A 116056-nucleotide genomic window follows, 5' to 3' on the forward strand; every position below is an offset into this window, starting at 1 on the left:
AAATTCTACAAGATCAAATTCAACTTGAACCTTCTTTCAAATTGTACTTAGTTATTGAGCCAAAAAAAAACAAAAAATCTTGCGCAAATTGTTACAGGTGAATTGAGAACATTTGTGTAATTATATGTGTCATTCCTTAATACAGTTGGTTTTTTGTTAGTCATTCTTTGCCTATTGATACTATGAGTATAGGTTTTCTTATGCATAATATCCCAATTATCTTTTTCATACAAGATTTTAGAATGTTAAAGTAAATCTTCTATATACCATATATCAAAACCCAAATATATTAACTTCAAATATTAATAACTTGGGATAATTTCAATATTGGTTTCCCAAGTAACACACAACTTGTAAGTACCTTAAGGAATAAGAGGACATACCAAACCAAACTCAAAAAAAGAAAAAAAAGAAAGAACAGACAAAATCAAGCTTTAACAAGGCATATGCATATACACAGATACAAAACTTAAGCAATAACAATGGTATTAATATTAGACACCCCTGTTTATGTTTCCACGTAATGTCAATTTGAATTTATTAACCTTGGTCATAATGTCCTTGATGTCTGGTCTTTCATCTAGTGATTCTTCAGAACATCTTAAACCTAAGTCTAAGATAGATAAAAGAATAGCTTGCATGCCAGTTACATCTCTTCCATCTTCAATCCAAAGTAAACCATCATCCACGACTTCCATTCTATCTGGAAGCAATGTTATGAATACCATTTCGGACCCCGTTTTAGTTTGTTTAGTGAAATGAAATATTTCTGTACCAACCAATTTTGGTGTACCGTTTCAAGGCGTTTCGGCTTCCAAAATATTTAAAAGTATTACTTTTAAAAACATATTATATATATATATATATATATATTTCATAACCTATTACTTTTAAAAACATAAGAGTTATATTTACAAAACTTTTTATTTTAAAATTAATCTAATCAAATCAATTAGACTACTATTATTTTAATTAAAATACTAATTAATTCTTTTAATGCAACAAACTGGCAAACCAAGGCTAGGCACACTGCAAAAAGTCAAACCATCTATATTTCCAACATTTTATCATATTTTACTTTCTAAGCATTTTTTTTCTCTTGTTTTTTCTCATCCCCACATATCTTCATTTCTGTCCGACTCCTTTGTTTCTATCCTTCATCACACCATTCTCTACACATTTCATCTTTATCTACACATTGACTCAAACACGCAATCTTAGATTTTCCGTCTTTCTTTTTATGTTTTTTTACTCACACATGCAACTTGTCTTTTTACTCTCAGTCTAGCTATCTTCTCTATTCCCTCCTCTCTCTCTCTCTCTCTCTAATGGATAGAGATCCAATTTGTTAAGCTTGACTGCGTGAACCATAATATTTCTACAGCCCGGATCTCCCGAAACACACTAAAACAGGCCGGAATCTTGTCCAAGGTGAAATGGAGGGGCTTGCTATTCCACTTTGCTTGCCGGAATGAGATTTTCCAGCCATTCCGGCCGGAACGAAACGGAATCGATAATGTTGTCTGGAAGTGATGCAATCCATTTCCTCATAGTTAGTTCTCCAACAAACATTTCACTGGTGGGTTTCTTTCTTGTGATGATCTCCAACAATATTATTCCATAGCTATAAATGTCACCTTTAGTTGACACCCTCCCTTCCGAGTCATACTCTGCCAAGCTCACATTTGTCAAAATGTCGATAAGTTAGTGGTCCACATGCTTGCCAACAGAAGAGAGAATAAGTTTATAAAAATAACCATTTATATATTCACACATCCATGCAAGTTATTTTATTTTATTTTTAAATCTTGTTTATTGCATCCATCCATTATCAATATATTGATGTATATATGTAGATTTGATTTATTGTCAAAAAAAATTATGATATGATCAAGATGTCTCCATTTGCTATTATCTCGATTCTAATAAAAATAAAAACACATTTGATATTATGTTCTTAAGGTTTACCTTTGTTATACGAGAATATATGTATATATATTATGTTCTTCAAGTACCTACCTGTCCATTTGTGTCTTCATTTCCAATAAGTATAAGAACACAATATTTTTCACAATTTTTATTTTAACTACTAACATCCCCAAATCCTCCATGCCACTATATTTTATAGCGTCAAGGGCTATAAAGTTGGGTCTAATTAATATTGGGCGTAAGGCAAGCCGAACATTACCATAGTCCATTAATAAGTCAAATATTGAAACTCACACTAAATTTATTTTATTGAACAAATTCATATTTGATTAGTGAGCGTGGCTCTAGTGGCAGCACCATGTTCTGCCCAGGGTGTTCCTAGGAACACCCTGAGTTGGAAAAAAAAAATTATATATAATAATTTAAATTTTTTTTATTTGTTTACCCTTTAAAAAAAATAGGAACACCCTTAAGCAAAATTAGGAACACCCTCAAAATTTGATATACCAAACAAATTTTGAACTAAAATCTTTAAAAAAAATGTAATAGAGAATCTAAAAAAAAAAAAAAAATTTGTAACAAAGCATGCCCAAAAAAAAAAGCCCAACATTAATCCTAAACAAAACCAACCCCAACCAAATTTTTAAATCAAAATAATTATTAACTAAATACCCAACATGCCCAACCCAAACAAATTCTAAAAAAAAACCAACCAAAACCCAATACGAATACGCGTTCGCCGATTCATCAATTATCAAATGGTAAAGCTAAAGCAAAACCTAAAATCAAAAACCTTACCTAACCTAAAGAAAAAAAAACGACAACGCCTTACGCCTCCGCCTAAAACCTCATCATCAAGCACATCGGCGCGACGCGGCGACGACGCCTCTAGCTGAACTCAAGCAACGGAGCTTGGATCGGGCATCAGAGATTGGAGATCAGAGATCGGTCCGATCGAATTAGAGCTTGTGACACAGACGATTGGCCTCAAATCCTTCCTCGCCTCTGATGCCTCGACATGTTGTCGCGGCCCACTGCGCTGCCCCTCAAGCCTCCCTTAAGGTATTTTACACTTTACTCTCTCTCTCTCTCTCTCTCTCTCTCTCTCTCTCTCTCTCTCTCTCTCTCTCTCTCACATAATCTTTAGGTTTTGCTGTGGAGTGTGGACTGTGGTATGAGAAAGAGAGCTCTTAATTCTCTTGAACTCTTGAACTGAGTTACTGAAAGTCTGAAATGAGACTCTCTCTCTCTCTTTAAGTCTTTATGAACTGCTTCTCTCTCTCTTTAAGTCTTTATAATTATTCAATTTATGTGCCCCTTTTTTTTTTTACTTTATCTTATCCGTTGGTGTGTCACTGTGTTGGTCAGTTGGTGTTGGTGAGTTTGTCTTTTAGTGTATTGTGATTTGTGAATTTATCTGATTGGCTCCTCTTGTGTGAATCTTGTCTGTTGAGTGAGGGGTAGATGGGGCCATGGGGCCGTATGGGGTAGGATATTTGAATTGGGGAAGTAAAGGCATGCAGAGGTAGTGGTATGTGTGCTAGTGTGTGCTAATGCACAGTGGGGTGTGTGCTAGATTGCTAGTAGTTAATAAAAAGAAATTAATGAAGCAACTAAACACCAATAATTAATAATTTAATTAACCAATACATTATAAAAGACAAACAAATTAAATTACGTTAGGCTAAACAACAATTAATAATTTTATAATTAATAAAACAACAATACAACAAATTATAGTTTATAAAAGACAAACAAATTAAATTATGTTAGGTTAAACAACAATTAATAATTTTATAATTAATGAAACAAAAATAGAACAAATTATAGTTTATAAAAGACAAACAAATAATGAAACAACTAAACAACAATAATTAATAATTTTATTTATATTTCAAATGAACTTATAGTTTATTGTTTATTCTTTTGCTAGAATTATGGACAAATATTTGATAAGAAAACCACGTACCCAATGACTCGAAATAGACCGAAATGACCCGAAACACTTGAAATTTTTTCCAAAGTGGAATAGGGTGGGTTACTATTCCGATTTGTTTACCTGCACAGTATTTTCCATCCGTTACGGCCGGAATGGAATGAAATTAATAACATTGAATCAAACCTAATTACCTAAAGGCTAAAAAGAAATAAGATTGTGTAATTTATGCTTCCTAAGGAACACCATGAACAAAATTCTTGGAGCCACCACTGCGTGGCTCATATAACAAATGACCTTAATATAAAGAGAAATGATATGTTCACGACATTTTTCACAACAAATCCTATGTGGCAAGTTGTTACAGGTTATTATTGGTCGGGTAGAAAAGTAATTTTAGTGGTAAGTTCAAATTAATTGGTACTAATAACAACTAACCACCTATAATTTGTTGTGAAAATGTTGTGGACGTAACACCTTTTTAATACAAATTATTTTATAATTTCTTAAAGTAATTAATTAATTATATACTGAAACAATCACACTATAGTTTAAAGTGTATCTTCATATGTATCTAATGCAATTACAAAACTGAGCTATGAACTACCAAGCAAATTGTTAATCTTCAAAATTGTATCTATTAAAGCTATGTACAAAATTAGCCTAGTAATTAAATAGATAGACAAAGATGAATTTATGTACCTGGTGCGATGTAGCCAAGTGTACCGAGGGTTTTGGTTTGTGTTGCATCCTTATTTATGGCTAAAATCTTTGCAATACCAAAGTCACTAACATGTGCAATCATGTCCTCGTCCAAAAGAATATTGGAAGGCTTCAAATCACAATGCACCACAGATTCTGATTGACCACTGTGGAGATATTCCAACTCTAATGCAACATCAACCATAATATTTACTCTTTGGACAAGATTCATGAGAGTATAACCAATTTTCAAGGCTACCATTTGACATGTATTGAAGCACCAAAGCTCTAAACTCAAGGTTGGAGCATGTACTAATAACCTTAACAAGATTCCTATGTTGGATTGCACTTAACACCTTGCATTCAGCATCAAAACTTTTGAAAGCACCCTCCAATTGTAGGTTTAGAGCTTTGCCAGCAATGATAGTCCCATCAGATAGTATTCCTTTGTACACAAAACCAAAACCTCGTGTTCCAAGCAAGTTGCTCTCACAAAAGTTGTTTGTTCCACTAGAAAGCTCTTGATATGATATCATTCTATGATCCACTGTAGGCAGTGTGATAGGCAAGCCTGGAATCTGCATGTTACATTGTGGATGTCTTCTTCGTATTATGACCAATGCTGCAAAGATTATAATTGATGCAATGGCAGGAACAATATATTTGAGCAAAACTTGTTTCACCCTTGATCCAAGAGAAGTTGGACTTGTACAAGGTGGAACTCCAAAAATTGGATTCCCACAAAGTGCTTCATTATCTAAAAATGATTCTACAGTGAAGTTTGCAAAAGGTCCGGTGGATGAAATCTCTCCCGATAGCTATTGAAGGACAAATTCAAATACTTGAGATATGAAAGTGTCTCAAGAGATTTTGGAATAGCACCGGAGAGATTATTATTTGAGAAATCTAGCTGATCCATTCCCCTCAATTGTCCATAAGATTGTGGAATATTTCCTTAGAATGAGTTCTTTGACATGTTTAGATGACTTAGGCTCTCAAAAGCACCAATGATACTGGAAATATTTCCAGTAATTTGGTTACAGGATAAGTCCATGAATACAATAGTGGGCAATTTTTTCATGCTCAAATAATGAATACAATAGTGGGCAATTTTGTCGTGCTCGGATACAAACTTCCACCGAGGAAATTCGATGATAAATCCAAGAAGAAAAGGTTTTGAAGACTCCACAAATTCAATGGGATTGATGATGTCAGTGCGTTATGACTTATCTTGAATTTTTGCAAAAGACTAAGGTTTCCAAGGCAATTTGGGATGGATCTTGAGAGACTTTTCATAGAGAGTAACAATTCTCTCAGGTTCTTTAATTGACAAAGTTATTCTGGAATGGATCCTTCAATCAAGTTCTCTTCAAGAAACAATCTTTGCAATCTCTCCAGTCCCCCTAATGTGGACGGTATGTTTCCGGTCAAACTGTTACCCGACAAATCAAGTACAAGTTTTTCAAGGAACCAATTCCCATTGGAATTTGACCCTTTATTTGGTTTTCACTTGCAGCAAAGACTTTAAGCGAAAGTGAAAATTTTCCAATGGCATCCGGAATGGTAATATTCAAGGGATTGATGGACAAATATATCTCCTCCAAAAATCTGCAATTACTTAAAGGTGAAAGGAAACTATGCTCTTGATGTTCAGGCTCCGCTATAAACTGATTTCACGCTAGACTAAGCCATTTTATATTCTTTAAGTTCCCAAGATTTCTGGGTATATGTCCAGAGAGAGAGAGTTATTACCAAAATCTACTTCGAAGAGGCTGGAAAAATTTGAAAGATGCGATGGGATATGACCCCTAATTTTGTTCGAACCAAGTTCTAGAATTTCAGGATTAGGGCAAGAGATCCAAGTATCTAATGGAAGATTTCCAGACAAGGAATTTACAGCCAAGCTAAGAATTTGTAGAGAGGTAATGTTGAAAATATTTTGGGGTATTGCCCCAGTGAGATCATTCAGTTGAAATTCCAATAATTTCAGATTTTGGAGACGCCATAAATCACTTCGAATGCCTCCTTTCACGTTGTTTTTGCCGATGACAAACCCTAGTAACATCGACAAGTTGCTTATGATAGGAGGTATATTTCCAGTTAAGTTGTTACTTCCAAGAGCTAGGAATTCAAGCATTTCTAAACTCCCAAAACCTTTTGGAATACTTCCATCAAACTTATTGTAAGACAGAGATAAGACAGAAAGCTCTGTACAGTTATTAAACTGTGAGGTTAGCTTACCGCTGAATTCGTTATCAGAAATATACAGCCCTTGAAGTTTAGGAATATGGCTGCAAAGATCCATTGGAAGGGTTCCTGAGATTGGGACAACTAAAGTATGCATGGCTGCATTAACAGAAAAGCCAACAGGAGGAAAATGTATGACCTTTCCATTAGCACAGAGAAGGCTCTTTGGAATACGATAGTCTTGCCGTTTCATTGGTACAGGTTACTATTACAAAATCATTTCAAATGTATCATGTTCATGATGGGTATGCAACATGGTTATTCGACCCTATGTGTGAACATAATATAAATTTTTTCTACTTTACAGAGGGATAAACACGAGAAATCTATGCAATCTTGGGACATACGCAACTCTTATTAGCTTTCACGAGGAAAAACTTACAACCACAATCTTGACTTTCTTGTGCACAATGGAGCACGGCGCTAACCAATTGCCTATCATTGATGAATTTTGAATTTTTTTTCTTTTATTTAAATATGAAATTTAATAATCATAATAATTATGAATAGATATTTATTATTATAATTGTGATGGTATATGGAATTATATATATTAGCATTAAAATCTATCATGCAATTTGTATATGAAATTATATATAGTACTATTTAAAGAAAATATGATTAATTCTATAAAAAAAATGATTTACTAAGATTCTAATTGATAGTTTAAATATAAAATAAAATTTTAATTCAATTGAAGACATTTATTAAAATAATGTTTAAATTTGTGAGATCTCAAAAACTTATGTGGCATAATATTATGAGGTTAACTAAAAATCAAACATCTTTGGTTTTATATAAACTACTCACAGACCTACATAATGTGTAAGAATATATAAATATTATGTAATAAGATGTAATATATAAAAATTAACAATTATTTCAAGAATTTTTTTTTAATAAAAGATTTCTACAAGTATTCTGTATCTTTTTATCTCTACAAATATATCGTACTATTATTTTTTGTATGTTTGATTAATATTTCTTTTAAGGTGAACTATATTCTTCTAACTTTTGTTGTAGTGTATTATATTTACCTAATATACAAATAAACTTTATAAGTTTCAAATTTATAATTCAAATTTCTCATCTCTTAAGAAATAAGGAGTTTATTATTATAATAAAAAAATTATCACAAAATTACAATATTATCTTAACCAAAATTAAAATGAAACCAAATGAATAAATGATAGACTTTATAATAATTTATTACTCAAAAAATTGGTAGATATATTCAAATTCATAGCCATGTAGATTGTGTTTTGATATAAACTCAAATTCCTATATCCAAAAAAACTAAGTATTAACCCAAACCAAAATTCAACCAACGATATAAAAGGAAGAGAGAAGATTTTGTGATGGGAAATTAAGAAAACACAATACCAAAACAAATATTAAAAAAAAATCAACTTTAATCAAAGTTACAAAAAAAGAACAAAAATCAACTGAGAGAGAGAGAGAGAGAGAGAGAGAGTACTCACAAAATTTTGTGGGAAAAATATGAATTGAATGAGAGAAATGATATTGAATTTATACAAAATAAATTAGGGAGAAGAAAAGTCAAAATATAATAAATAAAAAAAGGATGAATTAAGTGTAACGGTAAAGTAAAGAGTAGGAGGAAGATAAAGAGACAAAAAGGGAGGGGAAATGTTGGAAGAAGTATGACAGTAAATGTGGACTAATTGGGAGGAGAAGAGTTTTTTTTTAGAATAGAGAGAATAAAAGTTTGAATAAAAAAAAAAAAAAAGAGGTTGAAAAGAAGTGAATGATGTGACTCAATAAAAGTGTTGTAAGGAAACAATTTTTGTACCTAAGCCCAAAGTAAGAAAGGGGGTAGGCCCAAAGAGCCCAATACAATAAATTTGTAAGAAGTTGATTAGAAAACTAGGTTCTAGCTAGTAGGCTTAGACAATGATCGTAGTGAGTAGAAAATGACAATAAAATAAAGATGAGCTGATGTTATCGAAAGAAAATCGTCCTTGAACACAATCCGAGGTGGTTAATTCTTATATTTGATTCTTTTGGGACTGATTATAAGTATTATTCTTGACTCTACAGTGTTTTTCTCTCTCTTTTTCTCCGATCCTTTCTCCTCTAGATTTTTCCTCTATTTTATACTATTTTCCCCCTCTATCTCTACCCTCCATGTGTAGATCAGATTGCTGGTGTTAATCCTTGTCCCATCAGCACCTTCCTGAAATCTTTGGGAGTAGCTATAAGGCTGAAAAACTACTGTTCAGGTATCACTTCCTCATTAATGCAGCCAGAGAGTTAGCTACAGAGTATTCAATGCGGTGGTAACAACTTTCTCTTAGATATTTCATAGCTTTCTTTTGTCCTGCATTCTCACGATGCATATCCTTATCAACAGAATCTCCTGGAACATTACTTCTAGAAGGCAGACCGTACCTTTTGACCTCTAATTCATTTAGCCAAGGAGAAATCTCTCCTCGGACAATTGTAACTTGACCTCTTTCTTTATTTATTAATGATGACCTCCCTAACAATGTTTACCCCGTCCTTGGACAATTAGGCGTCCTCGGATCGGGCCCCCGGCCTAATATAATATCACTGGGCCTATTATCCCTACAAACGTAATAACAATAAATGCTACATTTCAACTTATAAAAGTTTAGAAAAAAAAAAAAAAAAGTGGATGATGTGGTTCAACAAAAGCGTACTAGCTACACCTTTAGCTTATAAATATGTATAGATATATAGATTAATTAATTATAGATTATTGATAAAAGATTGTGAGAAATAAATCTCATTGGTCATTGGGCATGCTTAGAGTACAATTACTCATTTTCACAATAATACTTAGATACACAATAATTTTTATAATCTTTATCACAAAATTTGACATGATAAAGTTATATTACTGATTAGACCACCAATATTTTCACAATGGCCCATTATACTTCACTTTTATCAGTACCCATCAAACTATGTCACCTCAATAGTTGTAAAAACTATTAAAAAAATTTCTCTCTAAACTTATGATTTAGCCCACTTACCAATCATGATTATCCCTCGTCTTTTAATTAATTAATTAATTAATTTTAAAAAGGCTGCAATGTGACTATAGATTGAATGAATGAAACGCATTGGTATTCTATACAGTATGTTTGATCAAAAAGTTAATTCTAACTTCTTAATTACATTTTTAGGTTATACGAGATGGTTATGTATACACTGATATTACCTCAAGATTGTTCTTAACATAGTTGCATTAGTTCGAAGTGCTATTTGACCTCATAGACTACGATATGGGGTCTAGAAACGACTAAATAATACTTTTGAAATACGCACAAGTTAATAACTAGAGAGTGAGAGATTCTAAAAGACTAAGGGTCCGTTTGGATAGAGCTTATTGCTGAAAACTGAAACACTGTAGCAAAATAATTTTTAAATGTGTGAATAATACCGTGGGACCTATTTTTAATAAAAAAAATTCTATAAAGTGAAGTTTGTGGGTCCCATGAATAGTATACGGGACCCACAAATGTGCTGAAAGTCAGCAAAATGCGGCTACTGTTCATACACAGTAACATGAACAGTAGCCTTGTCCCCCCTGACCCGTGCTGCAGCAGAAGAAGAAGAAAAAAAAAAAAAAAACAGAAAACACAGACGCAGACGCAAAAAACGCTGTATCCAAACCAAGCCTAAATTTCTAAAGTAACTAAGTTAAACTAAGGCTTGGTTTGGATACAGCGTTTTCTGCGTCTGCGTCTGAGTTTTCTGTTTTTTTTTTTTTTTTCTTCTTCTTCTACTGCAGCACGGGTCAGGGGGGACAAGGCTACTGTTCATGTTACTGTGTATGAACAGTAGCCGCATTTTGCTGACTTTCAGCACATTTGTGGGTCCCGTGTACCTAACTGTGTTAATTGAGTGACAAGTTTCTAGGCATCAGTTTTACCTTATTTATAGTATCCATCACTCTCGTATGTTCTATTCTTTGGAACTTGGTGGCAAGAATGTTGTACAACAAAACAAATTCATCAATAAGGTATTGGTTTAGGCCATGTATGCACAAGAATTGATTATTATTATTATATTTTGCAATGGACACAACTTACCGAGATGATAAGTTGCGAGCAGCAGTTAGTGGTATGTTGTTGTGGTATTGGACCATATGTGTGAACATGATAGAGCGCTTTAGGCTTTAATAGACGTGGTAATAGTCCCAAAAAAGTGGTAATGCTATTGTCCGACATTTTTTAAAGTACATTTTTAGGTACTAGCAAATTCTTTTCTTTAAGACCTACTGTTAACATTACCTTTTTCTTATTTGGCAAGTTCAGTCATTTCCAACAAGATATATTATATTGCAAAACACATCAACCTATATAGAACTTCTTAAGTATTTCTAGAATCGCTATCTGTGTAGATGTATGCTAGTATGCAGTAAAACTTGTAATACTTGTATTACTACTCTTTAAAAAAAGAATCTTGATTTATATGTGTTTGACTGACACAACGTTTGGATAGTTAGGCATAACCCACAAAAAATAAAAAATAAAAACCACTCATATATATTTAGATTAACTTAAATATTGTAGTTTAATTATTATCAAGAGCCTTGTAACTTAATTAGCACATCTTCATGCACAAAGTACTTAAAGTTTAGGGAGGAAAAGGTTCAAGCTCTGACGGCATGTTGTAACTATCTTCCCAAAAAAAAATCCAAAAAAAATAAATAAATAACTTAAACGTGGTCAATGTACATAAGAAAGATTAAAGAAAACGCATCAGCAGTCATCTTCTAAAAATGGCAAAAGTCAATGATCAATTACGGTGCATTTGAATGTAATTTTTTACTAAAAACTTACTTGTTTATTAGTTAAATAGGGATTTTGATTGAGGGAGTCCATCATGTAGCCATGAAAATGATAAAGTGGGCCCTAGAGCCTTGATTTTTTTAGTAGAAAAGGCATGGGCTTCTAGCCAATATATACATAGTGACCATAGATAGTCTGAATTCATAGGTTGGGCAGAAGCAGAGCTAAACACAGATGGTTCAGCTCTTGGTAATCCGGGTCTAGCAGGTGGAGGGGGTATCATCAAAGATTGTCATGGGGAATGGATAAGTGGTTTCGCGAGACCTATTGGCCTGACCTCCAGTTTTGCTGCAGAATTTTGGGCCTTAAGGGATGGGCTCATGCTATGCCATAAACTCGGTCTCAATGCTGTAGAAGTAGAAGTGGATGCCTCCTCTATAATTTCTCTTCTAGCTAATTGCACCGAAACTAACAGTGAGATTGCTTCACTTGTTGATGACTGCAGGGACCTGTTGGAGAAAATCCCTCAATCTCGGATTAAGCACTGCTATAGGGAATCAAACAAGTGTGCGGACATGCTAGCGAGATTAGGAACTGACATGGAGGAGTGTCTTGTTATTTTTGATGCCCCTCCCCAACCTGTTGTATCCCTTTTAATTTTGGACAAACTAGGCTCGACCCAGGATCGTATATGTAACCAGGTGGCCTATGCCACTTAAGCTTTAATTCAGTATCCTGTTTACCAAAAAAAAAAAAACATCCTAGGAAAATTTCATGGGTATCTTTGAAAAAAAACATATTCTTCTTAGGCTGCTTCTAGCAGCCTTAATGGATTGGATACTTTGCATGATGATCTACCAATTGAATTTGTTTACACAATCTAAGAGATATCTAAAGTGGCTATCTGTCCCAATTAGATGTGAGCCAATATGATAAAGCCATTTTTTCAAAGATGCATTTTCATTTTAAAGAGACCTTCAATTTTGAAAATTCTTGTTTTAGACTAACTTGATACAGGCATTCAAAGAAATTTGTCATCTAACGAATACCCATACCTTCTGTTTCAATGGGTTTTGCCAAAGTAATAAATTTGAGATCATGTTGTGGAAAGAAAATATCGAATGCCAGAGGAACCTAATATACCTTAAATTTATAGCCGCATTTGTTAATTTCTCTTTTTGATCCTTAAATGTAAGGAATCTTCATTAGGTCATCATAATTAACAACTGCCTATCAATTGAAAGAAGCCATTTATTAATTAGAGAGCAAACCAGTAAAATCCAGTGACATAAATGTGAATCTAAATATAAACTAGCCAAAAACAAAATTGACCAAATTGGACACAGTGGACTGAAATAGATTGAATTGGACCAAATTAAACTAAAAAGTTAACTGAATAAACTGAAGGGGACCAAAATGGACTGTAATGGATTGAATTGGACCAAAATGGACACTCTTCATTTCAAGTAAAACTATGTGCATTATAATAAATAGATTTCATTTCATGTTAAATATTTTTTTTCTCAAATATGACGGTGTACATGGTGCTACATCATTTAAAAATCGATAAAAAAAATTAAACAATTCGTTGGTTGGAGTGAAAACTGAAAAGTGGCTGACGGAAAAGGAGGGAAGAAAAAAAGTGTAAAGAAAACTAGTATTTTCCATTGTTTGGTATGCAACACAAAATGGAGAGGAAACAAGATGATCCCAGATGTTTTTAACCCGAGCTAAAAAAAAAATCTTAAATCACAGAGAAAATAAGGACAAAAATGAGGGTTGAAATAATATGACACAAATGCCCTCTCAATTTTCACCAACGTTCAACCATGGAACCACCTACGTAATAGCTTGTTCTTTTCTTTCATTGTGTTCTGATCTTCCTCTTTATTTTTTATTTTTTGTCTCTTTATTCTTTCACTAGGTCATTTATTTTTTAGAAAAATATTATGTCCACAATATTTTTATAACAAATCATAAATAGCATATTGTTATAGATTGTTATTAGTGGGCAAAAAAGTAATTTCAATGGTAAATTTAAATTGGAACCATAACAACTTACCTATTATAAAGGGTTATAATTATAAAAATATTATAGACGTAACACTTTTTTTTATTTATTAATACTATGCTATTCTTTAACAAAGTCAATTAATTGCATTTTAAATTGTTTATATTCAAAATGGACGACTAAATAAAAAGGAATGTAATAGGAGTATAATAAGTATATGATGTGTTGAATTTTCTATGATGTCATCAACAAAAAAAATAATAATTGACATAAGTAATATATTTTCCTATATAATTTTTTTTTTTTTAAATACTTCTTATATATACAATGTAATAGGGCATAAAAGTTGTAAGGGCGGGTTTTGAATCCTAGGCCCAAAAAGCAACAAGACTAGGGCCCAAGGAGCCTAACACAATGAAACTGTAGAGAGTGGACTTGTAAGCTGGGCTTTAATGGAAGGATTAACGCGCACAGTAGATTAAGGATAGTAGAAAAATAAAGAAATTAAGCTGTATGTGAAGAAAATCACTCCTCGGACTTTTCTGAAGAGATTAGTTCTTAAATATATTCCTTAAGACTGGGTTACAATTTCAGTTCTAAGTTGCTGCTATATCTTCTCCCACCATTTTCCAGATCCTCTTCCTCTGGAGAGTCTTTCACATTATATAGCCCCCTTCAGATGATCTTGGCCCTATAGTTGTTGGTCGCCTAGGTTACTACTTGAGTGCTTGTCCCATCAGACACCTTCCCAAAACCCTTGTGCGTAGCGACAATCAAGGCAGCACTGTTTAGAGGTTTTCTCCACATAAATGCAGCCAGGAGGTTTGGTGGAAAGCATTAAATGTGGTGGCAGCCACCGTTCCTTCAGTCAGGACTGGCCATTTCCTCAAAGCTCATTCTCTTTAGTATGACCTCCTCTATTAACGTGCCACTAAAGTGGCCTTACCGTCCGAAGGCATGATCTCCTCATAGTTGTAGTGGCCTCCTCGGCCTTAGGTATGACATGTGGTAACGTAGCCTTATCAAATTTCTATTCCACACAAAAGTAAATTAACACAAAATATAGTTTTATCATCTTATTTTTCATCTCAATTAAACAAAGAAAATTTATATTGTATTAAATTTCCATCCTCCCAACCAAATATTGTTGGTGGAAATTAAACCTAAAATCTTTTTTATTCTTTCACTTTTTATTATCCCAACATTTTTCATGCTCTCCCTTTTTTATCATCCCAAGTCCCAACCAAATAGAGTGATGTGATACTAGAAATGCATGTAGATTTATGATATTTAATCTTAATCATAAAATTATTCAATTTCAAATGAAGAGAATCTTTTTTTTTTTTTTTTTTGCTTAAATGAAAAAAATGGGGTCTTCGATGTGAGCTCATTGACCCAACACCAAGTAACAACAATGATAATACCACATATACTACACGGGTTTTGTTGAGACTATCACTTAAATCGCTTTTCTTTGGATGTTGTGACAAAAATTCCTACCATCAAACTACAATATGTGTGGTGAGTAGGGGTGTCTAGGCAAACCGGCGACCCGCCCAACCCGTCCGACCCACCGCCACCCAGTCCGACGACTCCGGCGGTTAGACGCGGTTTCCGACTTTGCTAACCCGACACCTTGCGGGTCGATTATCAGTTTTTCAGTTCAAAACCCGTGAAACTCGACCCGAACCAAAGTCCATTCAATATCCGGCCATTTTTCTAGATTCCGGTTATTTTTTTCCAAATTTCGGCCACTTTTTCCAGATTTCAGCCCCTTTTTCACTTAAATCCGTCGATTTCTGGCACAATAAACATTGGATTTGGCTGAACCAGTGATTTCTCATCACAATTTGGCAGAAATCTCGCCGGATCTGACGAGATCTCATCGGATCTTGGATGGATCTGGCAAGATCTCGCCGAATCTGGCTAGATCTCACCGCGTTTCGAAGGATTCGGTGAGATCGGTTTCACCCGAAACCGACCACCAGCCGCTGGCAATCCGAATCGACGAATCCGTTACTGTTACAGGTCGGTTGTGGGTTGAAAAACCACCCACCCGAACTATTACAAGTCAGTTGCGGGTTGGGCAAAAATCCGACCTACCTGACCCATGGATAGCCCTAGTGGTGAGAATCTTATATGATAGAAACAAACGTTACTGATAATTACCATCAAGATAATCCATTTATATTTGCAGTATTTATAAACGTTAACACACTCATGCTATAAACGTTAACACACTCAGATAAATTACCATCAAGATATAGGTGCAGATCCATTTATAATTACCATCAAGATAATCCATTTACTGATAATTACCATCAAGATAATCCATGGATATAGATGCATGAGTGTGTTAATCAAAGGGTGGCACTATTTTTGTCCCCTTTTTCAATGTCGACATGATAAATTGAAACTTATCTGAACTGTCTTCTCCAGTGTGGCCCTCTGGAACTTTTGGAGGAAAAGAGTGGTTCATAGACAATTACTTTAACGTCGGCAGTGTGGTCCTGTGGAAAGCAAATCAATCAGTCGATCAGTACCAAAATATCGCATGCAAATATTCCTTAAATAAGACAAGCAGTCCATATTGACTAGAATTAATTGATCAACGAATAGTCAAGAAAAATCAAAAGCGACAACAACAAAAAAAAAACCCAACACCGCACGTATAGAGACTTGAATCTCATCTATTTAACCAAAGCCATCACAAGCTCTCACACACACACACAAAGCAAAAATGAAGTCCTACATGTTTATTCTCTTGAGTTTGGCTTTCTTGCTAGGAAGTACCTGGGCAGAACAATGTGGAAGACAAGCTAATGGTGCTGTTTGTCCAAATGGGCTATGTTGTAGCCAACATGGATGGTGTGGCACCATAACCGAGTACTGCGGAAATGGTTGCCAGAGCCAATGTAAGCCTGCAGCAACTACACCTTCCAAACCAACCCCAACCCCTAGTGGTGGTGGTGGTGATGTTGGCAGCCTCATCAGCCTCTCTCTGTTCAATGAACTGCTTAAACATCGCAACGATAACCGCTGCCCCAGTCACGGGTTCTATACCTACGACGCTTTCATCACTGCTGCTCGATCTTTTGGTGGGTTTGGCACCACTGGTGATGTTAATACTCGTAAAAGGGAGCTTGCTGCTTTCTTGGCTCAAACTTCTCATGAGACTACAGGTATAATTAGTTTGACTAATATTTAAGTCTGAAATGTTACCAATAAGTCACAAGAATTAGTTTTCAGAAAGAAAAAAAAATAACAATTATTGTTGAAGATAAGTGTCTATTTGGTAATGCACTTTTTCAAAATACGTACAGCTTTTTTAATAACTTCATTTTTTGTTAGGAACAATTTTTTCACACATTGAATTTTCTAATATAGTACTATAGGGTTTTAATTTGCTTCACACCCTTAAATTATTGTTCAGCCTAAACATTAAAAATTCTCAAAAAAAATAAATTGGCTGCATTGTCTGGATCACATGTGATCCGTGTTACTTTCTCATTCAGAGTATGAGTCATTATCTCTTGACATTAATTATTGTTGACTTAGTTGTTAATGTAGTGGATTATATTTGTTAACTCATACAATATGGTAATATGGTTATTTTGTGTAGGAGGTGGAGGGTGGGCAAGTGCACCAGATGGTCCATATGCATGGGGATATTGCAATGTAAGGGAGGGCACAAAGGAAACTCATTGTAATAACAAAGCGCCATGCCCTCCTGGCAAACAATATTATGGAAGAGGACCCATCCAACTTACTAAGTACGTCTCTATTGCTTGTCACTTGTGAATTTCTTAAAGCTCAACCAAAATAAAACATAGAAATACTACAAGATCTGCATCTATATCCATGGACCATGGTTGCAACTAGTTAACACACTCATGCTAGATGACTACACATTGCACAACTTGTTTTACATGAATATTGTGTCTCAAAGTTGCAAATATGTGATGGGATTGTTGTCGATGTTAGGCAAATGTACGTGCATATATGGAAGATTAGAACAATTACTTGGTTTTATCAAAAGGTCTCCGTTTAAATGGAAGATTTAGAGAGCTTAGAATCTTACTCCTCCATTAATAGAACATTATTGGAATATTTAGAGTGTCAATGCTAATTTCAAATGAACTAACTTTCTACTCGGGTTCCATGAAAAATGTGTCTCAAGTTACAATTCTATGATGGAATTTGTAAGTGTTTATTTTGAAGATTCAAACATATATGAGATCGTCTTCATTGGCTTTATCACAAGGTCTCCATAGTAAATGCAAGATTTAGGGCTTACACGTCCTCTATTACTAGATAGAACATTATTGGAATATTCGTTTGCCTAACATTAGTTCAAAATCTTTTTTATATCATCTCACGCACATGCTTCAGACAAATTATACGGAATTGAATTGGTCATGAGATTGTCAAAATTCAAGGGAACCCACTTTCTGTAGTACTAGTCAGATTGAATTCTGCAATCAAACTTTAATGATATTATCCTCACATCACATGTGAGATTTGACTACAGTCTATAATAAAACTTTAATGATGTTTCACAATTTCAAACTTTTTTTTTTTGGAGAAATAATTTTAATATGTCTTTTATTATTATATCAAGATATCAATTTATTTTTTGTGTAATAAAAAATCGATCGAACTCATAACTCTTTTTCAACGACAAGAAATTTTTCCAGTTGAATTAACTAAAACCCACTTCACAATTTCAAACTTGAATAATTGCAATATCACTTTTATTTAATTTCATTATTAACATCACATTTAATATGGACTATGTCAACAATTTTTTTTTTTTTTAAATTGTGTTCATACATGTGCCTGTCAACACAATAGTTTGGAGCATGTATTAAATCTAACTTTCTATACTTTGACACTGACATTGATTATTGATCTTTTTTAACTTCTTCAGCAATTACAACTATGATTTAGCTGGTAAAGCCATCAAGGTGGACCTAATAAACAATCCAGATCTTGTAGCCACAGACCGAGTGATTTCATTCAAGACAGCCATATGGTTCTGGATGACCCCACAGGATAACAAGCCATCAAGCCACAATGTCATCATAGGCCAATGGACGCCATCCCCTGCAGATACGTCAGCTGGTCGAGTCCCAGGCTATGGTGTCATCACTAATATAATCAATGGTGGTCTCGAATGTGGGATTGGTCCTAATGATAAGGTGGCTGATAGGATAGGGTTCTATAAGAGGTACTGTAACATTTTGGGACTGGGCTATGGAAACAATTTGGATTGCTATAATCAAAAGCACTTCGGTTAAATTGCTTAGCTCAAGACTCATGACTCATGAGTATTGTAGTAATACTACTACTGCTCAGTACTAAATATCCAGCAGGAGAAAATAATGAGCAATAATCTTATGTATCTGGAAAATCTCTTTCCCTAGTAGAAAAACTTCTATTATGTTACAAGCAGTAAAGTGAGTTTGGTTAATAATTTTGATGCCTACATTTGCATATGCATGCAATTTTTTTTTCTTGAATACTACATTAAGATACCATCAATTATTTTGATGTGAGGAATGAGGGCTTTAGTTCTCTAGTTGCCATTGGTTGTAGAAATTGACATATCATGGATAGGGGTTTCCTTGAAAAAGAGACAAAAGGTCATGAAAATAATTATATTTTTCATGAATTAATCGCAGTAGCAACATTTTTAGTGTCAAAGCCAGAACATTGCCCTAACATTTTTTTTTTTTTTTTTTTTTTTGTAATGGTTATACAAGAAGCATTAAAAAAAAGTTATTTAGGTAATCTTTGTGCCTAAAAAAAGAAATAATCTTTGGAGCCTGGGAGTTAAGCAATAAGCTTCAGTATATTTTTCATATGAAATAGTGGCTATGGCAATCATTGGTTTGTTAAAGCATCTAAATTTCCTTTAAAATACTTCTTATAACTAAATTGGCACTACTTGAGTGGTTTGGAAAAACTTGTAACCAGGATACAATGGGACAATGTACTCCGAAAAATAAATGTGAATAACCCAATTTATTTGTCGATGAGTAAAGCTTAAGAATAGGTCAAAACGAGGAATGTCATGAGATTAGTATTGTGAGATGCTTAACACATTTCCTATCTTTAATCAAACTTTTGAATTTATCTTTCAAGTTCTAAACATAATTTTGGAGCCTTACTTAAATTACAAAACCCTCAAACATTCCTTTAATTTAAATTTGATGATCGATCAAATCAATTAAACAATCTCGCTTGACTGAGATTTTGAATTTGGTTCAACTGAGTTTTGACTTCGCTTGAATGAATTGGCTTGATAAGCACTTCTTTTCCAACTTCAACTATGGTTTTTATAACCCAAAATTACAATACAAGTATAATCCAAAATACATAGAAATTCATCATAAAATTAAGCAACACTTGAAATCCTGACAATTTTTCTCTAGATTGTGCATTACTTTCCCATTTCCCAATTCAACACGAAGACCACTATTAGACGTTTGTATTAACTTCACAACATATTCATAACCTCATTCAATGTCATTAGAAAAGCCCTCCAATCCTTGGACTCCATTTTTGTAATTAGATATGAAGGGAAGAATAATTTAATTCTTATTTTTGTAATTAGATATTAAGTCCTCGCTTAAAAAAAAAAAAAAAAAAAAAAAGGGGGAAGTTGTTCTAAATATTAAACCATCACCCACCATAATTATTATAAAAAATAAAAATAAAAATTGTTGTAGAAAGTTTAGGCACACATTATTGTTTTCTAAAAAAAGAAATAGAGAAAAAGAAATACTACTAGTTCGGTTCTCTCTCTCAGCCTTTTATTTCTCATTTCTCTAGAACCCTCCACAAAACCCTTAAAACCCTACCTCCCCAAAGGTACAACTCCGACCAGCAAGCACTACAGCCACCAGCAATGGCGTTGTTGTACTCTCTCCGCCTCCGTCGAACCCTAACTTCTCTCTCCACTCTCCACCGCTCTCTCCCCTCAATCTCCACTTCCACTTCCACCTCCACTCCTCTCCTCCACGGCCCCACTTCCTCCACCGCCACCTCCTCCTTCTCCAATCTCCTCGCGAAATCCCAGCCGTTCAGATCATCGACCATCGCGCTCTACTCGTCTCGCTCGACCTACAATCCAAACAGCAACGAAGAGATCGGACCCGATACGATACTCTTCGAAGGCTGCGATTACAACCACTGGCTAATCGTCATGGATTTCGGCAAGGAGAATAGGCTCTCGCCTGAGGAAATGGTCCGTGCCTACGAGGAGACCTGTGCTAAAGGCCTCAATATCAGGTCTCTCTCTCTTTCTCTCTCTCTAAACGACTTGTAGTTTTGCCCTCTCTGAACTTCGCTGTTTTTGTATGCTTTGCTTATTGCTTATTGCATTTTTGTTGAAAACTTATTTGCTTATTCGCTGAAAAACTTTGTTAAATTAAAGTACCCATTTGGCGTTGCTGTAGGGATTAAGAGTAAAATTTAGGGTGTGTTTGTATAAGTTGTTAGAAAACTGTGTGTTTTGAGGTTAAAATGAGCCTTTATTTAAAAAAAGCTACGAGGAGTTGTGGTTTCAAAAACAGAGTTTTGGGTTTTTAAAAACGCGCTTTTAATCTCCCAAAACGCCTAACCAAATGGACCCTTATTAGAAGGATCGCGCAAATGCAAGTGCCCACAAAAGATTTATAAAAGGACACTCATAAGGTCCCAAAAGTTTTTTAGCGTTTTGAGCTTTTGGCAAATTATAGTGAATTTTGCTTTAAAGTTTCTATCTTTATCAGGCATGAACGGTAAATTGTAGAGCTTTCTCCTAAAAAGCTCCAAATTACAACACCCTTTGAACCTCCTTGTATTTTGTGTGGTTATAGATGCTTGTTTTAGGCAAATGATCAATTATTATGAATGTGAAAGAAAAATACGTTATTCTTTAGTTTAGAATGTGGATTTGTTTAAGTTTGTTATGTTGGGGGATTTCTTTGGTAATGCGTACTCTATTTGATTGGTCCATGCATGGGGTCTTACAAATAGTAAATCTCTTATAGATTTCAGAGAATCACTTCTATTTTGTGCATGTTTTGAAATTTGTTTAGGTTACAAAGTGCTCATCATTTTGAGCTTGTGTAACCTATTTTATTAATAAATCCCTTTACTGTTAAAAAAATAGGTTGGGAGTACTTAACAAAAAAAAAGGTTGGGGGTGTAAGAGTATATTGGGAAATTCCATGTATTGGGTGTGGCTTTCTAGGCTAGTATTAATTCATTGTAAACCTTTATTTTTCACATGGACAGAGTTTACCTCCAAACTGGTTTGGAGGAAGATTTCTCTGACACAATATGTGGCGATTTATGTGATGCTGTTATGAAGTGCCAGATTCTTCCAAATCAGTTTGGAGGAAAACTTTATCCTTTTCTCATAGTTGAATTCTCAACCAAAATGCACTCACATTGCCAAACCATGTAGATCTTTGTGTTGATTTTTCTTATCTTTTCTGTCTAGTTTACTAACATTGCTCAGTTCTGAAATCTTCAGCAATTTCTAATCTTGAAGGCATCCCGCTGACTATATGTACAATAGGCTCTACTCTGTTCTACATCACTAGTTTTCATACATATTTGTATATAGTTTTTGTACCACAGGAGAATAAGCTATAATGTTCTTTTTCTGATTAATTTGATGAATGGCTTTATGTTAAAAGCTCTACTAGTTTCCTGCTGGACATTTCCAGTGTTTGGTACATCAAGGTACCTTTAAGTTTTGGAGCTTTATGGCTTGCAATGATCATGTGGATTTTGTTTTTGCTGTTGCTTGTTGCTTGTTCTTATTCTTATTCTTTTACGGTTTCAGTGTGGAAGAGGCAAAGACGAAAATTTATGCTTGTAGCACAACAACATATGTAGGCTTTCAAGTTTTGATGACAGAAGAGGAGTCTAAAAAATTTGAAGGTAACTGTTTGTAGTGTTGATCACAAATAAAAATGGCATTTGGCCTAGATGCTGACTTTCCATTTTGTCTGAAACAGCTTTACCTGGAGTTACCTTTGTATTGCCAGATTCTTACATAGATCCAGCAAACAAGGAGTACGGAGGTAGTTTTTTTTTTTTATTGAAATTTTTAGTTAGAGAATACTTGCAGTTCGTATTGTAAGTTGATTTGTCCCGTTATGTTATGGTGAATATTTTTTTACTTTGTTTGTTAAAATAATGAGTTTTTTTTTTTTGAGAAGACCTTCCTTCCATGTTGGGCATTTCAATTTTCAGCTTAGACTAACACACTATACTTTATCAGGAGATAAATACATTAATGGTACAATTATACCTAGGCCACCACCAGTTCAGTATGGAAGGCAAGGGAGACCACGTGATCGAAGAAATAACCAAACAACGTATAATCAATCAAGACCGTCATTCGACTACCAGGCAGGAGATGGAAGGAACCGTGGCGCTCCACAAAATTATTCACCACAGCAGAATTATGGCCCTCCAGGACAAGCACCACAGCAGAATTATGGCCCACCCGGACAAGCACCACAGCAGAATTATGGCCCTCCGGGACAAGCACCACAGCAGAATTATGGCCCACCCGGACAAGCACCACAGCAGAATTATGGCCCTCCAGGACAAGCACCACGGCAGAATTATGGCCCACCAGGACAAGGAGAAAGAAGAGATCCTATGCCCATGAACAACATGAATTATGCCCCTGGAGGAACGGGCGGTTACCAGTCTGGGAGGGGAGATCCAATGCCTTCACAATACAGCAACTACAACCAAGGGCAGGGAAATTATCATCCCCAAGAACGTAGAGACTTCCCTCAAGGAAATCAGGGTGCTTATGTGCCTCCTGGGAAGGAGAATTTTATGGGAGAGAATAGGAATTATGGTCCTCCAGAGGGTGGACCTTATGGGCAAGGAGCAGGTGGATATCAAGGCCAAGGAACAGATGGAGCTTATAAGCAGGGAGCAAGTTCTGGCTATGGGCAGAGTTACCCAGGGCCTGGAGAAGGTCAAAGGTTCTCACAAGGTGAACAGAGGAACTGGCAAGGAGAGCAAAGGACCAATGCACCAATGGGACAAACGGGAAGTGACCAAGTAAGACATTCCCCTTTTAGTAACTAATGTGAACCTTTGACCTGTAGAGGACCTTTAGAATCCGATAATGAGCTGGAAAACATGATAAAATTTCCATATAATGCATTTCCCTTTTTGTGGAAAATGTGGGCTACTGAGAGTGGCCTTTCTTAAAGCCCCTTAATCATGCCCTTACAGGCTCAGATGTGGACCTATTCCTTTTGAAGTGGAAAGTTATGCTATGAAAATGGGAGTATTTCAGATGTCCTGTTGTATGTGAGATATATTGCCCATATGGGTGAGTGGTACAAAGGAGCACTTTGTTGGATTAAAAGTATTCATACACAAAAAGGAATTTTTCAAAAATAAAAAAGTATTCATCCACAAAAAGGCATCTCAGTGAGAGTATTATTAGTAGCTTTTAGACAATGAACTTATGACTCATGAATTGTTCCATGCAAGCAAATAAGAACATAAAAGGGTAGAAATGTATTGCCTGATTTCTCAATTCTGAATTTACCTTTTATTCTGGATCTTAGACCTCTGGTAGAGGCCCTCATAATTCAAAAATTCATTAGAGATAATCTTTTGAAGACTGAAAGTATAGGGAATTTTTACCTCTCTTATGCCTACCACTCACTGACCCCATTTCAGTTTAGCCTTCCCTCATAATTCATAATGTGATTATTGGTTTCTGCAGGGGCGATATTGAAAACACTACGGATGGTTGTTCGAGACTAAGATGAGAAGGGATCTGTAAAGAAGATACGTTTCTCTCCTTCATTCTCACGAGCAAGGAGAAAATGCTTAGGAACTTTTGTATTTCTTTTGAATTGGAAAATAATTTTTACTTTAAAAAAATTGTTTAGGAACTTTTGTAGCATTGTACTTATTAAAAAAAAAAAAAAAAAAGGAAACTTTTGAGTTTGTCATGGTAAATAGTCTGCCTTTTTTATTCTTTGGTGCTCTTTATTTGATTGTTGACTTTGAACCGGCAACTTTCATTTTTGAAGCTTAAAACTTCAATTTTTGCTTCCATCCAATTCTATGTGATTGTTGTCTTTGGAAGCAAAGTCAGTGTTTTATGGATCTTTTCTCCAATTGAATTCTCACTCAATTGAACCCTTTTTTATACTTGAATAAGTCATTGCAATAGATCAAGTTGGATGATGCTTCACTAACAACAATTACCAATGTTAGAGCATCCACATCAGTTGGTGAATATTCTTCTATAATACAAAAATTCTTCCATTTTACACATTATGGCCAAAAAACACCCACATCAGTGGGTGTAAAGTTGTGCAAAATTGTGAAAATTCACCTACGAGCTACAGTAACCGTGTAAATATACACGGCTATTGTAGCTCATTCATTCATTATTTTATCAATTTTCGGTTCACTCGTTTTTTTTCTCTCTTCTCCGTGCTCAACAAACTCAGTAATGTCTCTCCTCATCTTCTTCTTTTTCTTCAAATGCACACAAACACACTCACACACAAACACATCCACACAGATAAATCAACACAGAGATACACTTGCTCAAAAAAAAAAAAAAAAAAAAGAGAGAGAGAGATATACAAACACAGATCGGTGCTGGACTAGATCAGAGCTAGGGAGATCTTGGATCTGATCGGTGCTTGTGGATCGAAGCTAGGGAGATCGATGCTCGTCGGTTGGTGGTGGGAGATCGGTGCTCGTCAGTTGGGGGTGAGAGATCAGTGCTCGTCGGTTAGGGGTGGGAGATCGATGCTCGTCGGTTAGGGATAAGAGATCCATGCTTATCGGTTGGGGGTGGAAGATCGATGCTCGTTAGCTAGGGGTGAGAGATCAGTACTCGTCGGTTGGGGGTGGGAGATCGGTGCTCGTCAGTTGGGGGTGGGAGGCTAAGGGTCAGTGGTGGAGGAGAGAGGGAGGGGCGAAGGAAAGAGGGAGGCCGAATCGATGGAGGGCTGAGGCGGCGAGATGGATCGGTGGCAACGGCGGGCTGGGTGAGGCAGCTGTGAGGGAGAGAGTGAGGGAAGGAGAGGAACGGGTGAGACTATTTTTTGATACAGAACAGGTGAGACTTGAGAGAGCTGAAAAAGTAAAATGATAGAGGAACCGATGAGAGAGTGACTATTAATAAATAATAATAAAAACAATAAATAATATTTTTTAATTAGAATAGATGTGTAAACTAAATAAACTGATGTGAGTGTTTTGAAAATGTAGTAGTGTAAAATAGAAAAATGAGGTTTTTAGTGTAAAATAGATGAAAATTTTAAACGAACTGATGTGGTTGCTCTTCGACGATAATAATGTTGAGTTTGGAAACATGCCATTTGCTACTATCTCATATGCTTTGAATTTGAAATGAACAAACTCTGAATTTATGCAGCTGTGCTTTTAAAATCGAAGGATGTTATTCACAAACATGATAATGTAATCGTGGCCGTTAGGAAGGAATTAAGGCTGTAATGATTACAGTTTTACACGAGATTATCATTTAAGAAAAATTATTATTCCACAAATTTACTCTTTCTAGGGGGACAAATATTATCCTATCATAAAACCAAATTATGGATGACAGTAATATATGATCTCGGAAAAGGATTTTGATTAAATGGGATTTGGAATGACACTTTGAGATTGATGTCATTATAGAGATTTGGAAGCAGAGGATGAAGTTTGGCAATAAACATGGTTATAGTTTAAAATTACAACTCCACTTAATATATTCTTATTAGATGCGAATTTTGACAAATACACTGTTAGATTACATTTTCTTCTTATATATTTCAAGTTTGCATAATTTTCATAAAATTAAAGATCAATAATTATGTTATCAATCAAATGTTTAAATTTCAAGTTTTTGTTATCTAAAATTATGTATAAAAAAAAGTTTATAAATCAAATAGTAAATAAAATTCGATTAGCATGAAATTTTACATGTGTACTAAGAATATAAAAACATGCAATCTAATAGTTAGATTTTTCAAAATATGTATTTATATTAATTTTTTTAAAATAGGATTTGTAGTCTTAAACTACAATTAAGTTTGTAACTAAACTTTATCTTTATAGAGATTGATTTTGCATATTTGTTCTTAAAACATTTTTTTTTAAACACAAATAAACTTTCACAATTCAAACAACGATGTGGTTGCCAAAAATACTCCTCCTCCTCCTAAATTTAACAAAACTTTCTTAGGAATCTCTCCTTATCAAAATAAATGAAGAAACTCTATTTTATGGTGAAAAAAATTGTATATGGTGTTACCTTATTTAAAAGGTTAAATTAAAAATTATATTCTTTAACTTTGATTTTTTTTTTTTTCATTTTCATTATATTGTTTTAAAATTTTTTTTTCATTTCAATCATTTAACTTATCCAAAAATTCTGAAATGTTTATGCTAATGCTAGAAACACAACATCCTTAAATTTGCCTTACCTCCTTACACATGGTCTCATGCCATATACGTTTGTTATCTCACTAGCAATATTCCTCATTTTTATCCTAAAATTTTTGGTAAAATTCTTTTATATATATATATATATATATATATATATATATATTCTTTATTTGTTCAAATTCATTCGGTGACTTTTGACGTATGACAAGTCAGAAATCTTTTTTTTTTTTTTTTTTTGAGAAAAAAAAAGGTGACCGTTTGAATGACAAGTCAGAAATCTTTAGTACACTAACTTTGGAAGAAGACATTTGAATGAAGTGACCGTTTTCTGTGGAGATGGCATGGTTCCCATTCGTTTCCTCGGACTTTTTCCCGCCATTTTCGGTTCTCTCTCTCTCTCTCTCTCACTCTTTCTCATGTGGGTGTCTGCTAAATTTTTTCTCTCATCCCAAACAAAACAACCCAAAAAGAAGAAAAAGAAAAAAGAAATAGTCTTGAAGCTCTGTCACAGACAGTCAGGTCATAATTTCTTGATCCTTTACTTATTAATTATACTCATCTCATTATTGAATTCAAGATCTCTTTTTTTTTTTTTTGTATTCATATTTTAGATTATTTAATTATGATGATGATGTTGTTACAAGTACAACTAAGTTGATGAAATTAAGTGTCTGGGTTTTGCTTTTGTGATTTATTTGATTTTTTTTTTTTTTTTTGGGTCTGTCACATGTTGTGATTTATGGTGTGGAAATTTATTAATAGGAAATGGTAGAGAAAGCAAATCAAACAAAATCTTTGTTGTTTGATTTTTTTCATTCATTGTATCTGAGGAGATAGTCTTGAGCTCAAACTCTATATCCACTTTATCCTCCCATTTAAAATGTTAAAAATCTCACATGTTAGACACCACTTATTAAGAGGAGCTGCCGCATGTTAGAGGGAGTATTAGAATAATAGTCCGGGGAATAAATTTACCATTTCCTATCAGCTTAAGTTTTTGAGACAATTGATAATTTATCATTTATTTATTATTATTTGTCTTAATGTTCTGAATATTCTATTGGCTGATAGGTTTGAGCATTAGGGGGTAGATCAGGGGTGGCTTAGATTTTTTGAGTTAATTATGTGTTTCATGGTGAAGGTTGAACTTCAAATTTTTCCCAAAATTTGTAGAAGAAAAAGCTATTCTTTTTCACTCATTTTTCCCCATGTACATGTTTTTGATACTGTCAGTGTCAGATTTATTAGAAATTTTGAGAGGCTTATATGCTATAGCCTTCCATGGATTTGAGCATTTCAGTGTGCTTGTATGCTATGTACGATGGGAGATATGAACATTTCTGTTGATCATAGGCTTAATTGCTGAAATTTTCTTCCCTCAGTAAATCGAGTAAATTCTGTTGTTAGTGCAATTTCATCCTTGAAATTTGTAATTTCCGTCCTAAAAAATTTAAAAGGTATCAATTTCTTCATTTCATCCATCTGCTGTTAAATTTATTCTAAGTTGCCTTAGCCTTTTAACATGCCATAGCTATTTGCCATGCATGCAATTTCTTTAAACAGCAGATGGACGAAAGAACAAAATTAATACCTTCAGAAATCTTCAAAGGAAAAAATTGCAACTTTTTAACTTTGGCGGATGAAAATTAAATTTAGACCAAATTTGCAATGGCAAAAATTATATTTCAGCTGCCTCTCTCAGGAACGGAATGATTATCTCCACCCATTATGAAATGCCAATGTACTTAATTGATCGAAAAACTATAGTATCAAAGAGATTACTTTCATAGCTTTTATAATAAGTGACATATGATGTATTAATTTTTTTCAGAGCATTGCTACTTGTCCATATGTATCTGGTTGTGTAAATGGTTGGTTCATTATCTCATTTCTGTTTCTATCTGTGATGTTTCAGTGGGGGAATGATTCTTGGAAAAGCTTACTAAGATTCATGTCTGTTGGTGATTTTATAAGATGAATTATTTTAGGATGTCAAACTTCAACTTTCCTGACTGCTTGCTTGTGATAATGAAGATGATGTATCTCTGAAAGTTGAGGTTATATGTGACTGAATGAATTCTCATGTGAGGAAGGGGCTTTCCTCCTTGGTGGTTATCTATGATGTTTAGGTCTTGTCAATGATGTCATAGGTCTTTCATTTCCAATAGTGAGATGAATCTAGAATTCAAATGTTGCTAACAAGCACAGAATGACAAATTGAAAACACACGCACAAATTGTGTTTTTAGTTCACAGGTCTGAATGGGTAGTAATAGTAACAATGACTATATGGCTCTATGCAATGGGGTTAGCTCTTCCAAAGAACCTGTTTTTATGCATGGTGAATTGAATCTGTGGATTTTAGAAGCTAAATCTCTTCCAAATATGGATTTAACTTCGGAAAGAATGAGAAAATGTTTCAGTGTGTTTGGACCTTGGCCTGCACTGCCTACAACTCGTACTGGCAAGCATGCGAGCATCACTAGTGACCCTTACGTATCTGTTTGCCTAGCAGGGGCTACAGTAGCTCAAACTGGAGTAATTGAAAACTGTGAAAACCCTTTGTGGGATGAGCATTTTTGTGTTCCAGTTGCTCACCCTGTCGTAAAATTGGAGTTTCATGTCAAGGATAACGATATTCTTGGGGCTGAACTTATTGGAGTAGTGGAGATATCTGTTGAGAAAATCCTTTCAGGAAGTGTAATTAATGATTGGTTCCCTATCATTGGTCATTATGGGAACTGTTTGAAACCTTATCCTGAATTGCATGTTTCTGTTCATTTTAGGCCAATTGAACAGATTTCCCTACATAAGAATGGTGTTGGTGCTGGGCCGGATTATAGAGGAGTTCCTGATTCATACTTTCCTCTCCGCAAAGGAGGGAGTGTGATTCTTTACCAAGATGCTCATGTACCTGATGGTATGCTACCTGAAATTTCACTTGATGGTGGAAAGGTTTATAAGCATGGTAAATGCTGGGAAGAGATATGCCAAGCAATTTTGGAAGCTCATCACCTCATATATGTCATTGGCTGGTCTATATACCATCATGTAAAGCTTGTGAGGGAATCATCAAAGCAATTACCTGCCGAAGGGGAGCTTTCCCTTGGGGACCTGTTGAAATACAAGTCACAAGAAGGGGTCCGAGTGATTATGATGATTTGGGATGATAAAACTTCACATGACAAATTTCTGTTGAAGACGGTAATGATTATTCACCCCCAATGAACAATAGTTCATATTAAGTCTCTTATTACGTGTTGAAAAGCATTCATTACATTCTTTAATACCCAGAGGTGTGTATGGAAATTAATCTCCCACATCGAGTAAATCATGATGTTTCTTTTTATGCATCAAGCAATATGTGTTGCAGTTATTCTTAAGATAATCACTCATTTCCCTCCCTCCTCTCCCCCCCCCCCCCCCAAAAAAAAAGGGAAATTAAAATAAGAAAAGAAAATAAAGATTCTGCTAGAAAGCTAGTAAAGTTGACAATTAGATGGAGTAATGTTTTTAATTTCAATAGATGCATTTCATTCTCTCAGAAAAGGCACACGAAATACAAAAAAAAGTTAATTTACAGGTTATCAGATGCCCTCATGAGATACAAAAAAAGTTAATTTACAGGATATCAGATGCCCTTCTTCCTTCAAGAAGTTGCTAAACATGCCCATGGATGCATAACCAATTTTATACACAATGCACCTCGATTAATGATAGGTCTGAATGCAGGAAGGTGTCATGCAGACCCACGATGAAGAAACTAAAAAGTTTTTCAAACACTCCAGTGTCCATTGTGTGCTTGCTCCTCGTTATGCAAGCAATAAGCTTAGTATTTTCAAGCAACAGGTATGGAACTTCTGTAAATGAAATTTAACTATGTCATAATTTAATTGCTACTTTAACTTATCTCTGGCATAATCAGTGAATGACAATATTATGTTGATTATCAGTCATATATTCCATTCCATTAAACAATTTCATTCACTGATTTGAATAGAATCTTCTAGTCCAGGTGGTGGGAACCCTTTTCACGCATCATCAGAAGTGCGTAGTTCTTGACACTCAAGCTTCTGGAAACAACCGAAAAATAACTGCTTTTATTGGTGGTCTGGATTTGTGTGATGGCAGATATGATACTCCTGAGCACAGGCTTTTTGGTGATCTTGACACTGTCTTTAAAAATGATTTTCATAATCCTACATTTCCAGTAAGTGGATAGTATGTATCTTTGAAACCCTTCTTATAGCTGATTTAACATCTAATTCATGGTTATTTATATTTGAATGATGCCAGCACTGTAAATATAAATGATCTTGATACTACTCAAAATATATGGGAGTTGTAAGGAGTAAGGAAGGATGATAGCTTAAAAGTGCCTGAGCCGCCCTAAGAGTTGACATACTCCTTTAGGGCTCAGCTTGAGGCTTGAGTTTATGAGCTTCATCCACTCATCTCCCTCTATTAATCTTTTTTAGCCAGAAGAAAAAAAGCAAAGACTCCAACATTATCCTAAGTTCAAGTGCCATAGTGATTAGCATTTCTCTAGCAACTTTGTTGCCATGTGACAATGAGGCAAAGATTAAAATTAGAAAGGAGAGGAAGAGTGCTAGGACAATAAAGGAAACAAGAGAAAGGATGTCTAATTAGATTCTTGTGTGCTAAAATTAAGGTTAAATAATGAAATTCATCATTTCCGAACAACTTAAGTTTTTTATACAATCAGTAATTTATCATTGTATTAGAGTAGGTGTCCCTAGTTCAAATCTTGTCTCCAGTGTCCACTCTACCTCCCTTTTCAAAGTTAAATCTCACGTGTTGGACCCCCCCTCCTATTAATGGGGAGTTTAAGCCCACATGTGAAGGATAGTGTTAGAATTATGGTTAAAAGATTAAATTCACCTTTTTTTAGCAGTTTAATCTTTTGGCACAATTGGTAATTTATCATTTTGAATATTAAAAAATTTATTTAAAGCTTTGAAACAATGACTAGGCTACTCGTAGGGTCTGTTTGGATACCGTTGATTGCTGAAAATTACTGTAGCAAAATAATTTTTAAATGTATGAATAGTGCCGTAGGACCTAGTTTTAATGTTTTTTTTTTTTTTTTTAAATAGTTTGTGGGGTCTGTGAACAGTGCACGAGACCCACTAAAAAAAAAGCTCCACTGGCAAACTCAAACGCACTTCCCAAATGGAGGCTTAAGACACTTGATTAATAAATAATTCATGTATATTTTTATGAATATACATGTTTCTAATTAATTTACAAGTAAGAATTTAGAACATGGATCAGGAGCATCATGATTGGTTGATATGCAGACTCCCATCACCCATCATTTATCTGAGTTTCAATTATAAATCCAGTTTTGCAAGAGCTTGTTGTCTCCTAGTCTACTGGTAATTTTGTGGAAGCTTAAGAACATGGCTGACAGCAGTGGTGCTAGATGCCAGCCTATGTACCCAAAATAGTAACTGTGCGAGTCAAATTGAGCTAGTGGATCTGTATTGTGGTTATTCTTTGTATCATCTTCTTCTCTTTATGTAAAAAAAATGTAATGTAGTATGGATGTGTAAACAAAATACCTTTTTTCTGCTAATGATTTGCTGCCAACATGCATCTTTTAGTAATCAAATTTAATATATTGTCATGATTTTTTTTTTCATGAGGACCAAAATTGTAGATAATAGCTTTAAAAAGTAGTGTCCAATATGCAATATATAGTTTGTTATCTGAATTTCTGGCTATATTTACAGTCTTGTGTCAATGGCCCAAGGCAACCATGGCATGATTTACATTGTAAAATCGAGGGTCCTGCTGCATATGATATACTGACGAATTTTGAACAAAGATGGAGGAAAACAAAATGGCGTGACTTCAGGCTCAAAAAGGTGACTAAATGGCATGACGATTCTTTAATAAAGATAGACCGGCTCTCATGGATGGTCACTCCCTCTTCTGGTCCTGATGGTGATCATAATGTCCGTGTTAGTGACGAAAAAGATCCTGAGAATTGGCATGTGCAGGTAGGGAGGACAATGCTTCAAATTATTTATTTGCACCAGCCCCTCTAATATGAGATCCTGTATAAGTTGTGAGTACTGTTACTTCTCCTTGATAGGTATTCCGATCCATTGATTCAGGGTCTGTGAAGGGATTTCCAAAGGGTGTTCACGAAGCTGAGGCTCAGGTTAGAACCAGGCTTATTGGATGCTACTTATGGCATATGGAGTTCAATAGCTATAAATTATTTTCAACCAAGTTAACATTTAAGTTGCTTCAAAGTGAAACTGAAAAGAAAAGGGAAAAATCTTTGTTAGTTAATTGCACTTCTGTCTCTTGTTTTCTTGCAGAAACTTGTCTGCGCAAAGAACTTGAAAGTAGATAAGAGCATCCATACTGCATATGTGAAAGCAATAAGATCAGCACAGCATTTTATATACATAGAGAACCAGTATTTTCTTGGGTCATCATACTATTGGCCCTCGTACAAAAATGCAGGTATATTGAACACTGGGCCTTCAATGTTTTCATCATCTTGATAATTCTAATTACTAACTTCCTTCTTGATGCATTATTTCGACATTTTTAATACCCAAATTTTGATCTAATGAATAACATTTTGAATTTTTTTAATATTGTGGTTTACTTTGAAGTCTGATTATATATTTCAGCCTTATGATCCCATCAAACAAGATTGTGAAACTGATTGGATTGATTATACATACATATAACTGTCCTCAACACTGTCATGTTTGTTGGTTCTTGGTCCTGTGAGATTTGGACTTGTGTGCAAACAATACTATCAACTATTAGGTCCTTGATTGGCTAATGGCTACATAGGTCCCATTTCTTTCAGGACAATAAATATACAATGAGATTTTTTTACTGCAATCTACTCAAAGTTGAAATGCTTCTGGATTACTTGTATGCTTATGTATGTAGGTAACTATTTTGTATATTCCATTATCTTTTAGCTGAAATGGATAATATGAATCCAAATTGCATCAGTAATGTCTGCAATAGCTCATCATTAATACTGTCTGCTGCCAGGTTGATTATTAACAAATAAGGAGGTTCAACATGAGGTTTACTTTGTATATTGCTGGCTTTTTTTCTGAGGACACTATGCCTGAATGCCTCTTAGCATCTGTCACTTTAATTTTGATGGCCATAAAATTGTCCGTTTCAATTTGATTTATCTATGTATATGCAATACTACTATATATTAATACATACATACATATATATATATATATATAGACACATATGTGCCTTTCAGATTTTAATTATATACACAGGTGCAGACAACTTGATTCCTATGGAATTGGCCTTGAAAATTGCCAGCAAAATCAGTGCAAATGAAAGCTTTGCAGTATATATAGTGATACCATTGTGGCCAGAGGGTGTCCCAACTAGTGCTTCTGTGCAGGAAATTTTATTCTGGCAGGTTAGACCAATCTATCATTTGTGTGACTTGTAACAGCGAATCTGCACATTGACTTCTCTGTTTAACCGCGCGCCCGAGCAGGGAGGGGGGGGGGGCTTTTTACAGTTATTATGGCTGTTTGTTGCTTTATCCTTTCTGTGTATGGTTACTTTAGGATATAATGAACATCCAAAATTGGTTTTTCCATAAATTAGTTATTTATCTGTTGCTGCGCCATCTTGGTATGATGGTGAGATGGTATGGCTTGAGCTCCTGCCATTTTCACTGACAACTTTGGAGGTTGACTTAGAAATCTTACTCTTGAGAAAATTCAAAAGTACAAAAGCCTAAAAAGCCTACCTCAGTTCAATTGACCTCAACTGTGGTTTTAAACCCTTACGTTTATCCGCAAATTATCCAACCTTCTAGTCTGACTGAAGATTCACCCAAAAGAATAGCTTCAAAATTTGCCTATGGGTTGGTTGCAGATATTTTATAATATTGAATTGCAACTTTTTGATTGGGGAAGATGCTATTGCCGAGTTTATGACTTGAAAAGAGCTAATGATTAATATGCGCTTTTTTAACCTCTATGTCCACTGACCTGTTAACATATGGCTTTCATCAACCTATAAAATTTAGAAAGAGACAGAGGGTAGGAGATAGCAATTTTTTATTGGTGTTTCAGTCTTTTAGATATGATAATTATCTTTGATCTGTATTTTGTTTTATTTTTCCTTCACATCGTCATCATTAACTTAATGGTGATGAATGCTTTTAGATATCATGCTGACATACTATGATACTAAACACCTATATATGATTTCTAGTCAAATTCAAATGAGTGCAGGGACAAACAATGGCAATGATGTACAAGATTGTTGCACAGGCCCTTGAAAAAGCAGGCCTTTCTGATCATTATCATCCACGGGATTATTTGAATTTTTACTGCCTTGGTAAGCGTGAAGCTTCATCTTCTAGAAGTTCATCTTCCAGAAGTCCATCTCAGAGGAATCAACAAACTGAAAACCGTGCATTGGTATGCTATTTATTTATTTGGCATACTACTAATAAGGTTGCTATTGCTTTTTACATCACACTTTAAACTTTAAACATCTTCTGATGGCTTTTATTTCAAAAAGTAGGTCACTTAGCCATGAAAAGTAAATGTACATGGTTGGATAAACAGTAGTACAGTGGTCTGAAGTATATCAGTGATTTACTATTTTATTATAAGTTCCTTGGTATGCTAAGGTAAATTAGTAATATACTGGATGTGTTGGCGAATAACACTAAAATTTTATTCAACCCTGTTTTGTTTTTTGGTCTTTTACTTGATCAATTATACGTTCTTTTTCTAATTCAATTTTGATGTCTAGCCTGAATATAGTTGCACAACCAATGCTTTCCATTTTTTGTTTCTCAAAAAAAAAAAAAAATTTAATTGCTTTCCTTTTTGTGTGTATGAACACTATCCTGCTATGCTGATGACAGATGAAAATAATTACTAATATGTTCTAGGAATACTACAGTTTTACTACATAGGCCTTACAAACTAACATGTCAACTTTTAAACACAAAACAAAAATGTAATTAAGAAATTTATTTATTTTATTTTTGATATGACCCCAATCACATTTCACGACAGTTTATTAGGTTTTTGTAGTAAAAGTGATGGTAACTTTAGCATTGTCCTTACCAAAATGTATATTCGGTTATGAGACTGCTTGTACACACGTGATAACGTGTAGAAATGTATTCTTTTTCTTCCTTAACAGGCAGCAGCTCAAAAGTTTGGTCGTTTTATGATTTACGTACATGCTAAAGGGATGATAGTTGATGATGAATATATAATCATGGGATCTGCAAACATTAACCAGAGATCCCTGGATGGTTCCAGGGACACAGAAATTGCTATGGGTGCTTACCAACCAAACTACACATGGGCAGGAAAGAATTCTCATCCACACGGCCAGGTTGAAACTTCAACTTTTCTTTTCACCTGATAATTTATTTAGTCTTACCTCCAATCTTTTTCTTATTTCTTTTAGCAGTTTCTGATGATGAAATAAATTGTTTAGTGAATGTATAAGGAAGAGAAAGTACTGAAGTACAATAGTGTGTAATTTAGTGTATTGATACACTAAATCTAGACAGCTAGTCTTGGGGCTACTGTATTCTAACAAGCTCCATTTTTATCATAGTTCTAGTCACATGCATGTATGTCTCTTCATATTTATCCATTGCAACAACTTCAATTGGAAGCAGGTATATGGCTATCGAATGTCTCTATGGGCTGAACACCTTTGCGAACTTGAGGATACTTTTCGTGAACCACAAAGCATTGAATGTGTTAGGCATGTCAATAAAATCGCCACATATAATTGGGAAGCATTTGTGGCTGAGGAGGAGAAGGAGATGAAGGGAAATTTAATGTTGTATCCAGTTCAGGTCAGCAGAGACGGAAACGTCAGTTCATTGAGTGGTTATGAATCCTTCCCTGATGTTGGTGGTAAGATACTTGGAGCCCCCACCACTCTTCCAGATGTATTAACCACTTAACTAGTTAATTTAAGCCTGGAAATGTAGTCAATGATATTTAAGTTTGAATAATTCTAAATACCCCCATACACTCAAAGAATAGAGAGGGATGGTGATCAAATTTTGATTTACAATGCTGTTGGTTTTGACTTTTTGTTCCTAATGCACAAAACTCCACTTCTACAGTTATGGGAACAATGATTGATACGTAGCCTTACCACAAATTGTTTTTGGAAAGGTTGATTCCTGGGATGGTTTTAACATGTAAAGTATATATCATAAATGACAATGAGGCCATTTTTTTTTTTTTTTGGTGGTACAATTACAGTTTGAGGAACTTTTGAACTGTCTGACTGATTATTGAGAAATGGGGCTACAGAATGTCCCTTTGCTGAGTTGCAGAGGCTCCTCATTATATAATCTTTTAGTTGTATACTTCATTGAGGCTCCAGTGGAAACTATTTTTTTGTTTCTACTTGATAATGAAGGTTCTCTTGAAATATTGGGAAATGACGCAGGCTAATTTTTTTTTTTTTTTCAATTATTAATTTATAAGTTATGTAGATGTGTGTTTTCTGCAACATTTTTCCTTAGTTGGCACTAGTCTATTCCTTAAGCAAATAATATGATATCATTGGCGTTAAAATAAATGTGCACTGTTGGTGCTGTTAGAGAATTTGAAATTAACAATTGGCATGGATTGTTCCAGCAAAAACAACATTGGCATGGGTTCCTGCACTAATTTTGTGCTTACAAATATGAGGTATTTCTAATTACAATCCACTTCTTGAATGGGGCTTTGGCAACTAGTCCAAGATGCCTATGCTCCATCATCGGGCTAAGAGCCTAAGACACATCCAAATATTTTTTTTTAAAAAATAGATAGACAGCGAGAGAGAAGGAGGTGAGGTTTAAACCACAAACATGGTGGTACACTAGAGATCGTAGTCTACATTCCTCTCTAACATATGTGGAATTAGTGTACCTTCCTAGATACAATGCCAAAATTGTACCAAGTACCAACAATTACAAAATCCAATGATGATGATAGAGCTCCATTCAAACTAGAAATTAAATTAGTGGATAATGCTTGTATAAAAATTATGATTTATGATGAATTCTTTCGGAGGCAATGTGACCTAAAAATAAATATAAAATGAACAATAATATATTAAAGGGCCAAGCCTTGGAGAGGTTCACTTAATTTTTTTAAAAAATATAAATGTGAATATTTTATTAAAGGAGCAAAATACATACATCTCTTTCTTAAGCCTCCATGACAGCAAGAGGAAGTGATACACAGTTACAAAAATATGAGATATTTGAATACAAGATGTGCGAAACCAAAATGTGGTTATTAGGCTCAACCTCTATTTGGGCTCATAACCTATTTGTATTGTGGATTTTGGATTTCCTACTATAGGTGGTTCTATGCTCGGCAACTCAAGTACTCTTATTTTCTCAACTCCTCCCTAGACCTCTTAGAATTGCTTTCCCTTTCTCTCTCAAAATGATCACCCTCTTTTCTTAGTGTTCTTTCCAAAATTGCCAACCCCCCATTTCTTCATTCTCATCTCTTATTTATAGCGCAAGACTAGTGGAAGAGTTATGATTACTTTCGTGGTGAGTGGAAAAGAGGTCTAATGTTATTACCCTTAAGTGGGTATTTAATTTGGAGTGGGAGGTGGTGAAAGTCGCTTTGGAACTTGGTTCCCACGTTAGAAGATCTGCCCGACAACGATACTTCATAGGCGATATCGAGCATCTTGGGACTCACCTTCCTGGGAAATTGCATTCCCCGACCAGATAGGATCTTACATTTGCCGTTCATGTCATAAATGGCTTTATCTTGTTTTTTGGGCTTTTGATGGGCTTCGAGGCTTGCCTGGGCTGAGTTCGTAGGCCCAATAGTACACACAATTGCGCACAATGTCCTAAGAACCAAGGTCCAACAAGTCCAGGGTCTTACACATGTAGCGCCATTAAGATGAGTTTTTATAAACAATGGGCTTGAGAGGGAGTAACACCCCGTACACAAGACATACATGCTTAGTTCATGAGTTACAGAGTTAGCATCCCTTTTGATTCAACAAAATAACAACCCACATAAAAATTAGCCAAGACTGATCCATCATTAATCAGTGGCTGAATCTCCTAACATGCCTCCTTCAAATTCTTATTTACGGCATCAACACAGACCTTAAAATCACTTTCGACAATTATAATTTGGAACTTTTCATCTCTGAAGCAAAACTAGGACTACTAACCATTATACTTTTAGCCCACACCTTTAAATATCTCCATTTCCATCCCGAGCTAGCTCCCACAGCTACAGACTCCTCCTTTGAACACATTGCATTAACATTTAATTTTATCACCCCATTTGATGGAGCCTTCCAGCAAGTCACAGCTTGTCTTGGACTGAGCTGCAAGAATGTGCTCCTTACACATTCTTTGTAAGCTGTGGAACTCAACAAGTAGGCTCATCTGCCCATCATTGTGCACTACCTTGTTTCTCAATGACCACATTGTCTCCAATGCAAGTGCCATGTATAGCATGCCCTTTTACAATTGTCTTCTTGGCATTTTTTATAGGGTCCCTCCTTATCCAGTCTTTTTTTTTTAACCTTGTATTTGCTCCTCAATACACTCATACAGTCATACACATGCTTGCTTTCTCTCTAGGAAGCTACCATCGAAGCTAGTTTAGCAAGTAATGCTTTATTAACAAAAGTCTTACGCTTCTCTGAATCCCAGACCGCCATCAGTCATCGATGGGCAGAGATAGTCCCATGATTTCATTACAAAGCCAAATGCTTGACGTGAGGCTTGTTTGGATTCCACCAAAAGGAGAGGTTCGCTTCATAAATTAAAGAAAAAATAAATAATAATAATAGTGAGAGGAAGAAGAAGGGATGGAGATAACACTAGTCTATAATTCTATATCTAAATCTTTCAATGCACAACCAAAAAAAGAAGAAAATAAAGGGTTTGTTTTTTTGCTTTAAGCATGATTTTACTCACAATTTTGGTTATGTGACAAGTTTTGCAAATATATTAGTTAAGTAGTATTTCAAGTCTTAAAGACTCAAGTTTCAACTTTGAAACAAACTTCCTGGGCCAGCGATTTACCCCATTATGGGCTCACCCGTCGCGAACAGTGATTAGTCTCTGGTTGAAAGCTTTAAAGATACACCGTGGGCAACCAAAAAAAAAAAAAAAAAGTTTCAAGAGGTGACATATTTAACTCGGATAAAAAATTCATAAGGGAATTTTTTTTTTTTTTTACAAAGGCTATGAAAAAACAGAGAGGCAATGTCTCCCAATACGTGTCCTACCATTAAATTTAATGTACAGACTAATAAATCTGATTTCTCAATACGTGTCCTACAATTAAATCTGATGTCCCACCAAAACGAATTCACCAAGTAGCATCATCACCAGGCAAAAGCAACATCAAATCAATAGCTAGACGTTGATCCTGACACCATCTAAAAAAAAGGCATTCATTGTCAAACACCAGTTCCATATGGATATTTTAATCAACATCTGATTGCCACTATTTGGGACTCGAGCTCCTTCGGTCAACTTGAGTTTCTAAGACTCCAGATGCTCCTTAATTGATATATTTGCAAAACTTGTCACAGAATGAAATTATTAGTAAAATCATGCTAAAAGCTATAAAAAAAAAATCGGAAAAAGAAGAGGTAGAGAAGTAGAGTAGGACTTAGTGTGCATTTGGCTTAGCTTAAAAAACCAACTTATTTTACTATTCTATTTATTTTTGCTTCTATTTATGGGCTCCACTGTATTTTTTGGTACTATTTATAAGTCTCACTATACTATTTTAATTAACTTTTACCTTTATTTACAGTACTTTCCTCAAAAAGTTTTTAGTTTCAACAAAATAAGCAGATTCTAAACAGACCCTAAAGTGTTCGTTTGACATGATTAATTTTGTCAACTTATTTTATTATTCAGCTTATTTTTGTTACTATTCATGGATCTCACTGCACTCTTTGATACTATTTATGGGTCCCACTATATTATTTCAACTAATTTTTATCTTTATCAACAGTACTTTTAGCAAAAAAAATTTCAGTTTTAGTAAAATTACTGGATGCCAAACAGATTTATCAATTATTAGCTCTTCTTGGGGAAAGACAAAATTTGCCAAACAGTATAATATTGGAAAAATTTTAGGCGGATGGCCAAAATTTGTTCAAAGTTTATTAGTTAGTTAGACTTTTTTTTGAAAATCTAGTACAGCAAAATCGACTTCCAGCCAAAATCGAGTTTACTATACTTAACTTCCTTTTTTATCCATCTTAGAGCTAATTTCCGATAGGAAGTCGAGTATATTAAACTCGATTTTGGCTGGAAGTCGATTTTACTATACTCGATTTTTAAAAAAGAGTTCAACTAACTAATAAACTTTGAACAAATGCCATCCACCTAAAATTTTTTTCAGAATTATACTGCTTGGCAAATTTTTCCTTGGGGAAAAGAAGTGCAATACTGAAATATATAAAATAATTCTCAGTCATGTTCACACCAAGACCGCATAGCGCAGTGGATTAGCGCGTCTGACTTCGGATCAGAAGGTCGTGGGTTCGACTCCCACTGTGGTCGACTTTTCTTTTTTTACCCTCAAACCCGAACCCAAACCCGGTCCAGTTTCAGAAACCTTTTGTTCAAAGTAGGGTTTAGCGCTCTCTCTCTCTCTCCTAAATCTTCGAAAAATGTAAGCTCCTTTCTCTCTCTCTCTCTCAGCTTTTCTTCATTAATAGAAATTCTAGGTCACTGTAATTTATTTTCTCTGCTTGAATTGCACTAACTCTTTCACTGTAATCTCTTCATTTTTTGGTTTTTCAGAGCTAAGATTCAGCTGTAATTTTACTGTTTTTAGGTCACCGATATCCTATTCGGAACTTTTCTTACCACTTGAACTACTTCAAACTCTCTGTTTGGTTTCCGAGAAAACTGTTTTTACGATACAAATATCTCATTTTCTTCAAATGCTTCGCACCCTCTGTCAATCGCCATAGTGGTTTTTAGGGGGAAAAAAAAAAAAACTATTTTGATGAATTATTTATATATTTTGCAATCTCTCATGCGTAGACATCACAGTCCAGCCACTGCACAACTCTCACCCAAGCCAGACCTAGAGCACCCACTAGCAAGAGCACCACCTACAATGCCGCCCACTTCACTCATCTCTGGCGACAACTCCGGTGACCGCTGTGTGTGAGGACAATCTCAAACCTCAGCCCGTTTTGACAAACCGCGAGAATCAAAGCTCAATACCCACTGTCAAACACCGTTCTTCTTCTTCACCGGTAGGCCCTGTCGATGTCGCAAAAATCAGCGTCTCTCCACTGAAACTCAAGCATTGGAATTGCAATTTATGTTTGGTGATCTGGGTTTTTCTTTTTTTTCTTTTTTTTCTTCCTAGGCCCTATAGATTTGGGTTTGTTTTGTACAAATCTCTACCTAGGCCCTGTGTCACAAAAATTCTGTAGAACTCCACTGGCATACTTGCGGATTTGGGTTTTTTTCTTTTGGTTGGCAAATCTGTGTTTTTACAGATTTGGGTTTTTTTTGTTGTGCAAATCTGTCTTTTTTTTCATAGCTAATTTGAGTTTGGGTGTTTTGATTCACGGTTGCGTTTAAAATTTGAGAATTTCAGCATAGGTTGGTGAGAATTTTGAGTTTGGGTTGTTTCTAATTGAAGATTTTCTTTTTCCATTTTACCAGGAAACAAATACTTGCAAATGATTTCCTAAGTATTTTCAGATATCCAACCAAACACTGTAAAATGAAAATATTTTCTGTAAAATATTTTCAGCGTAAAATATTTTACATTTGAAAATATTTTACATCGAAACAAACAGAGCGTTAGTTGGAATTGCCAATGACCTCTGGATCAAATGGCATTTCTCTAGGCTTACAATGTATCAAAAAAAGTAATTACTTTGGTTGGAATGTAAACTCTATTTTTTTTTTCTTCTATGATTAATTTGCAGTTTGATTGAAGGGCTTGTGTGCATTCTTGGTAAAGAATAGAGAATGGCTTCAACCGGGCAACAACCGTCTCTCAAGAGACGGGATTCGTTGGTGACTAGGGAAGACGATCAACTTATTCTAACCCCTTTAGGGGCGGGTAATGAAGTAGGTCGGTCTTGCATGTACATGTCCTATAAAGGGAAAACTGTCCTGGTATGCCATTAACATAATGTACACTTGGTTTTTAGAGTAGTGTTTAGGGTTGTTTTTCTTCATATGGTGATTTAATTTTTTCCTTTTTCGTTTGTCTCTTTTTCTTGGATGGTAGTTTGATTGTGGAATTCATCCGGCTTACTCGGGCATGGCTGCTTTGCCATACTTTGATGAGATAGATCCTTCAACAATTGATGTCCTTCTCATCACTCAGTATGTATTTTTTTTCCTTCTCACTTAATGCCTTACTAAATGAGGTTGTTGCTCAAGTGATCTCACACATTTGGCACCAATGATGCAATTTCTGTTGTTGGCTGTTGATTTCTGTCTTTTTAGAGTGTAACTCGTTATTATTGTAAATTTTAGGATAGGCTTGCTTATGCATCCTGTGCACATTAGGGTTCCTCTTCTTAGTAAATTTATATTAGGTTATCAACCAACTCTTTTATATTATATTCGAGGTTCTAACTTTATAAACAAAGTTTTGAGTTTTTCGGGAGTAGTTGCTTGTTAGACTAGATGCATTGTATTGTCAAATCTCCTGTTTTAATTATTTATTGCAGAGAGGATCTACTTTACAATAAATCTTCTTGGTTGAGTGAAATCATGGTACTTTAACACCATCTTTCTTTCTTTCCCCTGTTATGGAGTTAAGGAATCATGGGGTCCATAGAGTTCCCTCTCTATATTTCAATTGGTTCTCGTTCTGCTGTTGTATTTGTGTTTTTCAACAATGTTGATGACAATGGTGTTGATCCTCAAATCTAATACAAAGTGATGCTTTCTGCTCTCAGCTTTCACTTGGATCATGCAGCATCCCTACCTTATTTTCTGGAGAAGGTTTCTTGCTTTCTTTGTGAATTAACATAGGTGTTATGTATGGATCTTTTTCCATGGGAAACTAATATATTGAAATTTTGTTTAGACCACCTTCAAAGGTCGGGTGTTCATGACTTATCCAACAAAGGCGATCTACAAGTTGCTGTTGACTGATTATGTAAAAGTCAGCAAAGTTTCAGTTGAAGATATGTTGTATAATGAACAGGACATCAATCGCTCCATGGATAAAATTGAGGTCTGTGTTTTATCATTTATGCAATTTTTAATTCCCGTTGGTCTCTAGGTTTTTATTTTTGCCCAAATTGGCTCTATATTTTATATTGACTGAAGTTATTTCAATGCACACTTTGTCCTAAACTGTATTAACTCTTTGATATTTACGTTTTTATGGTCATTTGGTCAGGTTTCTACATGTTTATTTTTTGTTTCTGGTCATTCCATATAGTTTTTTATGGTAAGTTCTATCCACGTTGTGCTGATTCCCCTGTATAATACATATTTTTTAATGTGGAGAACCTGTTCCTTATTCTTCCCAATGGTCATTGCACCAAAGGGCTTTGATCTTCATTCAGAATCAGCTCCAAACTTGAGCTTGGTGATACCCTCAAATAATATTGAGTTTTTTTTTGTAGAAAGTTTTTGTAGCACTTTTTTTCCCCATATAATTGATACTTATTTTCTTTGGGAAATGGTCATTATTCTTGTTCATAAATAACACACATTACAGGACATGAGTATGCTATTCTGGTTCCTCACACACTTGCTTTAGGCGATAAAGGATTGGAACCTCTTTAGATTAATAGCATTTATGTTGGACTATGGACTATATAAGTGGTGTTTTAAATCTCTCTTCAATGGATCAACCTTTGAATTGCAAGGGTCTTCTTGGAATTAGTTCGACATTAGGTGTCTTACTTATATGATTGTTTGTCAAGGAGGACAAGGCTATATGATTATATTTCAGTTAATCTTAATATGGCATCATATACATTTTGTCTACTTTATATGTATGTGTTCTTTCTCTCTCTACCGCACCTTCCCCCTCTTCTCTCTCTATGAGAGTTATTGTAGAGAGAATTGGTATTGGCTCTGAATCTGCAACATTATTAAAATACTTAGTTTGTACAGAGAAATTAAGTGCACATGTTTATGCATTTGTTGTCCATGGTTAGTGCCGTCATGAATCATGCATCCTAGTTTAACATGGAAGTTACCCTTTTTCATAGGAATTGAGGCTATTTTAGGTCAGGTCTAATTTGGACAGGAGATAAAAATCCCAACATGGATTCACCTTCTTGACCCAATGATATAACTTTAGGTCCAGTCTATCTGGACAGGAGATAGACCTTCCAACATGGATTCACCTTGATCAAATGATAAACTAATGCCATAAAATTTGTCATGAAATATATAGTTATGGAACTGGACTGCAAAAATGTATTCAAAGAGTAAGATATTTATTCAAGAAAAGGTATTTGACTTAGTTGTGGGTCAGTTCGCTCCCTCGCTCTTTGAATTGATTTTTACTTTGTTTATTGATAAATTTCCATATCCAGGTTTGAATCCTTGCATTGTTATTCATTTTGTTATGCGTAATCTTAACCTATAACCCTATGGTTGGACCCTATAAACCCCAAAAGCATTTGTAAATCTTCCATAGTTGTCTCCTAACAGCATTGAAACTACAGGTTATCGATTTCCATCAAACAGTAGAGGTTAATGGCATTCGATTTTGGTGCTATACTGCTGGCCATGTTCTTGGTGCTGCTATGTTTATGGTTGATATTGCTGGTGTTCGAGTTCTCTACACTGGTGACTATTCACGTGAGGAAGACCGTCATCTCCGAGCTGCTGAGACCCCACAGTTCTCCCCTGATATATGCATAATTGAATCCACTTATGGTGTCCAGCAACATCAACCTCGGAGTGTCCGAGAGAAGCGCTTCACTGATGTTATTCATTCAACCATATCTGAAGGTGGTCGTGTCCTTATTCCAGTTTTTGCTCTTGGCCGTGCTCAAGAACTGCTTTTGATTCTTGATGAGTACTGGTCAAACCATCCTGAGCTCCAAAACATTCCCATATATTATGCTTCTCCCCTTGCAAAAAGGTGCTTGTCTGTTTACGAGACATACATACATTCAATGAATGACAGGATACGCGCCCAACATGCAGCAAAGTCTAACCCCTTTGTGTTCAAGTACATCTCACCAATAAAGAGCATTGAAAATTTCAAAGATGTAGGCCCATCAGTGGTGATGGCAAGTCCTGGTGGGCTTCAAAGTGGGTTGTCACGACAACTATTCGATATGTGGTGCTCTGATAGGAAAAATGCTTGTGTTCTACCTGGCTATGTGGTTGAGGGGACACCAGCTAAGACCATTCTTAATGAACCCAAGGAGGTAACTCTCATGAATGGACTCACTGCACCTCTCAACATGCAGGTCCATTACATATCATTCTCTGCCCATGCAGACTCTGCTCAGACGAGTGCATTTTTGGAAGAGCTCTTGCCTAATAATATTATTCTTGTTCATGGAGAAGCTAATGAGATGGGGAGGCTTAAACAGAAACTCATAAGCCAGTTTGCTGATCGTAACATTAAAGTCTTCAATCCAAAGAATTGTCAGTCTATTGAAATGTACTTCAACTCTCAGAAAATGGCAAAGACTATTGGAAGGCTTGCTGAAAAGACACCAGAAGTGGGGGAAACCGTCAGTGGTTTACTGGTTAAGAAAGGCTTCACATATCAGATAATGGGTCCCGATGATCTCCACATCTTCTCTCAGCTGTCCACTGCAAACATTACTCAGAGGATTACTATTCCATTTGGTGGAGCATTCAGTGTATTGAATCACCGGCTTAAGCAGATATATGAGAGTGTAGAGTCTTCAATGGATGAGGAGTCAGGGGTCCCAACACTTAGAGTTCATGAACGGGTAACAGTTAAGCAAGATTCCGAGAAACACATCTCGCTGCATTGGACATCCGATCCTATAAGTGATATGGTTTCAGACTCTGTTGTGGCCTTGGTTTTAAATATCAGCCGTGAAATCCCCAAGGTAGTTGCTGAATCAGAGGCAATCAAAGTTGAGGAAGAGAATGGAAAGAAGGCAGAAAAGGTTATTTATGCCCTCCTTGTTTCACTCTTTGGAGACGTGAAGTCCGGAGAAAATGGGAAGCTGGTTATTAGTGTTGATGGGAATGTTGCAGAGCTTGATAAACAGACTGGGGATGTTGAGAGTGAAAATGAAGGTCTAAAAGAAAGAGTGCGAACAGCTTTCCAGCGAATTCAAAATACCGTGAAGCCAATCCCTCTCTCTGCAGCTTAGCTCCTTCCCTGCACTAGTTCCATTCCTTTGTTTTCCTGTAATTTGAGGTTTAACTTTGTATGCTACAGAGTAAAACTGATCTGTAAACACCAACTGTAGTTTTTAGCAACTAGCAATGATATATATTATGTTATAAATACCGCTAGCGCTAGTGATTACTTTATAACATGTTTGGTGCTAATCCTATTTTGAGATTTGTTTCACTTATTTACACCGACTATTATTGGAACTTTTGTTTCTAAGGAAAGGAAATATTTTGTAATTTATCAGTGTTTCTTAATTTCTGTCTATTGGTTATCCGGCCTAGGTGTTGTGATTTGTGATGCACTAATGACATGTTGGACTCTCTGTGTCTGTAGTGACAAAACATCTATAATGCAGGAGACAAGCATATTTTTATTTGAATTTAGTATTATTTACTTTTGTAAGTCAGTTGTATTTTTATTTATTAGGTCCCAATAATTTATTAGGTTTTTGGTATTTAAATATTTGGAAACAAGGTTATTTTTGTAATAAGGCAATTAGGGTTTCTTACATAAAATTAGGGTTTAGTTTTTCTATATATGCAAATTATTTTTGTAAGAAAGCTTTATTGATCCTTCTCAAAAAAGAAGAAGAAAGCTTTATTGATATAAATTAAAATACTAATAATAATAACAGCAGCACCTAGGTCACAACAAGTGTATTAGAAATGCCGAAAAATTAAAGAAAATTATAGCAAGCAGTGAAGTCCAAACTCCAAAGCACTAGTAAAAGAATGGATGCTCAAAGCTCACTTCATCACCATGGTATTGGTAGGTCGTTCAATATCCCCTAACACCATATAGTTCATTTTCTTCCAAATGGTCCAATGATACATGATTAGAAATGATTTTGATGAATGAAATTTTTTTTTTTTTTCTTTTTTTGGTTCTTGTGCTGACTCCAACCAGCCTAAGTGTTCATTCCTAGTGATTTTTCTTTGTTTGGTGCTGGGAGGAGGCCTAATAAGTGCTAACTCCTAGATTCTTATACTCTATTTTCTTGTCGTTATATGTTTAAAGGATTCACTACTACATTATTTAAAAATTACTAAAAATGTTACAATTGACCTTATAATTGCTTTTGTGGTAATGCAATCCTTGCACTTTTTTACAATAATTTTTATTGTAAAACTTGGGTTACACAATTGTTAGCCCTCTCTTATTCATAATTATCACATAATAGCCTATTTGGCCCGAAAAAAGGGGAGAAAGAAAAAAATTTCCTCCAAACCTATCAAAAGAAAGCTCTTCAAACACATTGCATTTAAAGGAAGCTTTTCAAACACTCTCTGCGACGATAACAATTGAAATACTAAGTTATCTATAAAAATAAATAAAATAAATCACATAACTATCAAATAAATCATGCAATTAAAAGCACACATAGAATGTCTTATGAATTTTCATTTTGTGAATATATTTATATCATTTTCACTGTGTAATGTTTTCAATTTTTTTGTGAACACCCTCGAACAGGGTGACATTCATTTCTCACATTTTATATCATTAACGTTATTATCATCGTCATTATTATTAAGCCTAGGAACATAATAATAATTTTTACAATAACCTAAATACAGTTTATTATGATTTGTGCATAATAAAAATAGTATGTGAAAGAGGCGTTATTCTAATCTCAAAAGAATGCATCAACAATTGTAAGCAAAAATTATGTTAAGAAAAAACTTCTATATTTTTTTTTAGAGAATTTCAACTTATAGCGTCCGCTCCTGATGATAGCTCTTCATCATCATATCAAGACACTAATCAGTTTTTGGTGTGAACAGAGATTGAACCTCAAATCTCTTATACAACCATCAAAAACTTTACCATTTTAGCTAACAGCAACCCACAAAAATAACTTTCATATTAATTTTTTTTTTTGGATAAACAACTTCCTTATTAAGTTGTGTCACAACTTAATATGGAAGTTTTTTCTTTTCTTGTGTGAATGTTCCAAAACACCCTCACCTTTTCCAAGAAATTACATGGAAGCCCATGTATATATTTTCCATATCCGCCATCTTTGACGGACAGATCACTCAAAATTCGATCTTTACTACAAGAGCCAAACCCCAAACCCCCAATAGGTACAATTTGTCTTTTTCCACTATCAATCCTAGGGTTCCAATTCTCAATCTTCTCATGCTATTAAGCTTTTGGGTTTTTAATATTTCAATGATTATTGTTTTTTTTTTTTGGTGTTAAATTGAAATTTGGTATCTTTGGATTGAATGTGTTTCAGGTATTTGATTATGGCGGCGGTGGAGGTGAAGTTGAGCACGGAAGAAGTTGTTGCTGTTGAAGAAGAGAATGGGAGTGCTTCGGAAGCTGTGAATGGAAATGAGGAGGAGACCTCGTCTGAACCTTCTTCAACATTGGACAAAGATGAAGATGAGAGCAATAAAGGTGATGCTTTTCTTTTCAAATTAGTCTAATGGGTTTGTAAAGATTGATTTTTTATTTGGTTTTTTTTGTTTGTTTGTATTGATATTGGCATATATAGCTCATAGCTACAGATACATAAGTAGTGTATACTTTTTCAATCAATGGTTCAAAAACCCATAACAAATTTCATAACTTTTTGTTGTTGTTGGGGTTGGCAGGTTGTGATTAGTGCCCAAAAAAAAAAGAAAAATAGAACCACAAACTATTACACAACTTCTTTGCCACAACTTTGATGTGGCAGATTGTGAGCAGTGAAGAAAAAATAGTGGGTTTATGTGTAAGTGATAGGCAACCACTAACAGTCTGCCCTGTCCGAGTTATGACAAAAGAGTTATGAAATAGTTTGTGGTCCTAGAATGGTAGAACCACTCTTGGTGCACTATCATTTTCACGTGGGGCTACGGCTGATATCACTTTTATTGTATAGGAATTACAATCTGCAACCTCACCAGTTCATTTTTTATTTGGTTTTTTTTGTTTGTTTGTATTGATATTGGCATATATAGCTCATAGCTACAGATACATAACTAGAGTGTACTTTTTCAATCAATGCTTCAAAAACCCACATCAAATTTCACAACTTGTTGGGGGTGGGAGGTTGTGATCAGTGCAAGAAAAAAATCTAGAACCAAAAATTATTACACAACTTCTTTGCCACAACTGTGATGTTGCAGATTGTGGGTGGTGAAGAAAAAACGATGGGTCCATGTGTAAGTTATGATGAAAGAGTTGTGAAATAGTTTGTGGTCCTAGAGCCACTCTTTAGTGCAATGCTGCCATTTTTACATGGGACCACCACTAATATCACTTTAGTGTAATGCCATCTGCAACCTCAGCAATTGTGAATGATGTTGTGTCATTAGGCTTATTGGTTACTGGTTAGACGGATTAGGGTCCTCTGGAATTCTTAGGGAATACCATGGAGTTCTTAAGATCATATCTATCCATTTTGAAATGAGTGGATTGGATTTTGCTATTTCATTAACACTTAAACAAACGTTGACTATATCACCTTTTTTGTATCTATTTGAATTATTGATGACATAGTTAAATCTAATCTACTTATTTTAAAATGGATGGATAGGATTTTGGGTCTATGGTGGAGTTACCTTAAGAACTAACATGGATGAGAGAGTTGATCATTGAGTCAATCAATGGCATCTCCTTCCCTTTTAAGATTAAGCTGGAGGATGAGGTTGTGGGTTAAGTATTATTTACTTTATATATTATATGTGCATTTGGTATATAGCTTATTTCTGTGAGATAAGAACAAACTGGGTTTAATTAAGTAGCACCTAAGAAAATAAGTGGGCTTACATTACCAATTAAGTTGTAACAAATGGCTTTTGTATGTATGAAAGTCAATAAGGAGTAGCTATTGAGTAGTCCCGGAATAATAATCCACCCTTTTGCAACACAGTGGATTTTGCAGGTAAAGTTCATTGTGGGGTTAACCATTCATGTGAGAGGAGGGAGTATTACCCTTGAAGTATTAAATTATTTTAAAAAACGAGGGGGAATAGTAAAAAATTTGGGTACATTTTGTTTATATTTTCTTTCCTCCCTTCCCCCTATGAATGAAGAATCTTAATTGTGATAAACAATTAGTTCTCTTCCCTGGGCACAATTTGTTGTTGTGTATTCTTTTGATTGGACTTGGTAAGTTAATCAAATATAAAATTAATTATATGTACTTTATTTGTATGGTCATTCAGAAATTTTGTACTTACAGTTTGTCAATTTTTTGCTAATATGTGCACTTCCTTGCATTTTTAAACCATTTCTTTACAGAAGTTACAAAGAAAAAAAAGAAGAAAAATAAAAGCAAGTGAGGACCTTATTCTAGCCTTAATTTCTCTCTTTCTGGTTGAAGTACATTTTCACTTGGTAGTATATAATTTCTCTTCTTTTACACAGGAAAAAGAAAGAACTACCCAAGCAGACTGATCCTCCGTCCATTCCTGTTACTGACCTTTTTCCTTCTGGCGAGTTTCCTGAGGGTGAGATTCAGCAATATAAAGACGAGTGAGTATATGTTATTTCTACAAATTCAATGCAACTAAGTCTTAACCCCAACTTAATTGGGGTTGGCTATTTGTAGCCAACAGAATATTGCTCCTAGGCATGGGCATAAACTGCTTAACCTGTTGGGGTGAATGCCTTGGGATTACCCAGCAATTGGTTCCAGTGCGTGGGGTTAGTTGCCCGTAGGTTTTACTGGCTAGAGGCGAGTCCAAAGTGCGCTTATTTAGAAATGTTTCTTTAGTAAGGTTCCCTACATAAAAATTAAAAGGCAGAATATGCCTTTTCTTTTTGTGGCAATTTTTATCCTTAATTAGGGATTTTATGCATACATGTGTATGGTTAAGGGGGTGTTAACTAGTCCAATCATTGTCCCAAGTTCCAGTCAATATACTGGAACCACTACTTCATGCATATTGTTTTACCTTTTTAGTAACTGAAGATCTTGTTATTTAAAATTCGTGCTTGTATATCAGTAACTTATGGAGGACTACATCTGAAGAGAAGAGGGAGTTGGAGCGCCTCGAAAAACCAATGTACAATTCAGTTCGCCGAGCAGCTGAAGTTCATCGTCAGGTTGCAATCTGTTTTAATATTTACATATGTTACTGCTCAAAGTGAGTAAAAAAAGTATCTTGATTCTGTTGAGAGTAGGAAAACTTAGAGAAGCTTTTGTTCTTGACATTCAGTCTGGTTAAGAAACTGGATCAAAACAGCCGGTTTAACCATGAACTGGGCTCATTTCCAGTCTGATTCATCACCTCCTTAATGCTCTTTTTGTTGAATTGGATTAAACCTACTGGTTTACCTGTTGAACAGGTCAATGAACCAATAAACTAGTTCAATTTTATCAAATTGGTTCCTTTCTAAAGTTTAAAACAAAAAAAAATCAGATTTATAATTTTTTTTAATAAACACTCGGTATATCTTTTACTTTTTGAATCTAAATATAAGATTTAGATTATCATATGTATACTAAGAGCGTTGCGGCTCAATGGCCTTGCCTAGTTCGAACCTGGGTTTGAATACCATCACTTGTTGTAAGCACTATATATATATATATATATATATGGTATAATATTTATTTAATTATAAATGTATTTTTTAATCAAATCGGTTGACCATTGACTTGCTTATCAATCCATTTCAGTAACCAGTTTGGTTTTTAGAACATTGCATTCAATTGAAGCTTGTTTACTTATAATTAGGTTCGGAAATACATCAAAAGTATTCTTAAGCCTGGAATGTTGATGACTGACCTGTGTGAGACTTTGGAGAATACAGTCCGTAAGCTAATATCAGAGAATGGTCTGCAAGCTGGCATCGCTTTCCCTACAGGGTGCTCTCTGAACTGGTAAACATTTTGAGTCTGGTATCTGAGAGAATTTTATTTGTTCGATCATAATGTCATAAAACCATTTATGTAGTCTGAGCTCTTTTTTGTTGTCAGGGTTGCTGCTCATTGGACCCCAAATTCAGGAGATAAGACTGTGCTTCAGTATGATGATGTGATGAAGTTGGATTTTGGAACTCATATCGATGGTACTGCCCACCTCTATGCCATCCATCTGTAACTTGTTCAGATTTTCTATTTTGGCTATTGTGTTGGTAGAATTCTATATTTCTATCTTTACAGCATTATACTACTATTTTTCTTGGCTGTTGTCAGTCATGGGTTCTTTGATATGCAGGGTGTATAGTCGACTGTGCATTTACAGTGGCATTCAATCCAATGTTTGATCCACTACTTGAAGCCTCTCGTGAAGCAACCAATACAGGTATCAAGGTACTGTTCTGTCCCCAATAAGTCCCTTTGGCGAATGATTTGTTAATCTTGCTCATTGGTTACATATGATCATGTTTGTCATCCCTATGGAATGAAAATTAGCAGTGTGGATCATTCTTTTTTATGTTTGCTGCATTAACAGATGAAAAGACGACAGCAACAATTGAATGAAAAAGTGACCTTTGAATAGCTTTTTGAACTAATGTCTGTTCTGAAAAGTTTGTTCAATTTATTTGTAGAGTTATACTTATCAAGTCTTGCAGAGTTTGGTTTTTAATTTGGACATTTTTTAGAATTGACCATATTCTCTTGTAACTAGGATCAGCAATGGTCCTACATGTTTTTGGGTGCTTGAATTAGTGATTACAAATGATGTTTCATCAAAATTTATAATCCAGTATTTTACATTCTCTTTCATTAGGCTCCAGCATGTTGTATGGTATTATTATATATCAAACCATTAGTGCCGAGCCTGTGGGCTTAATGGAAGTGATGGAGTTAATAATAGATTGACAAAATTTTCCTCCAAACTGGTGGCAGTTGAAATGGCTATCCATGTGAACAATGTTAATTTTTAAAAATGATATATGTACATATTATAAATGGAAGCATACCTTTGATGGAAGATGCTTTTTTTTTTTTTTTTTTGGGGTACATTTCTATAGCAAACTGGACAACTTTTGTACTCATTAGAATGTGGGAAGATAATATGTTCTTTTAATAAATGATGTCGTGTTTGTGTGTATGTGTGTGTATAATATTGAAGTTGGTAACTTTATTTACAGTATATTTATGAGTTATAACATGCTTTAATATTAGAAAATTATGTATACACACAAATACTCACACTTATACTTGTATATGTATATGTTTATGTATGTCTATGTCACTTACCAAAAAAATGTATGTTTGTAGTTTGAGGTTGTCTTGACTGGAGTGTCAATACAATTATTTGCTTAAGCTAAAAATATCTGGCTCCGCTCTTGTTCACATGTATTTTGTTTAGATGACTTATTAAGTCATCTAAACAAGTTACATAACTTTTAAATAGGGCATTTAAATAGGCTGTGACAAAAAGTACACATGGATGCTCATTTTAGTCACCATGTAGTAGGTTGGAAGAAATATACTTACCCCAAAAATTAGTTGAGATGTATAGTACTTCTGTTACTGATGAGGAGGATGCTGACAAAGATGTTTTTAAGCTTGCTTGAGGATATAAGATGGAACCAATGTAAGTTAGTTTGAGTTAAGATTCTAAGATGGGAATAGGAAGGCTGATGATGACAGCTAAAATATCTGAATTATTTTGAGAGAAATTTTAATAAGATGTGGATCATTTAATTTTACATTGCGTAATAGCTTGTGCACTGTGGAACTTGGTGTTCTGTTTAGTGGGAATTACATGGGTGATTCTATGAATGGTGATAGAGCACTTGGCATGTTGGATAGGTCAGTTGAGTGGAAAGAGGGAATTGAAACTTGGAAAGCTATCTGTGTTTGATGTGGTTTATTTGGAGAGAAAGGAATGGGCGCACATTTGAGGAAAGGGCAACAATGGTAAAGATATTGAAGCATTTATTCCAAAGGTTGATTTCTGAGAGGAAAGACTATTGAATCCAGATTCTCCCGTGAGTTTTCTTGATTTCTAGATGTGTTAAATTTTAGAATAAACGTGGCCAGCCCTAACTAATTTGTTAAGAATCCATATTAGTCAAGAATCCATAGTTGACACTAAAATTTTTGGGGCTAAGGCTTTGTTGTAGTTGTTGCTGTACATGTTTTTTGGCTTTTATTCTTGTATACATCTGATGTCATTGGGTAAAACTCTTTTCATTTCTTCCATGAAATATTTATTATATATAATAATAATAATAATAATAAGATGTAAGATGTAACTACTGATAATGATGAGAGGAAGTTAATGCTGCTGTGGTTTATTTTGTATATTCTAATATACTTGATATCTTTGATCGGTGAATTTTTATATGGTATAGTAATATTTTATCTTTACTACCAATTAATTTGAGATAATGTTGAAATTGAAAATAATTTTGATATTGTGCTCGCTTTTTCAACCTACATCAATGGAGTAGAACTATTGGACTTCTTTTCCTCACTGTTCCCCCTTGCTTCATCCTTTTCTGTTTCAATATCTTTCAAATAAGATCACTTGGTAGGCCAGAAACTTGGACCTTCAAGTATTATTTTCTGCCTCTCTAATTTCTGTCTTTTTTTTTAATGGTCACTGTCTCTTGCTACATCTAAAGTTTTTTAATTTACTATTTTTGTATCTTTTTAATTCTTTTTTGGACATCAGAAATAACATATGAAGAAATTTTCTTTTGGGTTCTATTGTATATTCTCACTGCTACAGCTTTTATTAACTCTGGAAGTCATGAATCCCCAACCACATAGTACCATGTTACTGATAGTCTTGTAACTGTGTAGGAATCTGGAATCGATGTGCGACTTTGTGATGTTGGTGCTGCAATTCAAGAGGTCATGGAATCATATGAGGTTGAAATTAATGGAAAGGTGTACCAAGGTATGACATCTGTAGCAAGTGTGTGTGTGTGTATTAAGTATAATGGAGAGAGTATCCATTATACACAGTGTGTATGATGCAACTGTTATTATATAGTGTGTGATATCTTTTATGTCTAAAAATAATTTCTAAAATGTCATGTGGATATATTTTGACATGAAGTGGACGTTGGCTATTGTTGGCAGTAAAGAGTATTCGAAACTTGAACGGACATAGCATTGGGCGCTATCAGATCCATGCTGGGAAATCTGTCCCTATTGTGAAAGGAGGAGAGCAGACAAAGATGGAAGAGGGCGAATTTTTTGCGATTGAAACTTTTGCATCAACTGGTAATTGTTTGTGCAGTGATGCAAATCTGACAAGAAATAGTTTGCAGTTAATGTATATTGAGACCTGAAGTACAATTAATTGCTTGTTGTTATGTTCAGGAAAAGGATATGTCAGAGAAGATCTAGAGTGCAGCCATTACATGAAAAATTTTGAAGCGGGTCATATCCCATTGAGGTTGCCCAGGGCAAAGCAACTGTTAGCTACAATTAACAAGAACTTCTCCACATTGGCCTTCTGCAGACGGTATTTAGACCGCCTGGGGGAGACTAAATACCTTATGGCACTAAAGAATTTATGTGATACTGGCATTGTTCAGGTATTTCTCACCAATTGATTTGTATATGGTCACTCTTTCCCACAATAGATGATGATAACATTTTCCTTTTGGGTTGTCTCAAAATATATGGATATATTCAAAATTGAAAGTTCAAAAGTGAGAATTCATGGATATTGATATCAAGTACTCTCTTAACTCTTCTCCTCTATTTTTTGGCAGCCTTATCCTCCGCTCTGCGATGTTAAGGGCAGTTATGTCTCTCAGTTTGAGCATACCATCTTACTCCGGCCAACCTGCAAAGAGGTCATTTCCAGAGGCGATGATTATTGATGGGGATGGAAATGAAATTTTGGCACTGAATACCTCCATGGATTCATGTTCAAACTGTTATGTTTGTTTATTAACTTTACAACTTTAATGAACTTAATGAAATTCTGGTAGTAAAGAATACACTGATCACTAGTTTATACTCTTGGTATTTGACATGTGATTCTGGTTGTTTAACTATAATCCCATTACACTCTAGTTGCAGACTCCTTCCAAAAAAACCTAAAACTAAAACCTCCAGATGAATGTTAACTGCTAGTGGTGACTGGTGAGATACCACTATCAGTTTATTGAGTGGGTGACTCGAATTATACCGCATTGAAGGTTTAACTATCTTCGTCTTTTTTTTAAAAACCATCTGCAGTTGTGTGTATTCCTTGTTTTTACGGTTTTCTAAACAAGCAAGATTTGGTTGGGTTCAACATTTGAACTAGAATCCTGTGGGTATTGAACTCACAATCCATCAGTTTGGCCCTCCAACATGGAGACAATCTTTGATAACCTGTTCAGCTTTTGTCACCAATTAGGGTTTGATGAGTCCATCACCTAAATAGTTCAGAAGTGGCGTCTAGCATATCTATATTCCAATGACATCGTGCTTCATATTCTTGAGCTCTTAAAAAGTTCATATGTATTTTTTTGTGACTAAAATTTGAGTTAAATAAATTATTATAGGTAAAAGTTAATGGATGTCCTAATGACATTGGTTTATGATATATTTTTAGTAACTTTTTATGGAAAAAGAAGAAAGTAACTAATTTTTTTTTTATGTATTGTTATATTTTTCATAAAACTGGTGTTAAAACTTTTCTAAAATGGTTTATTAATAATTACCGGTATTTGTTAATGGAACCTCAAATTGAAATACATGAAACATTTTGATTAGAGATACCAGAACTATTGGTAGGGTGGGGCAAAGGTTGAGTTCAAGTATCCAGACCGAGTTTTACACACATATATACTTTAGATTAAAAAGAGGAGAATTTCATATCTATAAATCAAAAAAATATCTAAGAATTATGAAAAAAATTTGCTAAATAGAACATGGTCAAAAAAGTATAGAAGAATTATGTAGCATGTTTTTTGGAATTTGAGTTTGTTAAACTCGAGTTCCAATAAAACTCGAGTTTTACTTTCTCGGATTCTAAACATTATGTTTAATCAGACTACTATAATGTTTGAAACCTGAGTTTGATAAACCCCAGTTTCATTAAATAAGTTAGACCTGTTACTTTTTTCTTTTTTTTCCCCCCTAAAATTACACTATTTGGCAAAAAAAGCCCAAGAACTATCGGTCGCTCAAACCAGCCAACTAATCTCCCATTTAAATTCAAAAGCTTACGACTTTTTTAGAGGAGGCTTGGGCACTCATGGGCCCTTCCTTTATTGAATTGGTGGCGGTGCAAGAGGCGGCGCGGGTTCCGGAGTTGGCGGGGAAAGGTAAAGTTTCAAACTTTACTATGACTGCATGCTGTGTGTGTTAATGATTTTGTAATTCTCAATGCTCATAATAGAATGAAAATGTTGTTCACATTCCCCTATATTTCAGTTGTGTTGTGCAAACCCAAATGAACTTGTTTACACTGGTCATAGTATATATATATATATATATATATATATATATATATGTGCTGTAATGCATTGGTGACTAAAATCTAAAAGGTGTTTAAGGAACACCCATCAAAGGACAACAAGGACAATGAGGCATGTAGTGAAGAGGTAAAGCATATGGTAGCAACTTGCTTTAGTTTGTTATTAGTATAATTCAGTCATTCAAATTAAAGATTAGCATCTATACTCATCAATTTTAGAGTGAAGAAATGCTTGCAAGTTAAAGAAACAAAATTGCCCTTAAAATGGGGAGTCTCCTTTCTTAATGTAATACTAGGAGGTGGCCATCATTGGAGGCCAAACTTTCTTTTTGCGCTTCAATACATGTTTAAAGTTCAGTTTAATCACTTCTAACGATGACCTTCTTAAAGTTAAGGTTTCAGGTTTTTAAGGTTCCTTTGAGTAGCAGGCACTCTAGGTTACACTGTTTCTAGCTCACCTTCACACTTCTTATATAGACAATTAAAAATGCAACTGCTAGAAGTCATTCTTTCTGAAAATGCTATCTATTTTCTAATAACTCAATCAAATTAAACCAACTTGAGTAAGTATTACATGGTCAAAATTTAAGCCAAAAACTCATGCATTAAAATACACAGCTCACAGAGAGGCATTTCATCGGATAATTGCTAAACCAACCCAGATCACTAAACCTCACATATAACTCAAAAAACTGAAAACTTCAACAACATTGCCACTCCAGTAGATATAGACCTGTCAAAGCTATCAACTTTTCCAAATTGATGATTGGTCAAATATATACGTAATTATGGTCATCCTTCTACTTTCATGCTCCATGATCAGATTAATCACTACTCAAGCTTGTTAATATCATTCAAGAGCTTCACATTTATATAGTAACGGATTTTTTCTTCCCTTTTGACTTTTTTGGGTTTGCCTTTCATTTTACTCAGAAATACATAAGGGGAAGTGCTTCCTAGAAGCAATCACAGTGCATGCCATAAACGCTCTAAAGGAGGAGTTTTTGAAGAAGAGGAAACGGACGCATTATGTAGCAAATATGATTCCTTGCCTACCCCTGAAGTTAATATGATAAAAGAGGCACATAAATCCAGTTCTTTGGAGTTACAGGCAGTGGTGAAGGACCCTCATCCTGATGCATTACGTTCAGCTGAATCTGTAATGTCTGACATGGTGAAAAAAGATAAGACACATGAACCTTCTGTAGAAAATCAGAGTGGAAAAGACATAAACGCGCTCAATCCATCCATTGACAAAAGCTTAGCTCCACAAGCTACTGACTATGGTTGTGGAAATCAGTCCTGCATTCCTCAGAGCAATTCTACTCGACCAAGCTTAATGGAGCAGAATAGCACTGCTCAAACTTATGAGGTACCTGTGCTCATGTTTTGTTGTTTAATCTATTGGTTTGTTTTCTTCTAAATCATTTTTGTCCATAATGCATGGTGTCATTTTTTAGAATAGTCCTGCATTGACTTCTGTTTTCCTGAACTCATTTTAATTTTTTTTTTACAACATAATCAGCATGAGATCATCTTAACGTCCTTACAATGGTAGACAATTATTGAACTAGTTGAAGCCTAGTTGCACTTTCTTTCTCACATAGCCTTTGTTACATAATACATAGTGTGTGTCATTTGTCCCTGCCTTGGTGAAAACAAAAAAAAAGTGTGTCATTTTTTGAAAGTTGTCATATGTCCTTGCAGTGGGATGATTCCATAGATGGCTCACAAGAAGGAATGACCGATCGTGCAAGTAGACTTCACCTACCTAACCAAAAGAGAAAGATTGTTTCTCCTCTGAGGAAGTACAAGGTTAAAAATTTTGTTAGGAGAACAATCAAGAGATGGAGTTTATTGGAGGAAGACACTTTAAGGACTGGTGTGCAGAAGTATGTGTTTGTTCTGATTAAAAAAAAGAAAAAAAAACACATCAGTAGAATATATTTTCGAAAATTACAGGATTTTTTATTTATAAATAAACTCCAAATTCCTTTAGAAAGTATGTGGATCCTCACATTTTCTTTTTGTCATGCTTCCTGCTGAAGGTTTGGTAAAGGAAATTGGAAGCTCATCTTAAATTCCCACCGTGATATTTTGAAGAAAGAACAGAGGTAATTTGTTGCTGTACTCATTTGCAATGTCTTACTTTACTTTCTAAGTATTTATACCCAAAGTATAAGTCAAAGTATTATTTTCTCAGGTTGATCTGAAGGATAAGTGGAGAAACATGACACGGTATCTACGAAGCATGGACATGGACATAGGTACGGGCATGGACATGGGTATGACACGGTGACATGAACAATTTCTGAAAAATTATAACATGAAATGGCCAGAGTACAACACTAGTATGACACTCTAAATGAAATGTCCGTACTTTTTAGCACAGTATTGACCCCACAAAACAGAATGCAAATTTTTTTGTATTTTCTGAAGAGATAAAAATTTGCAGTGGTTGGTTCACCCCATAACCTTTGCGCCTTATACATCAACATGTGTTATATAACATAAGGTATACATACCTTTTTGAGTCCTAACAGTGCTAGTTCTTGTAGTTTTCTTGACTGAGTTATACTCTCATGTTCATCTAATGCCTTCCTATGTTCATATTTCAGCTCGGTTATACTACACTAGTGATGTGGGTTTAACGTAATTATGTAGAGCTTATTTTGGATCATGTTTTCACATGTGTATATTTTATTCCCCATGAATGAAATGTATGTATTTTGATATTTCTATACCTGGCAAACTTAATTTGATGGAATGGCCTAAAATTCAAGAATGGATAGGTTCTTAAGTGATTTTGCTGTTAGGGGCATACTGTCCTGCACAATGTATTTGTTGTTGTTGTTGTTGTATGGTGTACCACTATTAAACATTTAAATTGCACCCGTGTTTCACATTGTTTGAACTTTGAAGTTTGAGTATGCCCTATACCTTAGTGGAAATGGCTCCTTTAGGTAGTGCAGCTGGGAAGTGGATGTAATTATTCAGAATTCAAGGCTTTAGTTACTTATATGTGCATGCCCTTTTTGGTTTAGCCCAGCACTGCCGAGGTAGCTTTTATGTATAGATTTTTAAAATCTCGTTTGAAAGTACAACTTTAGCACACTTTAATATAAATAAATAAAATTCAGCCAAAAGCTAAATAAGCTATTTCTAAACAAATCAAAATTTGGTGACAGAGCTGTTCACAATCAAAGTTGTGCCTTTTCTATGGAGTCTAAGGCTGGTAATGCCATGGCAAGACAGTCCTCAATTATCTTGTCAAACTAGAAAATTACCTTTTAAACCCTATAATTTAGGGTTTAATAAATTAAAATTTATAATATTAAAAGTAACACATTAATTTTGGTTAAAGGGCTACAAATTAAACCTTACAATTTTAAATGTAATAAATAAAATCTTGAGATTTTAAAAAGTAACAAATTAAACTTTAATCCATTTAAGTGGAACAACATGGTATTCGTGATTTAATATTTTAATATAAGATTAGCAAATGACATATTTCTTAATGACTCTCAAAGTCTTATCTTTTTTATTTTATTTTATATTATAATATGATCATGCCTTGTTATAACCTCTCATGTGCTTTTATGTTGATATAGAATTATTAATATTACCCCCATCTTTGATAGTTCAGCTCTTGTCAGGCGTTGATGACTCTATTGAGTCCGCTGTCATGTTCAATTGCGTTGACATGACAGCAACATTGCCACCAATTGGGTTGATGAGTCCATCAGAGTTTAAGAAGTCTGAGGCCTCTTGTTTATGCTATGCCAATGACATCGTGCTTGATATTTTTGACCTCTTCAAAGTTCATACTGGTAGTGTGACTAAAATTTGAGTTAATAACTTAAAATACATGGGTTTTTTTTTTTTTTGGTGGGAGAACCATTGATCACTACTGACATGGTCCTCTAGTACACAAAATAATTTCTCAATTGTTAATTATATTTTTCCATTATTTTAGTAACTTCCAATTAAAAAAAATTGAAAGCATTATTTTCGTTTTCTATTATTTTGGTAAGTTGACTTTCACTTTGATGTATACTATTTTTTTTATTTTGGTAAACGATATATACTATTATTAAGGAGTTTCTTGTGCGTTGTGACTGTACATCAACCCTAGACGGGTCACTATTTTTTGGTGGGATCCATGCAAGACCCGTTACAAGTGGACATTTTTCAAATAAAAGTGAGGAAAGGGGGGAGGCAACAAGAAAAATAAAATAATGAGAAAACAGTAATAGACTAAATAAAACAAATAAGGAATAGGAAAATATCATTTTCATCCTTAAATATTATTTATTATCATTTTTAGTCTTTTTAAGTTTTAAAGTTCTTGTTAAGTTGTTCATTCAACTGTCAATAGAGTTAATACCATTCACATAGCTAACATGATGTTTAATTGATTGAAAAGACAAAATAATGAGAAATGAAGGAAGGGAAATGATAGTTTTCCCATATTTGGTGTGGGTAGAGTGTTTTGTGTAGGCCTACCAAAGATCTTTGTCCCAAATTAGGAGGAAAAGTAAGGGAGAAATTAAACAAGGAAAAGTAAGGGAGAAAATGTTTATTATATGAAATTTACTATATGGACCTTTACAATTTTTTTCCATCATCTTTTGATATTTTTTATTTTCTATCATTTTTCATCCTTTTTATTGAACGCATGAGGAAAAATTGCAACATTTTTTATTTTTTAATTTTCTATCATTCATATTTTTTTTAAAGTTTGGTTAATGAGTGCCAAAATGCATTGTTAACTTTGAGCTTTTTCATAGTAATCGATCAAATTTTTTTAGGGAATAAGGTTCAGCGTTTTAATTACAATCGATCAGCTTTTCATGGCCCTTGTTGAAATATTCCTATTTTCTATAATCTCACATTTCCATCATTCCAACAAAATTATAATTATATGACATTTTTGGTACACTAAAAGGAGATTACGATATGAATTATAATTTTTATTACTAAAAACAAAAAATGTTGTAATACAATAACTTTACTTATTCATATGTTTAATTGTAACATTAGAATAAAACTCAAGGTCTATATATATGAAATATCATAGCTATACTTATACAAATATATTTTCTAAATAATGATATAGATAAATGTAAGAGAGATTATTTATCAATGTATTTTTATTTTTATAATTATTACGTGCATATAGAAGGATTGTATATTTGAAAACATATTATTTTAGAAGTTATTAAACCTAATAAGAAATAACTTTTTTAGAGAGGAAAAACTATTCCTAAAAATTTTATTCTATTTATTATTTTGATAAAAGGTATTAAAACTATTTCTCAATTTAAGTAATTGTTATTCCTTAGAAATAACTATTACTTATATAAAGATGCAACCAAATAAGAATTTTCATTATAAAAAGGAAGCCCATAGGAGTAATCATGTCTCCGGCTCACTTAAACCATACTCATGAATGACATAGAACCACTTGTGCAATAGTAGAGACTAGCAGACTTATCACTATTTGAACTCACAACCTTGAACTCTCAATGTAATTTGTCACAAGGGCTTCCAACATCTAAGCTATCTCTAAGGGTGGTCGTACCAAACATTTCTTGTTGTGAAAAAAAAAATATTGATAAAATAATACGCAAAATTACAAATTACACCTCTTAACTTCACCTCAAATTCAATTCAATCCTCTAAATTTACTTTCATTCAATATAGTCTTTAAACTTTCAATTTTATTCAATTCAATACTAACATTATTCTCGGCAAACTTTCAATTTTATTCAATTCAATACTAACATTATTCTCGGCAAAAATTAAACTGTTAAAGAACTCCAAATCGAAGTAATTTTGTATTAAACAAAGTAGAAAAAGAAAAAAGTTAAATACGCAATTCTAATGAAAACTAACAGGAGGGATAAATTGGGTTAAAAAAAAAATGTTAATAAATGCCTTTAGTGTAATGGTTAACAGTCCATTTAAAAAAAATTATTATAAAAAAAATAAATAACATTTTAATAATTTTTTTAATTTTTCATAAAAATAATATTAAAACTTTCTAAAAATAAATTTCTAAACAAAGTCGAAATGTAATTTGCAATTTTGTAATTTAAAAGTAGAAAAATGACAAATGGCTTGAAGTAAAATACCAATAAAAATAGCAATAATAACGACAGGGTGGCCCCCCTAACTCACTGACTGGCAGTTACTTTTTGGGCTACCTTTCTCTCTTCTCTACTCTTTATTTGCTATCTCTCTCTCTCTCTCTCTCTCTCTATATATATTAAAAAATTGATTTTCAAAAGCATCAAATCCAGTGGAGGCGTTTATGGAACAAAGTAAGAGCAAGAAGAAGAAGAAGAGGAAGAGTTGGGATTTTTGGAATCTTGGGTTGTTCCCTAAAAAAACCCATTGCTCCCAAATTGAGAGAGTGAGAGAAGTTTGAGCAGAATTGATTGATGGGGAAGAAGGCGGCCACATCATCGCTGAGGTCCCGGCGCTTGAAGAAGCAGCCAGGGTGGTCGCCGCCGCCGCCGCCGCCGCAGATCGGAGGAGGAGCCGCCTCGCCTCCAAACAATTGTAGTTTGGTTGGAAAAGGGAAGAAGAAGACCGGTGGAGCTCGGCTATGGATGAGGCTGGACCAGAGTGGGCGGCACGAGCTGATGGAGTTGGAAAAAAACGCTATCATTCGTCGCACTTCTATTCCCGCTAGGGATTTGAGAATCCTTGGCCCTGTTTTCTCTCACTCCTCCAGTATCCTTGGTATATTTTACTCTTTTTTACTTTTATATTATATTATATTATCCTTGTTATATTATATTATGCTTATGTCTCTCTCTCTCTATACTTTGTTTTGATTTTGATTTTGATTTTGATTTTGATTTTGGACTTGAAGTTGTTCTTGTTATAAATGGTCACAAAAAAAAAGTGTAAACAAAAATGGGTTTTTAGTATTTTTGACGATTTCGATAGTTACAAGAATTGGGAGAGAAAGATTTGAAACCTGAATGTCTCTGTTGTTCACTTGGCAAAAAGCGTTTTTATAATTGAAATTACCCATTCTCACTCTTAGAGTGGGTGGGTCCCACATGGTATGGTATGTGGATCCCACAATCATGTAGGGCTTGAGAGTATTGTTTGTGAGTACAAAGGTTTCATGCAAAGAAAGGATTTTTATTTTTTTATTTTTTTTAGAGTTTGGGAAAATATTTGGGTTTGGTTATTGATAAGTAAAAATCCTTTGTTCTAAAAGCTTAAGTTAAGTTGTTTAGAAAAAGGATGAAGTTGATTGTTATTAATAACAATTTTCTCATAAGTGGGCTAACAGTCCTTATTGAGAAGTAGGGTTTAACTTGTTGAGTTTCTATACTTTTTAAATTTGAGGTAGATTGGAGACATGGCGTGAACATGTTAAATTACTGTTGTAACTGTTTAAGCTTTTATGAAGGGGTGAATTTTAATTATTTAACTATGATTTATACCCACTGCACAAAGCTATCACTTTTGTGGTGTTTAGGAGAGGTAATTGGTAGGCAGCCTTTTCCCCATTTTTTGGAGAGAGGTTGATTCTTGGACTCGAATTTTGTGACTCGTAATCACACCAAGCAGCTTGTGGTAGCTTTAAACTACTTGTTTTGAAAGTATTCACTTTGCCTTATCACCAATGAGCTCTACCTGAAATGACACCTCCTTCCCTTGTTACAACTAAGTGAAGGGTGGGGTATGTTAAGAGTCAACAACTTCCAACAAGGTCGTGTGTTCAAGAACCCACCCAGTGCATTTGTAACTTATTACTCACCAAAAAAAAGAGGGTATTCACATTGTGTTTCAACATGAGTAAATCATGGATTGATTGATAATTCATTTCCCATGGCTGAGTCATAGCAGTCAATCCGTAATTTACTCGTGTTGATAAACCCAACTCTTTAGACTTTAGAGAGGATCTTAGTTGAAAGTTTCTGGCTTTTGTTTGGAATTTGCTTAGATGTGTTTGAGGTACTTTTGTGTTTATATATTAGTAAAGGTCATATTGCAGAACCCATATATTTATTTGTATCAAAGCCATATAGGAGCACTTTCTGCTTTTTTGGTTGTTGCTAGCATTTTAGTGGCTGATTCTGATGAAAAATTTAACTGAACTCTCTCCCCTTTATTTGCAGCAAGGGAGAAAGCGATGGTTGTCAATTTGGAGTTTATAAAGGCCATAGTTACGGCCGAAGAAGTGCTGTTGGTTGATCCTCTCCGTCAGGAGGTTCTTCCATTTGTGGAGCAGCTAAGGCAACAACTTCCTTGTAAAAGCCCATTCCATGGAGCTGGCCATGAAGATGAACAAGATAACGAAATGCGTGTTTCAACAGGGAGACAATGGTTGCCCGTTCCAGAAGCAACTGAAGGTCTGCAGTGTGAGCTTCCCTTCGAGTTTCAGGTTCTGGAGATTGCATTAGAGGTTGTCTGTACATATCTGGATTCCAGTGTGGCTGACCTCGAGAGAAATGCTTACCCTGTGTTGGATGAACTGGCCAGGAATGTTAGCACCAAGAATCTTGAACATGTGAGAAGTTTGAAAAGCAATCTTACCCGGCTGCTTGCACGTGTGCAAAAGGTATGCTGTTAACTGTACTTCATTCTTTCTCTGGGTTCTTATATCTTTTACTTTCTGGGTGTAATATGTTTTGTCACCTCATGATAAAGATGAATTTTGAAGAAAGGAGATATATTGAGATTTCTTTGTATACATTGATCTCTTTACTGATGCATATGCTGGGAACCACATCTCACATAGTGAGGGTCATTAGTTTGAGGCTTCCCTTAGCCCTCCCCTCGGGGTTAAAACTTACTTATTGGGGAAAAAGGGGGGATTTCTTTACCGATGTAGTCAGGGAGTCTGATAAGATGGAATGATGCTTTGATCTCCATTGAAGCCTACCCCAAAGCAAGCAGGTAAATAGCCTTTGCTTGGGTGCTTAATGAAGAAAAACCCAAGAGTGCTGTTTCTTGGGTGCTCAATTAAGCAAAAAACTAAACCCTATAGTTGCTAAATGAACTTGAAAGGTGAAATCAATTATTCTTGGTAATAAAGAGTCAAGAATCCCTTAAAATGCTGTCGTAACCTCTATTATAAAAGGAAAGCCCTTGAACCCTACAAATGGTCAGTCATATAGCTCTTCATCTGCTCTAATAAATAAGATAATTAATAACAAATATTTTATAGCATGTTGGTTTTGCATTGAAATGATAAGAACTCATAGTGGCATTTGAATTTTCTGTTTGAAAAGGCATCTTGGATTGGTTTTTCATGGACCCCTTTGTCTCGCAAGAGCAAGGTGGAGGGTGATGTTGTGGGTTAGAGACCTATTGGATGTAACTTACCAATAAAAGAAAAAAAAAAGGACTAGAATGGCCTTCATGCTGCAAGGTGTCAAACTTGGTAGTTCTTGGTTGTCGTTACTACCTGGGTAAAATGGGTTACTAATCATGATCACTAAAATTACCAGCCTTGCCCCTTTATTTCTTGGACTACAGGCACCTATTCTATGCCCCTTGCTCCAATGAATAAGAAAGAACTTATGCCTTTGTTTCCGCAACCTCTTCGTGGCATTAGCTGCATTCAAGCATACACCTTTTGGCTGACTCTCCCCCTCCTTAAGTTTAGTAAATTTCTTGTGAATATATTTATAGGGCAATGGGATTTCTTATGTATTTCCTATTATGTACCTTGTCTGTTTAATGTCATCCTCCTCCTCTCCTTAATGAGATTGTTAGTCTTTGTGTGTGTGTGTGTGTGTGTGTGAGAGAGAGAGAGAGAGAGAGAGAGAGAGAGAGAGAGAGAGAGACCAACCATATCAACCTTTTTATGAAGATATTAACCTTTTTTGCTATTGAGCAAATATTAGAGTGACACCAATTATTATACAGTTTTCATTTATTGGAAACAACAATAAAGATATTGCCGTAGGAAATATGAATTTTGTGCTTTTGAGAGTTGGGATGTAGAAGGAACTAAAAGTAAAATGGCCGGAATATATAAATAAAATTTACAACTAATTAGTAATTATAACTTGTTCAAATTTTTTTTTTTTTTTTTTTTTTTGGGGAGGGGAGTTAGTTTTTATTATGTTTTTGTGTATTATTTATATAAAAAAAAATTCAATAATTCTTTTTTTTTTTGTGAAAATTGAATGTTAATCAACAGATTAGATGTCTTAAGCAATAAATTTCAAAATTATTATTTATCAAAAAAAAAAAAAAATCTTTTTCTTATTACCCTAACATAATAATAAAATGAAAAAATGTTACTCTCTCTCTCTCTCTCTCTTCTTGGAAACTTATTTATACTTGAAATGAGTATGTATCTCCATACAGATTTGTGGTAGGTGGAGTCATGTATCCATGGTTTACTCCCTAGGGGTGAGTCCAAATAGTCCTGCCTTGGTGAGGTTCCACGTCATCAAAAAAAATAAAATAATAAAATAAAATATCTACATGCAGATGTTTATGATTTTTCATGTCTTCTATTATTTATGCATTATATTATCTATAATGAGGAGATCAAATCTGTCTAATGCTAGGTAAGGGATGAAATCGAACATCTATTAGATGACAATGAAGATATGGCACATTTATATCTCACAAGGAAGTGGATCCAGAATCAGCCACCTGAGGCTTTATTGGGAGCTGCTGCTTCAAATAGCATAGTTACCGCTTCTCCCCATCCCCATCTCCGCCGACTTGGTTCTGCCAGGAGCGGAAGTTTGGTGACTAGCAACTTTCATGATGATAATGATGTAGAGGATCTAGAGATGTTGCTTGAAGCCTATTTTATGCAGCTGGATGGAACTCGTAACAAGATATTGTCTGTGAGTATTACCCTTTTTGACTATAGTATAAGCAAATGTCATAAGCCTTTTAAACTAATACTCTAAATTTAATTCTTTGCAATGTTTCCTTAGCACCATTTACCAGTTAAACCAGGCAATAGTAATATGGTCAAGCTTAACACTAATTTGCAAATTTAATATTGGTACCAGATAGATAAATCTAGTATCTTTCATGCCATACAAAAAGCTCTAGTTTGGAAATTCGTATTGTTTCAAAACTTATGAGGGTCCGATTTGGAGTTGATAGATCCTTTCTAATTTGGGAACAATTTAAATAGCATAAGAATGGCTTGCTGAAAGGATTGGTTAACCCATCAGCTACTTGTCTGTTAATGGACCGATTTATATCTTAATGAGGTAGCCCCATCTCAACATAAAGAATTGATGCTGATGGGCTTCTTGGTAAGCTCTTTTACTTTAAGATGGTAAAATGAGCTCAAATTTATTTATTTGGGAAAGATGGTAGCATGTGATTGGTCTTTTAGTCATGTTTCAAAGGTACTTTTCTTACTGGAAAATTTTTTGAGGCCTTAAGACCTGAAATTTATGATTATTTTGATGGTGTGATGTAGGTTTCAAAACAACATTTTGAAACAATAGAGTATTGGGCATGACAATTAATTCATTCGTGTCTTTGAAATTTACTGTTAATTTGCTCGTTTGGCAGGTTCGGGAGTATATTGGTGACACAGAAGACTATGTTAACATCCAACTTGACAACCAGCGAAACGAACTTATTCAACTGCAGTTGACGTTGACCATTGCATCATTTGCTATTGCTATTGAAACCTTGATAGCAGGATGGTTTGGGATGAACATCCCTTTTCCATTGTACAATGTGAATGGGGTATTTTGGTACTTTGCTGGTGGTATTACAGTATTATGTATATTTATTTTCCTGTTTGTCTTAGGATATGCCAGATGGAAGAAGCTGCTTGGTTCATAAGTTCATCTCATTATCATATTTAGTTGTGCTTTTCAATATTTGAACACCATCTTTACAATCTATTTTTTGAATCCCAGTAATGGGAATCTTTGAAGTGTAGCTGAGGGCTATCAAATTTCTTTTGATACATGTAAGGTTAAATACATAAATTATGTTGCAGTTGATGGGGATGATGCAACTTCCTCTGGAATTTCTGTTTCTGTACATAATAAGAGTTGATATAAAATCTCCGACCTGTTCTGAAATTTTGTTATATATATAGTAGATCAATGTCCTATACATGGAGATCACAAGAATATTCTGTTTTCAATCAATTTGTCTACAAGGTGACGTTGTATTGAGCTTACAGTCATTACATAAATTATGTTGCAGTTGATGGGGATGATGCAACTTCCTCTGGAATTTCTGTTTCTGTACATAATAAGAGTTGCTATAAAATCTCCAACCTGTTCTGAAATTTTGTTATATATATATAGTAGATCAATGTCCTATGCGTAGAGATCACAAGAATCTTCTGTTTTCAATCAATTTGTGTACTCGTTGACATTGTTTTGAGCTTACAGTCATTGCATTGTGGAATGGTTTCCAGTTTCTGCTGGAAGTTGAACTACTTACAGTAATTCTGCCAATAATGCTGATAAATTCACTCTGGTAGAATTCTGATGATTAAGATTAAGTCCCCTAGCAGACATCCTACAAAATTGGAACGATGTAGAGAAGACTAGTATGACCTGTGCAAGGATGACCCGCATGAATAGAGAATTTGGAATCTCTGATGATTAAAGATGGTGTGGCAATTTTCTTCCCTACTCATCTATGCAGCATAATTTTGTACATAAAAGTATTTTGAATGATTGTAAAATTGAAAATGAGATTAAAAGAGCTACAAACAGAGTTGATTTGTCCTTAGTGGGTGTTCATGTCCCAGATGAGTTGGTCACCAACTTTTTACAGGGTGTATAATTGTTTGCTCTCTACCAGACCTGTATATCCGTTGTTGCATGCACATGCAATCCCTTTTCTTCTTTTTCTGGGTGCTAGAAATAGAAACCACTGTGTTCACTAATTATCAGATAAGATCCACCATTACAATAATCATTTTCCCCTCTGCAAAAATTATCTTTCTAACAATGGATTAAATTGAATTAATATCAACCCCCATAATAACTAGTGAATAGTGATAACTCTTTCCCGACTTAGCTTTATGGATGTACATGGACTACTTTAACTTCTTTACAAAAACGATGTTTTGGATGGATTTATATCTTTTTTAAATTAGAAAAAAAGGAAGGTTTTGAAGACATCATCTTTTATGTTTACACTGTTTTAAAAGATAATCCATTGTCAAAACAAATCAAGCTAAAAATGGTTTTTGAAAATAGCTTTCCAGGATGGGAAGCTTCATGTTGTGTGGGCTCTATCTTGAGGACATGTTTTAGAATATAGGTATGGAATTTGTTGTCTTCTTGTGCACTTTATATATGGAGTTGGTTGTCCCAATTTGCACTTTATTTTTATTTGCCTCTCTCTCTCTCTCTCTCCACATCTTTTTATAAATGTCACTCATCATTTATAATCAATAGGCAAGTTGCTCCACATTGCTACACTTTGCGTGTAATTACTTACTAGTCAATTCCTATTAGAAAAATATTCCACCCATTTGCACCTATATATTCTATCCATTAAAAAAAACAAAAAAACAAAAATTCATGAAGTCAAATTAAATTAGCACCCCCCCTCCACCCCCCCAATCTCTCATCACCCCTCACTCTCTTTCTTTTTATTTTTTCCCTCTTCAAAAAATTCCCGATATGATAAAATCTTATAAGCTGGGGTGTCATATAAATCATAAAAACAAACTTGATAATTTATTTATTTATTGGTAAAACTTTTCAACACCAAGGAATTGTCTTTTTTTTTTTAAAAAACTCAAAATTAGACATAAATTGAATAAAACTAAAGTTATGATTTTTAAGATACATATTGGCTATTTAACCTACATATTACACCAAACACAATTTTTTTATAGAAATAATTACAATATGCTGCTAACCCTACCACTCGAATAATTTTCTTCTTAAACTGTCACCCTTTTTCTCTATAAACTCCCAGATACTTAGTTTATGTGAAGGTGTCAATTCAGTTAAAAAACATTTAACACATCAAACATAATTAAAACATGACTCAATTTATTTTCAAAATTAATTTAGCTATAGTCAAACCAAATCTATAATCAAAACCCTCGAAACTTTAGAAAGGTTGCGTTTATTCTTCAAAGAATAAAAAAAAATGATAAAAAATACCTTTACTATAGTTAACACAAGATTATAATTTATAAAAAAATAATTTAAAATATTACAAAGAAGAAAGTTTTGTTGACTTTTAAATAAATAGAAGTATCACTGTCAATGTCATAGCATAAACTCATATATACAAAAAAAGAAAAAGAAAAAAGAAAGTATTTTTCTACATATAAAATTTAATACAACGTGGTATGAATGATAATATAGGATATCATTGGGTAGGGTCCAAATTGTGAATAAACAAATAAATACAACCTTCAGAAACAATTTAAATTTAATTATATATATATTTTTTTATACAATTTTTACATTAATGGTTATTATTAAATTCGATGAATTCCAGCTCCTTATTCAACACACAGTTCAACGACAGAAAGAGAGAGAGAGAGTAGAGAGAGAAACTCAAAACCAAAGCTTCTGAAGAAGAAGAAGAAGAAAGAAAAGAAATATAGCTTCAAACACCAAAATCAAAATTAACAAAAACCCTAAGAGATAGAGAGAGAGAGCTTCGATTTCTATTTCTCATACAACAAATTTTTTTTTTTTTGTTTTCGCATTTCCATTGTGAGATCTCGATTCGTCGTTCCACAACCGGTACGTTTTTTTTTTTTTTTTTTGGATTTGTTTTTTTGAAAAAAAGAAAAAAAAAAGTAAGCGAATTTATATATATATATATATATAAATTCACATTCTGTTTTGTTTTTTTGTTTGTTACGAATATCGAATCTGTTTTCATCTCTGTATGTCAGAGTTCGTTAAATCAGTTCCACATTGCTACAATTCGTTTCGTTGAATCACTGTTTTTTAAAATTTTTTTTTTTTTTTACTATTTTTTTGTTGTTGTTGTTGTTTCAGGTGCTGTGTGCGTTTTCTATTTCTATATTTATATGTTCCCCGTTTGGTTGACGAGAAAATGTAGGAAACCGAAAAACAAAACTGTTTTTTTTTTTTTTTTTTTTTTTTCGAATCTTAGATATTTTTTTTCTTCCCGTTGTTTGGGAACTGAGAAAAGCGAGAAGAAAAAGCTTGTGTCTGAACTTAGCTCAGGGATATGGTATTATTCAACTTTTTTTTTAAGAAAAAAAATTTCTTGTTTGCCAAACAGAAATTAGGGGGTTATTGTTATCTGTCTCTTTAATTTTTCATTTTCTGATTAAATTTATGAACTTGATGATTATTTTGATAGGTTAGCTTCTTAATTAGATTGTAGGATAATTTTTGCTTCGTTGAATTTTGAGTATGAGTTGGTTTGATGAACAAAAAATCAATTGTTTTATTTGTAAATTACACACGTTCATGATTTCTCTTGAACCTGCTACTTCACCCTGTAAGGTGCTAATTGAGGTAGAGCTCTTTGGTATTAGAAAAAAAAAAAAAATTTAAAGACTAGGAATATATATTCCTAGAACAAAATTAAAAAAATTTAAAGACTCTAGGAATATGTATAATGTATTCATGTGTTTGTATATGTATATATATTACTAGAGTCTTCAAATTTTTTTAAGTTGTTTTTCGGTTCAATTGGCATCTCCTCATCTTGTATGAGTAAGGTGAAGAACGATGTCAAGCTCCATTGGGTGCGTGTGTATTAGTAAGTAAGTTATTCCTGCAACCAATAAAGTGTTGTTTGTGCCGGCCCCAAAAAATTGGAATTAAGGTTCTGTTGTTGTATAGCAATGTGCCATACTGCCATAGAAGCTGTAATGCTTCAGTTTTCCTTTCGGCATGATGGAATGACCCTACTTGCCAGGTCTACCTGTTTGAAGTACTTGCCCGATTTTAAAATTATTTTTGGACAAATTGTAGCTGCAAACTTGAATATAGCTGTGGTACAAATCTCCACTACAAAAATCAACATGGCTACATTTTTTAAAATCTAACCGTTGGATTGCATGTTTTTTTTATGTTCTTAACACACATGTTAAATTTTGTGCCAATCAGATGCTATTTACTATTTGATCAATAAACTGATTTTTTATGCATAATTTTAGATTACAAAAACTTGAAATTTAAATATTTGATTGATGACGTAGGTATTAATATTTGATCATTTGGAAATTTTGCAAGTTTGGAGGATGTAAGAAGAAAATGTAATCTAATAGTGGATTTGTTAAAATTCACATTCAATAATGTTAGATGGAACTTTTGTTCATATAACTTATCAATGGATCCTATTTTTGCAATACTGTTTGGATGCAAGTTTGTGGTCAACCTTGACTAATATGTTGAGGATCCATAACCGGCCTCAAAAAATTTAGGACTAAGGCTTTGTTGTTGTTGTTTAGATGCCAGTTTGACACATGGATTAAGTATGCAATTAGTTTCTTATCAGTTCCTTAGGTGTCTTGCTATGCTACCTGGATTTGAGTGTGGTTGTGTGGTGCGGATGCATGTACATGCTTTGGACTTGTTTGCTTTTTAGAAAGTTTTGTTGATTTGAAGTGTTGTATCTAGTAAAAATATCAATTCCATTTTACATATCTATCCTCTGATATTGTTTGATTATAAAAAGTAACTATTTCACCTTCAAGTCTCAGCACTGCCTTTTGGACCTTTTACTTGTTTCTACTTTGTTGGTTAAGATGTTATTGCCAAACAATTAATTGATGAAGAGGCCTCCGCAACAATGTTGCTTGGGATTTTTCCTTTTCTTGCTTAATATTGTTTTTTTGACGTTATATTATCCTTATTTTTATGTCACTTCATTCCATATAATTTTGACAGGGACTGGTTGAGCTTAGGCCATGGCAAATTCCAAGGGGTCATCAAACATCAGAAATTTGATCTACTCAGGAAAACATGCTTTGCTTCCTCCTAAAAGTCCATTTCCTGTTGTTTCCCCCTCATATGTTGATTATGTCCCGGGTCCTGCTGTTGGACCAAAAGCTGCTCAGAAGACTAGAGAGGGACATGCACACCACCAACGAACTTCCTCTGAGAGCCAGCTCATAGAGGAGCAACCTTCTTGGCTTGATGATCTTCTTAATGAACCAGAGACACCTGTACGCAGAGGAGGTCATAGGCGTTCATCAAGTGATTCCTTTGCTTACATAGATGTAGCAAATGCTTCTAACTTTGATTATGCGGCTCAGGATGATTTCAAATATAAAAATATGGTGTCTGTACCTTCTTGGGGATCTCAAGACTTTGATCTTCACAAAGATGTGCAGCATGCTTCATTCTATGCAGATGTCCACTTGGCAAAGCAGAAGAATAGGGCATGGGATTCATCTTTGAATTCTGTGGCTAACCCAAGCAGCCGTTCTGTCAAGGATAACACTGTTCATCAGAGTTCAGGATCACCATGCTCACCACATGAAGCTGATGTGGTTTCATGTACTGCAAGCGAAAAGCAAGATCAAGTCGAATCATGTCCACAAGATCTAAAAGCTACTTCTGATAGAAGGGATTCAAATGCTAAGCCTTCTGCTTCTGAGACAGATACAAAACGCGCTAAACAGTATGTAGCCAATTTAAATGTTCTTTATATTGAAAGATATATTTGATTTACTTTTTATTACTTTTTATCTATATATATTCAATAATTTTGTCATTGAATTATCAATTACGTAAATTTGGTCCCCGAAGTTTCTAAAATGGTTCAATATTACCCTTTCCCTCTTTTCTCTCTTATTAAAAAAAAAAAAAAAATTGACCAATTTTTATGAAATTGCTTTACAAATTGAGTGATTGACCTGTCATTAAAGTGGATTGTAACTAATACAAGATGAAAGAGCTCAAAAGATGCATGATTTGTATGATTTCTGCACTTAACTTTGACAGCATGTATGATTTGTATGATTTTCAAAACTTCTGGGACTAAATTGACACAAAAAAAAAAAAATATTAGGGACAAAATTGAACTGTGACTCATAAATTAGGGATCAAAATAGTTCTTTGGCCTAATATTTTATGGTTCTTGCAAATGAGGTCTAGCTTAACTGGTCTGGCACCTCCTCCCTTGCAAGTGTTAGGTGGAGGGTGAGGTTGTGGGCTCAAGCCCACTAGGTGCATGTGTAGCTTAACAATAAAAAAACTTATGGTTCCTAAATGTTTGTTGTATTGTATTAACTTCATCCAGAATGCAGCTATTGTTGTTTAGAATTATAATTAGCATTGACTAAGTTGTGGTAATGTTTTTTTAAATTTGTGTTTTCTATGATGGGTGAAAGGTGTAAATAGTTTGGTACTTATAGAAAAGTCTGCCACCTTTTGTTTTGTGTTCTTGTAATTGTTATGGGAACTGGACACCAAAGGGTATGGATGCGATGGCGTTAAAGGATAAATTTCTGGCCTATTCTTAACTACTGTGAAGTTCCAGTTGCATCCCATATATGCATATGGGAATGGCAGGTGAAGAACAGGATATTGGAACATAAGATTCATGAGACCCTTGCAAGTTTGGGAGGTAGAGTCAGTTGATAACTTTTTTGTTTTATTACACACTATTTTCCCATCGGGTGGAGGTGAATATAGCATGTATTAGAGCTTTCTAAGAAAGAAAGGTTTGAGGTTAGTTCATTCTAGAGGCTCTTGGAAAGTTTTTAATGGTTGAATTTCCATGGAAGAATATCTGGTGTCAAAAGTAGCGGTTTTTGGTGGACAATTGCTTTGGGTAAGATTTTGACAATTGACAACTTGAGGAAAAACAAAAAAGAGAAGTCATTATGGACAGATATTGCATGTACTAGGATTGTGGTAAGACTGTAAACTATCTCCTATTACATTGTGCCATATCAAGACACTTTTGGCCATTAGCTTTGTCTTTATTTTGGGTGTGTTGGGTGATGCCTCAGATTGTGATGGAAGAATTTGCTAGTTGGAAGGGGAGATTTTTAGAATCCATTTGGTGGGCAGTTTAAAACCTCATATTTTCAAGGTACAACTTTTTAAAACCCCCAGTTTTTTCTACATACAGCCTTTTCAAACATCCCATTTTCTTGAAAAATAAGTTGTGCCAAATGGGCACTTAGTTGTGAAGAGAGTGGTGTGATATGGCTACAATTTATCTTTATATAATGTGGAAAACTCGGGAAAAGAGTAGTAACTGCATTTTTAACTGTGTGGAGCTCAGTGGAAGCTCACTGAAAATTATTTCCTTTGCTCAATATTCAACTGGCTGTGCGCTTTGAGCAGTATACATTCCGATTCTTTGTTGGAATTTTTTTATTTGTTTAAATTTTGGCTGTAAATCTTGAGAGGATGTAGCATGTTCATCCTGTGTACTTATTCAATTGTCTTCTAAAAAAATGATTATTTCTTTTTGTAAAAAAAAAAAAAAGATAAGAGATATGTTGGTTGAAATTGTTTATCCATACACCCACATGTTTTTTCTCTACTTCTGAAGCTTTGCTTGGAACATGGGTGCACAATATTTATATTCATAGTTTGTGCATGACTGTTTCTTAAGTTGGGACATACAACTATCTTTTGTTTTATGTTTCATTGATGTTACTTTTGCTAATAAACAATCTAATCGGGTATTTGTAATTTTAAGGATCTTTTAACAACAATGGAATTGATATATATTTATAGGATAAAATGCATGCAAAAGAGAAAGAAAAAGTTGCTGTATCTGGAAGGGGTTTATGTATCATTAAATGTGAATTGCTATTTGGTGCAGGCAATTTGCTCAACGCTCACGGGTTCGGAAGCTTCAATACATTGCTGAGCTTGAAAGGAATGTGCAAGCTCTACAGGCAAGTATCAGCAGAAGTTGAAATACTACATAAAATTGATTTGGTGTTTAAGTGGACTTTGTGCTGTACTAAAGAGTTGAAATCTTACTTCTCTACGTTTTACTTTACAGGCAGAAGGGTCTGAAGCTTCAGCTGAACTTGAATTTCTCAACCAGCAGAATCTTATTTTGAGCATGGAGAACAAAGCCCTTAAGCAGCGATTAGATAATTTAGCCCAGGAGCAGCTTATCAAATACTGTAAGCTTGATATTACATCCTTATCCGACTCATTTGTTGCTTGCATACAGATATTGGTTTTAATTACTTGAAATTATTTCCATTTTTAGCTTTCTTCACTCTTCCTTCTTTAGGGCTTTCACCTATATTCTTCCTTTGCACTAGTTTTGTACCCTTTAGCACCTTTTAATAAAAATGTATTTTCTATTTATGAGGTCAATGGCCAATGGGAATGTTGGCATTTATGAGTGTTAAAAATGAGTATTTACATATTAGATGTTCAATTTGAAGCAGAAGCATAGGGTGAGGAGACATGACCCAAACCAAACTTAGGACTTGATACGTAAGTGCAGTTTGAGGAGAATTAGAAACCTAAAACATATGGGAAAGTAATGTTGAAAGTTATGCTTATTTTATAAAACGGCAAGGAGGGCCAACAGATTTTGGGCAAAAGCAAAAAAGACCAATGGTGGTGCACATCTAGGCGTTGAATGAATCCCAAAAAATGGGCAAGGAGGTTAAAATGTTGTCAGAGATTAGGAGTTCTAAGGCAGGTTGCACTTTCCAAAATTTCCAGTTTGACTCTTTTTTTTTTTTTAATTAAAACTAAAATTGCAAGTTTCATTTCAATGACAAGCATGAGTATGAGTTGAGCATGCCTTTGATCTACCTGTATTGATTTCTGTCTATCAGTTAGATCCTAGCCATGTCATTCTGTATGCTTTTTAGACAACAGGTGGAAATGTTGTTCTAGGCATAGGAAGTAACAATTAATTTCTTCTGTCTATGTTGATGGGTTTGGCAACAATCAGAAGAATATGTTAGACTGATGGATAATTAAATAAAATATGCAAAAATAATAATTATTTAACAGTAGCTTTCCATAAAATCTGAATGTGAATTTCTAGCTTTGATATATTACACTACTTATTAAAAGCTTTTATCTGGCATGCTATGCTCCTTTTTGCTGGCTATGATGTTGCATTCTAGTTTTGCTATGCTACTTTATACTGGTTAGATGACTTGCCGAATGTGGTGGACCTGCTATACTGCATTTGGAATTGGGTTACTAATAGACAACCATGTTGTATGACTTACTTTTCTTTAATTTTTTCAAGAAGAAACATTTAGCACTTGGCAGACTTGTCATGCTATCTTTTACTGGTTATAATTTGCATTTTTTAAACCGCCAATAAGTAAGCTTGTGTTGATGAAATTAATCCACAAAACAAGCAGTCCCCGGGAAATTGATTTTCTCAGAGCATAGGTCTCCTTTTGGATGGATTGGATCCCTCCGAAATTTTCAGGGTAAATTTTGTACCAACACATCAACAGTGTATCAATTAACCCTGAAAGGCAATTCAAAGATTAAAAGACCAATTTATCCAGAAGGAGATCACTGATCTGTTATGTCATGGGCAGCAAATTGTTACATATATACATGCTATTTTCACGGAAAGAGACTAAACTGTGGTATACCATGTTCAGTGGAGCAAGAAGTATTGGAGAGGGAGATTGGGAGGCTACGAACCTTGTATCAGCAGCAGCAACAGCCACAACAGCAGCCATCTTCTAGCCATCGACGCTCTAAAAGCAGGGACCTAGACTCCCAATTTGCTAATCTCTCTTTGAAACACAAGGATGCCAATTCAGGCCGTGATCCTGTGACTGGTCCACTCCGCATTTAGATTTGTGATCGGTCCAGAACTGTCTATTTCTCCCCTTCTCTTCCTCAATTGGCATTGCCACATCTATGACCAAAATTGTTGTTTCCCTTGTGCGGGATAAAGCAGAGTTCCAATCTTGGTGACCTCTCTCTGGCAGCTTTGTGCGTTTTGATTTTTCACCATTTTATTCTCTTTCCCGTTTGCTAAGCTAATATCTTTATGTGCACCTGGTAGTCATCGCCAGAAAGTTATTCAATTTCTAGCAGGTGACTTATCGGAGGTGGTAACTGAAAACAGATCTGATGATTCGGTCTGTCCTGTCCTGTATGTTTCAGAGATTATTATAATCATGAAAGTTGTATGCTCCATTTTTTTACCCATTAAAGTTTCCACTGTTGAGGAATTCAACCTAGTTCAAAGATGTTTAGGGCTGTTTGAATGTGCATTACTTTCAATGCATTGTGGTAAGAAAATGTGTACTTGTAACATGCTTTTAATGAAATCCATGTTTATTCTTTGGGGTTTTGTTTTTGTATGATGAGAAAATTATTCAGTTGAAGTTTCCACAATTTGTGGAATTCAACTTTGTGCAAAGATAGTGCTGTTTGGATGTGCATTACTTTTACTCTGCATAGTCTGCTTTGTGGTAAGTCAATTGTGTACTTGTAATCTGATTTAAATGAAATCCATGCTTACACTTCTTGGGTTTTGTTTTAGTATGATGAGAACATAAATCAGTTGAATTTTCATTTGGCTGGTTGTCGATCCTCTATTTTTTCCACTCCACCCCTCCCCTTGAAAAAGTATTTGATACTGAATCAAATGGTATCACATTATCAATATCAAAATTTAATAAATAAGAGACATGTATGCAAAAGTATCTACTTATTAACACGTATTTTATTTCTTAATGAGATAGTTTATTTTGAACTTGTGCTAGGTCTAGTGTACTTAGTGTATTGGACCGTTGAGATGGTGACACGTATCTACTTTTAGCCATATATCATCTTCTTAACAGGTTCAGTTAACTAGATCCAAGCCTTACCTCTTTATTTTTAGAAAGAAGTTTCTTACTTATTAGACTTTGATAATGCTTACGTTGAATTATTTGATACCAAATAGCTCTCGCACACTTCTAGTGTGTTAGATAATACACGCACACCTGGAAACTAGATACTTATTTATTTTAATTGTTATTTATATTATTGAAAAGGGTCCTACAGGCAGATTAGACAGAATTCCGAGGGTGAATGATTTAAAGATATGGGGGGTTGTTGGGAAATAACATATGATGTCGGTTGAGCAGGTGACAAAAGTCTTGTCCCTAAATTGCTACATACTTAATGCAGTGCTGGGTCTGGGTGGCATCCACTACATCACCATTAATAAATATGGAGAATTTTTTAATGTCCCCAACATATCCTTGCTGGCCGATTTTCCAAACTATTTATACTGTCAATGCATTTATAAAGCCAGCTTGTGAGGTTTTTTTATTTTCTTCTTTCTTTTTAGGGAAAAAAAGAAAGAAAAGAAAAGTCAAATTCAATTAGTAGCAGATAATTTGACACGTTCTGATAAATGTTGAAAGCTTTGTATAATCGTATGCCCTACGAAAATAATGGCTTTAATGGACTAATTGGTACAGTTTAAATTTTCATACCTCAACTATCAAATTATTTCAAGAGGAAATGGCTAAATAACTTTAATTTTTAAACTATGTAACCAAATAATTATCTTTTCAAATTATCTAGCAAAATATCACTATTGTGGAACTTACATTGTTAATGTCAAGTTTTGGAACTCGACATTAGCAATATTGAGTTTTATGCATATTTTTAAGTGAAATTTCACATTAGAAATGTTGAGTTCTAAGCAACAATTTAAAAATAAATTAAGTGGCAAAATACGCATGGAACTCGACATTCCAAATGTCGAGTTTTGCCTGAAACTTGACATCAATAATGTCGAGTTTCAAAATAGTAGTATTTTGCTGCATAATTTGAAAAATGGGCAATTTGACTATATAGTTTAAAAATTAAAACTATTTAGCCATTTTTGCCATTATTTCAGCATCATTTTTTTTTGTATGTATCTTCTTTAACTTTGGTGATTGATTTTAATGCTTGGAATATGCTCGCTTTGCTTTGTCTTACTCCGAATCTAATATTTAAAGACAACCACAACTACAAAGACGGACGATAAAAAATTGAAAAGTCCCTTCAACTTTCTCTTTTCTTTTGGAGCAATGAGCATATATCTTTTTCACTTGTCTAAGTTGTCTTAATCTGCAATAGTCTCCGATGAAAAAGAAATTGTTAAACGCTATCTAAATCGTCAAAAAAGAATATAGGAGTCTAAAAGGAGTGTAGGACACTGCAATGGTTTTGGAAAATTGCTCTTGTATTGCCAATTTGCCATTCCTTTTACCCAGTTTATCAACTATTATCTGTTGTATTGGTTTGCAAATCATTATTTTAAAAGGTCTTGTTAATGGTGCTTTTTGGCAATTTTTAATAAACAATTTTAGGAAAGTTTTGATATCATTTTCATTAAAAATATAAAAAGTCGTCAAAATATTAATTATATTTTCTTTTATTTTCCTAGAAAAAAAATTTTAAAAATATTTCCTAAACCTATATTCTGAAGACATCTGTAAATTTTTTCCTATTAAATGATGATTATCAACCACCCACTTGTTAGGTCTAGGGGGTGGGGAACGGGGTTCAAGTAGTTGTGTAGGATTTTTAGCATAATTTTTATAAAAAAAAAATCATTATTTAAATGGTTTGGTAGCATTAGGAAATTTGCTAAGCAGTGAATGCCCCACAGGACTTGCTATGTTTTACTCCACTTAGGAAATTTGCTAGTGTTTAAAACTTTGAATTCACCAATTCAGTACCACTTTTCTGTTTTTTTCCAAGATTAGTAACCTAATTCACCCACCTTTAAACAGCAGCAATCATGTCAGGAACATTCTAAAGTAATTTACTAATTTGTACTCCATCCTAGAAAACTAGAATTATCTTTTAAGGAGTAAATGTAAATGAAAATCACTCATATAGTTCAGAGAATTCTGTGTTGTTTCCAAGAGGACAAGTGGATTGGTGAATCAGAAATCTACTTGTATACAATATAATCACAAACTAATTATATCTGTTTGTTAATATTGCTATTCTTCAATGATAAATCATACCATGTCTACTTGATATCAGATTTTTGGTTTCAAAATTATGAACTAAAGTGATACATTAGGAAATAAATATATATATATATATATATATATTTATAATTATAAGTCCTAATCTCTAATGCAAGACACCTATAGTTCAAAGCACCAGTAATATAAGTAAAAACAAAGAGAAGAAAATAAGGGAAGGCTTTTCTGTGACACTATGACCACTGTTAGGGAGCCTAGGGTATTCATCTGGAGGAGGCATGACACATTCATCACCATTAAAAGAAATTTTTCTTGGGAAAGTCCATCCTTCTCTGAAAGTAAAAATACTTGGATCTTTGTTTAGTAGCATCTCAGTTTGTACATTTCCACTTGGTCCTGATTGAAGTAACATGTCATTGTAGTACTTAATCCCCCAAAACATCCCTGTGTCATCTGTAAAAATATACCAAAAGACTTAATTATGGTAAGGGAAAAGGGAGGGGGAGAAAGTAAAACAAATACAATAACTGGGTCACTAAATATAATGTTGGTTCCTAAACTTTAGCACATGAATAATTCTAGTCCTCGAAGTTTAAAGTGATGTCTTTTAGTTTTAGTCATTAGCAAAATTAAAAGTGATTGCTTTTAGTCCCTAACAAACTTAAAATGATTAAAGGGAACTTTTTAGTCTATAACAAACTTAAAGTGACCCCTTTAGTCCCTATTGTATCTAATGGAGAGATCACACATCATTTTTTAGTTTGGCAATGTCATCTAAGGGACTAAAAGTGATCACTTTAAACTTCAAGAACTAAAATCGCTCATGGCCTAAAGTTTAGGGACCGTGTGAATTTAAGATATAATAATAAATTAATAATGGTATGGTTTTGGTTTGACTTACTAATGCTTCCATACGGATTAAGGGGCAGATAGTTGAAGCTGAAAATCTGAGTGACATTTCTCAAGTTGGGGTGTAATACCACCAAGTTCCACTGGGAATAGTTTTTAACAAAATTAAGATTTGTGATAGTGATTTTTACTCGCCAGTACTCTCTGTAACTTTCTTTCACATGCCAGTGCACCTTTATGGGGCACATGTGTTTAGAACACCTCACCAAAGGTTGTGGTTCTTCATCATTTGCATGTCGTAGCTCCAGCAAGGGAGGAGTTTTATCAGACCTGCGATTTTTGGGACAAAATGGAAACAGATACTTTGAAAATGAAGGAAGAGAAGGTAGTATAATAAAAGACATAAGAAGTTAAGGTGCTTGGAAGCAACTTGAAGAAAAGACACTTGAAAAGTTGAAATTATCACTGAACAAATCATGTTTCACGTTTCCAAATTGATAATATAACTACTAGACCAAATAGGAGGGGAAGAAAAAAAAACTATTGCACTTTACTCCCCTAAACTATTGAGTTGAGTTCAGTACACCACAAAACAATAAAATCAAGCAACCAAGATTGATTGATAATAAGTAAAATGCCCCTACCCTTAACAATTTTCGTTAAAATTTTGAAATTTACGAAAATTGTTAATAACAAGAGGTATTTTGCTAATTACCAATTATTAGGGGTGACAATGCTCAACTTCATAGTTTAGAGGGGGATTAAATTTGACCCCATAGTTTAGGGAGGGGTGGGAAAATTGCAATTAACCCAAAGAACTATTTGAATCTCTTCCCCTTCTCTCAATCAGATTGCTTAGGAACTATATTACCAAAATAATATAAAGTTAATACAGATATGTTAGTTTTGCCTTGTTCAACTTCTATAGAAGTTGTTTCCAAGCACAAGAAGAAATATACTAGAAAGAGAAAGAGGGTTTACTTTACACATTTTGTTCCACCTAGTCCTTCGCAATTACAGCTGCACTGGGGGCAAGGAACAATGGTACTATTGTAGAATGCAGATAAGGAAACACAACATTTTGGAGTAAGTGATGCTTGAAATTGCGAGTAAATACAGGTTACATTCCATGTCTCTAGCATAAACCCAAACAAGTATGTCATGAACAAAGTAGAGCATCATTAAACCATACAATATAATCTCAAATAATATAGCAATTTCAGAAATTACTTATCAATGATAGTACCTACACATCCTTCAATCAACATACTTGAATTCATTTTGACTGATAAAGAAAAGGAAAGGGAGCATTGGTATTGGCTGTTGCAGTCTTGCAGATACCATTATCATAGTGTATTGTAAAGAAGATGTGCAAGACAACAAGCCTAAAAATTTAAATAAATAAAAAAAGACTCGGTTTTGTCTGGAAAATATTTTCCAGGATTAATAGATTTGGTATTCAATAGAAATTTTTTTTCCAGGATTCAGTAACTGATTGGAGGAGAATGTGATTATCATTTCCACCAAAGGCAATGAAAATGATGTGCCTATTTGGTGAAACAGTTTCAAGCTGCAATATTTTTACGTACAATTTTTTAAACTTCAATTTTTTCTACATTCAACTTTTTCAATCAACTTGATTTACAAAAAAAGTTACAAGAAATTTTTTTAGAAAATTCAATACTTACCAAGAGCTTGAGTTGATCGATGGCCTCCATCTGCCTTGAACTTGCTTGGTGGAACTTTGAATGGATCTCCACAAGTATATCCAGGAACACCAAGGTTGAAATTTAAAGGCATGAAGAAGCTATTGTCTGTATTGTTAATAGTATCTTTATTAACATTCATCCCAAAAGCAGCACCATACATAGTTTGGTCTTGTGTAATAGAGGTTAGCACCCCTCCCTTGCAGCAATTGTTAAATTGCTTGTTATATGGAGCTCCTGGCATGAGATCAACAATCACCGGTTGCTTCTCACAACAATGTGGAAGTACTCCACCCTTAAACCTAGAGCAATTTCCTTGCTCTGTGGCCTCCGCCCCCCACATATCCCATATTGCCTCGTCGCTTATCCACGCCCAACTCAATTTCCAACCAGGCCGGTCCACATGCCGGAATAATTGGAAGTTGTAGAGTGATACCCTTACCTAGAAATGTGGAAACTAAAATAGTTACATATGAGCCAATCACCTCTCTTAAACCCCATAGAGTGGGAGCATAGTGCACTAGGCTTGACCTTTTACATAGGAACCCAAAAAAAAAAAAATGGTGTTTTGGTGCACATTCTGTTGATGCAAGAAAAAAATTTGAGAAATATGGAGTATGCTTTTCAAATACTCAACATCTTAGCAAAACAAAGTTCCATCACATACAAAATCAAATAAAAGCTAGGACAAATAACAAACCAACCAAATATATAATCTACGTAGCTATATAGTGTGATGACATTATAGATATGGTATTCACATTCTCCTCCAATCACATAATTCAACAACTAGTTAAGGCCTATTAAAAAAAATTTAACTTAAGTTCATGCACTTTTTGGAGTAAAAGAGGAAGAAATGGTTTAAGGTGAAGCCTTAGCATGGCAAGAAACCACTAAAATGGTGCCAACAATCCTAGCTTGCTGAGATTGCTCAACAAGTTTGAATTAACACTTGTCCCTAAACGAAGCTCGCAATTGGAGATGTCTTTTAGTCCAATTTCTTGAATGTTGATGCAGATTGGATGAGCAAGCATACTACAATTTTTAATATTTTATGTAATTTTCAGAATTCTAGATTTTAATGTTTTCCTAATCGGATTAGGGCCCAAATATAGTAAGATATCAATGAAAATCTCTCCCTATTTTTATGAGAATTGCTAGTGCTACAAAAAATTTCACAATTTTTGCCATGTGAGTAATGGAAAAATATTAGTGGGTCTATGAGGGTCCACATCTCCACCACTCTGCCATGTGAGTAGTGGAGAAATATTAGTGGGTCTATGATGGCCCACATCTCCACCACTCACAATTCACCACATGACAAATTATGATAAAAATTGTGAAACTTTTTTGGCATTAGCATTTCTCTATTTTTATTGGTAATCAAGTTTATGGTACCTTTATACAGGACTATAGCATGAAAATAAATTTTTTGGTTGAATTTTATAAAATACTTAATATGGAATTTTCTTCTCCCTTGTATACTAGCCTGAAGTAAGAATTAAAAAAAAAAAAAATACTCATGGCATGTGGATTTAGGAAAAAAAGCCTAATGAAATCTCTTACTGCCCTCAACATTCAAACTAAATTATAAATTCAAATTCAAATTCAAAACAAAATCTCAAAAATAAATTTAGTTTTTTTTTTTTTTTTTACAAGATAGAATTTCTATTCTAGCTTAATCTAAGTGTATATGTGTGTGAAGCTTCCTCTTGGAGACTTAAACCCCGTCCCTTGCCCCTACACTCCACAAACATTTATACTTATAGAGTGACCACCGCACCAAGGGAGAGTGGTGGTATAACTTCAGCTCCAACATGTCATAATATAACTTGACAAAAAAATAATAATCATATAATTTTGCTTTTAAAAAAAAAAAAAATAATAATAATAACAAAAGCTACTACACAATCTGATCTTAGCCAGTAAGCAAACATTTTTTCTTTAATAAGCATTAATTTTGAAATGATGCATTTCTTTTCAGCGTATACGTAACATATTGGTTCATTTGTATGTAAATTTGTTATTTTTCAAGTTAGTGATTTTAAACATATGATGTCTTTAAGTTCATTTTAACGTCATTATGTCAGGGTTAAATGCTCAGGGTGAGGAACAAGCACTATGGTACAGTTTAGTTTTTTGATATAAGTTTTGAAGATTACTCTATGGAGGAGGATCAAGGCTTAGACTACAAAACTGTATGGTCTAAACAGTGCTGAAATTTTCAGTAGACACAATTTTCTAGTTTAAGAGAGTTTGGCTAGAGCTGTAAGATAAGGAAAAATTGAATTATGTGTGACAGTAACACTACCTGTTAGTCATTTCAATATGACTTCAAAGACTAATATGTTACAGGCACAATTTGCTGGCTTAAGAGGGTTTGGTAGGAGTTGTAAGAAAAGAAATTGAAAATGAAGTATATGTGACAGTAACACTACCTGTTGGTCATATCCAATATGACCTCACTTACTTAAATTTATTCAATGTGAGTTTAATCTTTGTGCAATTAGGGTCATGAGAGAATTTGTAGAACAAGCTTCTTTATTTTTTATTCTATATTTTTTTTTTGGATTTAGGTTTCATGTAAGGTATATATTTTGTCTAATAGATGTTTGTTATACTCCCCTTGGCATATTTTTAAATTGGTACAAACTGTTGAAACATAAACTATATAGGACCTATAATACTTTTCAAAGTTGCTGTGTCAAGGCCTTAGGCCTTCACTTGGTATCAATTTGGTGGGCAGCAGGTGTTTGTTGAAAGTTGTGAGTATTGGCACTTGGCAGCTAAGTGGTTTGTAAATGTTGTAAGTGGAACCTAAGTTTAATCAAGCACCGTGGTCTGCTCTTTTGGTTCTTTGGGTGTCTCTTCAAGTCTTAATCCTTTGTTGACACACTCTTGCACTTTTGTTCTTAAGAGATGGTTTGTCTCTGCCTCTCTTTCTATATTGCATTCTGTAGGAATTTTGTTTCATTCATGATTTCTCCATCTCCATCTAAATGATTTTTAGTTTTGATATTTGGCTCAAATGGTTATGATTGGTAGGAATAATTGTATTTGGTGAGTGATTTTTACTTGAAATTTCACTTTCAACTTTTAATTACAATTGCATTTTTGGTTCATTTTATTGGTTTCTTTTTATTTTAAACTATTTCTGTTAATAATATTATACTCAATCCATCTTTATTTAATCATCCTATTGTTTGAGACTTACTGTTAAAGAAAGCACACAAATTTGAAATTCATACTTAAATTTAAGACCCTTGATAGGAAAAAATTATATTGGTTTAACTAATCATTAGCTTTTAGCTTTATCATTTGAGTTCTTTAAACAAAATAGTATTTTTCACGGCAGGAAATAGTTTTTTTTTTTTCCCGCGCATTGTGCGGGTTTGCATCTAGTTTTAATAATGGCTTATGTCCATTGAAAGAAGATGGTGATGTTAGTAATGTGTTAATTAAATTTTATATTATAATAATGCCTCTTGCATATATGTATGTGAATTATATTTTATTAATTTATTAATTAAATGTAATATTTTAGTAATGCATTTATATGTGTGTGCAGGGCTTTGAATATGGATCAACCATTTGATATGTCTATACATCATGGAGGGGTATTCATTAAACATAGTGATACACATGTTGAATATGCTCTAGGGAATGAATCAAGGGTCTCAGATGTTGATCTTGACACTTTTGTTGTTTTTGATATGCCTAAGTATGCCAAAGATCTTGGTGTTACAAATGTAGCAGAATTTTTTTATTGAATTCCTCATATGGAACTTCATAATGGCCTATTTCTATTGAAAAAAGATGTTGATGTTAGGGTTGTATGTGACTGGTTAGAATTTGCACCTGAAAGGTTAATACACATATATGTGAAGCATGTTGAACAAGCTGTTAAGGAAAAAGTTGATGAAGATCAAGGTAATGAAGGTGATGATGGGCATAAGTTTCATATAGAAGTTGATGAAGGAGTTGGAGTAGATGACAATTTTTTTTTTTTTTTTTTATGAGAACTATGCTGATGATTTGGTAAGTGACAGTGAATTTGTTAGATATGAAAGATCATCCTCTCCCATTGACCCATCTACTTACATTGCTCCATCCGTTCACACTTTTTAAACCACTGCCTATGACCAATCAAACGTAAACCTTTATGAGCAAAACACATCAAATTGAGTACCCATTTGCTTTAGTGATGAGGAGCATAATATAAAAAGTGGGGAAAGTGATTATGGGCACTCTGACGTTTTGTGCACACCTGTCAACTCTGAGGATGATGAAGAGCACTCGAAGTACATTGAATTTAGAGCTGAAGTGGATATGTCCGACCTCGTTTTTTAGAAAGGGATGCTTTTAGTGACTATAAGGAGCTTAAGAGGGCTGTGCATTCTTATAGAATCAAGCACGGATATCCATTGTTAAATGTTAAGAATGAGTCTCGCAATGTGAGTTACAAATGTGAGAATTGTGAGTGGTATATTTATGCTTGATGGGACTGTGAAGAAAACTCTTTGCTTGTGAAAACCTATTGGGAAAAACATACATGTTATAGGGCTTTTCATAGTGGATCTGCAAGGTGGATTGCAGTTGCATGGCTAGAGGTGTTTAGAGGGAGACCCAACATCAAAAGTACTGAGATAAAGGAAAGTATAAAAAATCAGTTTCAAGTAGACATTTCCCTGGACAAAGCCTTTAGGGCTAGGCAAATTGCATTGGAAACGCTTAAAGGAAGGTTTGCCTACCAGTTTGAAAGAGTTAGAGATTATTGTGAAGAGTTGAGAGTTTCTAATCCGGGCACTACAGCCAAAATTAATCTACGCACACCCACATTGCACTTCAAGAGAATGTATGTGTCTAGCTCCTTGTAGAACCGGATTTTTGGAGGAATGTAGGCCAATTATTAGTCTTGACGCTCGTCATTTAAGAGATTTTTTGAAGGGGCAACTGTTGGCGTTGGGATTGATGGGAATGACGAGATGTACCAAATAGCATTTGTTGTTTGTGAGGTTGAGACCAAGGACAGTTGGTCATGGTTTCTAAAGTTGTTGTTAGTTGATATTGGTCTTGTGAGGGAATGTGGCTAAACCTTTAGTTCTGACCAACAGAAGGTATGTGTTCCTTTTTTGTGTAAGTTTAATGTTGTATTTATTGTATATATATAAATTTACATTTAGTGTTCAAATTATTTAATATCTACGTAATAACCTCTTTTTTTATAATGTAGGGCTTACTTCCTACTCTTGCAACAGTTGCTCTTGAAGCACATATAGAGTTCTGTGTTAGGCATTTATATGCCAACTTCAAGAAGAAGCATAAGGGTAAACTATGAAGGATTTATTGTGGGCAGCAGCAAGAGAGACCACTAGATCTGGGTTTGAGGCAAAGATGGAGATCATGAGAAATGTAGATGTCAATGCTTATGGGCATTTAATAGGTATTGACTGTGCACATTGGAGTAGATATGCTTTTAGTACTTGGCCTAAGTGTGACATGTTGAACAACCTTTGTGAGTCATTTAAATCCAAAATAATTGATGCTAGGGATAAGTCCATATTGACCATATGTGAGATGATTAGGAGGTATCTTATGAAAATGATCCCAAGAAATAGGGATACAATGTTGAAGAAGTCTGGCCCAATTTGTCTTAGGATTTAAGATAAATTAGAAGTTAACAAGGAAGCGACTAGGGATTGCACATCTACATGATTTGGTGGATCAAAGTTTGAAGTGCATTTTAAGGGAAAGCAGTTTGTAGTTGATCTAGATAGCATACATGTGCTTGTTACAGATGGGATTTAACAAGCATCCCTTGTAAGGAAAGAGAAAGCAAACCACAGCTATGAATCCCCAACAAATCCAAATCTAACAATGACAAGAATAAGCGAAATCTAAAAAGAGAGAGAAATAGAGCTAGAGAGAAGAAAAAGAGTCTCATTGTGGCCGCCATTGTGGCCTCTATTGTAGATTTACGATGGGTCTCTACCTTGCAAGCTAGGAGGGAGTTGCTTCCTTCATGGGTTATTAGTTTTGGTTTGGAATTTTAGAAATAGGATGAAAAAGTGTAGTTTATGATTAGATTTTTTGTGTTTTAGGATTGTGGAAAACGCCAGCATTTTACTGTGATAGGTAAGTTTTTATTATTAGTTGAAACTATGTCGTTTTGGGGCCTATTTGGCAATATATATATATATATATACCATACTTGAGCCATGTTAATTTGCACAACACGTGGAACTGTGCAAACTATCCTAGAAAAAGATTCTTCCCGGCAGAGGTGATCATTCATAATGTTTTTGAATTCACTAGGAGCATTTTTTAGACCAAAGGGCATAACATTCCACTCATAGTGACCAAAGGGTGTGGTAAAAGCAGTTTTATACCTATCCTTCTCACTAACCTGAACTTGCCAAAATCCAGATTTCATATCAAATTTGGAAAATATGACAGCATCACTCAGCCGATGAACAAGATCATTTTTATTGGGGATAGGGTACCTGATCCACTCTAAGACTTTGTTTAAAGGTTTGTAGTTAATCACAAGTCGAGGGGTACCTCTCTCAAGTTCAGCATTTTTCTGGACATAGAAAGCTGCATAAGACCAAGGAGACTTGCTGTTTCTAATAAGTTTTTTCTTGAGCAAATCATTGATCTCTTTTTTACAAAATTCAACAGTTTCAGCATTCATTTGAATAGGACGAGCTTTAGTAGGAATATTCTTCTCATTAAAATCTTTGGCATAAGGCAAGTTAACAATGTGTTTCTTTCTGTGCCAAAAAGCATTAGGAATTTCAGAACAAACATCACTTATTAATATTTTTTGAAAATTAACAATTTTGGATTGAAGCAATTTATCAGAAATTTGTTCAACAATTTTCTTGTACCTAACTTCTTGTTGAAGGGAGTTGAGGTGTTTGACTTTAGCATGGATCAAATTAACAGTATCAAGAGTTTCATGCTTATCACAAAATTTGAATTTTACTTTTTGTCCAAAGGGATCAGTAGTGATTCCATCATCCTCAGTAAGGAAAGGATACAAAGAATTAATAAAAGGCAAACCAAGAATTACTTTATCAGTCATGTTCTTAACAAGTACAGAGGGGATCTTAAAGCAAACATTATCATGGCAAACATGAGCATTATTTAATTCATATTTTATTTTCATTTTAGTTCCATTAGCAGAAACTAATCTTTCAGTAGATTTTTCAAAATATTTAGAAGGAATCAGTCATTCTTGAATACAATTAACATCAGCACCAGAATCAATCATAGCAACAACATCAAAAGCATAATCATGAGCAACAACAATTTTGACTTTAGTGTACCATTTGGGCAGCATATGTTTAACAAGAGACAATTGATTATCAATCAAATTAATCAAAGTACGATCAAAAACATTACCAGAAGGAGAACTTGTTGATCGGATTCATCTCCGTCCTTTTGCTCATCATCATCAGATTGGTGCTTATCCATAGTTTTATCAATTTTTAGAATTAACAATTCTTGTTTAAGATGATCATTATCATGTTTAATAGTTTTAACATCATTTTTTAATTGGATTATTTCTTGTTTAACAGTTTTTATCTCATGTTGAAGATCATTAACAGTTATCTCTTTTGATTTATTTTTATTAAATCTTTTCAGAGTTTCTTCAAAACTTATCGTAGAATTAAGTCTTTTAACCTTATCTTCTTTTGTTAAGTTTTTCAAAAACTTATCAAGATAATCATTCTGCAAATTAGGATCTTCAATCTTACTTATCATTGTCAATAGTAAATCATCATTCTCTTTACTTTTGGTTAACATTTTAACATATTTAATCACATTACAACAAGAATCTCTACAGCCAAGTTTAATATTAGGAGATTTAGAAACATCACTACGGGAGTGATAATCAGAATCAAATGAGGAGGAAAAATCCTCTTCAAAGGAATCAGTTGAAGCAGCAGATTCAAGAATCTGAAATAATTCATTTTGATCATTATTGTTAATGTTCAATAGGTTCAACTTATTTTTCAACTTACCAGGCTTTTGGGTACAGTCTTTACTGAAATGGCCAAATTTGCCACAGTTAAAGCACTTACCTTTACCTGATCTCTGTTTATCATGTTTTCAAAAAGTAGATTTGTTTTTAGCGTAAAAATCATTGGGTTTAACAAAGTGGGTTCTGTGTCTTTTATACTTTTTATGAGAATAACTTTTGTAAACCTTATCATGTTTACTTTTTCCTTTTTGCCTAGAAGGAGCAATAGGAGGTAAACCATATTGTTCACAGAAATTACCCATTTCATATTTAGCTTTCTTTTTATCTTTTAACTATTGTTTTAACCATTTTTCATCATTGCACATATTAATTCCAATTTTCTTAATAGTGCTGAAAATATCACCATAGGTTAAATTATCAAAGTCAATAGAATCATTTGTACCAATTAATTCATTTTTTACCTTATGAGCAAAAATAAGAGGCAGACCGTCAATAAACTTCTCTTTCCAATAAGGCTTCGTAGAGTCTTTTCTAAGCATGACTCTGGAAGTAAATACATCTTGGTACCATCTGTAATCAGACATAGTAGGACATCTCAAATTATTCAAATAATCAGAAATTCGAGACGAAATATTGGAAGGAGTACCAACAAAGTGTTTAAGAATGGTGTAAACCAAAGTATTAACACCATCAGGAACACCACGGTTAATATTTTGATCAAAAATAGGCATACTATCAGTATCTCTTTTAACAGCATGTTTAATAGATTCTCTGGATTCTTCTGTGAGATGTGAATCCCACCATCCGCGAAGACAACCAGTAAAACCAGATGCAAGCAAATCAACAATATCAGGATGATCAATACTGTCATGGTTATTTATGTATGCAATACCAACCATAGACATGTGAGCCATTTTGTTAATAATTTCTTGTTCAGACAAACCATCAATATTCCATTCATAAAGTTTATTAACAGAAACAAAAAACTGAGTTTGAGAAGATCTTTCTTCAAATTGTACATCAGGAGGAGTAGGTTTAGTATACCAATTTTTTGTAAAAGACGTGGGGTTGAGTTTTCCAACAAATCTTTTAATTTTTGGTAAACTTATGTCATCATCAAAAGTATTTTTGGAAGATTTTGAAGATAATGAGTCAGAATTTGTGTCGGCATCAGAAACAACTTCTTTCTCATTTCTTGAAATAGCACAAGCAGCGCTTCTAGAAGTAGAAGTTTGCTCGGTTTTAACTTTTAAATCAGCAAGCATTTTTTCAATCTTTTCAACAGTTGATCCTTGGGAATTAACTAAATCAATAGTCTTACTCTGAGAAGTTTTAAAATCAATATGTTTTCTTTGACTGGGTAAATCAATCAAAGGTTTCTCAGGTTTTGAAATAAAAGGTTTTTCATCAATTTTTTCTTCAATACGATCAAGCTGTTGACCAATAATATGCAAAGATTCATTAGTAAAATTGTTTTGTTCAATAATGGCAGAAACAAGAGTTTTATCATCAGCAATTTTGAAAGGGGAGGCTTTCACCTCAGTGCTTTCTTTATCATTTTTGCAAGTAATCAAAACAGTTTCAAGAGGTGGATGACTGGATTTAACAACAGTTTTATCATGTTTAACAAAAGCAGATTTTTTTAGTACGTTCAAGTAATTGGTATGAACCTCATTTCTTGAAACATAATAATTCTCAAGATAATCAAAAAACAAAATATGTTGTTTTAACAAATTCATTTTTTCTCTCCATTTCCTTTTGATTCTGTCTTTCTCAGACTGAGCAAAAGTACTTTGGTAATACTTTCTTTTATCACGGTTTGCTTTAAAAAAGAATTCATTACTTAAAGCAACCATATCAATTTGAAAAGCAGGGGTTTCAACATCCATATCCATCAAATTTATCACACGCAAATGTTTAAAAGGAGGAGTTTCAATAGGTGGAAAATCAGATCCAAAAGGAGCTTCAGATTTTGCATCTTCTTCTTCTTCTTGGTCATCTTTTGGAAGAAATTCGGGTTTAGTTGAATAATAAGTATTGCTAACTTGGGAATTGTTGCTAGCAACTCCTTTTAGCTTTAAATCAAGCGGTTCAAAATTCTTTTTCAAAAATTCGTCAACATCAGCATTTCTTTTAACAATACTTTCAGATCCAACAAAGGACTTTCTTCCTTCATTGATTCTTAAAGGTTTGTGAGCAGGAAAACATTTGGTATCGTCAAAAAATATTTTAATAGTGCCATCAGAATATTGTGCAATTTTAGTAAGATCAAGTTCATCAAAAACAGGTTTAACAGGTGGTGCAACTTGTTCCAAAGTCCATTCTTTGGGAAGAGTAATATCTTGCCATTGAATCATTTTAGGGACTTGGATCTTAGCATCAGGTGTGGAACATTGAATCAACATAGTTTTTCCAGCAGGATCACGTCCTCTAAACCGAGGAGTTAGCTGCGAATCAAGCAGTCTATAAAAAATACGGTAAATAAGAGTAAAGGGTCTACTACCATCATCCATATCATAACCAGAAGTCAATATATTCAAAGTTAAAGCTTTAATAATATTAGGATCATCAAGAGCAAGAGCAAGATCAGGATAACAATCAAAATAAATAGGACCATCATACAAAGAAGCAGTAATCATGCCAAGAATGCTATCATTAAATTTCTTAAATCTAGCATCACGTAAACACATAAGGACAGAAGCATTAATTCCTTTTCTTGTTAAAGGTTTAACAACAACTTGAACCAAACCAATGTGTAAATATTTAAGATTTTTCTTGGACAAAAACTCGTTAATATTTTTCTTGGAAAATAAACAACATTTTTCATGAGTTCTAGAAATAGAAAAAGTTTGTTCAACAGTTCGAGCTCTATATTCAGAGAAAATACTTTTTTCAGTCCAATTAAGATCGTAAACAAATTTAGTAGAAACTTTAGGAATATTCCATTTTCTAAAATCTGGGTACTCACTTTCTCCAATAGTGAGGTCTTCTTCATTCACAATATCAGGAGGACAACCAGTCCTAGAGCTGACAGAGGAGTCGGATCTCCACATCCTATCAATATCTAACTTAGTTATAACACTCAATTATTATGTTTTTCTCACAACCGTTGCATTTCGTAACACATACCAGACATCAACCCTATTCCTCTCACGCCCTCACGCTCTCCTGGCTTCACGGGCCTTACTGTTCGGATCTGGGACTTTTTACAATGGCGGTGGCGCCAACGACGGTGAGATCGACACAACAACGAAGTATCACAAGGTCAGGTAGACACGGACAGAAGATGAAAGACACAACAACACTATCGGCCAATGAAAGAATGGCTCTGATACCATAAAGGGGGAAGGACGACAGCGCAGAAGGTGGAAGCACAACAGATAGCAGATATATGGATTAATTCAAAGTAAATAATAATTGAAAGTAAGGCGGTAGAACCAGCCAAGCAGTTGTATATCAAAATAATTCAAAGTATTGAAAATCAAAGTATTGAAAACAGCAGTTGTTTATTGGATATACATCAAAGTACTTACAGTAGTAGTAGCAACAAGATTACAGTGATCAACAGGTTGGGTAAATAGTACAAGGCTTGAAAGCTAGTCCTGGTTCCTAGTTACAAGCTTTGTAGTGAGATATTTTGATCTAAGGAGGTCCTAGAGAGAGTTCTAAGGGAAATCCTAGAAAAAGATTCTGAGTTTAACAATAAGGGACAACCTCCCTTATATAAGTGAATAAAGTAGTAAACAGTACAAAGTAAATAATGACATTTTACTATTCACATCAGGACCCGTGAGGGGTAATAGAAGCTGCAATAGGAGCGCAATATCCGGAAGGAATCAAATCGGCTTTTGAGACCGAAAGTAGGTTGGCTGGTAATGCCAAAAGTATCAGCAAAATAATTTTGTCTTGTCAAAAAAAAGCTTGAATCTTGGAATAGTCAACAATGGATCATTATTGTCAGGAAAGTATCGTCGGCAAATAGTAATATCATTTAGCTGGACCAATATGCTTCTAAGTAGAAGCTGCATCAGAAGGGTAACCAGCATAAGGGTCTCCTGGAAAGGGATCCCATGGGGGATCATCATTGCATTCATGTTCATGATAGGTTGAATATTGGTTACAGAAACCACAATACATTAATGGTTCGTGAATAGGATCTCTTGTGAGGAATATTCTTGGGTCATCATGTTCTACCCATTGTAAGTGCCTGACCGCAGAAGTATAAGGTTTGTTAACAAAAACAGAAATTCTATCTGTACAGCCAAAGAAATTGTAGTCTTTCCATAATTCTTCGGAGACATCAAGAATTCGATTATTAAAGTAACTTCTCCAACATTCAACAAGAGCATAGGGATGTTTATGAGAAACATAAGCATTGCCTTCATACCATTGGCCTTGGTGAGTATATCCGTTAATAAGAACAAGATGCTTGGAAGGTTGAACATTCATCCAATTATTCTTTTCCCATTTGGGTAAAGTACTCCAACATCGGATTGAAACATAAGGGGTTGCTGCAACATCTGCAACAGCCTTTTGAATAATATCAGGAAACTGGTTAATTTGATTATGACTCGTTAATTTGATGAGTCTGACAAAACCAAATTCAAACATTTGAGAAAGCCAAAAAGGATCATCATCAGATCCATCTTCATAATTAATCAAAAGACCGGGGAAAGGATGGGTTTTTTCATGTACTCTGAGACTGCTCCCAAAGTATTTTCCCCATTTCTTTTTCAGGTAGCCTCTGTTGGGGCCATCAGGTTCAACAATGGTAGGAGCAATTAAGAGTTTTGAAATGTTTTAACCAAAGATCAAGATCTTTAGTCATAGCCTTGCTTTCAAAAATACAAGTTTGTACTTCTGGAGGCAAGTTGGCAACAGCACTTTTAAGCAAAGATTGATTTTTAAACTCAATCTAGCAAAATCAGTACCCATTATAGTCTTTCTATCCATTGAATGGATTTCCTCTTTGCCAAAGAGTTGACTAATCATGTGTGATTCATCATGATGGTTTTAAGCGTAAACAAGACAATTAAAAAGTTGGTCGGCAAAGGCTGCATTTTCAGTATTAGGGTCAATAATTTGGGTAGCAAGGTTAACAAGATGAATTTCAAGTGCTCTCATGGTTTTGTTGAATCGTTTGTGGTGGTCTGAAGAATAGGCAGCTTGAAGATTGTCTAGAATGAATTTAATGGAATCTGGTAATTCACTATAGATTCCATTATGGAATTGCAAGTCTGTGTTCAATACTTCCTGTAAAGTTAATATGATATTACCACTGGAATATGTCACCTCTGCCGGGACAAATTCCTGAAGGGATGTTGCATTACTGGATTTTACTCCAGAAGATGCGCCTTCATGCATTACAAAAGGGTATCCCGCTGGGAACCTTTCGTCTTGAGGAAAGTCCTGTGCAGGTGCTTTCCCCTTGTCCCTCTTCTCTGCCGAAGAAGTTATAATATTCCACTTAGTAGTGGTAGTATTAAATCTTATTTTGTCCTGCCAAGTAAGGGAGAGGATGTTACGCCAGTTGGCCATAGTTAATAGTATAATAGAATATTTTTTTGAAAAGTGTGAGTCAATAGTATCAATAAAATTCTTTTGAAAAGTATGTTTCAAAAGCCAAAGTTCAATAAGAATATGTAATAGTTGTGCCGGACAATGAATATTAGGATGACCATGATTGTGTTTGGGAATATTGTGGAAAGGGTGTTGAAGAACATTATTGTAGGAGGATATCATGCTACGGAGAATTTTGGACCAATGCAAAGACTTGGTCAAAAGTCTAATGCAAAGAAGACTTTCATGAGTTTTAGCATCCGTAGGAATTATAGGAAGACCTTTGGTGAAGATATGCCTTTCACTAGGGATTTTGTCATCATGCAAGGAGTCAACAAGAGAGATATTCATATTATTATGGTATCTATCATCCATCAGGACACTGTGGTAGTCGGCAATAATTGTTGGCAACAATTGAGTAGAGCTATCCTTTTGTTTAATAAAGTTAAGATGTTTATTAATATTATGAGTTTCACACTTTGCACAAAATTTGAATTTTACTTTTTGTCCAAAAGGATTAGTAGTAATTCCATCATCCTCAGTAAGGAAAGGATACAAAGAGTTAATAAAAGGCAAACCAAGAATTACTTTATCAGTCATGTTTTTAACAAGCACAGAGGGAATTTTGAAGGAAACATTATCACAACAAATATAAGCATTGTTTAATTCATACTTGATTTTCATTTTAGTTCCATTAGCAGAAACTAATCTTTCAGTAGATTTTTCAAAATATTTAGAAGGAATCAGTCCTTCTTGAATACAATTAACATCAGCACCAGAATCAATCATAGCAACAACATCAAAAGCATAATCATGAGCAACAACAATTTTGACTTTAGTGTACCATTTGGGCAGCATATGTTTAACAAGAGACAATTGATTATCAATCAAATTAATCAAAGTACGATAAAAAACATTACCAGAAGGAGAAACTTGTTGATCGGATTCATCTCCGTCTTTTTGCTCATCATCATCAGATTGGTGCTTATCCATAGTTTTATCAATTTTTAGAATTAACAATTCTTGTTTAAGATGATCATTATCATGTTTAATAGTTTTAACATCATTTTTTAATTGGATTATTTCTTGTTTAACAGTTTTTATCTCATGTTGAAGATCATTAACAGTTATCTTTTTTGATTTATTTTTATTAAATCTTTTCAGAGTTTCTTCAAAACTTATCGTAGAATTAGGTCTTTTAACCTTATCTTCTTTTGTTAAGTTTTTCAAAAACTTATCAAGATAATCTTTCTGCAAATTAGGATCTTCAATCTTACTTATCATTGTCAATAGTAAATCATCATTCTCTTTACTTTTGGTTAACATTTTAACAGATTTAATCACATTACAACAAGAATCTCTACAGCCAAGTTTAATATTAGGAGATTTAGAAACATCACTACGGGAGTGATAATCAGAATCAGATGAGGAAAAATCCTCTTCAAAGGAATCAGTTGAAGCAGCAGATTCAAGAATCTGAAATAATTCATTTTGATCACTATTATTAATGTTCAATAGGTTCAACTTATTTTTCAACTTACCAGGCTTTTGGGTACAGTCTTTACTGAAATGGCCAAATTTGCCACAGTTAAAGCACTTACCTTTACCTGATCTCTGTTTATCATGTTTTCGAAAAGTAGATTTGTTTTTAGCATAAAAATCATTGGGTTTAACAAAGTGGATTCTGTATCTTTTATACTTTTTATGGGAATAACTTTTGTAAACCTTATCATGTTTACTTTTTCCTTTTTGCCTGGAAGGGGCAATAGGAGGTAAACCATATTGTTCACAGAAATTACCCATTTCATATTTAGCTTTCTTTTTATCTTTTAACTGTTGTTTTAACAATTTTTCATCATTGCACATATTAATTCCAATTTTCTTAATAGTGCTGAAAATATCACCATAGGTTAAATTATCAAAGTCAATAGAATCATTTTTACCAATTAATTCATTTTTTACCTTATGAGCAAAAATAGGAGGCAGACCGTCAATAAACTTCTCTTTCCAATAAGGCTTCGTAGAGTCCTTTCTGAGCATGACTCTGGAAGTGAATACATCTTGGTACCATCTGTAATCAGACATAGTAGGGCATCTCAAATTATTCAAATAATCAGAAATTCGAGATGAAATATTGGAAGGAGTACCAACAAAGTGTTATATATATATATATATATATATATATATATATATATATATATATATATCAGTAAGACGACATGGCAGTTAATAACAGGAACTAATCGGGGGTGATTTGTTAACAGAACCAAACGTTGGGATGTAAAATTAAAGTTTTGAAACGTTGGGTGTAAAATTTAGTCAACTTTGAACTTCAGGAGTGTAATTTATAATTTATCCATTAAAAAAAAGTTAAAAAAAAAGTAAAAAGGGAATATTAAAAAAAAGTAAAGGAAAATTATTTAAATGAAATAGAGGAAGAATATTTTAAAAAATAAAGAAAGAATATTTAAAAAATATCAATATATGCTGCCGGAGACCATTGTCTCGTTGGCAGAGGCCCCACACGGTATGCGCATAAGATACCACCTCCTCCTTTACATCTTTCCTCTTTCCTAGAAAGTTACTCGAAAATGTAAGAGAAGAGAGACTTCTAGGCTCCCACCCAAAGTCTTCAAGTACTTTGTCCCCCTGCACTGAGCTTCGTCAATTTGCTCCGCTTCCATGGCCGAAGAAACCTATTCTCCATCATCCTCATCATCCACCCAAACTTTGTGTTACGATGTCTTTGTAAGTTTCAATGGTGAAGATACCCGCACAAGCTTTACCGACCACCTCTTTGCAGCTTTGTACCGGAGCGGTATTCACTACTTTAGAGATGACAGAAAGCTTGAGAGAGGGAAAGTTATCTGGATCGAGCTAGAGAAGGCAATCGAGATGTCCAGGATTGCTGTTATCGTGTTCTCAAGAAACTACGCTGCTTCGAGCTGGTGTCTTGATGAGTTGGCGAAGATAATCGAATGCAAGTGGAACTTGCAGCAAATTGTGCTGCCCATTTTCTACGACGTGGATCCTTCCGAAGTGCGGGCACAGAAAGGGACTTTGGAGAAAGCGTTTGCCATGCACGAGAAGCGCTACGAGAAAGACAAGGTAGCGAGGTGGAGGGCTGCTTTGGCTGAGGCTGCAAACTTGTCCGGGTGGGACTTGCAAAATGTTGCACATCGGTAAGTTATTTTCTTACGTACTCAATATAGTATAGATGTAGAAGAAGTAGAATTGTAGTACTGTTTCCAATTACAGAAACAAAAATGGAACCACAATTAATGAGACAAGTTTGGCTTTTGTGCTCCAGTGCCTTGTATGGAGCAAGTTTAAAGAGTAAAGATACGATAAATTTTAAAATATCTTTAATAATTGTTGAGGTGGTATATACGTAGGTTGTGATTGATCTTTAATATAAGTGACGATGTAAGTGATGGTCATATAAAATATAAAAAGAGATGTTATACTAATTATAATTTGTTGTGTATATATTATGGCTCTATTTGAGATTCGCTTATTTTGCTGAAACTGAAATTTTTTTGCTGAAAGTACTATATATAAAGGTAAAAGTTAGTTGAAATAGTATCGTAAGATCTATGAATATGAATAGTATTAAAAAGTGCAATAGGGCCCATGAATAGTAGTAAAAATAAGTTGAATAGTAAAATAAATTAGCAAAAATAATTTTTGCCAAACACACGCTATATAGTAGTATTGCTCTATTTTTAGATGAATCTTGGAATCTCGAACACAACTTTTATACCCAAAAAAAAAATTCCTTTGTCTCAGTGACATTAATATTTTACTAAATATAGAATGTGAAATTTTTTTTTTTTTTTTTTTTTAAAATTTTGGTTGCTTTATTTTTTTTTTTCTTAAAAAATGATTGCTTTATAAGGAGAGTGGGTGGGAAATTGTGATTGGTGAAGTATATTTAAAGTGAGGTAAAAGATTTTTATTTTTTTTGTACCATATTAATTTTGACTATTATTAGAAAAATGTTAAAGTTATTATCAATTTTATTATAAAAGACTTACAAATTGTGGGAATGAATGTGATTGATATTAAATATTGCTTCTAATTCTAGAATATAAATTCAAGATTATATTTTGTGGTTACCAATCTTATGAATAGTAATAGTTATTCCATTTAAGCATTTTATTTTATTTTTATATTCCTTACAATGTTGATTCCCATTCCCATTATCACTTTTAGAGACTTGCCCTAAAAGTCAATACATTAGTTTGAAAGATTTGTATTTAGTAAAATTTGCAATATCTTTAATATCACTAATTCAATTAACATGTTTTTGAAGTAATTACTCTATTCATTATTGGAAGGAAAATACTAAAGTTAAGACCCAATTTGCTTATAAATCGGCATGACAACAAATATAATTAGTGCAACTTCAACAATATAATAATTTTTTTTTTTTTTTTTGGTGATTAGTGTCAAATCTATTTGTAAGGTTTATATAGTAAAATTTATAGTATCCCTAGCATCACTTTTATTTGAGAATACAATGAAAAAAATACATTTTGAAAAACGATCCTCTCCATCTAAATGGATACATTTCATAGTTCAAATTAAATAGTATTAATTTAAAAATATTTTGGATATCACATCATTTAAACTTTTAAATAACATCACTTAATACATTGTTAGGTCCTAAAAATTAATTTTAATTATGAAATGAATTCTCTACATTTCATGTTTTATTTTTGTGAGAATATTAAGTATTTTAAAATACACACAAGGGGAGAGGAGATAATGTTCCATGTGAAATCACTGAAATGGAAAGGATAATGTTCCATATAATTTGGTGGGATATTCAAAAGGATTTTGGTGTTTCAAGCTATTTGTCAAGGTTAATTAATTAGTTTCTGATCATCTTATTAAATGAACGCTCACTTTCTATTTTTATTTGGATATAACTGGCAGTTTGGAGTCCGAATTTATAGAGAACATTATTGGATACATTTCCAATAAATTAAATTTGGCATACTTTATGGTTGCACCCTACCCAGTTGGACTCGAGTCTCGAACGCAGAATCTCAATAATCTACTAGGTAGGGGTTCAGGTAATGTTTGCATGGTTGGGATCTGGGGGATTGGTGGAATTGGCAAAACAACAATTGCCAAAGCTATTTATAACCAGCTACAAAGAAAATTCGAAGGAAGCTGCTTTCTAGAAAATGTAAGAGAAATTGCTGAGCAACCAAACGGAATGATTGATTTGCAGGAGCAAATTCTCTCCAGCATCCATGTAAATGATAATAGAAGTATAAAACTTGTTGATCAAGGAACTATGATAATAAAAAATAGAGCATGGTGTAAAAGGGTTCTTGTTGTTCTTGATAACGTGGATCATCAGGACCAATTTGATAAATTAGCCATAAAGCGTGGTTATTTTCAACCAGGAAGTGTAATTATCATTACAACAAGAGATAAGTCTATGCTCAAATTGGTTGGGGTTGATGAGATATATATGCCACAGGCATTGGATTACCATGAGTCTATTCAGCTTTTGAGTTGGCATGCATTTGGAAAAGATAACCCTAATGAAAATTATGCAGAGTTATCTAAGGAAGTAATATATTATGCTGGAGGGCTTCCATTGGTACTCAAAGTTTTAGGTTCTTTCCTCTCTGACAAGAGTACACATGAATGGGAATGCACATTGGAAAAATTGAAAGTAATTCCTCATGATAAAATTCAAGAGAAGCTGATGGTGAGTTTTTATTCACTAAGTGACACTCAGCAAGAGTTGTTTCTAGATGTTGCGTGCTTCTTTGTTGGAATGGAAAAAAATTATACATTCAAAATACTCGAAGACTCAAACTTATTCTTTGAAAGTGAATTAGGGGTTTTGATTCGCCGATGTCTTATGACAATTGATTGCTCAAACCGATTTGCAATGCATAATATGATCAGAGACATGGGTAGAGAAGTTGTCCGCAGACAATGCCCCAAAGTGCCTGGAGAACGTAGCCGGCTATGGTTTCATAAGGATGTCCTTGAAGTATTGACATATCACATGGTAAGATTCAGATGCCTCAACTATTGTACTTGTTTAATAAGAATATAAGACCAACTTACCATATTTAGTGTAAAATTCGTTGATTTTTTCTAACTTATTCATCATAGCACACTACTAGAAGAACCAGTGGCAGACTGCATGTCCCTCAAACTATGCCATGCAGAGTGCACTTTGCCTCAGCATCACACTCAGTTATAGGACACAACCTTTGTTTCTATAAAGGTGTTCTCACCCTATTATTCTAAATATGCATGTACATTGCAATTACCCAAAAATATAACTTTTGCATGATGCTCTTTCTTCAGGGAACAGAAGTAGTTGAAGGCATCATGCTAAATTTGCCGGGGGTTTACGATTTGCAAGTGGATTCCAAAGCATTTGAAAAGATGCATAATCTAAGAATGCTTCAACTAAATTATGCACACCTAAAGGGGAACTTCCATTGTCCTTCCAAGAGGCTAAGATATCTAGAATGGTTTGGGTTCCCTCAGGAATCCGTACCACCAGACTTATACATGGAAAACCTTGTTGCACTTTACATGCCCTATAGCAGCCTGACAGAACTTTGGAAAGGGACCAAGGTAGGCAAGTTTTTTTCTTTTCTTTTCATCTTTTTGGTTTGGATCTATTGAATTCCTAGTGTACTGATCTAGTTTTTTACAGATTCTGAAAAAGTTGAAGTTTCTTGATGTCAGTCATTCCTATCAGCTAAGGAGAACACCAGATTTCTCAGGAATCACCAATCTCGAGGTGCTGTTTCTCAACAATTGTACTAGTTTGGTCGAGGTTCACAAGTCTGTTATTTGTCTCGACAAACTAGTCACTTTGGATCTTGCAGACTGTGAAAACCTTACGAAGCTTCCTATAGATATTTACTCAAAGTCTTTTGTAAACCTTTCTGGCTGCACAAAGATAAACATGGTGCCAAGATTTGAATTCAAATCGCCATTAATATTATGGTATTCACTCCTCATATCTGCTGATGTTCCATTGGAAAGTTTCAGTTGTATTAGCAAGCTTCTCCAACACAAGGTATTCTGTGTGTGTGTGTGTGATGAAACAGGGTTTTTGGACCATAACCCATTGCTCATGATTTGATTGAATAGGAATTGACTGCACTAGACAGTTTTAGTTTTTCCTTTCTAGGGTTGGAATTCTTCATAGGATCAACGAATTTTAGGATTTCACCAATATTGGAATTTGAAAAAAGATTAGAATAAGAGCTCTTTATTGCAAAAAAAAAAAAAAAAAAAAATCTCTTTCATTATGTATTATTGGAATAATATTCCTCTATCTCACTCATAATGTTCCACCTTGTATTCCATCAACTACAATATATTATGCTATGATTAGTGGAGTATAAAGTAAAATAATTAAAATAAGATAGATTTTTGCTCATAGTTATACAAGAGAGGGTTATGTATATAAGAGGGAATTGACATGGGTGCCTTGATTATATTTTGAAGCAAGGTTAATTGATATGCCTTGATCTAAGTTATAAGGGTTGACTATATGCACACAGATATAAATGTTTACATTAAGAAGCACACTGGACATGATAATTTTTGTTGATACATGATACTATGGAGAAATGATAATTAATTAATATATACTTTCTTTTTATTTTGAAGGAAATAAATGAATATTTTCAAGTATATATATATTTTTTTATTTATTAGATTTTGTGTTTATTTTAAGTTTTCAAAATAAATAAAAAAGATCAAAATCTTTAAAACTTATATAAACTAAAGAAAATTTCAAAATATTTTTTTCTCTTTCCAATACACTTGTATGCGTGCAAAGTGCCTCCAGCATGTTGACACGGGGGGCTTTGTAGTGTGTGCTTCTTAAATTTTACACTAAGTATAATAGATATGCTAAGATGAATAAAAAAATTTCATTTTAAATGTTTCATTTTATATTTAACCAATTACAGTATGACGTACGTTCATGTATGATACACTACATCTAGTAGATTATCAAGTGACACACAAAGTACGATAGAGGATTTTCATTCATGCTAACAGCATTATCACCTTTGCTGATCAGGGGAAGCAAAATAGCTCAGAGAGTGCAGCCACTCATCATCCTTCTCATCCACAACCACCTCTGAAGGAGCCAGTTGCTTTTAGGGCGATTGTTGTAAAGGTTCTGGATACACCCAACTTTGAAAGTGAACCACAGGTTTTGGTTCATCAATATTTTGCAATATTTGATTGGTCAAATCGGCAGAATGATATGTTTGTAGAGCTTCCTATGCCCATGCCTTTTAGTAAATTATTAGAATTTCTAACATCAAAACAGATAGAACTTCCGACAGCAACCAAGGTATGTATTTGTTTTCAAATTTCGTGGTTTGGATCTATTGAATTTGATGATGAATATTAATTCAGTACTTTTTGGGTGGAGAAGCAGATTGTGGAAGAGTTGAACCATCGGGTTCTCTGCCATTCCAATCCCCAAAAGAGAAGACCGGATTTTTTCTCAAGAATCAATAGTACTGAGGTCAAGGATCTTAGTTATACAAGCCTGGTCGAGGTTAACGAGTCTATCATATGTCTTTACCAACTACTTACTTTTACTTTGGATCCTGAAAACCATAAAAACTTGTTTGGTTCAATTCCAGAGATGATGCTGGAAAAAATTGAATTTATGGCTAGACATGGTCTCATGACTCAAGCTCTAGTCCCATTTGGACAACTTTCACCAGTCCTACTAGTTGAGGTCCTCACAATTCAAAGATCATTCCCCACACCCAGTAAATTGTCTAGTGGCATTGCTTTTCATTTGCCAGTTATAATAAATTTTCTTAATCAACTGGCGAGTCTTGATTTGAGCCTATGCAGAAGATTTCGATCGCTTGACGAGCTCCCAATAGCTTTACAAGCGATGAATGCAAACAATGCCACGTCCCTGGAATGGATATTAACTGGATCAATTTGGAAACTATCAGAACAGCTGATGAGTTTTGGCTGCTCCAAACTACTTGGGAAGAATCCTATTTGCAGTAATCCAAGAAAGAAGCTTCTCAAGGTCTCTCTTCCCTCTCTCCTTATTTATTTAATTATTTTTGGATCGCTCTTTCTCTCTTTTAGTTTGCTGATCAAATTAGTTACTTGGACCATCTCTTATTACTCATGATTTAATGTAACAGGAATTGAATGCATTTAACAGTTTCAGTGTTTTCTTCCCTGGGGTTGAGTTTCCAGACTGGTTTGACTACAAGAGTACGGGCTTAGTTTTATCTTTTGTTGTGCCTCCACTAGTGGAGCAAAAGATTCAAGGATGGTTGTTATGTGTTGTATTTGCAAGCCGCTTTCATGATATTCATGGATTTACTGTTATGTATGAATTCAAAAATAATACCAAGGGCATCAAGTGGCACTATCAACAAAAGAATTGTCGTGTAGTACCATGTCAGGAACATCTGTGGTTACACTCTGTGCCGCTACATCATATGAAACATCTGTTGGAAGCCGGAGATGAAGTGGAGTATTCAATACGCGTAAGTGGTGGTTTCCAACCGAAGAAGTTCGGGGTCAACCTAATTTATGAGAATGATAAGAAGGATTACCAATCCTATTTTGAAGCAATGATTAATAAGTCATCCCTTCCTTACAAGGATGATATTCTAGATGAAGATGTTTCAACAGATCAAGCAATGATGGGTGATAAGAAAATCCACACTTCTGATGTGCAGGTCAACTTTTATAACCCAACAATAACCCAATAGTTATCAGGATTTTCTCCATTTGAGATGAATTTACTCATGATTCAGATTAAATACGAGTATAACAAATTTAAAGATGTACCTAATGCGCACTAAAATCATAATCGTAAATTAGACTTTTCAGAATACTATTCCACATACACTTATGCATATGAGGAAAATGAAATGAGTTCTAAATTCTAATACAAGCCACACCACGCAACATGACTTAAATATCTCACAAAGTACTTTGGTTAATTGGTTTCATAATTATGGTTATTATGTTTCCATAAGTGATTTACAAGCTTGTTATTTGATGTTCTTTTATATATATATATATATATATATATATATATATATATATATATATATATATATATATATATATATATATATATATTTCCCCCTTAAATGCAGATATCTAGATTTAGCAATAAGAGAAAGGGAATTGCCACTTGTTTAGCTGCATCTAAGCGTGGATGTTTGTCTGCTCGAGAGGTGGCCCAGCAGCAATGGGATGAAGAGCTTGCTGCTCGTTTACAAAATAAGGAGGAGGATGTCACAATGGCAGAAAATTGTGAACTGATCACTACTTTTTTAGAGGATACTACTCCTGAGGATGAGTTCGACAACATTGTGGATGACACTGTTGATTTTGGGATAATGGACATTGAGTCCATTAATGAGGATCGTGATGAATATTCGATTATCGCCTCAACCCCATTGCAGGATTTCATCATAGATGATGGTACTATCGCACCATCTACTTCGCGAGTTTGGGGGGAGCCAAGGCGTTTGGAAGGTGTGGTGGCTCATCATCTTTCTCATTGCCATTCATCTCTGGAAGGCCAAACGGTCCAAACCTCTCTTGCGGAGGTTAAGGTAATGGTTGTGGATGCATACATTCTTTGCCATCTTAGCCATAATCTTCCTTAGGTCTTCACATTGTTCCTACCGTGATTAAAGTTTAGAAACCCTTAGATAACAACCTATATCTATATATTACTAAAAGCTGAAAGGTAACATCTAATGTTATTGTGTTTACGTTGAGTCACATTAGCATCCACATCATTATTCTTTTTTTTTTTTCTAATTTTTCTACAATTGTTTTTTAACATTTACTTTTTTTTTTTTAATAATTGCATTTTCTCCAACCTTTCTCATACCTTTACATTTTCCTCTCCCCACTACCCTCAATCTTAATATCACTTTTCATCTTTCTTTATTTCGTCTCTTCATTTTTCCCTTTCTTACATTTTCATCTCCCCAATACCCTCAACCTTAATGTCACTATTCATCTTTCCATTCATCTTTCTTATTTTGTCTCTTCATATTCACATCATCTTCTATAAATTTGTTATTCTCTCTTCCATTCGTTACATAGTTTTCCATCACAAAAAGGTTGTTTCTCCCTCCCTCTCTCTCTCTCTCTCTCTCACACACACAAAATAATTTTTGGAGTATTTTTTTTTTCCTTGCATCTCAGTTTAAGTTGATAAATTTGTGTGTTTGTTATAACTCTACATTGGGTTGGTACGATTTAGTTTTGTTTTTTAAGTTTTTTTGATTCTCTTTGATTGTTAAATATTATACTATTGCGTTATAAAAAAAAATTAAAAATTAATCTATATCTATATATTACTAAAAGCTGAAGCGTGACGTTTAATATTACTATGCTCACGTTGAGCCATATCAGCATCAACATCATTATCTTTTTTCTTTCTAATTTTCCTACAATTGTTTTTTAACATTTACTTTTTTTTTAATAATTGCATTTTCTCCAACCTTTCTCGTATCTTTACCTTTTCATCTTCCCACTACCCTCAACCTTAATATCATTTTTCATCTTTCCTTATTTTGTCTCTTCATCTTTCCCTCCCTTACCTTTTCATCTTCCCACTACCCTCAACCTTAATGTTACTATTCATCTTTCCATTCATCTTCCTTATTTTGTCTTTTCATATTCACATCATCTTCTATACATTTGTTATTTTCTCTTCCATTCTTTGCATAGTTTTCCATCACAGAAAGTTTGTTTCTCCCTCCCTCTCTCTCTCTCTCTCTCACACGCACACAAAAAATAATTTTTGGAGTTTTTTTTTTCCTGCATCTCTGCTTAAGTTGATAAATTTGTGTGTTTGTTATAACTCTACGTTGGGTTGGTACGATTTAGTTTTGTATTTTAAGTTTTTTGGTTCTCTTTGATTGTTAAATATGATACTATTGTATTATAAAAAAAATAAAAAAAAAGATAATATATATGAATATAATATATATATATATATATATATATATATATTATTCTATTACATAACATGATTTGGGTAATTTGGAGTTTATTGTTATATATATATATATATTTTTTTTTTACTTTTTTAATCTTTTCATCTTATTTTATTTAATATTTAAACTTAGTCATATCCTCCATATAATTAAATTATTTCTATTTTCTTTTTTAATTAAACATATAATATTTTATTTAAATTTAAATAAATTAAATTGTACTCACTTTGTTTAACATTTACACTTTCTCCAACCTTTCTCTTTCTCTTTACATTTTCATCTCCCCACTACCCTCTCTCTTAATATCACTCTTCATCTTTCACTTATTTTGGTTCTTCTTATTGTTATCCTTTTAGTATAAATTTGGCATTCTCTTTTCCATTATATGCATAATTTTTCTTCACAAAAAAAATTTATTTCTCTCTCTTTCTCTCTCAATTTTTGGTGATATATATATTGCATCTCTGCTTTAGGTTGAGAAATTTTAGTGTTTTTTAGAACTCTACTTTAGGTTGATGTGATGTAATTGTGTTTTGAGTTTTTTTTTTTTTTTTTCATATTGGTTGTTAAATTTTATCATATTGCATTGTAAAGAATTAAAGATTATAATATTACATAATATGATTTAAATAATTTGGTATTTATTTAGAGATAAGTAATATGGTGTTTGTTGTTATATCTTTTATTTTTACTTTTTTTTTCTTCTCATATTATTTTATTCAACATTATTATTATTGTTGTTGTTGAATTAATATATTAGATTGTATATTTTTCAAAAATCAATATATTAACTTGAAAGAAAATGAAAAACCAACTATTAAGCTTTAAGCAATAATAATTAAAACAATAATATTATCACGCGCAACGCGCGGGTTTACGACTAGTTCAAAAATAATATTCATGTTAAGTAATAGCTATTACAGTACTTTCTAAAAAAATATTCATTACATTTTTAATTTTATGGAATTTGAATTTGATTTTTTTTTCATTAATTTGAACAATAATTTCCTCCTAAGTATAGGAGGTAACATCATTAAATTGCAAGATTCTTAACAATGTTGGCATTTAAATTTAAATATCAAATATTAAATAATTATATTCCAATATAGATAATAAAATAATTAATTCCATAACAATCAACTTGATCCACAAAGTTTACAATTATGGTGTAGTTGGATACCGTTTATTTTGCTAAAATTGAAAAATTATTGTTAAAACTATTGTAGATAAAGGTAAAAGTTAATTGAAATAGTATAGTAGAGTCATGAATAGTGCCAAAAAGTAAAGTGGGACTCATGAATAATAGCAAAAATAAACTGAATAATGAAATAATTTTAATTTTTAAGTCTTACCCAAGCGCACACTTAATAAGTATAAAATGGAACAATAAATTTGGAATGGAAGACCTAAATCCTTGTTTCTTGAATTCATGTGACTGACTATCTGTTAGTGACTATAGATAAATATATGGGTTTGGACTCTGGATTTTAAACCAGTTAGAACGGAAGTTTGTCTTTTATTTGTTTATTTTTTTGAGCATAAGGAAAGTTTGTCTTGAATATGTCCTACTTTTACATTTATGTTTGGTGGGTAAATAAATATTGCCCTTCATGTTTTGAACATTTTTTATTTGATTCATGGCTGGGCTTCCCCCTATTTTTGTAGGATCGACCTTTTGAATGTGGGGCTCCCTTTGAACGGAACCTGTACTCCTTAGGCACCCCAACAATGACCTTTGTTAGCCAGACTGAGCAACAAAGAAGTTTGGAGGGTGAGCGAATGTTGTGGGAGGCCGAGCGCCAGCTTTTGCTCCATCAGTTGGAGAATGAGCGAAGGGCACATCAAGCCGCATGTGAGATTGCTGCTAGGCGACACAAAGTTCAAAATGCTGCTTTGGAGAGAGAAAATTTTCACCTTCGTATGGCTTTAGAACATGCCAAGCAATATGCTCCACCTCCACAGGACTACATGGATATCCCATGTCCACAATTATCATCGGAGAGTGCTTCTTCTTCACCTTCCTCTACTCAATCTATGACAGCAGCCATTGTTCCTGTGGCTTCGGCGAGACCTGACACTCATGGTTTGGACTACGCCACTTTCATTGACGGCCCTGTTCTTGGCAACCAAAACTTTAATGACCCATCAACATCTACTCCACTGAAGAGAGACTCTGACCCCAACAATTAACAGTAAATTTCTTTTCTTATGATGGGTTCAGGCCTTCAGGGCATATGATGTAGAACGATTTTCTTTTTAATTGATAATTAATTGTACCTCAAACTTTGTTAGATTTTAAAGTTGGCTACTTCCATACCAAAGGTGAATTCAAAAAATTGGATTTGTGTGTATTTCAATTATTATAATTGTTTGTCATGAGCTACCTTGACGATATTTCGAAGAATTGAAGATTAAACAATTCCAATTATTATAGTTGTTAGATTGCTGAAGTTGGCGACAATGGCTTGATGGGCCACCTTCTCTGGTGACAGTACCACGACGATTATGTTTCAGAGTAAAGAAAAAGTACGAGGCAAAGAAGAGTAGAATACAATGAGAAATAAATTGAGTTTGACACGGCTTTTTTTGTACCTTTAAATCATTTATGTGTCAAATCTTCAAATTTCAAAACTAAATCTCAATTCATTACATAGCAATGGGGAACTCAAATCTTCATTGAACCAAATTGAAGATTCAAGGGCCCTATGATTCTCCAACCATTAATTAATTGGGAGTGGAACACATCAGAAAGAAATCCCAAAACTATATACACATTGCAGAATACGTTAACAAAGTTCAACAAATCAGATGATCCCATCTTCCATTCAAGCTCGTTGTTTCTCATGACACAAGATGAACAACAGAAGGATGATTCTTCAAATGGCCAAAATTTAAAGGAAACCTTTGAGACTCTTGACATTCGCATTAGCTTCATGAGCAGTCAACACCAATGCAACCTGAACATGCCCCATCTCAACCGCACAATGCAGTGGTGCGTATCCAGCATCATCAACAACATTGACCTGTGCACCATTATTTGGCAGCAACTTCACACTCTCAATCCACCCCTTAATGCAGCCCTATGCAAAGGTGTATCCAGCCATTTTGATCTCTCCCATTCACGTTTTCCCCTTCCTCAAGGCAAGTCTTCATACCATGTATATCATCCACCCTAGCTGCCCCATGCAACACATCCCCCAAATGCAATGAATCCAGCAAATTTTCAAATTGCCCATTGTCCACAACAAGGGAAAGGCAGTCTTCCCATCATCATTTGCCACATACTTCACATTGGAACATTCCAATAAGTATTCCACAACCAGCAAATGCCCTTCAGCACCTGGCCATCACCACTAGAACTCAATAACTGCTGCCCATCATCAGCAACAGCTAAAGAATGAACCATTTTGATATTAAACACATCCTCTACAAAACGAAACAACATGATTTACAAATTGATGGCCAAAAGCTCACTGGCTTTGGAGAATTTAGTTGCACTAAATTGAAACATAATTTACTTAATGAATTACATCACGGAACTTCTTTTTTAAGCAAGTAATGTTATTGAAAAAAACAAAAAAGCACAAAAACCATGGGAGTGTAATTTGATATTCCAGGGATATTTGCACAAACTGCGATGGCTACTACTAATAATAAAATAACATAAATAAAAACCTTGGATTTTCTTATCACCAGCCAAATTGCTCGATCTATGGAAACAACTTCATCAAGAAAATCATCCTCATAGGGCAAGGATGCATTTTAGATCATTGCTTCCAAATTGGATTGGTAACCCTTCATATCATTCCAATAAATCAGGTTGACCCCAAACTTCTTTAGTTGGAAACTACCGCTTACATGTACTGAATACTGGACTTCATCTCCAGCTTCCAACACATGTACACTATCATATAGTGGTACAGAGTGCAACCACATGTTCCTGACTTGATATTACACTACAATTCTTTCGTTGATACTGCCACTCAAGGCACTTGTTATTATTTTTCAAATTACAGATAATACTGAATCCATGAATATCATGAAATGTGGTTGCAAATACAACACATAAAAGCCATCCTCGAATCTTTTGCTTCACTAGTGGTGGTACAACAAAGCATAAAATTGGTCTCGTACTCCTGAAGTCAAACCACCCTGGCAACTTGCCCCGAGATAGGAAAACACTAATACTGAAGGTTGCAATCAATTCCTATTACATTACATCAAGTAATGAGTTATGGTCCAAAAACCCAGTTCAATAAAACTAGATATTAAAGAGAGAGTCAGACC

The 116056-nt window shown here is 34.1% G+C and overlaps 9 protein-coding genes, 1 long non-coding RNA gene, 2 other non-coding genes and 1 pseudogene across 14 annotated transcripts; 11 read left to right on the forward strand and 2 right to left on the reverse strand.

Annotated features, from left to right (window-relative positions):
* Positions 1–494: 494 nt before the first annotated feature.
* LOC142636496 (uncharacterized) lies at positions 495–7007 on the reverse strand (annotated as a pseudogene).
* Positions 7008–16312: 9305 nt separating this feature from the next.
* On the forward strand, positions 16313–19085 carry LOC142618464 (endochitinase-like). The gene is made up of 3 exons (XM_075791408.1): positions 16313–16791; positions 17232–17382; positions 18540–19085. Exons 1-3 carry the CDS (start codon positions 16350–16352, stop codon positions 18907–18909), a joined length of 963 nt encoding a protein of 320 aa, XP_075647523.1. The 5' UTR covers positions 16313–16349; the 3' UTR covers positions 18910–19085.
* Positions 19086–20350: 1265 nt separating this feature from the next.
* Positions 20351–24613, forward strand: LOC142618543 (uncharacterized). Its single transcript, XM_075791495.1, has 5 exons — positions 20351–20905; positions 22452–22549; positions 22627–22692; positions 22893–23695; positions 24375–24613. Exons 1-5 carry the CDS (start codon positions 20523–20525, stop codon positions 24384–24386), a joined length of 1362 nt encoding a protein of 453 aa, XP_075647610.1. The 5' UTR covers positions 20351–20522; the 3' UTR covers positions 24387–24613.
* Positions 24614–27429: 2816 nt separating this feature from the next.
* Positions 27430–37467, forward strand: LOC142622068 (phospholipase D delta-like). The gene is made up of 11 exons (XM_075795491.1): positions 27430–27586; positions 28983–30270; positions 30799–30915; positions 31067–31276; positions 32823–33092; positions 33188–33256; positions 33420–33567; positions 34368–34516; positions 35346–35534; positions 36274–36471; positions 36764–37467. The coding sequence occupies exons 2-11, from the start codon at positions 29329–29331 to the stop codon at positions 37055–37057; spliced, it is 2586 nt and encodes an 861-aa protein (XP_075651606.1). The 5' UTR covers positions 27430–27586; positions 28983–29328; the 3' UTR covers positions 37058–37467.
* Positions 37468–41594: 4127 nt separating this feature from the next.
* On the forward strand, positions 41595–41668 carry TRNAR-UCG (transfer RNA arginine (anticodon UCG)). Its single transcript has one exon. It is a non-coding gene; the product is annotated as a tRNA-Arg (tRNA).
* Positions 41667–47691, forward strand: LOC142618389 (cleavage and polyadenylation specificity factor subunit 3-I). 3 transcript variants are annotated; one of them, XM_075791314.1, is made up of 7 exons: positions 41765–41780; positions 42158–42375; positions 43063–43255; positions 43371–43468; positions 44050–44095; positions 44181–44330; positions 45784–47691. In XM_075791314.1, exons 3-7 carry the CDS (start codon positions 43106–43108, stop codon positions 47425–47427), a joined length of 2088 nt encoding a protein of 695 aa, XP_075647429.1. In that variant the 5' UTR covers positions 41765–41780; positions 42158–42375; positions 43063–43105; the 3' UTR covers positions 47428–47691. The 3 variants fall into 3 exon arrangements, with proteins under 3 accessions (XP_075647434.1, XP_075647443.1, XP_075647429.1); XM_075791319.1 differs by lacking the exon at positions 42158–42375 and having other exon boundaries at positions 41667–41780; XM_075791328.1 differs by lacking the exon at positions 42158–42375 and having other exon boundaries at positions 41716–41780; positions 43074–43255.
* Positions 47692–49416: 1725 nt separating this feature from the next.
* LOC142618406 (methionine aminopeptidase 2B-like) lies at positions 49417–57386 on the forward strand. Its single transcript, XM_075791340.1, has 12 exons — positions 49417–49540; positions 49696–49859; positions 51690–51726; positions 51816–51923; positions 52397–52496; positions 53129–53274; positions 53371–53462; positions 53612–53706; positions 56158–56254; positions 56440–56583; positions 56683–56900; positions 57081–57386. The coding sequence occupies exons 1-12, from the start codon at positions 49449–49451 to the stop codon at positions 57189–57191; spliced, it is 1404 nt and encodes a 467-aa protein (XP_075647455.1). The 5' UTR covers positions 49417–49448; the 3' UTR covers positions 57192–57386.
* Positions 57387–60491: 3105 nt separating this feature from the next.
* LOC142640655 (uncharacterized) lies at positions 60492–61485 on the forward strand. The gene is made up of 3 exons (XR_012845219.1): positions 60492–60672; positions 60829–60894; positions 60984–61485. It is a non-coding gene; the product is annotated as an uncharacterized LOC142640655 (long non-coding RNA).
* A 3562-nt stretch (positions 61486–65047) lies between these two features.
* Positions 65048–70836, forward strand: LOC142640624 (magnesium transporter MRS2-4). Its single transcript, XM_075814804.1, has 4 exons — positions 65048–65530; positions 66928–67370; positions 69337–69624; positions 70313–70836. The coding sequence occupies exons 1-4, from the start codon at positions 65227–65229 to the stop codon at positions 70589–70591; spliced, it is 1314 nt and encodes a 437-aa protein (XP_075670919.1). The 5' UTR covers positions 65048–65226; the 3' UTR covers positions 70592–70836.
* A 431-nt stretch (positions 70837–71267) lies between these two features.
* Positions 71268–71368, forward strand: LOC142623004 (U6 spliceosomal RNA). Its single transcript, XR_012842030.1, has one exon. It is a non-coding gene; the product is annotated as a U6 spliceosomal RNA (small nuclear RNA).
* Positions 71369–73237: 1869 nt separating this feature from the next.
* Positions 73238–81001, forward strand: LOC142618456 (uncharacterized protein At4g06598). Its single transcript, XM_075791398.1, has 5 exons — positions 73238–73488; positions 75619–76354; positions 78518–78597; positions 78708–78830; positions 80298–81001. The coding sequence occupies exons 2-5, from the start codon at positions 75639–75641 to the stop codon at positions 80495–80497; spliced, it is 1119 nt and encodes a 372-aa protein (XP_075647513.1). The 5' UTR covers positions 73238–73488; positions 75619–75638; the 3' UTR covers positions 80498–81001.
* A 2801-nt stretch (positions 81002–83802) lies between these two features.
* On the reverse strand, positions 83803–88125 carry LOC142636507 (COBRA-like protein 6). Its single transcript, XM_075810762.1, has 5 exons — positions 88096–88125; positions 86171–86630; positions 85464–85617; positions 84535–84812; positions 83803–84086 (listed from the first exon to the last, which is right to left on the reverse strand). Exons 1-5 carry the CDS (start codon positions 88123–88125, stop codon positions 83803–83805), a joined length of 1206 nt encoding a protein of 401 aa, XP_075666877.1.
* A 14294-nt stretch (positions 88126–102419) lies between these two features.
* Positions 102420–114087, forward strand: LOC142636517 (disease resistance protein RPS6-like). The gene is made up of 9 exons (XM_075810774.1): positions 102420–102919; positions 104679–105777; positions 106083–106358; positions 106441–106809; positions 107827–108105; positions 108193–108810; positions 108932–109477; positions 109904–110368; positions 113435–114087. Exons 1-9 carry the CDS (start codon positions 102420–102422, stop codon positions 113957–113959), a joined length of 4677 nt encoding a protein of 1558 aa, XP_075666889.1. The 3' UTR covers positions 113960–114087.
* The last annotated feature ends 1969 nt before the right edge of the window (positions 114088–116056 follow it).

Source organism: Castanea sativa, chromosome 1, assembly GCF_040712315.1.
Source record: "Castanea sativa cultivar Marrone di Chiusa Pesio chromosome 1, ASM4071231v1".
NCBI lineage: Eukaryota > Viridiplantae > Streptophyta > Magnoliopsida > Fagales > Fagaceae > Castanea > Castanea sativa.

Excerpts from the sequence above, each read along its gene's own strand:
- LOC142618464 (XM_075791408.1), top strand. The coding sequence starts at position 16,350 with ATGAAGTCCTACATGTTTATTCTCTTGAGTTTGGCTTTCTTGCTAGGA. Across the intron at positions 16,792-17,231 it reads AACTTCTCATGAGACTACAG|GAGGTGGAGGGTGGGCAAGT; the intron begins GTATAATTAGTT and ends TATTTTGTGTAG. Across the intron at positions 17,383-18,539 it reads GGACCCATCCAACTTACTAA|CAATTACAACTATGATTTAG; the intron begins GTACGTCTCTAT and ends TAACTTCTTCAG.
- LOC142618543 (XM_075791495.1), top strand. The coding sequence starts at position 20,523 with ATGGCGTTGTTGTACTCTCTCCGCCTCCGTCGAACCCTAACTTCTCTC. Across the intron at positions 22,550-22,626 it reads GGAGTCTAAAAAATTTGAAG|CTTTACCTGGAGTTACCTTT; the intron begins GTAACTGTTTGT and ends TGTCTGAAACAG. Across the intron at positions 22,693-22,892 it reads AGCAAACAAGGAGTACGGAG|GAGATAAATACATTAATGGT; the intron begins GTAGTTTTTTTT and ends ATACTTTATCAG.
- LOC142622068 (XM_075795491.1), top strand. The coding sequence starts at position 29,329 with ATGGGTAGTAATAGTAACAATGACTATATGGCTCTATGCAATGGGGTT. Across the intron at positions 30,271-30,798 it reads ACAAATTTCTGTTGAAGACG|GAAGGTGTCATGCAGACCCA; the intron begins GTAATGATTATT and ends GTCTGAATGCAG. Across the intron at positions 33,093-33,187 it reads CTGAGAATTGGCATGTGCAG|GTATTCCGATCCATTGATTC; the intron begins GTAGGGAGGACA and ends TCTCCTTGATAG.
- LOC142618389 (XM_075791319.1), top strand. The coding sequence starts at position 43,106 with ATGGCTTCAACCGGGCAACAACCGTCTCTCAAGAGACGGGATTCGTTG. Across the intron at positions 43,256-43,370 it reads ATAAAGGGAAAACTGTCCTG|TTTGATTGTGGAATTCATCC; the intron begins GTATGCCATTAA and ends CTTGGATGGTAG. Across the intron at positions 43,469-44,049 it reads GATGTCCTTCTCATCACTCA|CTTTCACTTGGATCATGCAG; the intron begins GTATGTATTTTT and ends TTCTGCTCTCAG.
- LOC142618406 (XM_075791340.1), top strand. The coding sequence starts at position 49,449 with ATGTATATATTTTCCATATCCGCCATCTTTGACGGACAGATCACTCAA. Across the intron at positions 51,727-51,815 it reads AAGAAGAAAAATAAAAGCAA|GAAAAAGAAAGAACTACCCA; the intron begins GTGAGGACCTTA and ends TCTTTTACACAG. Across the intron at positions 51,924-52,396 it reads ATTCAGCAATATAAAGACGA|TAACTTATGGAGGACTACAT; the intron begins GTGAGTATATGT and ends CTTGTATATCAG.
- LOC142640624 (XM_075814804.1), top strand. The coding sequence starts at position 65,227 with ATGGGGAAGAAGGCGGCCACATCATCGCTGAGGTCCCGGCGCTTGAAG. Across the intron at positions 65,531-66,927 it reads TCACTCCTCCAGTATCCTTG|CAAGGGAGAAAGCGATGGTT; the intron begins GTATATTTTACT and ends CTTTATTTGCAG. Across the intron at positions 69,625-70,312 it reads CTCGTAACAAGATATTGTCT|GTTCGGGAGTATATTGGTGA; the intron begins GTGAGTATTACC and ends CTCGTTTGGCAG.
- LOC142618456 (XM_075791398.1), top strand. The coding sequence starts at position 75,639 with ATGGCAAATTCCAAGGGGTCATCAAACATCAGAAATTTGATCTACTCA. Across the intron at positions 78,598-78,707 it reads TGTGCAAGCTCTACAGGCAA|AAGGGTCTGAAGCTTCAGCT; the intron begins GTATCAGCAGAA and ends CTTTACAGGCAG. Across the intron at positions 78,831-80,297 it reads GGAGCAGCTTATCAAATACT|TGGAGCAAGAAGTATTGGAG; the intron begins GTAAGCTTGATA and ends TACCATGTTCAG.
- LOC142636507 (XM_075810762.1), bottom strand. The coding sequence starts at position 88,125 with ATGTTTGCTTACTGGCTAAGATCAGATTGT. Across the intron at positions 86,631-88,095 it reads ACTGGCTAAGATCAGATTGT|GTAAGGGTATCACTCTACAA; the intron begins GTAGTAGCTTTT and ends CCACATTTCTAG. Across the intron at positions 85,618-86,170 it reads TCGATCAACTCAAGCTCTTG|AGACATGGAATGTAACCTGT; the intron begins GTAAGTATTGAA and ends GGTTTATGCTAG.
- LOC142636517 (XM_075810774.1), top strand. The coding sequence starts at position 102,420 with ATGGCCGAAGAAACCTATTCTCCATCATCCTCATCATCCACCCAAACT. Across the intron at positions 108,811-108,931 it reads CAAGAAAGAAGCTTCTCAAG|GAATTGAATGCATTTAACAG; the intron begins GTCTCTCTTCCC and ends TTAATGTAACAG. Across the intron at positions 109,478-109,903 it reads TCCACACTTCTGATGTGCAG|ATATCTAGATTTAGCAATAA; the intron begins GTCAACTTTTAT and ends CCTTAAATGCAG.